The sequence below is a fragment of the Macrotis lagotis genome, chromosome 3 (assembly GCF_037893015.1).
Source record: "Macrotis lagotis isolate mMagLag1 chromosome 3, bilby.v1.9.chrom.fasta, whole genome shotgun sequence".
NCBI lineage: Eukaryota > Metazoa > Chordata > Mammalia > Peramelemorphia > Peramelidae > Macrotis > Macrotis lagotis.
The window spans coordinates 156,300,133-156,444,311 of record NC_133660.1 but is presented as its reverse complement, the minus strand read 5'-3'; positions in this window follow the sequence as shown (position 1 = coordinate 156,444,311).

Genomic DNA, 144,179 nt, shown 5'->3' with positions numbered 1-144,179 from the left:
ATAGAGTTACTATAAAGCTTAAATGAGATAATAGATGTAAAGCATTTTGTAAAGCTCAAAGTGGCACATAAATGTTAGCTATTATCATTATTACAATCATAACTATCAGTATCACTGTTTTTACTTCTATTCTACTCAACCAGTTTATTTGCTCTAAGAGATTGACATGGAAGATCCCATTTATTTTGAAATGTGTTGATACCTTTACAAGAGCCAAGGGTAAGAAAGATACTTATGAGGGGAGGCTAGGTGGCGTAGTGGATAAAGCACCGGCCCTGGAGTCAGGAGTACCTGGGTTCAAATCCGGTCTCAGACACTTAATAATTACCTAGCTGTGTGGCCTTGGGCAAGCCACTTAACCCCATTTGCCTTGCAAAAACCTAAAAAAAAAAAAAACCTAAAAAAAAAAATAAAAGATGTTTCATAAAGCTGGCATGTCCTATTTACCCGAGTGGAAGCTCTATGAACAAAGAGATCATGAGTTTCCTAGTGCTATAAATGAAGTCAGAAATATAAATGTTCTTGAATTTTCATGAAATAATTAAGAATTATAAGATACGTTAAGTGACTTGACCAGAGTCAAAGAACTAGTAAGTGTCTGAGACTGGATTTGAATTCAGGACTTCCTGACTCTAAGTACAGGACTCTTTACTTTAGTACTTTAGTAGCCCCAGTGTCTGCACTTATGGGTACTTAAACCCTAGGACAGCTATATAAACGCCAATTTTTATTGTCATACTCTCTTCTAGAATCAAGCATATTACTATTATCTATTAGATGCTTAATAAATGTTTGACAAATTGAATCAAAATAGAATCAAACATTAGTTTCTCTATTTCAAATGAACATAAATCACTGAAGTGTTATAAATATCCAATTGAGCCAAACACTTCAATACAGATATTCCTCCATTTTACTTGTCATAGATATTGTTTTATTTTGTTTCAGATATGGGAAGATTATACAATTGTCTTTGTAACTATATTTTCATTTATTGACTTTATTTCATTTGATTCATCTAGTTATACTATAATGTATCTAGAGGTAGGAGGTGATACCAAAACCTATCTTCATTTACATATAATTTTAAATTTATTAAAAATGTACAATAATAAAGGAATATTTTGAGAGATTATACTTCCTGAAAAAAAAATAACCATCTCAATCAAGAAGGCTACATGAGATTCACAGCAGCAGTTGAGAAGTTCTTCCAGATCACATTACAATTATTAGGTATTCACTCTTTGTATTTTCCCCATGCCATTCTTGATAATGATGCAGAATGCTAATGAGGAAAAAAATGTGACAACTCAAATTGTTTTGCAGGGATACATTGAAGTACACAGCAACTAACCTGAAGCTTTGTGATTTTCCAGATGGGACAAGTGATCAGATTACATGTGGGTGTTTCAATAGTACCCAGAGGGTATACCATAAAATCACTCACCATATGTTTAATATCCATACAGCTCTATTTCTTTGAACTCTTACTTTAATCTTCCTTTTTATTTACTTTTTATTGCTACACACTTAAACTGATGTCTTTTCTTATCTACAGATAAACTTATGGGCTATGTGAGCTATCTTGTGTTTTCACTTTTTTCTTTACAATATGATGTTTGTTATCTAATACATGCAATATCTTTTTTAAAATATTATTTATCTTAATATTTCTTTTATCTTTATAAATTTTGAGTTTCAAATTCTCTCTCCCTTTAACTCCTCCCCCATCCACTAAGAAGTAAGCAATGCAAAATACGTATATCTGTAATAACATTACCCATGTTATAATAAAGCAAGAAAAACTAAGAAAGTAAGAAGAATTATACTTTAATTTGCACTCAGTGTTTATCAGTTCTTTCTCTGGAGGTGGATAACATTTTTATCATGTATATGTATCAAGTGTATTTGTGGATGTATGTGAAAAAGAATGTTTTTCTTGAAACTATTTCTAATGAAGTATCACATAACACCTTATCAAATTGACCAAGATGAGACAGGGAAAATGATCTGTGTTGGAGAAGCTGTGGAAGGCTGCATTGCTGGTGGAGTTGTGAATTAATCTAACCATTCTGGAGAGCAATATGGAACTATGTCCAAAAAAGCAATAAAATTGTTCATACCCTTTGACCCAGCAATTCCAATTCTGGGTCTATATCCTGAAGAAATTATTTATAAAAGGGAAAAGTCCCACATGTTGCAAAATATTCATAGCAGCTCTTTTTGTAGTGGCAAAGAGTTGGAAATTGAGGGAACACCCATCAATTGAGGAATGACTAAACAAGTTATGGTACATGGAATACTATTGTCATATAAGAAACCATAGAGGGTCAGACTCTAGAGAAGCATAGAATTACTTACTGGATCTGATGGTAAGGGAAGGGAGTGCAACCAAAGGAACAATGTACACATCCACAACAACATTGTGAGATGAACAACCTTGATGGAAGCAGTTGCTCTCAGCAGTCTAGAGAGCCAGGATAACTATATTAGACTGGTTATGGACTATCATATCCCCATCCAGAAGAAGAAAAACAAAACAAAACAAAACAAAACATACACACACACACACACACACACACACACACAGACACACATGCAAAACAACCTTTCAGGATCTGATAAACACTTTATTAAAATTATCTCTTATTTATCTCTTTCCCTTAATCCTAATTCATCTTTTTTTGTTTTGTTTTAGGTTTAATGGGATTAAGTGGCTTGCCCAAAGCCTCACAGTTAGGTAATTAGTAAGTGTCTGAGGCCAGATTTGAACTCAGCTACTCATGACTCCAGGGCCAGTGCTCTATCTGCTGCGCCACCTAGCTGCCCCTTGTGACACCTAGCTGCCCCTATCCTAATTCCTCTTACTGAAAATAACTATTCTGCAAACATGTTTATCGAAATATGTATGTACAATGCTAACCTGACTGCGTCTGAAAGGAGGGGGTTGAGAAGGAAGAGTGGAAGGAAATTTTGTAACTTAAAAAACATATAAATGCACATGGATGAAAATAAATTTATATATATATATATATATATATATATACATAAACTATTTCTAAATAGCTCATGGGCAATGTATGGTACATAAAGGGTTTTTATCTAATTTTAAAGATTTGGAGTTAAATACTACACAAACGTCAAAACCTTTGAGAAATATAGTCAAATATAAGAAAGCAAAATTTGAGACCTTATCCTTTGGAATTGTCTTGAATAATTCTATTGCTCAGAGTAGCTGTTTTTCACAGTTGATCATACAATATTTTTGTATTGTTTATGATGACCTCTTGGTCTTATTCACTTCACTTTGAATCATTTCATAGTCTCCTGTTGTTGTTGGTTTCTGAAACAGTCTTCCTTAGCTTATCTTATAGCAGAATTGTATTATGAGATAATTACATGCCACAACTTGCTCAGCCATTCCTCAGTTGAGGGACATACTCTCATCTTCCAATTCTTTCACACCACAAAAACAGGTGTTATAAACTATTTGGGCACAAATAGTTTTTTTTTCTTTTCCTTGGATATTCTTACATTATAGGCTTAAAAATAGTATCACTGAGTCAAAGGTTTAATAAAAGATGGATCAAATAATAAGATATTTTTGCCAAGCAAAATAACAATTTTAGAATTTCAAGAGTGTCTTACTTTTATTCTTTGACTCTTGACAATTAGTTCACCTGACCTCTTTTCCTGTTCTGGTATTATCATTGAGTTCTAGTGATTGATTGATATTTTACTGATAGAAGTTAGAAAGTTATATTATTTATTATATGAATTTATCATGATTCCTGTTTGAACGTTTAGTTTCTATATGTCTTCAATGGGGTGATTTAAGTGAAATTTATTTTGGTATTTGTAGGTTCTTGACATTTGCTTAAATCTAGTATGTTCTTAATCAGAAACTGAAATTGTGGGAACTCAAATTTTGATTTCTTATATTTTAATATATCTCTCAAAGGTTCTGACCTTTGTCTGGTACTTGAATTCCAGGTCTTTAAAATTAGGTCAAAAATCTTTCATGTAACAGTCATTGACCATGCATGAGCTGTTAAGTAAAATAGTTTCACGAAAAAATAAACATTCTTTTTCACTCCCATACACATACATATGCAGTTAGCACAATTGTAACACAGTTCTGCTGTTTTCTTCCTTCTTCCTTCTTCATTTTTCTTCCTTCTTCTTCTTCTTCCTTCTCCTCCTCCTCCTCCTTCCCTCTTCCTTCTCCTCCTCCCACTCCCCTCTTCCTCCTCCTCCTCTTCCTAATTCTCCTTTACAATTTTAAACTTTACAATTCTTTAAAACTCAGAAATTGTCAATCACTATAAATCATAGTTGGGGGGTATTGTCTTGTAGAATTCTGGACTTCAGAAAATACTAATAATGGAATTAAGTCTAAAAGTTGGAGCACATGGTTTTTTTTTTTTGAAAGTCTATTTGAGGGCGGCTAGGTGGTGCAGTGGATAGAGCACTGGCCCTGGAGTCAAGAATACCAGAGCTCAAATCTGGCCTCAGACACTTAATAATTACTTAGCTTGTGTGGCCGTGGGCAAGCCACTTAAGCCAATTTGCCTTGAAAAATCCTTAAAAAAAAAGTCTATTTGATAAATATTTGCTAGCACATAGCTTCATTGTTCTATTAACATTGTTTGAGCTCCTCAGGAATATAGTAGAAGATTCAAGAATGGAATTCTTTTTTAAAAGAATGATGATGAAGAGGAAGAGGGTGAGGATGATGATCATAATTGGCATTTATGTAATGTTTTAATGTTACAAAGTGCTTTTTTTCCATTACCTCATTTAAAATTCATAACACTTTTATTGATATTACCCTTAAAGGAAATTGTCAAAAGTTGCAGGACTACGTCTCTATTACGGGTTAAAAGGAGAAATGCAGCTTTCGTTAAAATCGTGTAAAAACTACTTCAAGTAAATAATATAGAGAGGAAAATTTTATGTAAAAAAGAAGAAAGGAATATTCAGTCTGTCAAAGGGTTAGAGGATAGAAAAATATGACCTTGAGAAAGAAGGAAAGAACATTTGGAACAAAGAAATAGGCAAGGGTGCCTTCCTATAATTGAGGAAGCAGCTTTAAGAGATCATTCAATAAAGGTCAAAGTAAGATATGATCAATTGTGTTCCTTGGTAACTCTCTGCTGAGAGCTGACAAAGTCTGTGTATTCCTTTGATGCAAATTCATTCTCCTGGTTAAAAAAAAAAATAGAAAACCCTGCTGACTTCCTGATATATATATATTCAGGACCTAATGAAAAGATCACCCAAGTCCTCTCAAAACTGAGGAACCCAGTACTATTGATTTATAATTTAATTGCTAATTCATAGGAACAAATGAAAATTACAGATAGAATTTCTAGGAACATTAAAATTCTGAGAAAATATTTGAAGAATATTAGAATCAAAAACTTGTAGTGATAAAGGATTTTTGAGATAATCAAGTCCATTTTATACTTTTACAAATGAAGAAATGAGATTCTACGATGTTAAGTAATTCATTTATGGCTGTAAAAATATAGCTAAGTTCCAAATCCTGTGATGTGACTACATTGTTTGAAATCACACTACATATTATTATTGGGCTGGAACCAATTATCATTTTTACATAATCATATCTTTGAATTGTGCAAATTTGAGTGCATACAACCACTTACTGGATTCATAATTCACACTAAGGAGATCTGTAGTAAGCATCTAAGAAGGGATTGGAATCCAATACTTTCTGAACCTCTATGTTTCCAACTCCAGTATTTTATATATTATACTCTAATGATACTTATCTCCCCTTGAATAATGAAGGAAAAAAGTGGACTTGGAAAATTAATCATTGTGGATGATGAGATTCTTTGTGACTGCTTAAAATATAGGAATTATGGACTTTTGGTAAGCAATGGAATAACATGGATTGATTAACATATATTTGCCTAAAATCTTGTGATTCTCATCAAGAGGGTTTTAAACTGAGAAGATTTAGGAAAGAAAAGAGACTGTCTCTATTTATCCACCAAGTCCAATGTCATAATGAATAGCAGACATGACACTGGAAGAAGAATACTAGGAGAAGAGCCATAATTCACAGAAGATAATATCCCAGAGGAGAATTAGCAATAAACTCATGGTATCAACTGTTTATACACAAAATAATAAACTATGGATAATAAACACAGCTGCCAACAAGGCTAATGGGAATGTACAATGCATAAAGTCAGAAATAGGGGCCAGAAAGAATGTATCAAAAAGTCCTGGAAAAGTGGTTCTATCACTGCAACTAGTCAGGAAGATCTGAGATCTAATCTGCTCTCAAATATTTACTAATTACACAAGTCTGAGTAAATAACTTAATATCTGTTTCCCTCAGTGTCTCATCTGTAAAATGAGAAAAATAATAGCACCTACCTCCCAACTGTGAGAATAAAATGACATATTTGTAGACTGCTTTGCAAACTTTAAAGTTCTCTACAAATAGGCATAAAATTCTTTAGACATTTGAACATTCCATTAACTTTATTGGAAATTATGTAGTATTGCTGTATCATATGAAGATTTTCTTTTCTCTTTTTCATATGAAATATTTTTTGACCATCCTTCTCCTCTTCTGCTATCCTATATTTATGAAATTGATTTATAAAATTAAACTCAACTATGTAATAATATTTATTTCCAATAACTTTCACAGTATTAACTATTAGTAGTAGGATCACTCTGATAAATTCTGAAAGTCATTTTCAGGGAGCATATAAGCAAGCTGGGCAATATATTCAAGCAAAATTAAATATTATATTTAAGGATCTGGAGACCATTCCATATAATTGGTTGAAGAATGTTTAGCCTAGAGAAAAAGACTTGTAAGACCGAAGATTGATTTCTCAGACATCTGGGCAATGTCCTCTCAGAACACTCATTCACCTAAGAAACAATAAACACAAAAGAAATAAAACTGACATACTCATGGACACAGGGCAACTAAATCAGAGAGAATGTAGCCTCTCCTCCCCTAACCTGGGAGCTCACAGAAACCCTGCTACATTCAAGTCAAGGAAAGAAGCAAAAGGGGAGATGGAAGAACAGATCATTTTTGGTAAATATACTTAGCTCAAGGTCAACAACCTATGAATTTGTAATCTTTCTGATTCTTCAAGTCAACCAAAAACTCTGTCACCACATAGTATCAGCCTCCCCTTTAGTCATTCATGGATAGAAAGAGGTCCACTAAACTCCCACAAATGAGTGAATTAGAAGCACTACCTGCACATAACTAAGCACTGAAACCAGCAAGAGGCTATGTGACCCTATTTTAAGGACTGTTCCCCACTGTCATCTCCCATTACAGGGTAAAATGAGATAATATTAGATTCCTTATGAAATCTTTGCAAATTTTAAAGCATTATATAAATGTTAGTCACTATTTTGGTTAGAAAAGATATAAACATAAAGCTACAGTATATATATATATATATATATATATATATGTATATGTATATATATATATATATATATATATATATATATATATCTGCCAACATCTATATCCTAATGATCTCACCAGTTTCTCACTTCTCATAGTTTACACCACACACTCAAGTAATTGTAAGAAAAACAACTATTGCTTTTCAATTCATGTAATTTACTTGAAATATGCATTGATTATGAAGAATAATAATAATAATAATATATGATCTTGAGAAATTAGTGAGAATTATGTAAATTTCTTGACAACAGGAAGCATCCTTTACCTTTCTTTATATGTCCAGCATTTAGTATAGAGATTGGCACAGAGTAGGTGATAAATATATATTTGTTAACTGACGAGGAGTCAAGATAATTTACAAACAGAATCTGGAAGTAGAAGTGACCTTAATGATGAGCAGTCCAAAATTATGATTTTTATAGAAGAGAAAACAAAAATATTTAGAGAATAAGTAACTTGGTGATAATATGATAGCTGGTAAGGGATATAAAGAGGAATAAAACCCAAAATATGAGTTTTCTTTCTTTCAGACCATTGTTCCAACTACTAATCATACTCTAATTACTAGACCTACTTGAACAAAGCTTAGGAAATCTCTGCAAGTAATATTTGGAGACAAAGCTAGACCTAATCTGGCTACAAATGTCTACTTGATTGCATTAATAGTATGGTCAAAGAGGAAAATGGAAAACTGGATTGCTTTTCAATTTAAAATTTTTTTTTTGCTAAAGACCACATAGGGAAGCTAGCTAACCAAATAAAGTTTAAAAACAAAAACAGCCTACTACAAGCAATAAATAATAAGTGATTAATGAATAATTCCCTTCATGGAACCTGCAGAGCTTGGCTTCAGGGCAAGCAGTGATGCTTGATCAAGAAGTGGCAATGAGAAGGAGACACTCAATCAGAAGTATTTTTTCAATGCCTAACCTTTATAGAAGTTCATCAGTATTAGTCATGATAATCCTTTGAGAGAACAAAAATCTTGTAGAGTCTAGACAAGAAAGCTCCTGAGTAATAAGCTGCTTCAGTTTAATTAATTGCTCTAAATGATTTTCTATCATTGTAACTATCAAATTATCCAGTAGCATCAAGTTATGGGTTATTAATAAAGAATTATTTTGTTAAGAGAAGTGATTATTCTGAATTTCTCAAAGTCAACTATTTTCCAAAAAAAGATTAGGACTGCAGAACTACATAAAAATAATCAAGAACTAGTTCGCTATTGGTGAATCTTATGCTACAGAGAGATTTATGATAAATAGGTTCCAAACATCATAGAATTCTAAATTTAGGTTTGGACAAAGTTGCTAAATATTAACAACATTGTCATAGTTTTTATCTAATAATTACACCTAGCTAAATGTTTTCTCTTCAGATATCTTGGAAGTTTCTTAAAGGTAGAAGTTAGATGAGCCAGATATCTTCTTGTCTTCCTCTGGCAACCTTTACTGGACATATAATGTGTATTCTAAGGCTAGAATCAGGAGGACAGGAGTTCAAATCCAGACTCAGACAATTGAGACTTACAACTGTGACCTTGGCAAGTCATTCAATCCTGACTGCCTCACTTCCAGGGCCATCTCCTGTCATCCTGACTCATATCTGACCACTGAACCAGATGGTTCTGGAGAAGAAAATAAGGCTGGTGATGGTATGATAGCTGGTAAGGGATATAAAGAGGAATAAAACCCAAAATACAAGTTTTCTTTCCTTCAGACCTAGCACCCCTCATTCAAATGTAATTCATGTTCTAATCATGGCATCACCTCCCTGATGTCATGGTCTTCTTTAAGAATGAAGGAAAAGGGGCGGCTAGGTGGCATAGTGGATAAAGCACCGGCCCTGGAGTCAGGAGTACCTGGGTTCAAATCTGGTCTCAGACACTTAATAATTACCTAGCTGTGTGGCCTTGGGCAAGCCACTTAACCCCGTTTGCCTTGCAAAAAAAAAAAAACCTAATAAAAAAAAAAGAATGAAGGATAAAAATCTCATATACAGCTATACATGCATATTCAATATGCAATTATCTTTCTATGTTGACTATAAGGTAATGAATTTTTCAAACAGAATAATTCACAAGAATTTCATAATAATATATAAAAGGTTCTCATCAGTATTGGAAGTCAGATATACACAGATAAAATCACATGTCATGGCAATATCAAAATATTAAGTGTATATCTGTGTGTATTACATTCAAAATATAGGTCACTGCTCTTAGGATTTTAATATAAGGAAGAATATGAGGCAATTAAGCCTCAAAAATAAAATTAAATCAGGCACAAGACTGACTCAATAATTATACTTTGCATAATGACCTGAAGGTCACTACTCAGTATCTTATAAATTAGAAAAATGAAGTACATTCAAGTGCAGTGATCCTTTAATAATTTTTTTTAAAAGCTCAATTGCAAAAGTTGAGTGCAGAGTGTACTTTTTCAGAGAGTTGCAGAGTCACTAAGTAGATATCGATATTATAGGAGACAAATCCCAAAAAGTCAAACAATAAACCTCAGGAAGCATGAAGACAATAGCTAAAGGTCCCAACAGGTGAGCAGAATAGATCATTAATGGGATCTCTCAGTGGGAAATACATAAGTCATTGTTTGCAAAATGCACCAGCAAGGGGGTGAGAATTTGGTTGTTGGGATAAAGGTTTAGGAATTGGGCTCCTATGACTGACTGTACTAGTAGAACAATGACTTTTTCAGTACTTTCCGTTCTTCAGAATTCCTCATTGTCTCTAAATAAAGCAGGAACCTCAGAATCAGAATCTCAGATATGATCTAGCTGAACATAAATGGAATCAATTCTCAGCAGTGACCATCACCCTCAGAATCCTTTGATCAGACCTCAATTCCTTCTTGCCACCCATAAAAAGATTAGCAGTTCTCTAAAAGGAATTTAAGCGTAAACTAGGAGGTATCAGGGATATTGGGTTCTGAATTTACTTCTTGTCTCAAATAATTATTAGTTATTTGACCTTAGACAAATCACTGAACTTCCAACTGCCTCAGTTTTCTCATCTGCAAAATGTAGATAATAATGACACTTACTTCACAGGTTTGTTATGACAATCATTTGGAATAATAAATATAATTTGATAACTTTAAAAAGCCAATTTGTTGTTGCTGCTGCCACTGCTGATGTTGATATCATTATTATCTCTTCTATGAATAAAGAAGATGAGATCAATCAACAAATATTTTTTAAATACACCCAAAGTGCCAGACATCATGATAAGTATTAGGGGAAAAAAAATAAAACAGTTACTGCTCTCCCAGAGTCTACATTAAAGTTGGAGAAAAAAATATGTAAGTTTAAAATTATATCCAAAATATTTATAAAATCAATGGAAAGGAGTTTTGGGAAATAATACAATAGGAGCTGGAAGTTAAGAAGAAAATTTGAAAAGACTATATATTTGAAGAGTAGATATGTACAAAGTAAATTTATTCTTTTTTTTAAGGTTTTTGCAAGGCAAACGGGATTAAGTGGCTTGCCCAAGGCCACACAGTTAGGTAATTATTAAGTGTCTGAGATCACATTTGAACTCAGGTACTCCAGACTCCAGGGTCAGTGCTCTATCCACTGGGCTACCTAGCCGCCCCACTAAATTGATTCTTAAACCACTGTCCCAGAGTTGAACATAAAACCACAGAAAACAAGAGCAAATATAAGTCAAAGTCTGAACTCCATTGAGGTGAAGTTTTATTGAATGTTCATTGTAACACAAATTTTTGCTTGATCCACCATGCACAGACTGCAATAACTTCTTAGCAAAACTAAAAAAGACCTGTGAGAATCACCAGAAGGGAATGAACTAGAACTATATTAGCTGACTGTAGCCTTGACTCTCCTAGGTGGGGAAGGTCAATAAATTAGAAATTTGGGTCCAGTTGTAACGTTACGGTGTTTGTGGTCAGGATTCCTCTGTCATTTGACCAATAGCTAGGAATTTCCCATGCCATTAAAAGTCAGGATTAGTCTATTCATTATTAGACTCCTCAGCCTAGAAATAAGGCATAGATAAATTTTTTTAAAGTATGATACCTATTACACACTTTTTACTTCATATATCCATTGCAAAACTTTTACCTCACTTTTTACAAATCAGAAATCCCAAGAACATGACTTCTCTGTGCCCCCTTCTGATATCTCAAATAAAATAATATATCATGTTTTTCCCCAAAATACAACCCACTCCACCATACTAGCTTTAACTTCAGTGAAGAACTTAGCATTTTCCCAATCTCTTTTGCAACATTCTAAAATTAAAATCTGAACCTTTTTTTAGATATTAAGAAACAAGATAATGAAAAGTTTAATGTTTGTACAAGTCATATCAGTTGATACTGGATATAAATTTAATGTAACCAGAATCAGGTTTTTGCAGCTTCTTAGTTCCCCCTTCTTATCTCACTCAACCTCTTTATTGGATATTGACACCAGCATCACCCATCCAGTTCTGTCAGGGATAGATGCTGTGATGTTGGTACAGGCTGAGAGATATCAAGGTAATAGGATCCATTAATCTGGAAAAGAAAAGTGTAGGTAAATGAACATAGGGTAGACAGCATATCTGGAAACAGACACTATATGACTCTGATGGAGCCTAAACCAAATCTTCTTAGAATATGATTCAACTCCTCTGAGAAGTTCTCAACTCTAATCATACTTTGAAGTCACATAAGACAAAATACCAAGTCCAGCAATTATGTCTTATAAGTTTCAGGACTGATGGGACAGAGAAACACATAAAAGTATCTTTGACTCCTTAGAATGCAGAAAAGGCTACCCTGTTTTCTTATTCTTCATGAATCCTTAAATGAAATCTAAATCAAGGTAGGAAATAGGGAAATCTTGCCTAAGGAATCTCCCTTGACCAATGCAGGCTGGCACCTGCTCTTAACTTATAGTCATAGAACTAGAGAACTGGAATTTAAATGACTTTCCTAGAATCAAAAAGTCATTATGGATCAGAGATAGAATTTGAACCCAGATCTTCCAGATTCACTAAGTCAATTTCCCTATACAGTGTCCTGTCTCTCATTTAAAAAAAAAAAAGAAAAGCAATAAAAAAATCCTATGAAAGCAAAAATCACTTTATAGGTATGTTTGATTTTGTCAGCTCATGAGAATTCTATGAATTCAATACCGCAATATAGATCAAGGTCTAAGCTTCTAACCAACTGATTCTATTCGGTAAATTGATTCTGTTGAATTCTCAGCACTATAAAAATTTGTTGTCTCATCTGTGACAGGCACATCCCTTTCTATTCCCTACCCAACAATCCTTTCCTAGTACACTGATGGTGCAAGAGAAATTTATAGCTAACTAGGACCTCGTAATTCTGGGATTTGTATCATTTAGATTCAAGAGGTTTTATTTCCATGATCTCCTCCCTGGATTCTGTCACAGAATCTAGTCATTAAATAATTACCCTAAGATCCCCACTGGACTTTACTTTTGTTTCCAGCTAATCAGCAGAATTCAGTAACAGACAGCTCCTTAAGAAAATAAACAATAGACACTTAACCCTGATTTAGTGGTCTGATTCATCTTCTGCTCCCAAATCCCTGAGTCATGACTCTTTCCTCACAGGATAGATTTATTAGCATTCATATTCAAAATTAGAAAAGCTACTTTAAACATGAAGTAAATACTATCAATGTATAAAAGGTGTATGAAAAGGATAGCAACCAGATTAGTGCAAAGTATAGACTTGACAAATAAAAGATAATAACCCTGTTAGTGGAAGCATGGAATAAGATCAAAATAGGATATGTAACAAATAAATAGGATTTACAGATTGAGAGTAGGAAGGACCCTTAACAATCTGTGAGTTAATCCATTTGTTTTTACACAAGCAGAAAATGAGAGATGAAGAAGTTAAGAACTTACCCAAGTTCATTGCCCACCAGTTTTCCTTTCTTGGACTGGGCTCTACCATACCTGTTCATCCAGTACCTTCCTCCTGGCCTTCTCTTTACCACCTTTCAGTTTTATTTTACACATTGTTTTCCTCCAATGGATTATCTTCCTCCATTAGATTGCAAGCTCCTTGAGGACAAAGACTGTCTTTCTTTTTTTATATTTTGTATTCCCAAGCTTAGAGCAAAAGTAGCCCCTTCAAGTAGCTGATATTCTAACAGCAGATATATGCAAATATTTAGGGATATACGAAATATCCCAATATCCCCTCTATATACAAAATATAGAGAGTAGATTGGAGATGATATCAAAGGAGAAGTCATTTTCAGCTAAAAGAACAGGCTTATGAGAAAGGTGAGCTTCAGCTTATTCTGAAAGGGAGCCAGGGAAACCAAATCAGAGGTATTCAAAAGTATTCCAGAAACAGAGGTTGGAGCAAGAAGACCAGTATGGCAGAATGCATAAAGGATAATTTAGATGCAAGAATGGATAGTAGGCAAGGATCATGTTATGATGAACTTTAAATATGAAACAAAGGACTCTCTTTTTGATACTGGAAGGAATAGGGAAGCAACTGAGTTTATTGAATGGATGTTGACATGGTCAGACAAGTTGTAGGGAATTCATTTTGGGAGCAACAAAGAGAATGAATTGCAGTGGCAAGAGTCTAAAAGATACTAGGAGAGTATTGAAATGACATAGGGGTTTGGATTAGGATAGTAGTTGCCTAAGTAGAAAGAAGAAAACATGTGAGAGATGGTTAGTAGCTTTTCTAATTTTGAACATGATAGATGTCTATTTGGCATCTGTTGGGCTACTTAAGTGGAGTTGTGAGAAGTTATTCAGAAATTTAGGAGATCAGGTTTTTGAGGTGAAGGGTGGTGTTAGTATTATAAGTTCCGTTTTCAGATATTTTGAGTTTGAGGTGTTTATACAACATTCAGTTAGAGATGTCCAAATGGCAAGTGATTGTGGCATACTTTCCTGAATGTGCTTGATTCCCACTTATTCTCTGTACAACTTGAGTATTTCACAATGCTATTTGCAATATTTATCTAACTTTATTTTTTCCCACATCAATGGCATTTATATCAAAGTATAATATTCATATTGCTCATATTCTTTAATTAAATATACATCATGGCTTTTTAATTGCAATATTGTTGAGTGTGCATTCAGTTTTAACAAATTTTACTTGACTTTTTTTACTTCTACTAGCATGGAAAATGTTAAATTTTATCCCTTAGGCTTTAATATTGCTATTTTTCAAGGACTAGCTGATTGGCAACATATAAATATATGTATATTCTTCTTTTACAAATATAAACCCTAATTTTGGTCTCCTAATATATCTATAGAAATAATCCATTAAAATGTTTCTCACTTAATTTTTAAAAGTCTATTTATCCCACTAATAACTTAGACCTTTAAAAATGTGCTCAATTTTTATAAAGAAAATGTTTTCAAAAGATATCCTGCAACTTACACATTTATGGAATAGGGATTATAATTTGCCATTGTAAACATCATTCTATTTTCAGATGTTTAACCTCAAAACACAATGGATATTTATATGTGAATAATATGTATTTTATCTATAATTCTAATAAATTTCCTGAAAATATAATGACTATTTAAAATCACTTCTGAATTGAATATATAGATAGTTGGATGGATAAATATTTTTATTGCTTGCTCTAATATGGGTAAACAATTCATTTGCCATATTTTCTCAGTATTTTGTGCATCATGTAGCTGCTCTGTGAAGTTAAATACTTCTAGTTATCATGAGCTGATGTTCTTGTCCTATTTGTTCTTTTCCTTCTCTCTCACTCCTCATGCACAATTTTCTTCCCCCTAGTTTCAAATTGTACCATTCACTATATGTAGCCTCGACTCAGACCCTTCACTAATTCCCAGTCATTTTCATTGCATACCAGAGGAGACATATTTCCTAATGCAACTCCAAAAATGCTCTTCTCTTTTCCTATAAGAATAGTAATCAAATTGTAAAAGGGAGACTCCATTAATTAAGCCGTATCTTCATAAAACATGAAGTTTTCTCATCCTGCTACCAATGTACATGTAAGAGATTAGGAATCCTACTTCCTGAAAGGCATAATAATGCCTACTAAAAGGGTCCTACTCCCTAGTTCTTAGCAGGGACACTGATTTTTGACTGTTTTGATGCTATAACCAGGTAAAGAAGAGATTTTCAACTGATTACTGAGCCAAAAATAATTATATTTAAAAATGTATTTTATTTTTAATTTATGGGATGAAACAAGAATTTGTATAACATATAATAAAAAAAGATTATACATGAAACTGAAAGTCTATTATATACAACTTATTATCCATTTAAATACATAATAAATGTACATGCATATATGATTTATATATATATATATATATATATATATATATATAACAAATTTATTTTTTTTCTTCTAGCCACTCTAGAAGAGGCTACAACTAGAAACAAAATGGAATATATACACATATGTGTGTATATATATGTAAAGTTTTTCTATGCATAGTTCTATTATCAGTTCTTTCTCTGCTTGAAGATAGTGTCTTGTTATTTCCTTTGTAGTTAATTTGGCTTTAAATAATAGTCAAAATGATTTAACCATTGAAAGTTGTTCTTAGGGCAGCTAGGTGGCATAGTGGATAAAGCACCAACCCTGGAGTCAGGAGTACCTGGGTTCAAATCTGGTCTCAGACACTTAATAATTACCTAGCTGTGTGGCCTTGGGCAAGCCACTTAACCCCATTTGCCTTGCAAAAAAACCTAAAAATAAAAAGTTGTTCTTAAGTAACTTGTTCACCCAGACATTGAAGCTACAGTTCCATTGAAAAAAGAAAAGATCTAAACAAATTTCCAATGATAGACATCATGGAGGATCTTCAGTGAAGATGTGTCTCTTCAGAGAAAAGGAGAAGACCAGACCACTTAGGTGGGCAAGTGGGAAAGTCAGCAGGAGGCTTTTAGCCACAGTGAAATCCACGTCTCAACAGTAGACAGCAGCACAGGAAAAGGCAGATAGCAAGCCAATAGAGAGGGTTCCAACCCCAAACAAAGTCTGAACCCTGGGAGCACTGGAGCAACACTGGAACTTCAGGGCTGACTAAGGAATAAACCCCTTCATTGGCAGAACCTAGAAATAAAGGAGGAAACAAACCTCTGCATAAGCAACATCTTGGCTAGTGATAAGTCAAGGATCAGACCCTAGCCTCAGCACAAAAAACTTGGGTCTATATTCCCTAAACCCCAGGAAGAGAACTCAGTCAAATGAGCAAAAATACTGATAAAGAACTAACATAGAAAGCTACCATTCAGATAGAGATGATAAAAATGTCACATCAGAAGAAAACTGTGAAAAATTATCTACATGGGAAGACTCAAAGGAGTCTGTGATCTCATAGAAGATTTTTAAGAATTTAAAAACCAGAGAAGAGAGGAAGAACTAAAATGGATAAAAAATCAATGAGAGTCATGCAGGAAAATTATGAAAAATTGACCAAAGAAATCAACTTCTTTAAAAATAAAAATAATCAATTGGAAAAAGAATATAACTCTTCCAAAAAATTGTCTAATTGGAAAGGGAATGCATTTCAGTGAAAAGTAAAATTAACCAGTTGGAAAAGGAAACACAAAATTTAATTGAAGAAAATAAAATTCTAAATATTAGAATTGGAGAAATAGAAAACAATGAATCTATTGGACACCAAGATTGCATAAAACAAAGTAAAAAGGTTGAAAAAAATGAAGAAAATATAAAGTACCTTTTTAGGAAAAACAAATGACCTGGAAAATAGATTCAGATGAGATAATTTATAAATTATTGGTCTACCAGAAAGCCTAGATCATAAAAAAGAGCCTGAAAAATATCTTTCAGGAAATCATCAGGGGAAACTGTCCAAATCTGCAAGACCAAGAATACAAAATAGCCATTCAAAGAATAAACAGAGTAAAGTGCCCCCCACCCAGGATAAAAACTCCAAGGACTATCATAGTCAAGAATTCTCAAATAAAGGAAAAAAGTACTTCAAACAGTCAAAAAGAAGCAAATTAAATACAAAGGAAGCATCATCAGAAATATACAGGACATGGGGGCAGCTAGGTGGTGCAGTGGATAAAGCACCGGGCCTGGAATCAGGAGTACCTGAGTTTAAATCTGGCCTCAGACACTTAATAATTTCCTAGTTGTGTGGCCTTGGGCAACCCACTTAACCCCATTGCCTTACAAAAAAAAACCCCTAAAAATAGAAAAGAAATATACAGGACTTATCATTTTCAATACTGAAGGATGTGAAGGACTGGAATACAGTATTTTGTAAGACAAAGGACCTTGGATTATAACCAAGAATTTACTACTAGCAAAATTCAGTATAGTCTGTCAGCAGAAAAGATGGATGTTCAATTAAATAGAGGATTTCCAAATTTTCCTGATGAAAAAAACAGAACTGAACAGAGAATTCAATCTTCAAATACAAGATTCAAAAAATGCAAAAAAAAAAATGGTAAATCGAAAGGGGGGAAAAATAGTCAATTGTATACAATCCAAGGAAGGGAAGGTCACACTTGTAAGTCTTGAGAACTGTATTTCTCTTTGGGATAGTTAAAGGGTTGAATATATTTGAAGAGATTGTACTTAGAGGATATAGGTATGGTTGTTTCTTGTCCTTCTATTGAAGAAGACCAAAATAACATTATATTTGAGACAAGTTACAATGTGTCTGATAGTGGCTGATCAGGCCAATAGGAGCTCAGAATGTTCTACCATAGATAACACACAAATAGTCCAGGAGAAAAACTGAGATGTTTGTTCTAAACTTATGAGTCTCACATTTCCTTTAACCTACTTTAATTCTTTCTTGTTCATAGAGTTCAGCACTTTCTCTGATGAGGGCATCCATGTTGGCTGGTCTTGTGCCAGTGTCACCCATACCTAACAATAAATTATAAAGTTCTTGAGAAAGACCTTCAGGGTGTTCCAATACTTAGAGTACTTAGAGGTTCTATACTTAAATTAAATCAGAAATGACTTGACTTTACTAGATAATTGTAGTTCCATAGTTGCATAGGGTGGGAATCCTTAGAAGAGCTGGACATAAAGAGATTGGGAAGTAATCTTATCTTAATCCATACTTGTATAAAATTTAGGGAACTAAAATGGGGAGGGCTCTAGGGCTATGGTTGGAATATTATAGAGATGGAGGGAGAGAGTATACTTATAGGGACTAGAAATGAAAACATGAAAAGATTTTGCTTAAGTTAAAGCTTTGGCTATAATTTGAAGAAGTATTCTTGGGTGGGAGTGATACAAATGGTTCATGAACTGATTTGATTTTGCATGATGCTTTGGTTCATGAAGATTGCATGTCCATGGAGGATACTTAAAAAGGGGGTAAGGTACAAAGTTATAATTTGATGTGAAAAAAAACTTGCTGTTAATATATATAATGTTTTCTTGGTTCTTTTAATTTACTCTTCATTATTTCACTCAATCATTTCCATGTTTTTCTAATATCATTGGACTCATCATTTTTAACAGTACACTAGTATTTCATCACAATAATATCACAACTTGTTCAGTCACTCCAAATTGATGGGCATCCTTACAATTTCTAATTGTTTGCCATCACAAAGAGAGCCTCTTTAAAGATTTTAGATAATATAGATTATATTTTTCTTTTTTTCCCTAATCATCTTTGGAAATAGACCTAATAGTTTTGTAGGGTCAAAGGTATAAGCAGTTTAATAACTCTTTGGGCATAATTACAGATTATTTTCCAAAATGGTTGGTTCTTGGGGCAGCTAGGTGGCACAGTGGATAAAACACAGCCATGGAGTCAGGAGTACTCGGGTTCAAATTCGGTCTCAGGTACTTAGTAATTACCTAGCTGTGTGGTCTTGGGCAAGCCACTGAACCCCATTTGCCTTGCAAAATCCTAAAAAAAAAATGGTCAGTTCAATTCACAATTCACCAATGAATTAGTGTTCCAATTTTTCCATATCCCTTCTAACATTTGTTGCTTTTTCCTTCAATCATTTAGCCAATCTGATAAGTGCAAAATGATAGCTCAAAGTTGTTTTAATTTGCATTTCTCTAGTCAATAATGATTTAGAGCATTTTTTCATTTAACTAGAAATAGTTTTGATTTCTTCATCAGAAAACTGTTCATATCCTTTCATTATTTATCAGTTGTAGAATGACTCCTACTTATGTAGTTTGGGCTAAGTTCCTTGACTGGACCTTTTTCTTCACTGTGTTGAACTCATATGATTTTGTAAAACTATACAGTAGAATATTGGTAAATGTTTAACAATCAGACTCTCAAGTCAGGGAAAATACATATATACACTTTTAATCATAATCTGTATTATCGAAGTATAGACAATCAATAAAACAAGAAATAAAGCCCAGTTTGAAATTTGATTTCTGAAAACACTCACTTCAAATTTAACAATCTGTTAGTATAAAACTGGTTAGAATTGCCTCAAGCACACTCCTGCCCTAATTTCTTAAGGTTACCTTTAAGCCAATGAGGTAGAGACAGAAACTTCTTCAAGGATTCAACTTGTCAGTGGAGCTTGCAATCCTTATAAAAACTATTAGATCAATACTACCAAAGTATTTTTCCTTGACCACCAATCCCCTATATACTTTGTTTCCTTCTATTAGGAAGCAAGTACCGTTGGGCAGGGACTATTCTTGCTTGCATCTAGATCCTTAACACACAGTATATCACCCGTATTATTATTTTTTTTTCTTTTCCATTTCCCTCCCTTTCTCTCTATATGCAAAATATGATTAGAATATTATTTTTTTAAATTCCCAATATGGTATGGAAAAAAGAAAAATAAAATAATAATCAAGAGATCTTCCATTGAATCCAAAAATCTATCATTTCCTAACTGTGATCTTGGACAAATCACTTAAAATTGCTGACTTTCAGTTTATTCCTCAGTAAAAAGAAGATAATAATTTGTAGTGGGAGAGGTCAAATAAAAATAATATCTCTAGAACTCTCCAAAAAGGCAAACTTCTGGCACTAAACCTCTCATACTCTTCCAGTCTTAATTTTGTCTTTTTTTATCTGTAACTAAGCATAGATATATTTATACTATCTACTTCACAGCTTAGTTGTCAAGAATTTGTAAAACTTAAAGTCTTATTATAAATGTGAATTATTAATAGCCATATTAAACTATTATTTAAAATTCGATGGGCCAAACGTTCCTAAAAGAAGATTAATATACTATTATTCTTTCTATCATTCATAATGTCTCAAATACAGTGGTCACTCAACAAGTAGTTGTTACTGAATGTACATTAATCATTAATGAATATCAATGAGTTAAATAATAAATTATGAGAAGTCAAAGAATATATAAAAATATACAAAGAAGTCAATAAATCAGCAATTGTGATAATAGAATTCTAGCTGGATGAATCTTAGACACTATCAAATTCATTTTTCAGAAGAAGAAACTAGACTGAGGTTGTTAGCTATTTGTCAAGGGTCACATTGGTTGTAATCTACATAAAATTTGAAGCCAGTTTCTCTAATCTCTCTTTTTCCAATGTAGTACTTAATGTAGGTTTTGATTACATAGAACAGTAATATTTTCACAGTCTGAAGCAGACTGTGAAGGCCTTATTCAGGGAGATTTTGAAAGATATGTAAAATTTAATTAGATAAGAGCAGAAATAACAGATATATTGGGGGGGAGGGGGAATGCAGACATGACCTGAGAACCAAGAGCATAAGATGTTTTTCAGTAGATCTGATGGGTAAGAGTGGACACTTGAACAATAAGGCAGGCTTAAAAAGTTGTGTAAGACTAGATTCTATTTATTACAAGATAGAGGGTTTAGACTCAATTCTATAAGCAATTGGTGCTGTATTCATATTTTTGAGATTATAATTTAAAGATGGTACTTTAGTAAAGAATAATATCATGTAATAAATAAGATTATTAAAAATAAAGAAAACTTGGAGGCAGGGAGATTAGTTTAAGAGACCATAACCTAAGCCCGAAGTGAGATGATATCTACATGTTAGGGGGTCATGATATTCAGAATGAAAAAAAAGAAGAAATGGTGTGTCCAATATCTCCAAGTAAGCTATATATGTTGAAATTTCTAGACGATTCTAGTAGTTAAGCAAAAGCAAAAACTAAAACAAAATAAAAACATTTTTGGCAACATTACTCTCACAATACTATCATTGGTTAAGTTTCTGATAATTGGATGTCAACTAAAGTCTGAAATTCCAACTTCTTAAGCACACAAGAATATTTGCTAGCAGATACAACTATTTGAATTGGGGAGACTGGGAGGGTGTTCTGTCTGCCATGTGGAGCAGAATGAAGAGAAGAGAGCTCTAAGTATATTACCATAATACTTTCTTTCATATTTGTTTCCTATGTAACTTTGGACAAAGCAATTAACCTCCTTTGGTTTCAGTTTCATGATCAGCACAATTATAAGGTTGTAGCAGGTGATCTCTGGGTTTCTGCTAGCTCTAAAACCTATGATCCAATGGAAGGATCATGCAAGATTACTTCTACTCTTCCATCTTTCCTTTACCCCTCACCTCCAATGAGTTATCAATTTTTTAAGATTTTTTTTTGTGATATCTTTAGTTTTGTCCCTTTTCCATTTCTAGACTGCGATTGTCCTATACCATCTGAACACAGTTGCAAAATGAAATTGAGACTTTAAATACCTAGGCCACATCCTAAATATTAGGGAAGGGGGTGGGTTTGCTAACATACTATGATTTATAATGTCAAAGGAGCATTGAGAATGAGGAATAATTAGCACCACTTTGCCTTAGAATGGACCTTTCTATGGCCTCATTATTTAGTTAAAGGGATTACAATAATATGACAGGAATATAATGAATAAAAAAGTTTATAATCTGATATTCATGTTGGATTATAAAATGACAACTATGGATATTTGAAATAATTTAAATAATTGACAACTGACAATTTAAAAATTGACAATAATTATTTTTTTTCTCATTATAATGATGTTCTGATTGTAGAATTTGCTACTTAGGATATATATTCTTAGGATATATATACTTAGGATACTTAGGATATGTATTCAGAATAAGACATATATGTGATTTTTTCCCTCTGGTTGAAAAGCCTCACACTTAAGGGTTAAATGATTTGACTGAAGTCACAGCCTTTGTAAATCATCACACATCAGACACTAGTATTCTTAATGTCATCTGGTTTTGCTTTTATCCCAAAAGACATTTTGGTCCTATGTGGATGAACATAATGATTGAAAAAAATCACTATATGTCACAATTCTTTTACAACTACAACTAATAAGTAATTTCCTTAACAGAAATTTCAAATCTTCTTGAACTAAATAAAGAACTAAATTTTTAAAAATCATCCACAATAACAAAACTTTTTTATTATCATTCTGTATTAGGCCTGTAGGATCATAGATTGAGAGCTGAACAGACCTCAGAGGATTCCAACCCTCACATTTCAAGGATATGGAAAGAGGTCTAGACAGATTCAGTGATTTCCCTAAGGTTCCAGAGCAAGTCAATGGCAAAGGTGAAATGTGAACACAAATTCTCTATATCCACACTTTCCCCCATTACTTAAGGCTTCCTCTTCTATTAAAAGACATAAAAATAAATGTGGCAAGAATTAAAAAAGAGAAGAAAAGGAAATGGGTCAAGCTGATTTTTTTATTTGGCTGGTAAACTAAATCCAAGGAGAACAGATATTTTCTTTTAACTCAAGAAAATGATATTGAAAAAGTATAGTATAAAGTACTGAACATAAACAGAAAACAGTATATAGTTCAATTTTGCCTCTAACACTAGCTTTGTGACAATGGTTAAGTGATTTAACTTCTCTGAGTCTCAATTTCCTCATCTGTTAAATGAGCATAATAATAAAGCACCTACTTCCTCATGAGAGTGATGAGAAGCACCAATGAGAAAATGTATATTAAATACTTTGCAAATTTTAGGGTGCTATAAGATAAATACCACCACCACCACTACTATTTTTTTATTGTGCTTTTTTTATTAATTTTGTTTAACTATCTCAATTATATTTTGGGTTTTTATGTCTTTTTTAATTATATTAATTTTTATTTTTTGTATAAATGATTTTTATACATTAATAAAATAATCTTAAGAGTAAACATAATACCCCCTCCCCCCAAAATATAGACACTCATGAACAATAAAGAGAAAAAATACAATTAAAAAAAATAATAATAATAGGGGCAGCTAGGTGGTACAATGGACAAAGCACTGGCCCTGGAGCCAGGAACACCCAAGCCCAAATCCAGTCCAAGACACCCAACAATCACCCAGTTGTGTGACCCTGGGGCAAGCCACCCCAATCCCACAAAAAATAAAATGATAATAATAATAATGATGATGATCATGATCATGATAGGGGCAACTAGGTGGTACAGTGGACAGAGCACTGGCCCTGGAATCAGGAGTACCTGGGCTCAAATCTGGCCTCAAACACCCAACAATCACCCAGCTATGTGGCCCTGGGCAAGCCACCCCACCCCATTTGCCCTGCAACCCCAATAATAATAATAATAATAATAATAATAATAATAATAATAATAATAATAATAATGATGATGATGATGATGATGATGATGATGATTCAGTCTATGTTCCAACACCCCCAGCTCTGTTGCGGGTGAATCAAATTCTTTATGATAAGTCCATCACAAAAGCTACTTCCATTTTTTTTCCACTGTTGATCACAACTCTCTCCATTTGTACTTCCCCACTACCATACACTATTTTCTCTCTCCTTTCACTCTGTCCCTCTTCTTAAATGTGCTGTAGAGTAGCTGAGTGGCACAGCAGACAGATCCCTGGTCCTGGGGCCAAGAGGCCCCGATCCCATGTACCACCCCTAAGGCCAAGCAACCACCCAGCCCTGTGGTCCTGGACAGGCCATCCAATCCCTGCCCCTTACAAGAAGTAAAAAAGAAAATGTGTTATATCTGACCACTCTCCCCCATGGTCCACCCTCTCCTCTTGGTCTGTGAATGACCACAAGCGCACCCCTCTGTCACAGGACTGAGGTGGGGGTGTGCCCTGCTGTTCTATGGGGGTCCTAGACTGTGATCAGGCTCTCCCACCACCACCATTATTAACACTACTACTACTAAAGATATTAAATGACAAAAAGACAGAAATCTGTCAAAAGGAAAATAGTTTTTGTCATCCTTGTCTCATAATTTTGCAAAATTTGTGCTTAGACACAGTTACAATATCCATCCCCCATTACATATAATGAAAAAATTATTTTTGATTATTTTCTTTTAAAAAATGTACATCACTCTCTCTCTCTCTTTTTTTTTTTTAGGTTTTTGCAAGGCAAATGGGGTTAAGTGGCTTGGCCAAGGCCACACAGCTAGGTATTTATTAGGTGTCTGAGACCGGATTTGAACCCAGGTACTCCTGACTCCAGGGCTGGTGCTTTATCCACTGTGCCACCTAGCCACCCCTTCATCACTCTTTCAATTCAGCATTTGAGTTTTGCTTATTGATAAAATGGTTATCAAATAGAAACATTCTAATAGAGTAAACTAAAAATCCTATTCTCCTCAGGCTAGAGATTTTGGCAGCATCTTTGCATAGATGGAATTAAAACTTGCTCCCTCAAACTTCAAACTTCTTAATTATATAATGTTTTTGAAAATTTTCCATAACACATTAAAAATAGTATATTTGATCTTAATATTGTAATGAGTTGTCTATCCAGTTTGCCAGAGTTGACTGATTTTTTTAAAAAAGTATCTTGTTGTGTAATTTTGCTATCTCTTATATTTTATTTTTCCTTAAGGATATGATTTCTCTCTCAACACATTCAATTTTGATCAATGTATAGTGTGGAAACAATGTAAAGAATATTAGATTGCCTTTTGTGGGGGGCAGGGAAGTGAGATTGGGGGAAAATTGTAAAATTCAAAAAAAACCATAAAAAATGAAAATCTTTCTAAAATGTACTTCATACTTCACTATTTTGCTTAATAGTACATATTCAAAATAATTTCACCTTTTCTTTATGGTTTGGAGATTTTCATTTTGGTGCTATGGTACTGAATGCCTTATATACTAATATAAATTCAAAATTAATACATGACATAAGATGTGATGTGATATGCAAATTAGGAGAGCATGGAATATTTAAATGTCAGAGTCACAGATAAAGGAAAAATTATGACCAAACAAGAGAAAAAGAACATTATGAGATGTAAAATTAGTATATTATATTAATTTTTAAAATTCTTTTCTTTTTAAATTTCAAGTTCCAAATTCTCTTCCTCCTTCACTCTTAAATACAGAGGCAAGTGATATGATATCATTTCACCGTGTGAAATCATGCAAAAGATATTTCCATATTAGTCATACATATTTCAAAAAAAGCAAAAAAATGTATTTCACTTGGCACTCATATTTCAACAGTTTTTTCTTTAGAGGTGGAACATTTTTCCATTATGAATCCTTTAGAATTGTCCTGGATTATTGTATCATTGCATCAGAGTAGCCAGTTCTTTTACAATTGATCATTATTACAGCACTGCTATTACTCTACACAGTGATCTCCTGGTTCACTTAACTTTTCATAAGTTCATATAATTCTTGTCCTGTTTTGTTTTTTCTAAAACCACCTCTCTCATCACTTCTTCTTTCCATCTATGTGTCCCAATTACTTCATCTCTATCTTTTAAAAGCTTACCCTTTCTTCAGTGAAATTGCTATTTCTCTTAGGAAGACCACTACTCTTAGCAAGAAATAAATACCCTCACTTGAACTGGAAAAAAAACTTGAATTGTGTAAGTAAAAGCCAATGATTCAATGAGACATCAAGAAAAAATAAAAACAAAATCAAAAAATGAATATATAGTTAAAAACTCAAACATCTCACTGGAAAAATGACCTTGAAAATATATCAAGGAGAGATTATTTAAGGAGGGGGAGAGAGACAGACAGACAGATAGACAATGACTCTATCAAGGAAAACTGCTCTGATATACTAGAATCAGGGGATAAAATATCAAGTAAAAGACTTCACTGATCAGAACATTCTGATAGAGATCAAGGTTAACAATCACAGCATCATTCTCAACTCCTTATTCTTACTCATGCTAAACAACCAACCAATTGCCATATCTTATCATGGCTATTTCTACATCTCTTTCCAGTCATAGAGTCATAAGCCCACTTCAAGTGCTCTCAACTCTTGTATGAACTATTGCAGTGGGCTTCTGATTGGTCTTGCTGCCCTCAAGTCTCTCCTCTATTCAATTATCCTCCACAAAAGTTTCAGTGATTTTCCTAAACCATAATTATGTCATCTCTCTATTCAAGAAACTTCCCTGAGCCATTTAAAAACCCTTCAAAGCTAACCTAATCTGGGTGTGCATTTGTATATGAAAATATGTACATATATGTTTATATATATATATGTATGTATACATATATACACACATATATATGTATATATACACACACACACACACACACACACACACACACACACACGTATGTGCCCTTCATTCTAACCTCGGGGAGGTGATGCCATGACAATCATGTGAATTGGATTTGAGTGAAGGGACTGTGCTTAGTTACCAGCCTCACTTTCTCCTCCAGAGTCATCTGAGTCCAGTGGCCAGATATAAATCAGGATTACCTGAGAGGACCCTGGATGTAAAGCAATCAGGGTTAAGTGACTTGCCCAAATTCACATAGATAGTTAAGTGTCTGAGACCACATTTGAACTCAGGTCCTCATGACTTTTCAGGGCCAGTGCTCTATGCATTATACCATCTAGCTATTCCCATATGCATTCATCCATGAATTGTATATGTGTGCATTGTTCATAGATACATGTGTGAATGACCATGCATGTTATACATGTGCATGCTGTGTTTGTATGTGTGCATGTATAGTGTTCCCAGTGCTTTTTTACCTGTAAATATATATATACACATATTCATATACTCATTTATGCATTTATACAGTTCCTATTCATGTAATCATATCCATATTTATATATTAATATTATTAATATATCTATACATATTATACACATGTCATATAGATATTATAGATATCTATACATAAACACCTGAGTATATGAAAAGGAATTATATGAATGCATATATCTGTATAAGTGAGTATGTATACATTTACTATCTCACTTTCCTATCTCACTGCTTTGGCCCATGACAGAAATTGCACTGTCTCTTCACCTTTACCTCTTAAAATTATTTTTTTTACTAATTTCACTAAAATGTCAATTTGTATATACTTTCATATTTTCCCTCATAGTAATGCTATCACCCAAAATTCTCAATTATGTCTTGTTTTTATTAAAAGTATTTAGCATATTTCAATGTGCATAATAATAACAATAATAATAATATCTCTTCCAAAAGAAAATCAGCTCCTTGAGGGCAGAGAATGCTTCACTTTAATCTTTCCCAGTATCTAGCATATACTTGCTCTTTGACTCTATCATGTCTTACCCTCATTGTAAGGGATTCCCTCAGAGTCTTCTTATATCTTTCCATAGTGTGGCATACAGTCCTAGAAAGTAAAATACTTTTTCAGAGATGGTAATCAACTACAGTGCACATTCCTGTCAGATCAGAAACATATGAGATTCTTGTCTCTCACCACAGACATATGATAAAATAGTATTCATTCCTACCCTCCCATCTACCATGGGGATGTTATTATTTTTAATGGCCCTCTATTATTTCCCCTTTTATGACTGAATCAACTGCTTTTTTTCTTTCACTCCTATCTAATCCTTCCTCTTCACTGCTCTTATCATACTTTCCCACTTTCCCCCTTAAAAGGTTGTTTAAAGATTGAAGAAATCATTGTCACTTCTCTGTTCATTTTGAGGTTGAGAATGAGAGTATCTCCAGTTACCTTCTGTCTCTTGCCTCCAATTTTTCAACTTGATTAGCTTCCCATTGTGTTTTCCTCTTATCTCCCACAAAATATGTTCCCCTCCTACTCCCCACTTATTAAAGGGGCTAACATCTCAACACTGTTTTTGTGCCTTTTTGATACCTCTTTGTTCTTTCTTTTAAGCGTTAATAACTAAGCACACAAAAGAAATGAATTACTTATTATTTTCTTGATGATTTTTTAACCCTTTCATTTCAAAAATCCCATTTAGAGGCTTTACAATTTGAATGCTCTGTTCACATTATTGTCAACATGGTTTTTAAATGATGTCTCAAATTCCTCCATTTTATCAAAAAAAATCTTTCTTTTTTTCATTGATGATAGGATTATTTGCACAGGAAATCTTATTTTGTGTTACATTTTAAAATTTTTTCCTTATGCCATTTCAATATCATACCTGATTTCCTGTAGTATCCAAATTGTCATGGGCTAGTTGAAATGTCATTCCTTCACAGCTGAAGCCATCTTCTCAGGATAGTTCTAAAAATTTGCTTGACATTGAAACTATGAAATTTGGTCATTTCAAGGTTTCAAGTTGCAAAGATCTTTTCATTGTGTGACATTCATTAGATCAATAATTTATAATGTGTTTTCAAAGTTTGGGGCAGTTTTCTCATATTATTCCTTACATGGTATTCAAGATTTTAAATTTTATCTTATTTTGTTTTTAGAATACCTCAGAGCAGGGGTGTCCAAACTTTGGTTCTTCTGGGCTGCATTTCCCTACCAAAACATAATTCAATACTCAATCATGAATACAATGCAACACATCACCAAGAGCACAACAACAAATGCAAGTGAATTCTTGAAGGGACCTGGTCAGGGCAGAGGTAGGAAACACCTGCCTTAGAATGTATTCAAGATTAGTTCTATACTTAAAAGGAACTTGTATGTTATTTCAAGGTTTCTGTCTCTGTATTCTACACAATTTTCTCTCCCCCCCCATATCTCTAAATTCCAAAATTATCAGTTTCTTTTTCTGAAACTTTCCTACTTGCCAGAGTTTCTTCATATTGTGTTTTAAATTGTCTGCCATTCATCTTAACTGTTTCTGTAATGAGAGTTATGTTTTCTAACTTCATTTGTATCACAACCTCTTCTTTTAAAAAGTTCACTTCTCTTTTGATACATTCTAGAATAAATCTTTTTTTCCTTATCTATGTGGAAAATGCATATAATGGAGTTTATCCATTTTACTAAAAATTTTAAGATGTTCAAATTTTTCCCCGAACTTTTACTTTATTTTTATTTTTAAATTACCTTCTATCTTTATAAATCTCAACCTTAATTTATTTTCTACAAAATTAAATTTATACTCACCTTTTTGTAATTTTTATCTTTTAGTATTTTTCTTATATTTCCAAAAACTTATCACTCTTCTGAGATATATGATGACAAATTTCACTCTTGCATATACCCCTAGGGTTGAATGTTCTCAACCACCTTCAATTTTGTGATATAGAGGTCAGAATTGATCATTATCTACTATCTAGTATAGTTTCTAGTGGACATGGAAGTTTCTTCCTCCTTCCCAAAATCTAAACTACCATGTCTTCTGTTCATACTCCCTTCCCCATCCCAACCATACAAACAGATTCATGATGTTTCCTCCTTGTATACATTTATATTTCTGGGTAGAATTAACTTTTTGTCACACTTGTGAAATTAAAGTTTTAGAATGAATTACTACCATTGGAAGTAAAAGCAGATGGACCCCAATATTCAAGCCAATGAGGCTACTTATGTTGGCTATGTGTGTCTTGCAAGGCTGAATGAAAGTGTGAAAAAGAATGGGAACCTTAAGTATTTCAATTCTTTGATGGAACTCATAGAGATTTTATTTTATGTAGTACTTCTGTCTTCTAATCATATTGATTCACATTTAAATAATATAAATTTGGCACATATTTATTTCTGTTCATATTGTTACATTGAAAAGATATGCTGAAAACAACTTTACCATTTTGCTGATCCTATGTCCTTGGCATTGATTTTTATCTTTGCTCTAACAAGTCTCAATGTACATAAATAACTGATTCAGTAGTGCCTGAAATATTAACAAATAACCACTTCCCATCTATTAAATAAAATTAAAAAAGAAATATCAGCAAATAAGCCCAGCAACTATAAGAACAAATCATGGTTAAACAAAGCTAATATAATAAATAAACAATTCTACCCAAATTAAATTATTCAGTGCCTTAGCAATCAAACTACTAAAAGACTATAGAACTAGAGAAAATAATAGCAAAATTCATATGGAATTACAAAAAATCAAGAAAATCAAGAAATTTAAGGGAAAAAGTGCAAACAAAGGTGACCTAGCCATACCAGATCTAAAACTGAATTATAAAGTGGCAGTAATCAATACTGGTATTGGCTAGGAAAGAGAGAAGTGGATTAGTAGATTAGATTAGACACAAAATAAACAGTAGAAAATGCCTGTAGTAATCTACTGATTGTTAAGCCTAAAGGCTCCAACTTCTGGGATAAGAATTCACTATTTGACAGAAACTGCTGGGAAAACTGGAAAAACTAGGCATAGACACATTTCACACCCTATGATAAAATACAGTTGAAATGGAAATAGGATTTGGACTAAAAGAAATTACCAGGGCAGCTAGGTGGTTTAGTGGATAGAGCACTGGCAAAAACCACAAGAAAAATTAAGAAAACAATTAAGAAATTAAACAATTAGGAAAAAAATATTCTATCTGTGGGATCTATGGAGAGGGGAGAAGTTTATGAACAAACAAGAATGAGTAATTACAAACTGCAAGTGGATGATTTTGACTATATTAAATTTAAAAGGTTTTGTACAAATAAAACCAATTATGCCAGGATTAGAAGGAAGGAAGAAAGCTAGGAAACAATTTTCGCAGTTAGTGTTTCTGATAAAGGACTCATTTCTAAAATAAAGAGAGAACTGAATCAAATTTATAAGATTTCCAATCATTCTCCAACTGATAAATGGTCAAAGGATATGAAGAGGCAATTTTCTGATGAAGAAATTAAAGCAGTTTATAGTCATATAAAAAAAATGCTCTAAACCATTATTGACTAGAGAAATGCAAAGTAAAATAATTCTGAGGCACCACCTCACACCTAATCAGATTGGCTAAGATGTCAAAAAGAAAAAATGATCAATGTTGGGGAGGAGATGAAAAAAATGGGACACTAATGTACAGTTGGTGGTATGAACTAATCTAACCATTCTGGAGAACAATTTGGAGCTATCACCAAAGGGCAACAAAACTGTGCATAGTTTGATCCAGCAATACCACTATTAGATATATATCCCAAAGAGATTATAACAAAACTAAAAAAGTCCCACATATATAAAACTATTTATAGCAGGGTTATTTTATTTTTTTGTAGTGGCACAGAATCGGAAATTGAGAGAATGTTCATCAATTGGGGAATATTTGGACAATTTATGGTATATGAATGTTATGGAGTACTATTTTTCTGTAAGAAATCATGAGCAGGGGCGGCTAGGTGGTGTAGTGGATAAAGCACAGGCCTTGGAGTCAGGAGTACCTGGGTTCAAATCCAGTCTCAGACACTTAAAAATTACCTAGCTGTGTGGCCTTGGGCAAGCCACTTAACCCCATTGGCTTGCCAAAACCTAAAAAAAAGAAAAAAAAAGAAATCATGAGCAACTGAACTTTAGTGACACATGGAAAAAGCTTGCTTGAACTTAGTGAAGTGAGCAGAACCAAGAGAACATTGTTCACATTAACAACATGGTGAGATAATCAACTATTATGGATGCAGCATCTAGAAGAAATTCAGTGATCAAAGATAATTCTGAGAGACCTATTATGGAAAATACCAAATAAAACTTATTTTATGCTTTTTTTTTCTTTCTTACTTATGCCTTTTTCCCCTCTTAAGTTCTAATTCCTCTTTTACAACATCACTTAATATGGAAATACATTAAAACATGACTGTACATGTACAACTCCATGGAGAGGGGAGAAGGAAAGTAAAGAGAAAAATGTAGAACTTGTAAACTTGCAAATGGATGAATGTTGAAAATTAGCTTTATGTGTAATAGGAAAAATTAAATTCAATTAAAAAACTATCAGCAAATATTAATTTCCCATCTAATAAGGCAAAATCAATTTGATTCTTTGAGGATCTCTTGCCTAACCCTCTTCTTAAAATATTCATAGTATTTGGGGAAGTATAGATTTCCCCTTAGTTCATAAGGCTTTGGCTTCTTATTAGTCCTAAAATATATTTTCTGACAAAGACATCCTCCTTACACCTATTTTTTCACCTGAAGTCACTAAGTGACTTAAAGTATATGTGTAGAGGGCCAGCCCCTGGGAGTGATATTCACATATACTTGGTGACTTTTTCTATCAAAGATATGTGTGGATTATTGCTCACTGTATGGATCCGTTGGCTCACCAATGAACCCTGACCAAGGATAATCTGTGGCTCCAGAGTTTGTTGTAAAAGGTTTCTTTGATAGAGAAGTATGCATATTGCTAAGAACAAATATTGTAAATTTACCCAGGAAATTGTAAAACTGGCTCTCCTTTAACTAGTCATTCCTGAGATAAGTTTTTGCTATAAAAAGTCTGAGTTTCCAAAAATAAAGTTGGTAGATTTTCACTTCTCAATCTTTCGTGTTTGGATGTGTTTGTGTGTTTGTCTACCTGACCTGACTCTCAGAAATTCATGTCCAGACCCACACCAGAGGTATTGTGGGAAATATATATATATAGATATATATATAGATAGATATATAGATATATATAGATATTATATAATATATATATAGATAGATCTAATTTAATGTATCTTATCATATTCTTCAATAAATGTCTTTAATCTTATCTTCTGTAGCAGATATTCAAAGATAAGCTCTAATTATTTGCATTTATTTAATGGTCAGTATGACAACTGGTATGTGAAATAACCAAGTATCTCATGAAATGTTTCCTGGTGGCTTTGAATCTAAGTTTCATAGGATTATTCGGAAAGGGACCTTAGAGGTAATTGATGCCCATCTTCTCATTGTCTACATAAGAAAATTGAGGCTTAAGGATAAATTGCTTATATAAGATACCACTAGTGCCTTAGAATTTTAACATAAATATTCTTGACTCTAAATTTCACATCCTCTTTAAAAAACATATTCTCACCTCATTTCCTGTGGAATTTAGACAAAATTATCTCCAAGGGCTTTAGTCCTGTTCTGAATCTATATACATGGGCAACTAGGGTCTGGAGTTGGGAAGTTCAAATCTGACCTAAGACACTTTAGTAGCTCTGTGACCCTGGGCAAGTCACTTAACTCTGTTAGTCTTAGTTTCTCATCTGTAAAAAAAAGAACTAGAGAGGGAATGGCAAATCACTCTAGTATCTTTGACAAGAAAATCACAATAAGGTATCTCAAAGAGTTGGGTATGACTAAAAATGACTAACAGCAACTACCAGAAAAAAATCTATATGTGTATATTAATTTAACAAACCCAACTCCATGAAATAATTTTTTTTCTAAGTAAAGCAATGAGGCATCAATAGATTTATGATTCAACCCTTCAAACAGTTTGCCCACTGGACACAGATCTCACATTTAGAATATTAGTAGTAAAGTTAGAATTTATTGATAAACTAAAAACTATGATATTCTCAGTACTATCTTTCCATTTTCATATTCATCTGCAGAAACAAAAGTAGACCACATTAGACCAAGGGCTATTTTATAATTTTCTTTATTTCTAATGCTTTCATTGGTAAATAATTCATCATTTCCAGTCTTCTTGAGATGAGTTTCTTCACATTTAGCTAGGTAAGTCCTTGAAAAATAGGAGGGAAAAAAAAACAACTGTTGCCTAGCCTAATGTGTGTCTTTCTATCATGGCAGACCCTAACATAGCTTGGGTTCCACTAAAAATCATAAAATTTAAGTTAAGGCTGAAAAAAATCCTTTGTAAAACATAGGACTCACATATGTATACACACACACACACACACACACACACATACATACACACACATAAAATACTAAGATAAATAGGAATAGAAAAACCTTTTATCAATTTTGTTTTAATTGTTAATATAATATTTTTTTAAAACCAATGTATCCATTTTAAGAAAAAAATATTTGAGTTTTTCTCACAAGGAACATAAGTTAATCAAGAATATACTGTCACCAACTATTATTTGGCATAGCAACAAAAATGGTAGAGATAAAAATAAAATTACATTGAAATAACAACAAAAATCTATTAAATATTTATGAATTATTCCACCAAGTCAAGGATAGAATTTATATGCATATAAATATAAAATATTTTTACAACAATAAATGAAAACAAATAATTGTTAAGATAATCAGCATTCTTGGTTCATCTCTGCCAAAATACAGGAAAAAATTAAACAAAACAACAACCACAACAAAAACATGATTATATTGTACAAATTTTACTGGTTTAAAATTAGACAAAATAATAAAATTCATTTGGAGAAATAAGATGTTAACATCAAGGGAAGTAATGAAAAATTCTGAATGACAATGAAATCTCAAATTTATTGAAATTAAATAGACAAAAATATTAGAAAAATGAACCAGTACAATACATAAGATTAGCAACACCCAACTTAAACATTCTAGTCTTCTGAGTAGAACTAAGTAAGTACTAATTCCTATGGTTTTCCCAATCCAAAGCATCTTGTATTCATTACTTACATTTTTCATTATATACATTATACAAATATAATATATGCATATGAAATAACATGTACATAGTATTACACAAATATACACATACATATATATTGTATTCATTATATATTATATACATTTTTCCATAATTTGCAATTAGATAACTTTAGAGCAAAGTCTATCTCACTTTTTTATTTGTAAGGCATTTTTTAAAAACTGTTAGCATATATTCTGTTAGCATATTAATTCATATATTATATTTTTAAATGGAAGGGGAAAGGGGAAAGAATCTTAACTGACCTGTAAGTAAAAAATTTTCAGAAATTATTTCATGGTAATTGAATACTGATGAAGATAAAGTGAGCTAGTGAATGGGACTAATGATAGAAGTAGAGTTGTCTCAGCAACTATTTTTTGATTGCTAGGAGGCAGTCAAGGGTTCTACATAGCATCTAAGAGATTTAGAATAAAGCAGTGGGTTTTTTTTTCAATTTAGTTGAGTTAAATGGATCAAAAATGTAGCAAAAAAAGACTTAAGAATGGACTTTAGATTCTTGAACATTACAGGATTCAGTCCCAGGTAAAGTTTTGTTTTCTTTTGTATAAAGGTAATTAGTTACTATCAAAACACAAGAAAATTGCTTGAAGATTAAGGAAAGCTAAAATTATTTATAGGCTTCCTGATTTCTCAAGCAAAATAAAATAAAAAATGGGTAAATAAAATCTTTCTGATTAATGCAAAAATTTGGAAACTACAGATGCATTTAGAGAGACTGAAAGTTATCTAATATGATGAGAATTTTGTTTTTCCCTAAATCTTGCTCTATATAAGATGCTGAATTAAGTTCATAAACAGAGACAGGTGATGTGTAAAACAAGCCAGCTCTGTAGACAGAAAATAACTTCTAATAAGTTATCACAAAAGGTCAGCTCTTTGGAATGTTTCTAATCAAGTTCAGGAAAGAGAAAGTAGGCATTTTTTCACCTCCCTTATTCCTAATGTTATCTTCCAATAAGGTAGAATTATTTTGGAGCATAAAGAAGGAGAAGAGAAGAAGAAAAGGAAGGGGGGGAAGGGAAGAGACAAAGATTTCTAGTTTATAATGCTTTATAAGAACTATTCTTTTTGCCTTTCTGTCCAGATTTTCATTAAATTATGCCTGTGACAATATCTTTTCTATCCTCTTATGTTTTTCTGCCTTCCTGACAGTTTTCCTGCTTCTTCAAATCCCTTTTCTTCTTTCCTTTTGAAACATTTTTCCCCATTGTATCAAATAATCTGAAGCATTCCCTCAGCCCTTTCTCATCTTAAAAAAAAACTATTCTGATCTAATTACTTATTTCATTTGTACTTATCAAGAGAAGAAATACAAATAAAATACATTGGCTAGAAGCCACCTCAAAATTCCTCTTGACATAAGTACTTCCAGAGATAATGAGAGTCTCAGACCCCAGTCAAATCAAAGATTTAATTCGAAGGACTTTAGTCAACACTAAGTTACTCACCCTATTCTGGGCACTAAAAAGCCAAAACAAGAGTTTCTTCCTCCAAGAAACTTAAATTCTAACTGTAGGGAAGTGATATGCACATAGATATTCATAGATGCACAAGATAAGGAATTGAAGACAGTTTACAAGTTACTCCAAAGTCCACACATTACTCCAAAAGTTCACAAACAAGTTCACAAATTAGGAGCTGGTGAATTTCTTAAAGGAAAAAATACTTTCTAAGGACATATTAGTTTCTTAATAAAGTTAAGAAAAAGAGGCAGTTTCGAGCAAAGAGGATAATTACAATTTGGGAAGGAGGTAAATAGTCAATTAAAAGGGGGAAACAGAGAAGCATAGATCAACATAGATCCAGTCTCATGGAGCTGGGGTCAAGTTGTTCCAGAAGCATGGGCTGGAACACGTGGATCCAACTTAGAGAAAGGAAGAAGAGAAGAGATGAAGCAGCCCAGCTTGGAATCCAGGAGAAAAGGGCTTCCACCTGGCCTGAGTTTTGCTCAAAAAACATTTCCATGGTGGGTGGAACAAGGGTGATGCTTGAGGAGTAGTTTAGCACTTGGCTTCTGGTGGACTACAATGCTTTTGCTACAGGGGTGGTCCCAAAGGAGTGGCTAAGGCTGCATTTACTGCAAAGGAGTAGCATTCTATGTAGTGCACCTCCTCCTGCCCCAAAGGGAGTGACCAAAAAAGTTTAAAGTGACTTAGGACAGAATGACTTAGAACCAGAACAGAATGGAGAACACTCCCATGGTGCAGAAAAATTTCAAAAAGTTTACAACATTTCTCTGAGCAGTTTCTCTGCTACATAATAACAAAGTGATGAGCTTCTTCACAGGACTCTGAAGGTGGAAAAGAAAGTACAGGTTGGATCCTGATTGTAAAAGACTTTAAAAGTTTAATCAGAGGATTATTTTTTGTTGTTATTTTTTTAGTTTTGTTTTGCTTTTCTTTTTTACCTTATGGACAAGAAGTCACTGAAACTCTGTCAGCTAGGGATTGTAGTTGCATTGTTCTACTTGGTAGATCTCATGGTCAGTTATATAGGGAACTGTTGGAGTCTTTTGGCTCTATCTATTGATGGTTCAGATTCTCCAATCTCCTGAGTTTCTACCTATTTATAGAGTGCTTCCCACCTTTTCCCTAGATAATAATGATGCTGAACAGCTGCCTTTGATTGTCAATTAGCATATTACTTCAATTAACCAATGCAAACAGGAGCTACCTAACAGCTGCCCATTTCTGTTTCCCATGACAGTGAGTCAAGCAAAATCCAATTACCAGTCATTTCTCACCTCTTCCTATGTTTTCTCTCTTTTTCTCATTGCAGATCATTTACAACAAGTTCCATATTATCACCTTTCTGGATGTCATTCCTCTGACCCTGACTCAATTGGTCATAGCTATAAAAACAGTAAGTGTCTAGGAAAAATGAGCAGTGTCTACAATGTCCATGTTGCATTTCCACATTTATTATATAATAATGAACTGATGTCCACACACATGGTCTATACAAATTAACTCAAATGTTTTGTTTTGCCCTGTACCAAAATAAATTAATAAACCAAGAAAAAAAAAGAAGAGACTAGAGGAAGAAATATAAAAGATAAAGATTTGTTTTAAGTAACTAGATATAGTCTAATTGGAAACCAAGATTTTTTTTTCTGGTTAACTATGACCTAGAATAACCAGCCAATTAAATACTAAACAATAGGCAAATATAATATAATGTATAGTCTTGTTCTCAAAATAAGCTGTAGAGTATACTCTTTCAATATGACAGCTGTTGTGTTTAAAATAGATCGTGTTTGCCCCACTTCTATTCATTTGTGGTAAGAGAGAAATGTTGAGTCTGGAGTTTACCATTGGCATCGTTTATTTCTCTTCACCTATATTGTCTAAATTTATTAGTTTCCCTTTGAGATGCTCTCTCTCTCTCTCTCTCTCTCTCTCTCTCTCTCTCTCTCTCAATACTTCTGCCATCTATCTGCCCAGAGAATGAGTATGAAAATTTCAACATAACCTATACATTTTCACACACCTAAAACACACACCATTTTGTAACTGCTGCTCTATGGTTTCAATCCCATCTAACAAAATGGGGAGAGTAGAAAGCACCAGGGTGAGCTCATCCTTTCTTACCTTACCATTTGTTACTCACTGGAGGGCTGGGGAGTACCAAATTCCTCCCATTGCCTTTCTTTGTAGAGGAAAGAAACTGGATTCTTTGCTCCTAATTTGTATCTGTTCCTCTACCTGTTTTCATCCCCACCAAACAAGATGCTCCCCTGCTAGGAATCTCCCCCCCTCCTATTTTTCTGCTTCATTTTGTGTATTGTGTTCCCCTATTCAATTGTAAGACCATTCAGGTCAAGAAGTGTTTTTCTATTAATTTTATCTCAGTGCTTGGTACAGATTCTTGCTCAGAGTAGATGATTAGTAAAGTTTTACTGAATATTGCATACTGGATAACTCATCAGACTGAGAAAAGTGTTTACTTTCTACAGTTCTGCAAATAAAGTCTTTCATTCCCTACCCTATCCCCTTCCATAAATTTGGGATGCACTAGTCAACATGTACACAGCATCACTAGGAAGAATGAAAATAGAGAATAGACTATTGGGGAGATACATATTCAGAGAGAAGATGTGTCAAAGGATTCATTCAGTCAATAAGAATTATTAAGTTATTAACTCTGTACCAAGCAGTCTACTAAGCACTGGAGATGCATAGAAAGTCAGAAATAACTCGTGCTCTCAATGAACTCTCATTTGAATGAAACTTAAACCTCTAATGTTTAAGCATCTTAATAACCTTTCTCTCCTCATAGTATAGTCACACTGTTCTCTCTTGGATGCCAGGCTCCTGCAAGGTAGGTCACTTGGCTGGACTCCCTGGGCCCACTTTCTTCTGCCGCTCAACTCCCCATTGAGAGCTAACACTCTCTTAATTCCCAGAATTGATTCTGCCTTACTGGATACTGACATGATTGAAGAAATGAGTGAAGAGAAACAAATACTTTCCTTTGATGAACCTCACAAGAAATATTCCTAAGAGCTGGCTTCTTAGAAAATATTTTCTGTCTGCAAAACCATTTGGCTTCATACAGGCAATTAGGGGTACAAATTATCTTTCAGCCAATCAGTGGCCAGCCACTGATGGGGAAAAAAAAACTTCATAAGATGCAGTGAAGTGTAAGCATTTCTTTATACTTTCTTTAAGAACTGTGAATGAGGGGTGGCTAGGTGGTATAGTGGATAGAGCACTGGCCTTGGTGTCAGGAGTACCTGAGTTCAAGTCCAGCCTCAGATACTTAATAATTACCTAGCCCTGTGGTCTTGGGTAAGCCACTTAACCCCATTGCCTTGAAAAATCTAAAAACAAAACAAAACTGTGAATGGATCACTCTTCCTAACTCTTTAGAAGTTGTAAGGAGAATACTTAGAGTGTAAGGGACTTAAAGAGATGATGGATAGATTAACAGAGATAGATGATAAATAGATAGATGATAGATACATAGATGCATAGAGTTGATAAAAACCTAGGTCAATTATTCTGTATAATTGTTTTCAGTGTATGCATGTGAATGAGTGACTAAAAATTTCCAACTGCTTTTGGGGCAGAACACAAAGGGGCTCTAAAATTTACCATCTCCCTCTTTACTAAGAGATTTTTCCTTGGATCTAGACTCATTCACACATAAAACAGGTTTAGTGTTATAGGAACCTGACTACTTATTAAAAACAGTCAAATCTTTTCTTGTACTCTTCAGGTCTCTATACAACTGCCTTGGACACTTGGGAAAAATTACCTAAAATTAAAGATTGTCCCATATGTAGTATCTCCCAAGAGAGCAGTTGAAAGGTATTCAGTGTATAATGTTGAACAGATAGAGAACAGAAATTTATTTTCTCTAAAATAATGAAATTAATATTTGCACATACTACATACAAGTGTGCACTGACTGAAAAACAATAATTTTAAAACAATATTATATATCCTCTTTATAGACAGATACTTGAAGCATCAAGAAATGATTCAGTTTGCAGGACTATTTAATAGGAATTTAATATCATATCTTGTTTCTATACTAAGGTGTTCACATCCTTGTGTTCTGGCTAGGGTCTGAGCTCATCCTCCTATCAATAGTAAATTTATTGTTTTAGAAGCAGTATAATTGATGTAGAAAAGGCCTCTTTTTCATTAGGGTATTATCTTGGATTTCCTATAACTTAATGCAAGCTTTAGACACCATGAAGGAACAATCACTACTTCTGGAGTGGAAAAGAAACTTCCTTTGCCTTTCATGGCATATCCAAATACTGATATGGATCTTTGTCTAGTAAATAATTGCTTTATCATTCCAAAGCAATAACCCCCTTCAAAGTGAACATATTTCTATAGAAGGGTCAAAAGCAACTCAATATATTCTTCATTGTATAGCCCCTATTTTATAGGGTATAGCTTTCTCTCTCTCTCTCTCTCTCTCTCTCTCTCTCTCTATATATATATATATATATATATATATATATATATATATATATATATATACACACACATTTTATTTTACATTAATCTTCTGTTTCATATATATTATTTAACAGCTAGAAAGATGTAAATCAAGAGTTCTTCACCTATGGGTCTGTGACTAGTTTTGAAAGAGATTGTGAACTTATATTTTTAAAAAATCTTTATTATCACTATTCCTCTAACAGAAATTGAGCATTTATTTCCTTCAATTGTCCCAAAAAAATTCTTACGAGAAAGAGTTTATGGGTGAGACGGAGCGAGATGAGCAGAACCAGAAGAACATTGTACACTATAACAGCAACATGGCAGTGATGATCAATCTTAATGGACTTGCTCGTTCCATCAGTGCAACAACCATGGACAACTGTAGGCTATCTGCAATGGAGAATACCATCTTTTTCCAAAGAAAGAATTGTGGAGTTTGAACAAAGACGGAAGACTATTACCTTTAATTAAAAAAAAACTGTTATGTAATTTTGCTATCTCTTATATTTTATGGATATTATTTCTCTCTCAACACATTCAACTTAGATCAATGTATGGAAACAATGTAAAGACTAACAGACTGCCTTCTGTGTGGGTGGGGGGAGGGAAGCAAGAATAGGGGAAAAATTGTAAAACTCAAAAATAAATAAATAATTAATTTAAAATCAAAAAAGAAAAGTTTTGTGGCTTTTACCAGAATGTCAATGGAGTCCATCATACACACACACACACACACACACACACAGACTTACAAACACACATACACATTTAAGAACACACTGTAAAGAATTCAACATCTTGTTAACAGGAGAATATTGGAATCAGCTCATACTTGCTTACAAGAGCTAATGGTTAATTTTTAGTATGCACATTTGTATCTTGGAAATTGGCAAACTCTACTGGATCTATTGTTTTGGAATTTCTTTAGACTTAAGAAGATGTTAGAGTATATATATATATATATATATATATATATATATATATATATAGTATTTTAAACTTAAAAGTGTCATACATACAATTTTCCCCAGGGAGTAAGTTGTTAAAATTAACAATAAGCATGCATAAATATGTCTATATATGCAAATTAATTGTCTACATATATATGTATGTGCATATATACATGTATGTGCATATATACACCAATATGCATACACCCATATGTACAAACATCTATACTCACACTTTACCAATGATGTCACTGAATTATTGACGTAGAGAAATCACCTTGAAGAAACTCTCTCTACCAAAGGAGGTCTTTTTCTGATCTAAGAATTTATGTTCTTAAGAGTTGTCTGGTGTTTCAAGAGATTAAATTAATTTATCAAAGTCACATAACAAATAATTCTCAGAAGGAAAGTTTGAACTCAAACAAAACCTAAACCCAGTTTTTCCTGATTCTGATAATCTCTAAGCGCTATGAAACTCACTGATCACAAGATTTATATAATGGTTGAATTTTGACAAGTGCTTTTGTACATCTCATTTGCTCCTTGTAACAACACTGTAAGATTGTGTAGCCAATGATTTGTTTCTTGGATTCAGTTCTGCCCCTCTAAAAACTGCAACTTAGACTCAGGAATGCAGGTTTGTAAAGAAAAATAGAGATTTATTAAAGGAAGTTACAGCATATTAAGAAAGGGATAGAAAAGTTAAAAGGAGTTTAAAGAGAACACCATGTGGATTGCTGATTGAATTGGCCAAGCCAGCTAGCCAGGGTTCAGAAGGAGACTGGAAGCTACAAGGGACCAGCCCCTTCCTGGATCTCCTTAAATTCTCTCCCAAAGTCCATGGGAGGGGGTGGTGACCTGGGAATGAGATTTTCCCTCTTGGGGAGGGGTCTCGTTTGGGTGGTTTTCCAGAATCTGAGCTCCCTGGCTGCCCCACAAAAAAAAAATGGAACCCAAATCAGGAAGAAGATCAGGCCCTCAGGTGTAGCCTAAATTAGATGACAAAGGGAGGAAGATTCTCCCACTGATCTCATCACTCCCATGCCCAGTTTTTATCTTCATCAATAGGTGCTTTTATTATTCCTGTTTATAGATGAAGAAATTAAAAGAGATAAATCTATAGCTCAGGTATGTATCTCTGAAGCAGGGTTTGAATTCAGGTCTTGATACTAGATTCATTTCCCAATATATTATAATACCCTCTCTTCCCATAATGAATCAGTAAAGTGGTGTATAAAAGAACCAGCCCAAGAGTGAGGAAGAGAGCAAATGTGCAACCACCCATAGGCACACAATATTCCATTAACATTTTGAATAGTACACTATGGAAGTATTAACATGCTATGGAGGAATTTGCAAGGAATGGCAGATAAGATTGAGTTATGATCTGTATCAATGAAAGGATTATCCAATCAATGAGATGATACATCCATTAAGATATTTGATACTTTGTCAAAGGGATTTCATTTTGAATGAGAGGGAAAGCCCACCTAGGACCAAATTTGATATAAACATGTAATAGAAAATCCCTAACATCCTCTATAACTCTTAGATATTATGATCCTATGAATAATATGTTATTCAAGAAAATTTCAGATGTAAAATTTGAGTTTACCAGACATAAAATAGAGAATGATAGATTACAAGAGTATACTTGAATTTATACTCACCAGATGAAAGGTTGTTTAAATTAGGATTTAGTTTTAAAACTGTGAGATGCATACCCCCTTTTAAAAGCAAATAGACTACATAATATAACATAACATGAAATATCTATCATGTTTTGTATATCCTTTCTGATCCAAAGCAAAGGACACACAGGATAAGCTTAGAAGCTAAAGAAGGATTTGCAAAAAATCAAAATTGATTGATAGCTGGACATCTGTAATTTGTAACTTATTGACCATTGTTAGTTAGGTACAAGATGCATTATTCAGGTGTTTATATAAGCTTTCCATTTGCCAATATTGTTAATGGTGGAAGATGAGGAAGTAAACTTTAAAGTTAATGTATAGTAGACTGAGAAGTTGCTGAACTATGTGCACAGAGAAGAAGGTAGGTTAAACAACAACTCATTCTTCTGAAGAGCTTAGGTTAAAGGAGACTTAGAGACAGAAATATTACTTAATATATATGAAATGCTCTTATCATTTATGGGCATTATAAAATTGAGATGTTCAATTGTGGCTTTGAATAAGTTTGCAGCAAAATAATTTATTAAAACAATATATTTAAGTATAATTATTTAAATAAATGCTTATTTTCCTTTCTTTGATGCGAGTGATAAATTGAAATAGTCCCTCATAGGCCTAAAACCTGTTTTTTTTTTCTTTGGCTTTTTTTCTATATTTCATTTGCACCATAAAATATCTACATTACAAATTTAAAATCTAAAAAGGGCTCCAACATTGTGGTAAGGATGTGTTCTGTTGGATTACTTGTCATTCTCTAGGAAATGATTTATAATTGTATTATCATAATACAGTAAGAAGTGTTTGTCATTCAAATCATACTATACTTGGACCATATGTCATTCAAATCATACTATATTTGAGCCATATGACTTCTTGTGGCAAAATGGCCCTGGTTACATCATCTAACTTCTCTTAACTTCTTCTGAGGAGTTAGACCCAGTAGTTTCTAAGGTTCCTTCTTGCTTTTATTCTAAAATCTTATAATTAAATCTTCTGAAGTCATTCACCTGCATCAACATTTCTTAGGTCTATGCAGGTATCATTTTAACAACCCTCCTGAAAACCCAAATATCCAGATCATTTGACAGTAACTTTTGATTAACTCAAGCCTCCTGGTATTTATTCTGAGCTTTCATACAACATCAACTCAAATTGTTACAATATGAATATTTTATAGAGTCTTGTATTTGAAGACCAAGAATTTTTATCCCTTAGATGTCAATTTAAGGTGACTTCTTCAGTAACTTCAGTTAACAAACATTTTTTTCTATCTTACTTTTTAGAAAAATATAAAATTTTATTTATCTATTATCAGGATGAAGATGAAACATAATAGAAAAAGGTTGGTGAGCTTTGATAATATCTTACTAGGGCTCAAGTCAATTCAAACCATTTCCCAGGCTCTTATTATACCATGCTATCCACTTTTTAACTATCAGCTTCAGCTTCTTCCTGAAGCTTGGGCAGAGTTCTTGGAACCCAAGTCTCTGGTAAATGAGTATTTGCCTTATCTCATTGAGACTCAGACCTTCCATAACTCTTTAACCCTCTCTCTACCATACCACTAAATAAATCTTCCAACCTTGAAGCCAGTTTTCTACAATTGTTTATATGTTCCTTTTCCCTATTACCATGTAAGTCTCTTAAAGGAAAAGGTATTTTTTCTTTATTATTTGTGAAAATATATATATATATATATATATATATATATGTATGAGAAATATATATATATGTATATATACCTAGCACTTATTACAGTCTACATTAGTGTTTAATAAATTCTTATAGTATTTGATAGATATAGTACTTAATAAATTATCTATCTCTATATCAGCCTTTTTCTGTCTCTTTCTGTCTCTTTCTCTCTCTCTCTCTCTCTTTCTCTCTCTCTCTCATTGGCTAGCTACCATCTCTCTAATTTTCTATCCATCTTATTCTAAACCTAAGATAAGAAAAGACTGACCATAATCAGAATGGAAGCCAAGGGGCATGTTTCATGTTAATAATAAGATATTTTAAAAGTATCATCTCAACAAGAAGAGATGAGACAGGAAAAGAAAGAAAATTGATCATCTTAGAAACTGATAGACATCTTCACAGAGGGTGATACGGAGGGATAGCTAATAGATGGACCTCAAGAGTAGACTATGGAATAGAGAATAAAACAGCTGAAATTTAAACCTAAAATGAAAGGATCCAGGCAATGAGATGTAAAAGAAATTAGATTTTAATTGCTGAGACCTTGAAAGATAAATGGGCATTTGCAAGGCAAATTTCAATATGTAACAACTGAATTGGGGGTGTGGCTGATGTCTAAATAACATGTGGAAGGATAAAGCATGAATCACATCTACCAACAGCATAGGATCAGAGGAGAATGTGAAATGATTAATGTATATAAGGGCAGGAATCCAAGCAAGAATTTGGACTTGAGTTGTATAAGTTCAGAGAGTTAATTAGCTTTAGTTGGAGCTATGCATGTTCAGTAAAGTACTCAGATAAAGCCACGCTCCTCTACATCATTCTCTGCAACTGCAAAGGCCACGAGAGGATGGGAAGTCAGGGAGCAACAATTAGAAAGAAGTTTAAATTATTCATGTTATTTGGTGGTAACTTGGGAAAACAACAATAATATTAATTAATTTTGGAGTCTGCCTATTGGAATGAGGATACTAAATAACCTTCTAATTTCTTCATATTTTGGTGGTAAATACTATAAATCTGAGCTCATTTTAACATTTGTGGATTTAACATACTGTTTCTGAGAATTTTCTGTGTCATTGAGCATTCAGATGAGAAGGAACATATAATTAGGCACTCAATTTTATTAAATTGTGGAAAAATTACTTCATGTGCATTTATCTCACTTTCTTTAAAGCATAGCTATTTAAGCAAGAGGCTATGTGGTGGGGCGGCTAGGTGGCTCAGTGGATAAAGCACTGGCCCTGGAGTCAGGAGTACCTGGGTTCAAATCCAGTCTCAGACACTTAATATTTACCTGGCTGTGTGGCCTTGGGCAACCCACTTTACCCCATTGCCTTGCAAAAAAAAAAAACTAAAAAAAAAGAGGCTATGTAGTGGTATAAAAGAATCATGTGTCTTAAATCAGGAGTACCTTGGTTCAAATCCTGCCTAGGTATCAAGTTACTGAGATCAAATCAATTAACCACTCTAGACTTCAGTTTGTTATGTGCCTTTGGGGTCTGGGTCAGGTGAATTCAAGCCCTCTAAATCTACAATCCTATGGCCTTTTGCAATATTTTTTTATACTTTCTATAGGTACTTTATACATCTTATCCATATAGCAGTTTGCATGTCAGTGTTTTGTTTTGGGGTTTTTTGCTTTTCTTTGTTTAGCATGTGGCTAGCTCATAGTAAAATATTTTAACAAGTGCTCATTAACTGACTGACCTGCAGTGCCCAGAAGAGTTGGTAAATCTACCATTTCCTATGGCTGCCACCTCATGGCCCATGTCCTCAGATGAAAAGATCTGTTACTGTGAGTGCATTGGTACCCTAGGTCTTCCATCTCCTTCTGGGTGCTGTGTATCCCCTGAGGAAGACTTCTAGGGATCTGTCCAGGCATCTTCTAATGGCCCAAAACAACCACTCCCATCCATACCAGCAAAAGGCATCTTCTGCATCCTGGAGACAGCACATTATCCTAACTGATATGAACCTCCAATGCAAAGAACAACAACCTTCTCTTAGAATACAGACCACCCATGTCCTGTTGTCCCTGTCCTTTGAGGGAAAAGGAATAGCACTCTTGACTCAATGATGCATATTCTCACATCTGGTCATACTCTTTCCATTCCAGGAACTAGGAACTCTTGTGGATCATCATCTAAAACACATTCATCATTTTTCTCAGTTCTTCCACTCCAAAGTTACATCCTTTCTTCAACCAGTTTATAGGCAACAAGCTTCTCTTCATCTTATTTTTGTTTCCTCCCACCCCTTTCATCTACTAGCACTTAATGAAACCTATCTTCCCCCTGATGACACTGCCCCTTTGGTGACCCATTCTAATGCCAGCTGTACCTTTATTTGTTCTCTAAAGTTTATTCATTCTCCTGAAAACAAGGGAATTAGAACCTTGATCCCCATTTCTACTTCCAGGTTCTCCTCTTTTCTCCATCACTAAGTAACCTATCTTCCTTTGAGGTTCGTGCTGATCATCTCTATCACTCAATCTAAATTCTGTTAGCTGTTGTCTACAGACTGCCCAAATCATGCTTTCTCTCTCAATGAATTCTGTATTTGGTTCACAATTTTTCCATTCTTTCCTAACTTTTGCACTCTTAGTAAGGGATATCATTGTTCCTTCTTGATTCTCCTTCAAATATCCTAATTCCTCAATACTTCAATCTGTCTATATCCCATGAGCTATGATTTCATCCCACTTCAACCACACAAAAATTCTCTTGATCTTGGGATTATTTACAAATGTTTCATCTCTATGTTCAAGAATTCTGAAATTCCTTTATCTGGACATTGGTTTTCAGGTCTCCCTCTGCCTTCTTTTACATAACCCTATGCTTCATCTGTTCAGCTGGGTGGCACAGCAAATGAAGCTCTGGGCCTGGAGTCAGAAAGATTTGAGTTCAAATCCCACCTCAAACACTAACTAGCAGTGAGACCCTGAAAAAGTCACTTAGCCCTGTTTGCCTGTTTTGTCAACTGTTAAATAAGCTGGAAAAGGGAAACTCCCGTATCTTTCCCAGGAAAACCCCAAAAGGTGTTGTAAAGTGTCAGAAATGACTGAAATGACTCAACAATAGCAACTCTTCATCTGTACTGTGACCTCATTCCTTGACACCTCAATTCTTTCCCAGACCATTTCCTCCCTACTACCCACTTTCTCTTCATCTTGACTCCTTATTGAACCAACTCAAATCTCCATTCCTCTCCTCTATCAAATCCCTAACCTTTGTAGTATATTATTGATATTGCCCAACCAAGCTTTAGTCCTGAATCACTTCCAGCATTTGTCTCCTTTGCTCTTACAAACATCCTGCTTGAATGAACAAGGGAAAAAAGATCATGCAACCATTTTGACCCGTTCTACTATAAATATATGTTACATAATTTCATCTGGGTCTTCATTACTTTTGGTCAGTCCTACAACACTGATTCTCCACATCAACTCTTTCAAACCTCATCCCTCTTCAAATCTCCCATGGCTTACCATCACTACCCCCCCCCCACTCTCTCAGCTAAGAACCTTGCTTCATATTGTAAAGGAAAAAAATGAGGTCATTCACTATGAATTTCCTTTTCTTCCCTTTTCCCCCCTTCATTTACTATCACTCATGTTCTTTCTGCCACTTTCTCCTCCTTATCTATGTCTGAAATGATGAAGTGGTCTTCCTCCTTACCAAGGCTAACCTCTCTATTTATTCAAGTGGCATGGATATATCATCTGCTCCAACAGAATTCTCCTCTTTTATCCCCATATTTCACTTATTTTCAATCTCTCACTCTACTGACTCATTCCCTACTAACAAAAAAAAAATGTCTTTCTATCCTAAAAATAACCTTACTAGTTGCTTACAACTGTACTAATTATTGCCGAATATCTCTTCTTCCCTTTTTACCTAAATTCCTCATAAAGTCATCTACAACAGGTACCTCCACTTTTTCTCTGGTCTTCTCTTAATCCTTATTATTTTCCAAAGTCATTAATGATCTCTTAGCTGCCAAATCTTGCAAAACCTTATCTCAATTTTCATTTTCTTTAACCTCTCTGCAGCCTTTAATACTGCTGATCACTCTTTCCTTCTTGATACTGTATTCTCTCTAGGTTTACTGTGCTTTATTCTCTCCTTGTCCTTTTTCTAACTGTCTGACCAGTCCTTCTCTGTCTCATTTGCTGAATCCTCATCCAGAATATACTATCTGATGGTAAATGTGTATAGTATTTCATTGGTTGAAAGTCTGGAATGTGAATTCATTAGTCTTTAAAAGTCATAATAGTAAATCCCTTTATCCAATGAAAGTTATGATATGGATTTCCTACAAAAGTTTCTATCAGTGAAAAACATAATAATAATATTGAGTCCCTCTCAGTTAATAATGTAAACCAAAATTAATGTAAGTCAAAAGAAAGCATTCTTACCAAAGCATGACCAGTCCATAGCCTTACATAACCAGAACTCCAACTAAAATACTACTGATATGGTACCCAAGTGTCTGGAACTCAAGGATAGCATAAAGTTGTAGAAACTTCAAAATATCAGCCAATCTTTCCCGACATACTTTTCAGCTTCTCCTTTCTGTTTTCTATAATTATCACAGAAATTTTGAGTTGTTCTTCAGGGAACTCCATGATTGTCATCCAGTAGTAACCTAGACTGTCCATTTTGAATATCCCGTTTTGATAATTAAACTATAATCAATCTGTAAATTCTGGATCATTTCTTTGAAATAGATATTAAAGTAAAGTCTTTATATGATAAAACCATGGGGGATTTCAGGGCTCAACAATATCCCTTAGAGTTTTGTCATGGGGCCCTCTCTTCTATTCTTCTACATTACTTCACTTGTTGATCTCTTCATCTCTCAAGGATTTAATTACCTTCTCCATGTTGTCTCCCAATATCTTGTCTCCAACTGCCATTCAGATTTTTCAAACTTGATGTCCTAAATGTCTAAAACAGAACTGACCCCTACCTTCCCTCTTACTATAGAGAGCAAAATCATCCTCCCAGGTCCTCGGGATGGATCCTGGAACCCTCACCATGACTCACTCCCCAGGTACAATCTCTTACCAAAAGCTGTCAACTTCACCCAGAAATAGCTTTTGAACGTGCACTTTTTTATCCTCTGATACTACCATGAGCTAGTGCATATCTTTATTACCCCACTCGTCAATTATTGCAATAGTCTATGATGGGTCTGCCTTTCTCAGGTCTCTCCCCAGTTCAATCCATCCTCCATTAAGTCACTAAAATGACCCCCCCCAAACATAGAGTTGATCAGATTATCTCCCTAAAATCAAGTGGCTTTGTAATGTCTTCAAGAGCAAATACAAAATGCTATTTGACCTTCAGAGTCCTTCATAACCACCCCGCCTTCTACCATTTTTATCTTTTTATATCTTACTTCCTTACTTCTTTGATCTAATAACACTAGCTTCCTGGCTGTTCCATAAACAAAACACTCCCTCTGGGCTCTAGGCTTTCTCTTTGGCTGTCCCCAGTGCACAAAATGTTCACCCTCTTCTTCTCCATCTCCCAATTTCCCTGGTTTCCTCTAAGTCTCAAATAAAATTCTACCTTGTACAGGAAATTTTCCTCAATGCCTTAATTCCTAGGCCTTCTTCAATTATTTCCTATTTATCATATATATATATGAATATTTGTTTTCATATTTTCTCCCCTATTACACTGTAAGTTTCTTGAAAGCAGGGACATTGTGGGGGTGGCTAGGTGGCGCAGTGGATAGAGCACTGGCCCTGAAGTCAGGAGTACCTGAGTTCTCAAATCCGGCCTCTGAAACTTAATAATTACCTAGCTGTGTGGCCTTGGGCAAGCCACTTAACCCCACTGCCTTGTAAAAACCTAACAAAGAAAAAAACCAGGGACATTGTATTTTGCCTTTTTGTAACCTCATTACTTAGTATAGTATATATAGAGAATGCTTCATAAATATTTTTGGACTGATTGATTGATTGTATAATAGCAGGTGATTTTAATGATGTATTGATTTTAACAATCTAAATGAAATGATAAAAGTGCCTAATTTTCCATTGCTCAGAACACACACACACACACACACACACACACACACACACACACACACACACACACACACACACACACACACACAAACAAATATTCAAAAGTACTCAATTTAGACTTCTAATAAGAAAGAGAATTGTTCTAGGCTACTGCATCTTTTTTTTTTAGGAGATGAGATTTCTCCAGAAAAAGTGAACTAACTTAATTTCCCATTGTGAAACATGCATTTTACTTTTCACCACGGGAATGTACCTAATTAAACATTTATCAAGATGAAGGAGAGAAAAAAAAAAAGCAAGAGACACATTAACATTATAGTTACTCCATGGACAAGAAAACAACCAGATGTCAAGACTTGTGAAAGATACATCTGAATAGGGTCTCTGTTAAGGTGATTTTGAAGACAATGAAGACAGAAAAAAAGAAGGAAAGGAAGTAAGATAGACTATATCTAAGGAAGAAGGTCAATTGTTTTTAATAGAGTGGGACTGGTCTTTGCTCTGATGTTTCTGGTTATTTTTGTCATTTCTTATCTCATTATCAAATGTGTACTAATTAGGAAGCTGGAAATTTCCAGCCAAGAATACAGGGTGTCCCTGAAGTCGTGTGTAGTTTTAAACTTTAATAGCATTAATTTTAAGCTTTAAAAAATTTAAGCTATATTAAGATTTTGGGATGCCCCATATTGAAGAGGTAGAGGAATTTCAGAAAGGGGTAAGACCAAGATGAAAGGAAAACCACTATATTTATAAATAGTATATGTGTATGTGAATATGTACATAACATATATATATGTATGTATATATATATACATACATATATATATATGTACAGATTTAGAGGTTACCACTCAAATTAATAGAAGAGAACAGTGTGAGTAATTCTGAAATTAGATTCTGCTCTGGTCTTGTTCTATCAAAAGATGGTCAATAAGTTTGAATCAAAATGTTTAAAAAATGTTTGAAACATCTGGGCATTAACACAGATAAGGACAATGATATCTAAGTTTTGAGATGTGCACATTATGTTGGATGTCACCTTAACTAAAACATTTAATTTGAAAAATAAAACAACCTGAAGGGCAAGTTCAAAGACAACAATAACTCATATTATTTGTATCCTATCTTCCTTTTACTGAATAAGATTGCATCCTTAAATTAGTAGAGAATATGATTTGCAATAAGGTTATAAAATTCATGTTCAGTACAATCTCATAAATTCCAAATCTAGTAATTCAAAATTTGTGATAATTCAACATGGGTCATGTTTAATTTTTCTCTACATATGACAAAATATTTTGTTAGATGAACTAGCAATGAAAACAAATTTTAAAGCTTTAAGTTAGTTTAAAAAGTTTTGGTAAATTGTCTGTAAATAGAGTAGTTAATTTTAAAGCAAATCTTATCTATTTATCATGTCATGGATAGTGCCTAACTTCAAACCTGACCTTAAAAACATTATGCTGGTAATTAAATATTCATTGCTCAGTAATCTTAAAAAAAAAAACCCTATATTGGGGAAGCTAGGTGGCATAGTGGATAAAGCACCAGCCTTGGAGTCAGGAGTACCTGGGTTCAAATCTGGTCTCAGACACTTAATAATTAACTAGCTGTGTGGCCTTGGGCAAGCCACTTAACCCCATTTGCCTTGCAAAAGCCTAAAAAAAAAAACCCCTATATTGAAGTCTTATGGCAAATGCACAATTTTTGACAGATATTACCAAAGAGGACATCCTTTAGTCATAGGTCCTTTATGACAAAAATAGTCTTTCACCCAGCTATATTCAGAGTTTTGTTACTCCAAGTGTTGTTTTTTATTTAATTATTTATTTATTTATTTATTTATTTTTGGATTTGGAGTCTATGTGATGCTGGGGGAAAGATGAAGAGAATTGTGTATGCAGAAATTGGGCAGAGATGCAAATTGATTACCACCTACTCTTGAGATACAAATTGACTAGAAGTAGAGAATTATAATTGTAACACAAATAATTTGTAATATAAAATTGGGTGGAAGCACCATTATCACTGATTCATTGATTTAATGTAAAATTTGTATCTTGATCTCCTTAGGCTTTACTCTCTACCTAATTCCTGGTCCATTATAGGGGAAGGAAGTTCACCTTTTTTGCCCTTTGTATGAGAGGCAAGACAAAAACCCTGGGTTGGACTCTGGTTCAGGGCTGCAGTCTTCTCTGACCTGTGACCCAGCCAATGCTACTTGGTTGTTCTTTTATCTCAATCTCTCTCTCTCTCCCTAGCCCTTCTTATGTCTTGTAACCTTTTTAATAACTTTTTGTTTTATTTCCACCCTTGCTTTCCTGAGTCTGAATGATGATTCCTCATAGGCAGAACCGAACTCAAGTAGCCAGCATGGAAACTCAGGAAATTATTGGTCCTAAAGAAGTTACAACTGCCTCAAGAAATTAATGAAGAATAAAGTATTAATTAAACATTTGCTATGTGAAACATATTGAATGCAGTATCAATGATACAAACAGAACATTAAGACAGCTCTGAAGGAGCTCACAATCTAATGGGAGGTAACTCATACGAAAGGTTACAACTTCAGGTCAGATGGAATATACAATGGTTCTTAGAATATAGTAGCCCGGCAGAAGTGGAAGTCATTTCCTGTTAAGTTCCTTTTAGACTAGCTGCTCAGGATGCATTAGCTTCATGCCAGCTAGCCTATCCTTACCCAGGAGAATGTTGAAAGGGTGGCAGACAAGGATGGAAAGGAAGACAAGTTCTCCAAGATGTCTTGTTTTTGAAGCAAAATTCCTTAATTCAACTACATGTCAGGTATAAGCAGATAGGCTCAGATCCCAACTACTTTAACAACTTAAATTAACCTTTAAGCAATTAAATGAAAAGGAGTAAGATTTAACTTTACCTAACTATTTAAACTATACCTAACACAAACAGAAAAAAAACTCTTTTGTATTTCAAACTTATCCAAGTGAGATTGTTGGACACCCTGGATGGCACCAAAATCTCAAAATCTAGAAATATTTTCACACCTCTCCAGGCCAGTGGAGAGATGTAAAAATGTCCTGTTGATGATTATATACACATATGCACCCATAATGCACCAAAAATATTAGCCACAAGCACAGTCTTCAATTAAAAAAAATCTAAATTTCCCAATCCCAGAAATAAAGGTCTTCCTCCTTTGTTCTCTTTTTTCTTAATTGATCAGAAAGTTTACCAATCAATAGCCTATTGCCCAACCCTGCCCTCCTCCCCAAACCAGGAAGAATCCATGGCGGTCCCTTGATTTCTAAAATTAGTTTTTTGGAGACATAGGCTTGAATTTCGAAGTTCCAAAAAGGAAGATTTCCCTTCTCCCTCTCCTCTCCCTCTGCAGAGAGTGGGAGCAGCAGAAAATGAGAGAGAGCATTTGCAATTTCTTGAGTTGTTAACAATAGTACAAGATGAAGTTGTTGCATTTTCTGAACAGTAGCCAACACCATTACAAACTGTCTAATAGCATGAGACTTTTTTTACTCTCAACACAGGATGTGCATTTAGTGTTTACTTTATGGTTTTCTGGTGCCTAAGCAAGAGTCTTGGCATGCTTGGTTGTAGACTGGAGAGTGAAATTAGTTGTGGCTTCTGGAGTGGAATTTGTCATAGGCGTTAGGTTCTGCATCAGGGTCTGCAGCACCACAGAGAAGTCTCTGAAGTTGATCATAGATTTAGGGGTTTGGGCCATGCTTAGCATGCATAGTGTAGCATGACAGGCAGCAGTGGCCAAAAGGAACAGCAAGCAGGTCCCCGCATCCTATTCATGGCACTGGTGTTCTGGAGAACTGCTGCTGAAGAGGCTCCGTCCCCCTACAGTGCTTCATCAGAGACTCCACTTCCCACTGGCTCCTCAGTGCTGAATACTTACTTGTTTCTTCTCATTTTCATTTTACACCTCCTTGTTCCAACCTCCTTAAAATCATCCCCCTGGTAACAATCAAACTGTTACCTCTCCAAAGTCCTCTGCTTCGGGATGTCACCTGGATGTTGTTTGTATATGCTGGTCCTTATCCCAGACTCCACTCAGATGATTCTGCCTTTGTGTCCCTGTCTAGGTACCATTTGTTAAGTTCCTTTTAGACTAGCTGCTCAGGATGTGTTAGGTTCCTGCTGGCTAGCCTATCCTTACCCAGGTGAACATTGAAGGGGTGGGAGACAAGAATGGAAAGGATGACAAGTTCTCCAAGATCTCCTAGATCTCCAAGTACTTCCACACACAATAGTCCCTAACAATTTTCACTGATAAAATCATATCTGTTTCTGATGTTGAACCATTATAAGAACTTTCTTTTCTGGTTCTTCAAGAGTTATGGTTGTAGCAGTTCCAGAAGCTGTTTATCCAATGTATCTCCAAAGCATTGCTTCTCAGGATGATGGCTGCTGGTACTGGACTGGTAGCTTTGCAATTCCCAAAAATCTTGGGTTATAGATGTTAGTTTCCAATAGTCTGAAGGAAAATGATGCCAGGAGATAGAAATGTTGTTTTGACTTGCCTAGCATTTGTTGTCTTTTCTCTCAACCTCAGGTTGCTTTGCAACTTCAGCTAGAATGACTCATGACAGTAGGTTAGATTTCTTTGACATTGATGAAGATAGCTGGCCTCTTCTCCATAGGAGTAAGAGGTGAGAAAACCTCCATGTAAATAAAATAGAATATCCTTTAAAGTATGTCCTTTAGCTCATAATCCATTTCATTCATTCTACCTGGACCTCTCCTAATTTGTTTAATTTAAATATATTTTATTACTAATTCTTTGCATTTGAAAATATTCTTCCTGTCACCACTGTCAATTGGATTTTTAAAAATAGTACCATTTACTTTTTCATTTTACCATTCAGAGTCGTTTTGCAAATAGTTTAGAGAGAGAGAGAGAGAGAGAGAGAGAGAGAGAGAGAGAGAGAGAGCAAACAAGATTTATTTGCTGGATTATGGAAAAAGGAAGGGAGTGCTATAAAAAAATTATTCTGTTTCATTAATTATACTAAAGCCTTTGACTAAAATGTAAGTACCAGATCATCTTACTTTTCTTAAAAGGAAGATGTATGTTGACCAAGAAGCAACAATTAGAGCTGGACATGGAACAAATGATTGGTTCAATTTAGGAAAAGAAGTTATAAGGCTGTATATATCTCCTTATTTATTTAATTTATATGCAGATTACATATGCACATTCCACTACATAAGCTGCATGAAGCAAAAGATGTAATTAAGATTGTTGGCAAAAATATCAACAATCTCAGATAGGCAGACAATACAGCTTTGACGGCAGAAAGTGAAGAGGAACTAAGGGGACTCTTGAAAAGGGTAAAAGAGGAGAGTGCAAGAGTTGACTTGAAGCTTAATTATCAAAAAAACTAAGATCTTATCAAATATTTTCCTAGAAAATAGAGGAAGAATAAATGGAAGTAGCATCATATTTCATATTTTGGGGCTCAAAGATCACTGTAATTGCCCACTGCAGCCATGAAATTAAAAAGCACTTGGTCCTTGAAAGGAAAGCTTTTGGTAAACCTGAATAGCTTACTAAAAACAGACACATTGTAATGCCATCAAAGTTCCATACTGTCAAAGCAATATATGACTGAGATTTGGACTATAAGGAAAGCTGAGAGTACCTTGGGCAACAAGGAAGTCAAATCAGTTAGTATTTAAAGAAACTTAATTCAGGCAACTTGTTGGTAGTTCAAATACTGAGGTTGAAGCTTAAATACTTTGGTCACATAATGAGAAGACAATAATTTTTGGAAATGGAACTTACTGAAAAAGACTCTGATGTTGAGGGAAGAAAACTGAAGACAAGGAAAAGGGGATAGCATAGGTTGAGATAGATAGTGTGATAGAACCAATGAATATGAACAGACTTTGAGAGATAGGGGATGGTATAAGGACTGGGGTGCTATGCTCCATGGAATCACAAAGAGTAAGACATGACTGAATGACTGAACAACAAAATATCTGTAAAATGGTAGATGAGTCAAAGTGCTTTGTAAGTCTGAATGATATCATGAAAATATAGGTTTGTTGTTATTAAAATACTACCTAATTTCTATAATGCCCCATTTACTATGGGCTTTGCCAGTAACTTGCCATAAACTTCTTAGTGTATGGCAACTTACAGGTTCTGTGTTGCTTAAATGAGACAAAAAGATGCAGCTTCCTACCTGCCAAAAAAATTATGCTTGATAGCTTAGTATTATTCTAATTTGGCCAGCCTGAATTATAGAAGAAATCAAACCCTGCCTTGCCTAACCCACAATTCCTCATTAGTAGTTCATGTTTTGTTACAACCCAATTTATTTTTTCTTTTTCCCTAGCTATTTCCAAATTTATGTCAAACAACCAACTTATTAATGATAAAAAATGAGTTTACTGCCATTTGAATTCAGGAAATTGGGCTATCAGGCTAGGGAGTAAAGTAATGAGACTGAGTATTATGTTAATGACTAATAAGGATAAAAAGCTTTTAGAATTTCAAATCAAACCATGATATATGTATAATATATCCATTTATATACATATAAATTAATTAGATTCAGGAGACTCCCTTGTCACTTGAAACTATACAAGTTGTACTTAGATCAGGACAATAATTTTCCTTTTATTTAGATAGAAACAATCTATGAATTTTATGTGTGTGTGTGGTATGTATGTACATATGTATGAATATATGTAAAGGCTACATCTAATTTATTATTTTATATATACTTATAATTTGTAAAGATTTTATCTATCTGAATAAAAATAAGAAAATTATAGGCACATGTGTACATATATACATATACTCATACATATATCATATATACAAACAAACATACATACTTTTTTTCAGTGGATAACCCACTAGCAAAAATTGCTCTCATGTTAATTCATGATAAACTTGTAATTAAGTTGTGTCATCATTTCATCAATTAGAAACAAGACAAAATGATGAAACATTTTGGAAGTCTCAGGGTGAAAAAAATATGAAAGCAAAGAAACCTTACATCATTATTGTGACCTGTCAGCAATATATTTAGTAGGAATAATCCTGCAGAGTTAAGACTTAAAGAGCACAGGACATTAAATAGTTTTTCCACTCAACACTTTGGAAAACAAAATTATTGCTACTCATCAGCTATTAAAACCTCACTAGAATATGTTTTGAGAGTACTCTTTATGGAAATGTCAAAGCTGTACTTAGCAATCTTGAACTTGGTCATGTTAGTTAATGGATGTCTTTCCATTAAGTCATCCAGACCAGTAAAGGTCCATTTAGCAAATTATAGCTGTAGAACAGTGTTTCCCAACCAGTTGTCTATGGACTATTACACTTCCCTTGAAAAATTTATAGATCTACAAAACTTTTGCCATTAAAAATTTTTAATTTATAAAATTTGTTCATTTTGAAAATTGACCTTCCTTCTCTTGGTGTCCAGGTTCTTTTCTTTTCTCTTCCTACGCTCACCCTTAGCTCCTTCTCCTTGACTCCCCATATGACCCATCTGAGAACTTGTAAATTAACCCCACTGAACCTGAAAAAGGAACATACTGCCTGAATTTAATTCTAACAAAGAACTAATTTGTGATAACGTGGTGAGAATCTTGGGAGGAAGTGATTTTTTATTAAATTTGAATTGTAAATAGCAAAGAAAAGAAAATCTGGGTAGAAAAAATATGTAAATTAAAATTTATGAAACTAGTCCTCCCCTGGCCCAAAGTCTTGACCAAGAGCACACATCAATAGCAAGTAAACACTGCCCTGATTTCCATTTATCTGCTCTCAGTTTCCAGGTCAAAATGTGGGGTTCTGTCTGATGCATTGTAATCTGAGTCAGTATGATAATTTTCTGTCCATAGCTTTCTTCCAATTTTCTTTCTCCATAATCTTCCTCCTAATCCCCAACCACATCCCAGGAAATTTATCTCATGACTGGACACTTATGAATATCTACATCACAAGACAAGTTCACTTTTTTTCTTCCTTTGCTTCTTTAGTATTTAATCTCATTCACTTAAGGCGAAACATTGGCTTGACCAATTGCCATTTATTTTAGCATAACACCATTTTTCCATTTTGAATTTTTTCTTGTGAGTGTTTTTTATTTTTCTAATTTACTTAGGTAGCCAGGTTTTTAGCCTGACTTGAGGGAGATTCCAGCAGAAAATGATGCTCTTATTCTTCAGTCTTGTTTGAGATAAGTTGGTTCCAGACACACTCAGATAGAGCTTCAAGAGAAAAAAAAGTGTATATCCAGGCTCTTTTGGGAGGAGAGTAATTTAGAGAAAAAGAGAATGAGCTTGGCAGCTACAGGATAGTTAGCTGTCCTGATTCCAGATTGTCCTTTGGGAGATTCAGAGTACTGATTTTGTCTCTTTCTGGAGCTAAACCTGGATGAATATCTACAATCAACTCAACCATTTAAGAGTCTCCTTCCTCCTATACAGCAGCAAGCAAAATGTTTCAGGTTTAACTAGAAACCCAAGTCACATCCATATTATTTACATCTTTCTTTGTTTTAAAGTAAAAAAAACAAAACAAAACAATAAGCTTGGGGCAACTAGGTAGCAGTGGATAGAGCACCGACCCTGGAATCAGGAGGACCTGAGTTCAAATTTGACTTCAGACATTTAATAATTACCTAGCTGTGTGATCTTGGGCAAATCAATTAACCCCATTGCCTCGCAAAAAAAAACAAAACAAACAAACAAAAAGAAACAATAACCTCTAAAGTGATGAGTGTCAATCATTAAGGATTTCCTAATCCAGGTAGACTAGAAGTTTTGATCCCTCTTTCATCTGTCTAAGCTTCTTGAAGACCCAATTAGACAAAAGAAAGAAACACCTTTTTTAATGATAGTTGATCTCTTCTTTGTAGAGGAATACTATACAAAAATGCAGATTGCCTCTTTATATGAAGTCCTAATTACTTTTTTTAAAAATGTGTCATCTTAGCTTTTAATCAGTCGTTATCCAATCATAACATTTGAATCTGAAAAATACCTAATCTACCCCATTTTTACAAATAAGAAAATTGAGCCATTATTGGATTAATGAACAGCCTAAGGATGTAGTATATAGCATAGGAGAACCATTATTTATACTCATCTCCAGATGCCAAGTTTAGTCCTCCTTCATCTGTACTATTCTGCTCCGGATTGTTTTATTAGATGAGATTATTCTATTGTGCATGACATAAACTGATGTCTCTGTCCAATCTGAGGATTGAGGAGGCTAGAAATGGGAATTTAATTCTGCAGAGAGTTCTCTATGGTTTGAGATTATGGAAGAACAAGTCTCTCAGAGTTCCCAACAATGCTCTAAAATCTAAAACAATAAATTGTAGAAAAGTTTCAGACTTGCATTTGTGAAACAATTTCCTTCAAAGGCAATACTTGTACCAATGAAATCACAGATAAAAAACAGTTTTAGCAACAGCAGCAGCAGCAACAACAACAAAACATTACTGACCCATATTCCACTTGTGAGTCTTGATCCTACTAAATAAATCATTATAGCTATCAAATCAAATTTTCCTCCTCAAATTAAGATTTTGTTTTCTTTTCAAAATAAGAAAAAACTAATGTTACTGTTCTTTGTGCATTGATGCATAGACATCCTATAATCTCTTAATTTCTTCAAGACTAAGTTAAAGCATTAAATTTGCAGTTTTTCTAGATGCCTCTTCCTTCTCCTTCCTTTTCCTCTTGCTAATGCCTTTTCCCATGCCATTACTATCTAGTAACTATACTTATGTGTGTACATATTTTCTCTTCCACTAGAATGTAAATTACCTTAAAAGCAAGGTTTATATCCTTTTTTTGTATATTGTTTCTTTGTGTCCCAAGAATTATCTGGACCAAAGTAAACACTGAATAAATATATGTTGATTTAACTGATTGATTGGTACATAGAAATCTGAAGCCTTAACTTCCTTGGTGGCTCCTCTTCAGAATTTTGTCTAGTATGAAAGTATTCATTTTTTTCCTTTCTACTGATAATTTCTTTTTTTCTACTTTGTGCCATCTAGTTTAATAACTATACATAGAGCATCATCTATAGAATTATTCACAATATCTCAAGAACATCGATTTTATATATATATATATATATTATTCTCATAAAGATGAGAAAGTAGCTATATGAATGAAAACTATGTTATTTTTCTTTCACAACAGTAAAAAACCAAATGTCCAAGGAAGAAAACATTCAACATGCACAGTGAATAATCCAGTTTACAAGGGTAATAGAGCACATGGGAAAAAGTAGAAGATATAATTAGAAAGATAGACTTTATTTCTTTATGAAGTGAAGCAGAATGTAGAGATGATTGCTAATGTAATAGTTTTGCCTATCACTTGATTGCTTATGAAAAAAATGGTTGGAAAAGATTGTCTCACTGTTTCTATTTGTATCCCCAGTGCTGCTCCTGGTGTATATTGTTCTCAGAAGAAGACTATGACATCAAGGAGGTGATGCTTGTCAGGCAAGTGAAGTGGATTTGAGAGAGGAGGGCTAAGTCACCAGCCTTACTTTCTACTCTGGAGTCATCTGGTTCCAGTGACCAGATATGAATCAGGACAACTGGTGAAGGCTCTGGATACAAGGCAATCATGATTAAATGACTTGTCAAACGCCACAGAGATAGAAAGTATTGGAGTGTCTGAGATCAAATTCAAACTCAGATCCTCCTGACTCCAGGATTGGTGCTCTATTCACTGTACCACTTAGCTGTCCCATTACTGAATATAGAGCTTTGCACATAATAGATGCTGAATTTAGTTCCTCTTTTAAAAATACAGTAAACCATCTTTTGCACTGATTACCAGGGCCTTTTTTTACTTTTAAGTTTTTTTTTTTCTTTTGAAAGTAACTTGCTAGCTATAAACATCTCCAAACCATTTTTCTTTCTTATCCTTAATAACTTAGCCATAAGTATATTGAAATGTAATCAAATTTGTTTGGAAAGGATACTGTTTTCTTTGTTTTGATTTTTATTCATCTAGACAAAGAAGTTTGCTTTTATAACTTTTTTTCTAATTTCAGTTCAATTAATTTTAATATATAGTTTTAATAGTATTTCTAGAAGTTTTGTTATTTTTATTGTTTGTTTTTACTTACTTTTTCCTGCTTCTTGGAAATCTTTAATGAACATAGAAATAAGGAGACCAGGTTCCTGGGCAGTTACCACTGCTTTCTGTATGTCAAAAACCATCTCTCATAATGTAATGTAGGGCAAGGAATTTATTGGTTCCAAGGAAGTTGATCTTGCAAATGAAATCCTCACTGCCTCTTATCTTGTCCCTATAATCTCACTGATCTAGGACATTGTCTCTATATATGGGGGAAAGAGGTTTAAAATAAAATTAAGGAAACAATTATTGTTATCCTGACCTGAATAGTTTTCAAAGACATTGATAAGCAATGAAATAATGACTATTTAATGAATAATTCTATTCCCTTTCTTAAAGTTATAAATGACATTTGACATTCTAGAGGTTGCTGTTCAACAATCTAATTTTGATAATAAATTAAATTATTTTTTTCTTTTTTATTCAGGCAGAGATTGCCCATAGGGAAGCAATCTTTCCAATACCAATCTAGATTTCCTGTGGATGAACTTTGGTAGAATCACTGCAAACCATGTTGTTCAAGTCCACTAAAATTATGTGAGTTAATGAGCATTTAGAAAATTGAAATTCAGAAAGTGGTCAAATTGGTCTTAGACATTTAGATATTCTGTATATTTATGTTGTTCTATAATAGTCTATTCATTATGCTTCATATTGTTTTCAAGATCCTGGAAATGCAGTAGGAGGGTTTTTGTTTGGGTTGTTTTTTTTTGTTCCAAGTTCCTGGTAGATTAGAAATTGATTCCCTGATTTGAGCTCAGTACACTCTTGTCTAGCAAAATATTTTGATGAAAGGGGAAAGATCTGAAATCTTGGGCAGGGGAAAATTCATTTTCCAAAAGTTTATTCTTTTTGAATAGATAATCTTAAGGACATAATAATGGTTAGAAAATCAATGTCTTTTCTATTTAAAGAAATACACTAGGTATCAAGAAAACTACACGTTTACCTGAAAACTATACTTTTAACTGATCCTCACATCAACTCAGGTAAATGTTCTACAGTCCTAGAGTAGGCCTAGAATCCAGAGTTTATTGGCAGTGTTAATATAACTTATTGTTCCCATATCTAAGCTAAATCCCTCTGTTTCTTCCTCTCTTACCACTTCAAGTTTTCTTGCCTAAACACAATGCATTGTCTCTGCAGGCTTCTACCTTTTTCATATGAAGGATTTTTAATGTAGGAATGTAGGAAGAAGAATATGTAAAGAAAAAGAATTATAACATAGATCAAATCATATGAAATAGTATATCAGTCATAAGTAAACATGTTTTTTGAATAAATGAATGAGTGATAAATAGGGAAAACAATTTCAGAATATAAAATTCTCTGTAGTGCTTAATTATAGTGATCATTTTGAAAAAGTGGGGGAGCTATTGTGTGAAATATCGCATACTTTATCTGGCTTTCCAATGAATTTATTGATTTTACCTCTTTTCTTTCTCTTGATTTTTATTTTTAGGTTTTTGCAAGGCAAATGGGGTTAAGTGGCTTGCCCAAGGCCACATAGCTAGGTAATTATTAAGTGTCTGAGACCAGATTTGAACCCAGGTACTACTGACTCCAGGGCCAGTGCTTTATCCACTATGCCTCCTAGCCACCCCTCTCTTGATTTAAAAAAAAATTATTTCCAATAAGAGATTACATGTTGGGAAAAGAAGAGGAGGAGAAATGGGAAAATACAAATGTATACCAATACATTTTTTTTTGCAAGGCAAATGGGTTAAGTGGCTTGCCCAAGGCCACACAGCTAGGTAATTATTAAGTGTCTGAGACTGGATTTGAACCCAGGTACTCCTGACTCCAGGGCCAGTGCTTTATCCACTGCACCACCTGGCCACCCCAATACATTTTATTTTTACCAAAACTTAATTAACTATAAGTAATAATGGTAATTCTAGCTAGAAATAATGGGGAAGCAGCAGCAGAAGAAGAATTTTCTCACTCATGACCAACTGCCAGTCACTAGAAATTTACATTCACAGCTTCAGGAGAAGTCACATAATTTCATCCATTTTTTATTTATATTTTGTTCTTTTTGCTTAAATTATTCCACAAAACTTTTCTTTAATTTTTGTGAACTTATTCTTTGTAAAGAGAATGCCAGCATTCTAGGAATTGTCAAAAGGTTAATTTTTGAGTCTTCTGGATAAGAGATATCCCTCCTCCCCTAGAATAGAGCTAGATAATTATTTATTATTATTATTATTATTATTTATTATCATTATTATTAGAACCTCTGAGTCTAATAGGAAGAGGAAACACATGTTTATTCATGTGCCTAGATGACTCTAGAAGGATTTAAGCAGTAAAAGATGTGAACTATTTTTAAACAATTTCTTAATCAATTTGAAATGTTGAACATTGGATGAATTTATGTCAAACATGAAAACCCTGGAATTAGTTGAGCAAATCAGACATGATAATGTAAAAAAATTGGAATCAAGCATTCTAAGAGAAGTATTGTCAGAACAGAACAATCTAGTAGTGGTTAAGAGAACTATCATTGGAGGATTCAGTTCTTTCTCCCCTCCTATCCTTCCAGCTTATCAGAAGGTAACATTGTTGATTGTAAAAATGAGAAGTCTTGACCTTCTTGTTGATGTTGGTAGCAGTCCTGGAGTATCAGTGACTGCTAGTAATGTTCTTCTATATCATCTGTATCAAGAGATGAAAAGAGTTAGAGGACAAACTAGACAAACTGAAAGAGTGCATCTTCAGGATTCCACAATGGCATTAAAGCACAGCAGAGAACTATACCCATAGAGAACTTTATGAGAATCTCATAATAGGGAAAAACCAAACCAAACCAAAAACATCCTCCAGTTAGTTAATCAGGAGTTTTGAGTAATCCCATTTGTCATATGTTTTTCTAAAGTTGAGACCACTTTCCCCATATGCTCTATGGACATCTGTCAGAAACTTTTCTGCTTAAAAGCTTTACTAATTTATAATAGGCAAAAACATCAGATTCTGGCCCATGAATGAATATAGTAGGAATCTCATCCCTTAAGTTTATACATAGACCTGTGATAGAAAAAGTAGTACCATATTTCCCAATGTACATGACACACCATTTTGTTTTTTTTTTAAATTTGGGGTCTAAAAACTGGGAGCACCTTATACAGTGATTGTAGATTATTTTACTTGCATCTCCCACTTTTTCCATGCTTGTTGTCTTTGTGCTCATTTTTTCAAATTTGTTACCATTATATTAGGTTCCATTTTAGAATTTTTTTAAATTAATTAGTTTATTTGTTTATTTATTTATTTTAATCAATATGCACATGTATATTTTTAAGTTACAAAATTTCCTTCCATCCTCCCTTTCCACCCCACTCCCCTCAGTGGCAGAGGCAAGTTAGCATTGTAAATAATAATAATAATAATAATAATAATAATAAAGATTTAGCTGTATTCTAGGGGAGAAGGGATATCTCTTATCCAGAAGACTCAAAAATTAACCTTTTGAGAACTCCTAGAATGCTGGCATTCTCTTTACAAAGAATAAGTTCCCAAAAATTAAAGAAAAGTTTTGTGGAATAATTTAAGCAAACTGTTTGATAAACAAGTTTACAGGTTAGTCACTTTTGATATATTAGGTTACATTTTGCCACATTCTTCCCAGAAATGGCTCAGAAAATATTTTTGTCCAGTGCTGAATTCAAATTCAAAGTGATCCAGTTTGCAAAAGTGAATGGAAATTGTGCTGCTAAACCTCAGTTTGATTCTCCTCCAACTGAGAAAACAATCCAACATTGGCCATAGGAAGAAGAAACCCAACAGAAAACCTGACAGAAGAAGGTCATGAGAGGCAAGTCAGCAAAATGACCAAATTTAGAGAGGGAATTGAAGAGATGGATTGAAGAGCAAAGGGCCACTGGAATTCCTGTGTCCACAGCAATGGTTCATAAGGAGAAAAGAATTGTTGATGAAAAAGAAGTCACTGAATTCAAAGGAGGACACAATTGGTGTTTTATGTTCATGAACCGGATTCTACTAAGCATGCGTCCATGCACCAGACTTGCTCCAAAGATTCCTGAAAGCTATGAGCAGAAGGTTCTTGGATTTCATGATGAATAAAACTTGAGTTCAATAACTTTATGTAATACATTTTTTTCAAATTTTAGGCCCCAAATTTAAGGTGCATCTTAAAAATCGGGAAATCCAGTATATCTAAAACTATATGGAAGGTATTTTCATCTGTTAGTCACTGAATTTCTTTTGAATATCTTCCAAAAAGTATAGATTTAAAGTTCTACCCTACTCTAGACTTACCATACAAATTTGCATCTTAATTTTTAATTGGAAAAAATAACACTAACATCCTCTTTGGGAAAATTTTTCCTACTATACATGTCATGATGTCATTCATGAACAAGTATTTGTTAAATCTGTATGGCTGTAATATAAAGGAACAATAACAGATGTCTGTTCAGAAGGCAAGAACTATTGCTTTGTTTTGTTTCTTGAAACAAAGGAGGTGGTTGAATGATGGAAAGAATTATTTTTACTTCATAAATCCTAGGTTTAAATTTGAAAGCACTATTCCTTCCAGTATGAATTAAAGGGACATTTTTAGCTCTCTGACCCTCAACTTCAAAATGAAAGGATAGTACCAGGAAAAGATAGGAAAGTATATGGCCCTCCAAAGTCACTTCAAGTAATCAGAACCTCGAATTACTCCAAATACTTAAAATTAGAGGAAATCTTTTAGATATCACTATCCAACTTTGAATTGTGCTTTTCTGGACTTGACCTTTTCCCTGCCTAAACCCTTGCCTACTCCTTACCTATGAAGACTTGATCATATAATTGTATAGTCCTGTTTGCAAACTCCCTTCCTCTTGGCTGGAATCTGTCTCATAGAGAATCATAGTTTTAGATCAAGAAAAGATGCTAGAATAGAATCTAGCATCCTGATTTTACAGATGAATAAAGAGATGCTGAGGTTAGACAGTTACTTGCCCAAAGTCATACAACAAGGCCATTGTAGAGCAGGGATAGACCTTATTCTTCTGAATACCACCAGAGTGTTTTTGCCTCCTTCCTTACTACCTTATATTCTTCTGGCCAAATGGAACTATACCCACATGCTACATTAAAATGATAGAAAGTATATTTATGTAGATAGATGTGTGTATATATATATATATATGTGTGTATAGACATACATTTGTTTTCTATTTCTCAGTCTCTCTCTGTCCCTCCAATTATCTTTCTCCCTTTTTATTCCCTTGCACTTTTCCCCTCCCTCCTCTTCATTCTTCCTCTCTCCTGACATATTTTATGTATATATATATATATATATATATACAAAATGTCTATACATAGAATTATCTATGTATATTATATCATACATGTATAAAGGCTTTGTTTCATAATTTATTTTATTAGCACCTAGAACAATATTTAGATTGCTAAGTGGCTACATTTTGATTTTTTGACATTCATGCATGTGATGCTATATCATATTACATCATATCATATTGTATTATATATAAGCTGAGAACTTATCCAGTGAAGAACAATATCATAATGTAGAATAATGTGTCATTAAAGGCAGGGTATTTTTATTGAAAATTCACTGGATTTGGAACTAGAATACATGAATTTGAATCTTAACCCTGCCAATTGATATCTACATATCCATGCAGACTCATTTAATGTCTTCGGGTCCAATTTTGTTCTCTCTATTATTCGGGAGTCAGACTAGATCTGTAAGGTTACATGTAGCTCTTACTCCTATGACTATAGATGAATGGTTGCCTTCAAATCTCTATAAAATAATGACATAACTCACTTTGGAGTAATGTAAGCACTTAGCACACTAGTCAAAAGGGTGATTAGTTTTCTCATTTCACATGATTTCAGGCATATTTTCTTTTGCAGTGTTTTTTCCCCCTCATTATGGCAGTTTTAATTTTTGAATATAATTTGTAGTTTTTGGTAACATCAATTTGCATAACGTAGACCTTTTTATTTAACATAGTCTGAGTCACCAAATGCAAAGTTCTCCAAATTTATCTAGTGAATTCTGCCCAGAATATTTATAAATAATACATTTGGTAAGATAAATTACTTCTTTACTTAGATAAAATTTTTCTATTTTCTTATCTAATATATTAAATGGCAGTTTGGCTCCAACTTCTTTCATTCCTAAAAATTCATTAGATTTTTGTCTAATGAAAGAATCACCCTAGCTTTTAATAATTTTCTTGTTTCTCATCTTATCCAGGGGAAAATAAGTAGGCTCTATTTCCATGTGCAAATGTGATTGAAATTATTTTATTTCTTTCTGTTGGGGAAAATGTCATATGAGACAGATAAGGACAATGCAGTCCCCCCCCACCCAAGGAAACATGACCCCAATCAACAGATATGAGGTATAAATTTTCAGCTTCAAAACTGCCTCAGAAATTAATAGAAGTTAGGAAATAATACTTTAGATGGGATGCTACAGATATATTAACTTCTGAAGCAGCTTTGAAGCTTTTATCTAGGGAAAAATTAAGTAAGCTCTATTTCCATGTGCAAATGCAGTTTGTACCCAAGGTGGGGGTGGAGGATGTATCCTGGGCTTTAGCATTACTCTGACTGCTCTTCTAAAACTATAGCTCATGAGCCCACAGTGCTGAGTTTTCCCTTAAAGAAATCAGTCAGTAGACACAATTTATTCTAATACATTTAATAATAATACATAGTAAAAGTGGTATGTACAAAAGAATTGGGAATTGAGGGGATGCCTATCAATTGGGGATGACTGAATAAGCAGTGGTATATGAATGTAATGGAACACTTTTTGCACTATAATTAATGATAAGTAGGCAGATTTCAGAGAAACCTGGAAAGACTTAGATTACTGGTGCTGAGTAAAGTGAAGAGAACCAGAAGGACTTAGTGCACAGCAACAACAATATTGTACAAGAATCAACTATGATAGATTTAGCTTTTCTCATCAATACAATGATCCAAAATAATTCCAAAAGACTCATGATGGAAAATGCTATCTACATGCAGAGTAAGAACTATGGAATTTGGGTTTTTAAATTAATATTTCATTTGTTTTCTAATTATATTATTTTCCAAATATATCATTTTCCAATAGTAATTTCTATTTAACATTTTTGTAAGGTTTTTGTATTTTATAATTTTCCCCCACCCTCCCTTCCCTCCACCCTCACAGAAGGCAGTCTGATCATCTTTACATTGTTTCTACACTATACATTGATTGAAAGTGAATATGGTGAGAGAGAAATAATATACATAAGGAGAAAACAAAAATTAGAGATAGCAAAATAATGTAGTATATAAGATATTTCAAAAAAAATTGAAGGTAATATATTTTGGTCTTTGTTTAAACTCCACAAGTTTTCCTCTGGATACAGATGGTATTCTCTGAGGCAGGTACTCTAAAATCGTCCCTGATTATTACATTGATGGAATGAGCAACAAATGATCATTAAGGTTGATCATCACCTTCATGTTGCTATTAGGGTGTACAATATTCTTCTGGTTCTGCTCATCTTGCTCAGCATTAGTTCATGCACATCTTTCCAGGTTTCTCTGAGATTCCATCTCTCCTGGTTTCTAATAGAACAATAGTAGAACTATGGAATTTCAATACAAATCAAGTCATACCATTTTCAATTTCTTTTTTAATTCTTTCTTGCAATTTTTCCCTTTTCTTTTGATTGTGTTTTTACAACATGGCAAATATGGAAATATGATTAATGTGATTGTACATGCATAACCTATGTCAGATTACTTGTTGTCTTGTAGAGGGGAGAGAAAAGGAAGAAAAAATTTGTAAAAAATTTTATGAAAGTGTTGAAAACAATTTTAAATATAATAAAAAATACTATTAAATGAAAGAAAAATAAAGGGAAAAAATTCCTTGCAAAACCAAAACTATGCAAGTGAAATACATTATAGTAATAAACTTAACAGAATATTCAATAAAGTGAACAGACTGCATAAAATTTTAAATTTATGAAACAAATCAAGCAGAACAGGGACCTTCCATTAAGGAGTTAATTTCATTCTAGGGATAGGAGAAGAGGCAGAGGTTCAGAGAAGGGAAAAAGGAAAGGACCAAGTATGAGGCAGTAAGAACAGACTTGTCTGGGGAATAGATTATCTTTTAAACAGAGACAGACTAAGTCACAAAAAGGAAAAGTTTTTTTGGTTGTTATTGTTTTTTTTCTAAACAGCAAAAATGTTCCATGACTTACAGCCTGAAATACTTGGAGAATTTTGATGTTTAAGAAAAAAAAAAGCTCTTTTGGAACTAGGAACTTTAGAATCATTGAAATCAAAGTGTTATACAATCTTGTGAAACTGATCAAAATATTATCTAATACCTAATTGGCCATGCTTTCTCTCTATTCCAACTAGGTTTTTGCCATTAGATCAGTAAAACCATAATGAGTTACTTTCCCCTCCACAAATCTGCTTCTGTTAGTAGTTTAATAGAAATGGTGAATATGAGAATTGGAGAGGAACAGAGAGGATAGATAGTCCTTTGAAGCTTGAAAAAAGGTAATATAAAGGAATATTAAAAGAAATATGATTTTAATAGAGTAAGAAAATTTATGAAACTTCTTACTCAAGTGCTAAAAAATGAATTTTTAAAAGATTGGTTTATGGATGAGTCTATAATGAACGCAGGAGTGTTTTAGATACATCCTTCAATCTTTTGAGATTGATGTTAAAGTGGACAAAGGTGAAGACCCACACAGCCTTCTGGGGAGCCACTGTGAGACATTACAATATTCAGAGTCAATCATTGCCCTGATGCAGAACTGAAATTTCTGTGGTCATATTCTAGGCCTCACTTAGATTTCTTTTGAGAATTAGCTATTAAAAATATGAAGAGGGATTTGATAGTCTCTATAACCTAATTCCTATATGTTACTATGTTTTTAAGAAAGGAATATAAAGATCAATTTGAAAAGGCTAAAAACTTCTAATGTTCAAATCCCTTCCTCATACTTCAATTAAACACAATCACTGCCCTATTAATACGCTTCAGGTTAGTTTCGCAATTATTAACATCATATGTTAAAAATAGGTATTATTTATTTTCCTGATGTGACCAATGTATGGTTTAATTTTTTAGACTATATTTATTTATTATAAGGGAGAGTTTTTTTCCCCCAAGGAGAAAGACTTATCTGGGGTTAGAATAAGCAATAATGATACAAAAAAGAAAAAAAGAAGAGGAAAAAAGAAGAGCAAAGGTGAATATTTAAAAATGCACAGAAGAAAAAAACAGGTTTTGGTCACACTACTTTGTTTAATTTAATTGATACTTTTTTAAAAATTTTATTTATTTAAAGGCCATGGGGTTATAAGTGACTTGTCCAAGGTCACACAGCTAGGTAATTATTAAATGTCTGAGATCAGAGTTGAACTCCAGTCCTCCTGACCATCCAAGCTACCCCCTTAACTGATACTTTTGAAAATCACAAGCTGTACAAAATAACAACACTAAACTTCATATTCAAAGTCACCTTCCTTGTTCCATTTTGTTGTTGGGCAAGTTCATGCTTTTTGAAATTTATCATTTATAATTTTCAAAAAGAAATAATTATATGGTTTTGTAACACTGTAAAGGTACTGTAGAAGGGCCTATGAACTGTCATTTATTATGAAAGCATTTAAATAAGTATATTAATTGGAATTAATGGTATATAAATATTTGAATACATAAATGTGGGCATTCCCTTCATTGGTCCAGGGGTACATTTAACATTTAAAAGACTGGGAAAAATACCTTTGCTGAAAGTTTATCAAGAAAAAGGTCACATTTCTAAGTTACATAAAGTCTCTGTCTTTATTCCAATAAAAAAATGTTTTAGGTTCAATATAAAAAAAGATGTTCATTTTGGACATAACCTGTGGTGGATTTTGTCTTGCTTGTCTATATATATACATATATATATATATATAATATATATATATATATATATATATCTTATAGGAGCTTTTTTTTCATTTCTCATTTTTTCTAATGGGAGTAGTTCAGTTGACTGTTATTTTAATTTTTTAAAGAACTAAGAAGGGAAAAGAATAATAATTTAAGTTTATAATGAATTGTATTTCTAAGACAAGAGCCATTATTAAACTGTTAAAAGATAAGAATAAAAAGTAAAATTCAAGTCACCAACAGGCATCAACAAGGAGGAAAATCAACCAGTGACTTTTTTATTCAATACATTCTCTAAGTTCTCCAAAAGGCACCTCTCAACATATTAAGAACTTTCCTCTACATTGAGATGCTTGTTGCTTTATTATTTGAAGTTCTACCACTACCTGGTTGTCAATTCCTAGCCTACTTCTTTTCAAAAATATATTTTATATATGTGGAAGTTTAAAATGTTTGAGAGCATCAAAAAATTTTATATGGAATGAGGATACACTCAGAGCATTTCCTGTAAGATCAGAGGCAAAACAAGGATGCCCATTATTATTAGCATTACTATTCTATATAGTATTAGAAACATTAACTTTAACAATGATAAGAAAAAGAAATTAAGAATTGGCATTGAGGAGGCAAAAATTTCACTTTTTTGCAGATATGATGGTATACTTAGAGACCCTGAGAAAATAATCTTAAAAATTATTTGAAACAACTAACAAATTCAGCAAAGTTGCAGGATATAAAATAAACCTACATAAATAAATCATCAGCATTTCTATATATGAACAACAAAGTCCAAGAGCAAGAAAGAGAAAGAGAAATTCCATTTAAAGTAATTGCAGACAACATTAAATAGCTGGGAATCTACCTCCCTAGAAAAAACCCAGAAACTGTATGAACACAAATACAAAGCATTTCTCATACAAATAAAGTCAGGTCTAAACAACTGGAAAAATGTCAAATGCTTAGGGCTAGATTGAGTTAACATAACAAAAATGACAATTTTAAAATATTAAATTACTTATTCGGTGCCATTCATACTACCAAATAACTATTTTACTGAGTTAGAAAAAATAGTAACAAAAGCCATCTGGAGCAACAGAAGTTCAAGAATAACAAGGGAACTGATGATACACAGACACACACACACACACACACACACACACACACACACACACACAAATATACATATAAAGGAAGGTGACCTTGCTCAAAGTGGCAGTCATTAAAACTGCCTGGTATTGGTTAAGAAATAGAAGAATAGACCAGTAGATTAGGATAAATTACAAAAAAAAAGTAGTAAATGACTATAGTAATTTATTGTTTGACAAACTAAAAGACATCAGCTTCTGGGATAAGAACTCATTATTTGACAATAAATGTTGACAAAAATGGAAGATAGTATGGCAAAAAGCAAGGCATAGACCCACATCTCACATACCAAAATAAAACCAAAATGGGTACAGAATTTAGACATAAAGAGTGATACCAATTAATAAATCAAGAAATACTCTGTTAGATCTATGGAAATGGGAGTAAGTTATTATTAGACAAGAAATAGAGTATGTTATAAACTGCAAAATGGATGATGTTGACAATATTAAATTAAAGTTTTTGCGCTAATGAAACCGATGCTGCCAAATTAGAAAGAAAGCAGAAAGTTGGGAAACAATCTTCACAACTAGGAGTTCTGCTAAAGGTTTCATTTCTAAACTATATAGAGAATTTCATCAAACTTTTAAGGTTACAAGTCATTCAAGTTGATAAAAGGTCAAAGAATATGAACAGGCAGATTTTGAAATGAAAAAACTAAAGCTATATATAATTCTTTGAAAAACTGCTCCAAATCATTACTGATTAGAGAAATGCAAATTAAAACAACTATGAGGTACCATCTCACACCTTATCAGAATGACTAAAATGAGAAAAAATGAAAACGATGAATGTGGGAGGACTGGGACATCGATGCATTGCTGGAGGCATTGTGAACATATACAATCTTTCTATAGAACAATATGGAACTAAGCCCAAATCAATAAACCCTTTAATCTAGTAACACCAATACTAGGCCTATATCCAGAAGAAATCATAAAAAAAGAGGGAAAAATTCCACATGTTCCAAAATGTTCTTAATTCTTTTTGTAGTGGCAAAGAATTGGAAATTGAAGGGATGCCCATCAATTGGGGATTGACTGAACAAGTTATGGTATATGAATGTTGATTACTATTGGTCTATAAGAAGTCATAAATGATCAGACTCTCTATAGAAACATGGAAGGAATAACAGGATGCTGAGTGAAGGCAGCAGAACCAAGAGAACAATGTACACATCAACAACATTGTGAGATGATCAACCTTGATGGAAGCAGCTCCTCTCAGCAGTTCTGAAAGCTAGGACAACCCTAGGAGACCAGCTATGGACAATGCTATCAATGCTATCACCATCCAGAGGAAAAAAAACAAAACAACAAATCAAATCAAAAAAGAATCTGTATGAATGCTTTGTTCACCTTTTAAAAATACCTCTTAAGATTTTCCTTCCTATTTTATGGTTTTCTTTCTTTTCCCTTAGTCTTAATTCCTCATACAGAAAACAACTAATATGTAAACCTGCCAAACACAAATGTACATGTACAATCTTCATTAGACTGCTACTGGGGGAGGAGGAGGGAGAAGGTTGGGTGGAAATAAATTATGTACAAATATATATGTGGATGAATGTTGGAAAACTTTCATAATATGTAATTGAAAAAATAAAATAAAATGTTTGAGAGACATAATTCTAGATAATAATTTTATTAATACTGCCAGCATTTTAATGAAAGGTTGATCCACTTAGTCATCTTAGGTTAAAGACCATCATGGTGACAGGCTCACAATTTTTATGCCCTTTAAAGAGTAGATCTTCCCCAGGTTGTCACTCAATCCTGATTGATTAACAATGAATGAGAGAATAAATATAACAGTTAGGGGCTAGACCCGGACTTTGATTATGTCATTCTTTTTTTTTGGATTCTTTTTTCTTTTTTTTTAAGTTTTTTTTCAAGGCAATGGGGTTAAGTGGCTTGCCCAAGGCCACACAGCTAGGTAATTATTAAGTGTCTGAGGTCAGATTTGAACTCAGATACTCCTGACTCCAGGGCCTGTGCTCTATCCACTGAGCCACCTAGCCACCCCACCCCCCCTTTTTTTTAGGAAGATTTTATTTATTTTGAGTTTTACAACCCCCCCCCCCCATTCTTGCTTTCCTCCCCCCATACTCCACATAAGGCATTCTGCTAATCTTTATATTGGTTCCATGTTATACATTGATCTCAGTTCAATGTGATGACAGAAAAATCATATCCTTAAGGAAGAAATATAAAGTATGAGATAGTAAAATTACATAATAAGATAATGTGGGTTTTTTTTCTAATTTGAAGGTCTTTGGTCTTTGTTCCAAGTCCATAATTCTTTCTCTGGATACAGATGGTATTCTCCATTGCAGACAGCCCCAAATTGTCCCTGGTTGTCACACTGATGGAATGAGCAAGTCCATCAAGGTTGATCATCACCCCCATGTTGCTGTTAGGGTGTACATTGTTTTTCTGATTCTGCTCATCTTGCTCAGCATCAGTTCATGCAAATCCTTCCAGGCTCCCCTGGATTCCCATCCCTCCTGGTTTCTAATTGAACAATAGTGTTCCATGACATACATATACCACAATTAAGCCATTCCCCAAATGAAGGACATTCATTTAATTTCCAATTTTTTGCCACCACAAGCAGGGCTGCTATAATTATTTTTGTACAAGTGATATTTTTACCCTTTTTTATAATCTCTTTATGATATAGACCCAGTAGTGGTATTGCTGGATCAAATAGTATGCACATTTTGTTGCCCTTTGGGCATAATCCCAAATTGCTCTCCAGAAAGGTTGGATGAATTCACAGCTCCACCAACAATGTATTCATATCCCAGATTTCCCACATCCCTTCCAACATTGATCATTGTCCTTTCTGGTCACATTGGCCAGTCTGAGAGGTGTGAGGTGGTATCTCAGAGATGCTTTAATTTGGATTTCTCTAATATTAAAGATTTTATTTGAGTTTTACAATTTTTCTTACTTCCCTCTCCCCACCCCCCTCACAAAAAAAGCAATCTGCCAGTCTTTACTTTGTTTCTGTGTTGTACATTGATCCAAACTGAGTGTGATGAGAGAGAGGATTTCTCTAATAAATAATGATTTGGAACAATTTTTCATATGACTATGAATTGCTTTAATTTCCTCAGCTGTAAATTGCCTTTGCATATCCTTTGTATGTCATTCATTTTTAAATCTCCTCCCCTCCTTCAAGTCTTGGGCAATCTATTCAAAGAATTTATGCCTCACCCAAACCTGAGCAGAATACAAAGGCAGCCCCCACCTGGGTGGGGTCTCCATAGAGGAGAAACTGAGCTCAACCTTCAGAGATTAAAGTCTTTAAATGAAGATTAAGAAAAGGGGAAAATCTGAATCTCCCCAAATCAATAATTTGTAATAATCATTTCTCTTAGCAAATCATCCAAAATGATTCTGTTTTATATATATATATGTATGTGTGTGTGTGACCTGCACAGTATATATATGCCCATATATAACATGCCCAGTATATATCTCGCTGTTGTCCTTTATGTGTCTTACAATTCATTATTCAGACAACATGACATTACATGCTTAATAACCATATAGCATCAACAAAATGATTTGCTTCTGCTTATAAAAGATGCAGAGAATATCTATTTTAATAGTAAGGATAGAATTAAAGGACAATGTGATGTAATGAAAAGGTTAGGAGACTAGTGCTGCCTCTGTAAATAGTTAAGACATCCCTTATCCTCTATAGTGGTGTTCAGTTTCCTCATTTGTAACAAAAAAAATGGTGAAAGGGTAGCCTATATCAAGGATTCTTATCCTCCCTGAGTTGGCATTTTTTAAAAACTTGTTGATCACTTCAATTGAACAGATTTAGGCTCCTTTATAAGGTGTGTGTGGGGGGGGGGGGGTTGAGAGAAGAATTCATAGACTTCAAAAAATTGTAAAATAGGTCCATTGAACAAAATAGTGGAGAAACCCTGGGCTAAATTATCTCTACAATCTGTATTGATAAGAGCATTCTGAGTCCCTGGGGCAACTAGGTGGTGCAGTGTATAGAACACCTGCCCTGGAGTCAGGAAGACCATAGTTCAAATATGACCCCAGATACTCAGTAATTGCATAACTGTGTGACCTTGGGCAAGTCACTTAACCCCATTTACTTACCAAAAAAAAATAGAAAATTTCAAGTCACCATCATCATGAGGGTAAAGGTATTTTGAAAAAGTAAAAGTTCTAAAAATATAAATGTTATTAATAATAAGGTAATATGATTCTTTTATAAAAATGAATAGCAAAGACTATTGCTCTTCTTATTTTTCCTATAAATTGTTTTGGAATTTTATTGTAGTCATACTGTTTTAAATAAATAGATAGACATTGACTCAATGGTTTTTACATAAGCACTTGTGCTGTAATATTATTTATTATAAGAAAGCTGCTTTTATGTAGATATTCTAATGGGTAGGATATGATTTAAGTCATTATTGCCTTTTATATTAAATAACCATCTAACCAGAGTCTAGTATTATGTATAATACATTTCTGCTCTCAAATAGACAAATTTACTGCTTTGTAATAATATACAATCTCAAGCATAGTACTAAATCAATCAATAAGTATTTCTCTGATGAAGCCTTTCCTTACTAAGTAGAAAAGAGTAAATTTACCCTATTACATCTGAGCTTTGAGATCTCAAGACTCCCCTTATTCACAACCCCATTATGCACATTTCCCTTGGTAGTGGTTAATATTCAGTGCATTCTTTTTATATAGATTGTCCAAATGACTCGTCAGTTTTTCACCTTGGTATATGTAGGTGAAAACCTTACCTTTGCTTAGAGACTAGAGAGCCACTCCAGGAGTCACATAGTCCCAGGTTTAATTCTTCTCTCTGACATACTTCTTTATGAATCATCTGTGGCAAACCATACAGCTTCTTAGTGCTTCTAATCTATTCTAAAACTATACTCAATCAATTGTTAAAAATTTTTTAAATTCTAACGCTTTGCCAGGAATTTTGCTAAAGAGTGGGGATATAAAGAAAAAGGGGAAAAAATGCTCCCTATTCTTAAGGAACTTACTTTCTAATAGGAAAATAAAATATCTAAGTTAGAACATACAAGTTAAATGTCTAATAGAAGAAGGAAACCTTCAAAGGCATGGGATTTGCCACCACAAGTCCCAGAAACAATTTCCTGTATACTTTTATGGAGAGTTTCTTCTACATCAGTGAAATCATAGATATGGACTAATTGTCTGCTTCAGGTTTCTGTGTCTTCTATAGCACTTTGGCATAATGAGAAAAGATAAACAACACCAATTTTCCACATTCTGATAGAGGGAAGGGTAGTACACTCATGTTGCAAAATGAGAGATCAATGTTTGGATGTGACTAAGATTGGAATTTGTTTTGCTAGATTATATTTGTTATTTGTTATGAGATTTTCTTTCTCATTCTTTTTTAATGCAATGGAAGTAACTAGGAGGGAGAAAAAATAAATCATTTTTAATTGAAGATATAAAATAAGGGCTGTTGGGTAGTGAAGTGAATATAGCACCAGTACTGAAGTTAGAAGACTCTCAGTTTAAAACTGACCTCACACACTTACTATGTGACCCTGAGCAAGTCACAAAACCCAACTGCCAATAAAAACAAAAAGAAAATGAAATAAATACAAAAAAATTTAATGGTTTTGTAGATTTTTTCAGACCATTATTCAAGTCTTGGCTCTGATACTTACCATCTTTATTCATATTTAAAATGAATAATTTTCTTTAAATGAGTTCTGAGGGTCTTTTCAACTCTAAATCCTATGTTCAGAGGAGTTGCTCATTGAATGCTTTTGATTATGATGAAGTTGATGATATGGATGATGATTAAAAAGATTAAGACTTTGTCTTGATATAGAAGGAGAACAGGAGCCAATATAGATTTTTTTTTGGCAAGGCAGTGGGGTTAAGGAACTTGACCAAGGTCACACAGCTAAGCGATGTAGTCTTTTGAGGGAAAGTGCGGTACAGCTGTACAGTGATGTAGAGAAAATAAATTTGATGACACTAAATAGAATTCTTTGAGGAAGAACTCTAATTAAAGTCAGGAAGCTAGTTAGAACTCTTTTCAATCATCAATTTAAATGACTGACATGTTCAACATCTACCTTGGGCCTGGGCACCAACAATGTCAGATAAAAGGCATATTGCCCAGTACTCACCGCAAAATGCTGAGCAAGGTAGATTTATTGAATAATGCAGAGTACAGTAGTGCAAACATGGAGTCAATCAAAGATCCAATAACTTCAAACATAGCAATTCCATTCTGTGATTAGCCAGCATCTACCTTCCTGTTGCCTTCAGCAGCTTGAAAGAATCACTTGGCTCTTAGCCACATTTGACAGCCTTCTCTCATCCAGTACCAAATACAAGAAAAATGTGTTCTCCAGATGTGTTACCAGCAGCATCTGGGACTGCCAGCCCAGGAAAAAAATAATAATGAAAAAAAAGATGTAAAGCAAAAACAAAATATGTAACCCCCAAGGCTAGTGAGTATTTGGGTTTTAGCTACACAAATTTCAGCTCTCATGATTTAACATTAGTCTCTCTCTAAAGTTTGCCAGGTGCAGGATTCATAGTTAAACGAAAAGACCTGAGAAAGCTTAGGTGTCACTGCAGTGTGAATATTGGCCTTGCAAATATCATCATTACATAGGCTGATTCAAAAAGGAAGGAAAATGTCATTATCCTGAAAGAACTTCAATCATAGTTTCAAATACATCTGCTTTTCATAGTTTTTAATCATGGTTATTGTCAAAGAAGATAACCAAAGAAGGAAATCTCCATCTGATTTTGGCTGATGTGTTTCAGGCTCTGCAAGCTTTCAATTTACTAACCAAAGGAAAATATAAATGGGACATACTAGACACCTGAGAACCACTAGCCTCTCTTTTATTATAATAATTATTATTCAGTGCTGAGAAAGGAAGAAATCAAGGACTTTTTTGTCCATGTTCACATAGCATTTACATCAGAAAGAGGGATTCATTTGGAATTAGAAAATGTTAAGAAATTCACTCACCCTCTCTGAGCCTCAGTTTCTTGATTTGTAAAATGAGGAGATTGGACAAGATAGCCTCTAAAGTCCTTTTTAATTTTATACCTATAAGCCTCTGATGGGGAGTTTTCAGTGTTTCACTGGCATTTTTTGGCAAGAACAGAACATAAATGCTTTGAAGTTTAAGAGTAGAGCTATAGCTAAAAAATTCAGTTCACGATTAAATGGCAAACATGACCTCCAAACCATTTGTAAGTAATACCTAAATGACAGGTACATTGTACATCACAGAGTTTGTATTATAACCTTTCTAGCTGTGTAAAACTTTTCAGTCTTTATCCTCCATTGTTAAAGCCTTTGTGAACCTTGAACATAGTTAAGCATTAGACAAAAAGAAAATTAATGCAGTATGACTGTGTTCATACACACACACACACACACACGCATATAATGTGAATATAAATACATAATTGGAATTTTATGACAGACATATGCCAAAAAAAATTGCTTCTACTTTGCTTTTTAGTGAGAATTTTTGTTGTTGTTCTTTACTCTCTGGTTGAATGATATATGCTTAATTGAAATAGTGGAAAAAGGTGCTGAGATGATGAGAGAAATCTCTAAAGTATGTCTAACAATGTCTTTTCCAGTTCAAAATAATTCAGTAAATTTTCAATTTTTAATGGATAAAATTTAAAGCACATGTTTGCATTTAAAGCACTATATAGTCTCTCTAGTCCATCTATTTGTATTTATTTCACATTTTCCCCCTATTTATAAGTAGTAGTTCCAGAGAGGCAAATTTAATTTTCATATAAGAAATTTTTAATTGTTTAGAAGTAAAGCTACCTTAAAACAAGATGAGTTATTTAAGAGATCGCTCTTTCCCCCTTTCTAGGGATTTTCAACCAAAAGTTGAAGAAAACACTTGCAATACATATTTTAGAAATGTTTTTTATCAATTACAAATTGAAGCCTTTGAAGTCCTTTCTAAATCTACAAAATCTCATGACTTTAAGAACAAACTCTACCCCCCCAAATCTTACATAATATTTCATATAGATTTTCAATTTAACAAATATTTTCAAAATCCTACTGTATTTTGAAGCTGAAAAAAACATAGCTGAAAAAAAATGTCCTTGAACTCAAAAAATTTACAATCTAGCATTCTGATAAGACATCCACAAAATATATATATATTTTTTTTTACTTGGAAAAAATGTAATAAGTGTAGTGAAGAAATCAAGCAAATAGGTATCAATGATCAGTAAGGAAGTGGTCAGTAAATGACTGATTAATAAAGAAGGTAGGATGTGAAGATGAATGGTGAAGGAAGTCTTGAATTATTAGAGGGATTTCAGTAAGTAGGAATAATAGACATTCATATAGACTTTAATGTTTTGGGATGCACTCTACATAAATTATCTTTTTATAACAACCTATAAGTTTAGCATGGCAAGTAACTGTTGAGGATCTGGACAGATTGAAATGCAAACAAGGTTGTAGAGAAAGAATAATTTTCATCATTCACATGAAAGTAACATTTGAAGCCATGGGAGTCAATAATGGGATGACTGCAAGAAATGAAGAGAAAGTCCAGCACAGAACTCTGAGAGCCACTCATACCAAGGGGCAAGAAGGGAAAGAGAAACTAAGAAGATAAAAAAGTGATCAGAGAAATAATAGCAGAATCAGAGTACAACAGTGTAAAAGATGCCTCTTCTCTACTTCCTCATTCATCTCTAGTGCCTGTTGAAAGATCACAAGAAGAAAATCCATACTGGTAATGCTCCTCCCCACCCCCTTAATTAACTACCCACATGGTTAATCCATACATGGTTTCCTGAGGGGAAACTCTTGATTCTTTACTTTATGAGGTAGTATTATCAGAGAAAAAGTTAGGAACAGATGGGGTTTTCTTAGATCAAGATAGAAGTATCATGTTCAGACTCATGAATCAGAATTGTGCATACAAACAGAAGAAACTCCATGTGTTTTATTTTTCTGTAGCAAACATTATCTGCAAGTATTTCTCTGTTCTTTGGTTGCAGTTGGCTGTGGTTATATGTAATCACTTAAAGAAGTACATTACATGATTAGTAATCAAATCCAGAATTAGAACTAGTTTAACAGAATCTAAATTCCCTTTGGAAAAGATTCTTGAGATTCATAAGGCAAGGTAAGATGTGGAAACAGCCCTCTCTCCAGCCACTCAAATTCCATTGTCTGTGACACTCATCCCATCACTAGATGCATTCTTCCTTATGACATATGAATGAAGCACAATATCAATTTCACATAATTGAAATGAGAAACATGTTCTGTTGCCTTTATGCTTATGCTGTAAAAATCAAGATGCATGAGGACCCAAGGAAGCTATGAATGTGACACTAGTGAAATTCTTAATGGCCATAAAACTAAGAAAGTTGCATTGTAGAAATTTTTAAATTCTATCAGAATTACAAATCTGAGAAAGATATTTTTGTATTCTTAGAGAATATGAGATGTCTAATATAAAATAAATCCTTATAGTAATTTTAAGTTGTTTCTCAAATATGTAAAATAAAAATTTCCTTCAAAAATCCTTCATCTATAATGATCGATATTTTTCTATGCATTGTTATTAGAATTAATTACAATATTAATCATTTTGATAGCTCAAATACAACTTGAGAACTTACTATAATGGTAGGGGCCAAGCTGGACAAGAGCATGACAGCATGGTATATTGTTGAGATAAATATCATGTAGATTTTTTTTTTTAGGTATTTGTAAGGCAAATGGGGTTAAGTGTCTTGCCCAAGGACACACACCTAGGTAATTATTAATTGTCTGGGATCCGATTTGAACTCAGATACACCTGACTCTATCCACTGTGCCACCTAGCCACCCCCCTATCATGTAGATTTTTTAACAGGTTTCTTAAATTATAACTTTCTAAATTGGTACATGAGTAAATTTCTATTTCTAAAATCATGTTACTTCATGGGTCAGGAAACTTCAGTTTACTTATAGTTTTTAGGATAAAATTTAACCTCCTCTGTTTGGCATTTTATGTCCTTCATCATCTAGTTACACCTTATCTTTCTGGAATGATTTCATTTTACTAATCTGCATGCATTCTGCATTGCAAATTGGTTATTAGATCAGGAATTGCCTTGATTTTTGTCTTTTTTTTCAACCCCAATATAAACTCAGGAGACAGCTTGTAAAAATAATTTTTGAAGCAAACTGAAATCTACACAAAACAAAACATAATTCAGAAGAAAAGATAACTAGTTTTCATTTATTTTTCTCAGTTTCCATATTTGCTTAAGTAACTGCCAATATTCAAAGGTCTTGGGATTTTTTAGACACCACTGAGAAAGATAAAATTGTATGCTATTTAACTCTAAATCAGGTGGCCCTTTTTGTTGTTGTTCTTGTTAATTCTTTTATATAAACTAAATCATACTCAAATTAATGGCATCAATTTGCTTTTATTTTCATACTACACATCTGCACTAAAAATGAAAGTACTGTATTCAGCAGTAATCTTTAATACTTCAATGAATCACCTCCAGTGATACCAATTACAATATATACACAATGTGGGCTATTGTATTCAGTGTTTCCATTAACCTCCCCCTCTCCCCTAAAAAAGTGTCAACACCAAAATTGAATGCAGGATACTCCTTCTGCTGCTCCTCTTCCTTCTTCTTTCTCCTTCCTACATTTATGCTGTAAGACTGCTATAAGCAAATATATACATATATATATAAAATAATAATAAAATATTATTCTTCCAAACTGTGCAGCATGAGCAGTGTCTAAGGTTAAATTGCTTCATATTTAAATCTTGAGCATTAATAGATTCCAAGCTATCTCATGCATAAAAAGAAAAATTAGCTAATTTTAGCATTTCATACCGACACCTGGAAGAGACCTTCAAAGGTGAGTTAACTCATCCCATAGTTTTCAGACAGGACAGTCTCTAACCAGTCTCAAACATGTACTTCTATGTCATTCTGAAAAAATATCCTGAGACTTAGTACTTTGCTTAGTAGTTCAGTGAAATTTTTCAACCTATCCAGGAAAATAGTTCTAACATAGATCCATGAGACTTTCTTCTCAAGTGGTAATTTTTTATTTCATTATTTCAAAATAATTTTAGCTTTTGAAAGAATAGGTACTATTAACACCCACTGAGACTGGTAGTCCATTGTCTCATTTAGTCATGCATCAATTAATCCAATTAAGCAATGCATTAGAACTGTACTTCTCTAAATCTCAGATACAATTAGTTCACATTAAATTTATGTTCTATAGTCTTGACAATTTAGACACAGGAACAAGTAGTAGGAATGATTTTGAATAGCTATTGTTAAGTATATATATATATATATATATATATATATATATATAGAGAGAGAGAGAGAGAGAGAGAGAGAGAGAGAGAGAGAGAGAGAATGGCTTAAAAAAAGAAAAAATTCTTAAAAAAAAGAAAAAGAAAAATTTGAATTGAGTTATTATAAGAAAGTATGGCATCATGGAAAGATCTTTGTATTTGGAGTTAGGGATGGCTTATTATTAGTGACTCAAAAATTGATTTCATATGAATTTTGTTGGTTTGGCCTTTTCTTTCTGAAAACTTCTTTATTTTTCCTTTGCACTTCCTCTACTCATGTTTCCTAAGCTGTGCTTCAGAATCCTTCCTTTTCTTCAAGATGCAACTTAAACACCATAATCTCACAAAAAAATCTTTTAGAAATTCTCCCCAAATGCTAATATTTCTCTAGATTGTATTTATTTTATATTTATTTGTATATAATTATATAGGCAAATGTGTTCTTTCCAAATAAAATGTAAGCTCCTTGAGAGCAGGACAAGTTCAGTTGCTTTGTCTTTTTATCTTCAACTAATACAGTGTTTAAAAAACAACAGGTACTCAATTAATTGTTTGTATTCATTTGACCACTTATTTATTAAGAAATGGGTCTTAATCATACATTTGTGTTAATTCCCTACATAGCTGAAACTCAGATTTTACCTTTAACATTTGATATAAAGATTGTCCTCACTTATCATTTGTTTACCTCATTTCTGTTCTTATACTTACATGCCTCAATATGATTTGTTTAGAAACTTCAATTTTGTAATGAAAATTATCATTTGTTTTTATGATTTTCATGACTCTGAATAATTTGTTACATGAATGATAGCATATATTTTTTTATTTGAAACTGCCAAAATCCCTTTACCTAGGCTATATTTTCTAATGTAGTGATTAAGGAAGTTTAATATACTTGATAGATGCTACTTTGCTGCTTCAACCAGTAGCAGATGATTAGGAATGGTGTTGGTGATGGCAACAATAGTAAGACTGTGCCATACAAAATATTTTTTTGTCTCTAGATTAAAGGACTAGCACAGGATTAGAGTATTAAAGTAGAGAGCAAATCATATACTTTACAAACTAATCCGCAGATTGATGGAAATCAGTCACTGATTATTGGGGATAGTGTTGGGGATGGCAAGTCTTTTCTCTATGAGGGTTATTGCCTTTGTCAATGGGTATAAATTCTCCATAGGAGGTATAGCCAGTATTCTGACAACAGTGCCATTGCTGGGGTTCTTTATGGGATTTGTCTGAAGTTCCTTTCTTGTCTTATCACTCCCCTGTTTTGGTAACCTGACTATATTTATCTGATAGTTTGTTAAAATGTTAAATAATTTGCATAGCAAAGAAGTAACTGTTCTTTAAATGTTTGATGAAATGTTAATTCCATTAATTAAGAAAATTAATTCCATTTGGACAAAGATAAAATTTTCTGAGTTTATGTTTTCTCAATTTCTCTTTTTGAGGCTGAGTGTCTTAAATTATCTATTTTATAATAGCATTAGACATCATTCACGATTACTGAATATGGGAGTGAAATGATCAGATTTAGGCTTAAGGAAAATCACTTTAGGAGATTTGTGAAAGTGGCATGTATTGTAGTAGGAAAAAAAACTTGTAAAAAGAAGACTAATTAGGACACTGTTGCAATAATCTTGCTGGAGATGCTCTAAGCTATTGTGGGGATTGTGAGAGATATCATAGAGTTGGAAATGGCAAGTTATGGTGACTGATGAGATGTCAGAGGAAGGTGAGTAAGGAATGGACTATAATAATGTTATAAATCTGAAAGATTGTAAGAAAAGTGGTGACTATGGCAAACGGAAGTTTAGAAGACAGAAGTTTTGGGGAGGAGTTAATGAGAACAGTTTGACATATCCAATAAGAATTTGGTGATGAAGGACTGAAGTCAAAGAAAGGGATTGAATGAGCTAGGTTTATAGTATAAGTTCTTTGAGTCATTTGCATAGAGATGATAATTTAAGACAGGAGATGAGGGATATATACATACATACATACAGAGAGAGAGAGAGAGAATCTTGAGGCTCACTGAAATTTACAGGTCAACATATGGATTAAAAGCAAAGGAGAATGAGAAGATATCAGATAAATAGAAGGAAAACTAAGCAAGGGCAATATTAAGAAAACCCAATAAAGAAAGTAAATCTAAGAGAAAATTTGGGTCAATTGTTTCAAATGCAAAATTTAAATAAAAAGGCATGACAGTTTAGGGAAAAAACATGTTAATTGTGGCAATTAAGAGAACATTGGTTACCAATCAATATTAAATAACTACTTCACTGAGTTGGGAAAAAAAGTAGCAAAATTCATGTGGAGCACAAAGGGTCAAGAATATCAAGGAAAATGACAGAGAAAAAAATGTAAAGGAAGGTGGCCAACTCTACCAGAACTAAAACTATACTAAAAAGCAGGGGTATTCAAAACTTCCTGGTACTGGTTAAGAAACAGAGTAATGGATCAGTGGATTAGAATAGGTTCAACAGAAACAGTAGCAGATGACTACATTAATCAACTATTTAACAAACCCAAAGACATCAGCTTCTGGAATAAGAACTTACTATTTGACAAAAATTGTTGGAAAAACTGGAAAATAGTATGAGAAAAACTAGGCATAGACCCCCCCCATCTCACATCCTATACCAAAATATTAGGTCAAAATGATTATAGGACTTAGACATAAAATGTGACACCATAGACCAATTAACAGACCAAGAAATATTCTGTCAGATCTATGGAAAGGGGAGAAATTTATTGCCAAACATGAAATAGAATATGTTATAAACTACAAAATGGATGATTTTGACTAAATTAAATTAAAATGATTTTGCACTAATAAAACCAATGCTGCCAAAATTAGAAGGGAAACAAAATACTGGGAAACAATTTTCACAGTGAGGGGGTTCTGATAAAGATCTCATTTCTAAAATATACAGAGAATTGCATCAAATTTATAAGGTTACAAATCATTCCCCAAATGATAAATGGTCAAAGGATAAGAACAGACAGTTTTCAAATGAAGAAATTAAAGATCTATGTAATCATATGAAAAAATGCTCCAAATTATTATTGATTAGAGAAATGCAGATTAAAACATCTCTGAGGTTCCACCTCAAAACCATCAAATTGGCCAAGATGAGAAAAAGGGAAAATGATTTATGTTGGAGAGATTGTGCAAAGGTTGGGACATTGATGCATTGCTGGTGGAGTTGTGAATGGATCCAACCTTTCCAGAGAGCAGTATGGGACTATGACCAAAGAGCAATAAATATACTCTTTGACCCAGCAAATCCAATACTTGGCCTATATCCAGAAGAAATTATAAAAAAAAAATGGGAAGGTCCCACATGTTCCAAAATATTCATAGCAGGGGCAGCTAGGTGGTGCAGTGTATAGAGCACCGGCCCTGGAATCAGGAGGACCTGAGTTCAAATATGACCTCAGACACTTAATAATAACCAAGCTGTGTGAGACCTTGGGCAAGTCCTTAAATCATTAAACCCCAATGCCTTGCAAATATATATATATATATATATATATATATATATATATATATATATATATATATATATTCATAGCAGTTCTTTTTGAAGTGAAAAAGAACTGAAAATTGAGGGGATGCCCATCAATTGAATGGCTGAATAAGTTATGATATATGAATGTTATGGAATATTACTGTTCTTTTTAGAAACCATGAAAGATCAGACTCTAGAGAAGCATGGAATGAGTTACAGAAACTGATGCTGAGTGAAGGGAGCTGAACCAAGAACACATTGTACACATTAACAACAACATTGTGAGATAATCAACTTTGATGGATGCAGCTCCTCTCAACAGTTCAGAGAGCTTGGACAGCCAGAGGACACCAGCTATGAACAATACTATCCTTACCCAGAGAAAGAAAAACAAAGCAAAACAAAACAAATAAAAGAACCTACAGAATCTGAATGAACAGTATACTCACCTCTTTTTTTTTAGGTTTATTTTTTTTGCAAGGCAAATGGGGTTGAGTGGTTTGCCCAAGGCCGCTCAGCTAAGTAATTATTAAGTGTCTGAGACCAGATTTGAACCCAGGTACTCCTGACTCCAGGGCCAGTGTTTTATCCACTGCGCCACCTAGCCACCCCTGGCGCCACCTAGCGGCCCCTTGTGCCACCTAGCCACCCCTACTACACTCACGTTTAAACATTTCTTTTGTATTTCTTTCCTATATCATGATTTCTTTCTTTTCCCTTAATCCTAATTCCTCAACCAAAAATGACTAATCTGTACACATGTTAAACACAAATGTTTATGAACAATATTTACCTGATAATTCATCACTGAGGGAAAGGAGATGGGAAGGGAGGGTGGAAGGAAACTATGTAACTTAAAATATGCATATTCATATGGCTGAATGCTGAAAAACTTTCAGAGTATGTAATTAGAAAAATAAAACAGAATATCAATAAAAAAGAGAGCATGAGTAATTTTGGAGAAAACAATTCCATTTGAAATTTGAAATTTAATAACCAGAATGAAAAAAGGTTGAGACTTGAATGAAAAGAAAGGAAGAAAATGCATGCTGTCAACTTTTTTTTCTTTTAAGAATCTGACTGAGAAAGGGAGAAGAGATATAGATCAATAATATGAGGGAATGGTGAGGTTTAAATAACATACTGGGAATGCATTTTTCCTCACTTCCAGAATCTTTTGTTTCTCAAGTCTTTCCTGATCCTCCCAAACCCCCAAAAAAGAAATCATCTTGTATGAGGCAGTGAAATATTGACTATTTTAAAGTATAAGTGCCATTTATCTTGGTAGAAAACATAACTGGATACTTTGTGAATTGGGGATAAAATTAGAGAAACAGAAAGGTCAAATAAAGCTGCTGTTTGGTTTGTATGGTTTTCAATAATAAATAGATCACATGACTAACAACATTTCCTAGGCATAAAAGATCAACAAAGATTTCAAAATGTATCTGATATCACTACTTCATAATTTGCTCCTGAACTCATACAAAGAGTACATAATTTAGTGACTATTTCAGATTATCTGTTGAATTATCCTTACAAAGCATGTATAGTTTTACAGCGGTGGTAAATACTGCAGTTCTTTTTAATGATCAGAAAGAGAATGTCCCTATTGTATATTTATGTCTTTTTTTAAATTCACACTTTATTAGAACTTGGTGAAATTATTGTTTTCACACCATTTTATGTGCTGTTCAGCTGAAGTCAACTAGGTGGATTAGAAGCATTGATAAGTTGTTAACCTTTTAAAGTCATTTCTCACTGTTAATTAATCATCTCAGGTCTAATGTGAATAGCTTTTAAAATAAATGAGGCATAGTTTTTGAGCTTTGAATTTGGAGTCAGGAAAATCTGAGTTCAGATCCAGTCTTAGGTATGTGAGAATAGGAAAGTCATTGATTCTGTCTGACTCAATTTCCCTAATTATTAATAAGAATAACAACCACTTGTGCCACCCCCTACCCCCCCCCCCAAGGATGGTTGTGAAGATAAAGTAAGATGTTATCTATGTAAATGTTGGCTACTCCCCATTTCTTTGGGTCCATTCTCAAATTTCCTTCCTTGAAGAATATATTTCTTATCCTACAGCTTTTTTAGAAGATTTTGTTTTGTTTCAGAGGGAAATTCATCAATAAAAATAGTTTTGTAATTTCTCAAAAATATATTACATTTTCCTCTTCCAGTTCAATTCTCACCCAAACTCAAGGCTCATGTGCAGTATCTGTTCAAGATATATGTTCTGAGAGATAAGCACTGTAGGGAGCTCATCTTCCTCCTCTTCCTCATTGTCATCACCACTGTCATCATCATCATCATCATCTTCATCATCATTATTCAATTGAGATAGGAACTGGATCTGTTATTTAATTGATATAGGGGACTACCAAATAGAGAAAATTTCTCTACTGATAAAGTTTGTATCTTTACTGTGATTTCTAGTTTGGAGAGTCAACTGAATAATTATATTCTAGAAGATTTGCTCAAGGTCACATAGTCAGTATGAGTCAGAGGTGGGACATGAATCTCCATCTTCCTACTTCAAGATCAGCTGCCTGTCCAATAACCTATGCTGTATCAGATGATGTATTAATTACTATATTTAGCAATTTGGGAAAGAGGGAAAAAATGACATGTATTTCACTATAACATGATTATTAGTTATTATGTAACATGTGTCAAAAATATTAATCACTTGATGATGGCTCTTTAGCTTAGTGTTTATTATAGCATAATGGAGTATTCTAATCATTCTGTGTTTTATGGTATAACTAATCAAAACTAATTCTACATGTAAGTATTTTTGTTTCTTATCCTTTTATTAATTCTTGTTTAAATTTCATTTTATAAATCACTGAAAATATTTCTCTTCTTAGAATTTTACATATTTATTAATAACTTTCTCCAGTTAGGTTTAATGATAAATCAACTAACAAACAGCAATGTAACAAGTTATTCACTTTAAAAATTGTAATTGGTTCTAAAGGAGTGACTATAATTTAAAGAGCTTAAATTAGATGCTACATATAAAATTATTTTAGCTTGAAAATTAAATGGAATGTAAAGTGCTTCACAAACCTTAAAATGTGATACAAATGGTAGCCATTATTATCATTGGTAGTAGTAGTATCAGTACTATTAACAATAATGACTTAAAAGAATAGGAATTTGAGTTATCATGAAAGATTTTGATAGACTTTTCAGGAAAGAAAGGAATTTATGTGGTTTTTAAGAAGATAATAATATATACTGCCATACTAAAGGAGATTAAAAAGTCAGAAATTATAATAGATTTGTTTAGAAAGAAGTTTCAGAAATTACTTTCATGGATTTCTATAAATTAAAATGAATCATTTTATTTATATATATATCTAAATTCAAATAACACTTATCCTCACAAATTTGACACAGAAGCAATTCCTAGAGGAGTTAACATTGGTCCTGAAATAAATATCCCCTTTCACTAGTGGATCTATTCTTTTTTTTTCTTGAAAGCCCAGAACTTTAAATTTAAGAATATTATTTCTGCTGTGGAATTAGGATTTTGATATAATAGAATTTACTATATATTTATTTTAATTATATTACAGATGGTCAGTATCAAAGAAACACAAGACTTAGAGTACATATCTGCCAGAATGTGATACCAATAGTAATGTTCAAAGGAAACAAATAATAATATAACACAAGCACAATGGAGAAGTTAGAGCAGGACTTATGCTAATTATCTTATGCTAATCAAAAGTCAACATTTCCATTTTGTTCCAAGACACTGTTCTACTGAGTCCTTTCTTTCAAGAGGTGGTCACACAACTCAAAATCTACCACATACACAAGATATTTTCTTAAGTAACATAAGTATTGTGTGTAAATACACACACACACACACACACAGATACACAAACACACACACACACACACACACACACACACACACACCCCTAAACTTGAGTTTCTAAATGGTTTTGCTTCCACTGCTTATTATCTTAATAATGCTGCTTTTCTCCTTTTTTTCTAATGAAAGACTCACCTGCACTGTTCCAATCTCTATCACATGTATATATTCATGGTAGGAATTTATAATGAATTTTTCAAATCAGGAAAGAGGATTATCAATTGGGAAGCATAGTATCCATGATATTTCGCATATAATTTCATCTCTCCATGAGGAGACAAGTTTAGGCTAGATTAATAGTTCAGATTATCAGGTCACAGAAAAAAAATCTCTTCTCTGCTCTGAGGTATTAATATTATATACAGGTATTCATAAACTCCAAGTAAAAGTACAGTTGAGAAATTTTTACCAATCCAAAATGGGTAAACATCTTTAAATATTAATCTCTAGTGCTTTCTAGAATCTCCCTAATTACTTTATAAAATTCATGACATTTTTTACCCTTATTATCTGTCTTTTAATTTTTACCATAAATAAGTGTAACTACAGATAGAGATGTCTCATAGCCTTCCTAATGCTTGTAATTGAAATATGTTAGAGACCCTCCCAATGTTTATCAAAGTGGGTGTCCATTAATCAATTGTGATGAATTATATGCGTAGGAAAAAGTTAGAAGCAGAAAAAAAATATTCAAAAGTTTTGCTAATTTTTACAAAATTTTGAGCAAAAAACTGAAGATCTTAGTTGGCAAAGATGACATTTTCTTCACTGCTGCTAACTGAAGGTTTGAGCTCTCAAAGAGAAAGACAGATTTGGGAAATGAGCTTCTGTTCAGAAGGTTAACAAGGTAAGGAGACAGTATCTACGAATGACATTTGGATTTCTGTACTTTAGCTTAAAAGAAAGGAAAGACAAGTTCCTGACAATAGAAAAGGGTGCACCCATAAATGACTTGTAACATAGATTTATTTGATTTTCTTTCCTTCTGTTTTATTTTATTTTCTAAAAAATCAAATCAAAAGGACTTTAAACTGAAAACAGGGATTAAAGAGGGAGGGGGGAAAAGGCTATATTTATCCATCCATAATGTCATATATTAAAAAAAATATAATTATGTTGTAAAAAGAAAAATAACAAGGGGCAGCTAGGTGGCGCAGTGGATAGAGCACCGGCCCTGGTGTCAGGAGTATCTGAGCTCAAATCTGGTCTCAGACATTTAATAATTACCTAGCTGTGTGACCTTGGGCAAGTCACTTTAACCCTATTGCCTTGCAAAAAACTAAAAAAAAAATAATAGTAGAGAAGAGACATTTAAAAATTCCCAAAAGACAAAATTCACATTAGCAATGAAATTCATAGTTGACCTACTGAAATTTAAATAAATAATGAATGCTACCAAACAAGATGAAGAAGAGAATCTAATACAAAGCAGTAAATTGCAGCTCCTAAAATCTCAAGAAAACTTTTGAAAAGCATATAGTTCTGGAAGTATATACCTTCTTCAAAAGAGACATGGTATGCAAAAGCCTGGAGGTGGGTATGGAGAGCATGCTACATATTAGGAACATATACTCAAATGAGAAAATCCAGGAGCAGAATAGAGAAGCATGTGGAGCACATTTAGGTGAAGTTCAACTGAATAAGGAACAGAAAAGATGTTGTCATTGGAGTATGCTATGGAGAACCTGGAAAGAAGAAGCAGATAAGGAAGGAATCCAGGAAAAAGATCACAAGCCTGGCATTGAGACAGAGAATAGTTGTGACAGGGGACATCTGCTAGAGTGTTCCCTGCCAGAAAAAAAAAAGCACCTCTAGGAATTTCAGTACAAAGCTTAATAGGAATTTTACTTTTCAAAAAGTAGCGAAAAGAAAAGGGAAATCCTATACTAGACCTGATTTTCAACAAAAAGAATTATTGTGGTCAATAATGGAGATGCCATCAAACAATCCTTCAATCAATAAACATTTATTAAGAACCTCCTGTGTTCTAGGAACTGTGGTAAGGGCTAGGGGATACAATAAGAAGCAAAACATCACCCCTGCCCTCAAGGGACATGCAATCTCTTGGAGATGAAAACAAATAAATATTAAATAAGGTATGTGCAGGATAAATAGGAAGCAATTAACACAGGGAAGATAATAAAATGAAGAGAGGGTGGAGAAAGCTTTCTGTTGAGGGTGAGATTTTTAGGTGGAACTTAAATGAAATCAGGAAAGTCAAAAGTCAGTGTAGAGGAGGAAAAAGCATTCCAGGACTGGGGGACAGCCAGAGAGAATGACTAGAGATGGCAGATTGTATTGCTCATGGAACAGACAGGAGGATAAAGTCACTGGCATGGAGAGTACTTGTTTGAGAATAAGGTGTAGGAAGACAAGAAAATGAGAGAAAGGTAGATTATGAAGGGTTATGAATGCCAAAAAGAGCATTTTGGTTTTGCTTGGGGAGACAATGAGAGACCTCTGGAGTTTATTGAGTAGGGAAGTAATGAGAAAGGACCTGTGGCTTAAGAAATCACAAGTAGATTATTGAAAGATAAATTGGTATTGGGAGTACCTTAAGATATGCTAATCAGAAAGCTCCTGTATAATCAAGGTATGACAGGGGATATGGGAATTCAGGAAAGCCTGGAAGGATTTGCATGAACTGATGTTGAGCAAGATGAGCAGAACCAGAAAAATATTGTATACCCTAACAGCAACATGGGGGCAATGAACAACCTTGATGGACTTGCTCATTCCATCAATGCAACAATCAGGGACAATTTTGGGGGTATCAGCAATGGAGAATACCATCTGTATGCAGAGAAAGAATCATGGAGTTTGAACAAAGACCAAAGACTATTACCTTTAATTTAGGAAAAAAAACCCTGTTATCTTACTATGCAATTCTGCTATCTCTTATACTTTATTCTTCTTCCTTAAGGGTATGATTTCTCTCTCATCACATTCAACTTAGATCAATGTAAACCATGAAAACATTGTAAAGACTAACAGAATTCCTTCTGAGGGAAGGAAGATGGGGGGGGGGAATTGCAAAACTCAAAATAAATAAAAACCTAAAGAATTAAAAAAAATAATAATCAAGGTATGAGGTAACCAGGGCTCACAGGACTGGTGTCAGTGTCAGCTAAGTGAATGGGACATATTAGAGAGATGTTTCAAAGATGAAATCAATCGGCTTGGCAACAGTTTAGATATGGGGAATTGGGAGATGAGAGATAGTGAGGAGTCCAAAATTACTCTTAGTTGTGAACTGTGAGACGGTAGGATAGTGTTGCCCTCTATAATAACAGAGAAGGAGGGAAGGAAGGAGAGGAAGGCTTAGGAGGAAAGATGACTTCTTTATTGGATATATTGAATTTAAAATGTCTTCTGGGCATTGAGTTTAAGATATCAGAAAAGCAGTTGGAGATATGAGATTGAAGGCTTACAGAGAGACTGGGGCAGAGTAGGTAGTTCTGAGAATAATCAACATAGAGATGGCAATTAAATCCATCAGAACTGATGAGATCACCAAGTGAAAAAAATATAGAGGGAGAAGTCCCAGGATAGTACCCTAAGGGATATCTACAATGATAATTGTGAAACTGGAGCAAGACCCAATAAAGGAGTCAGAGGAAGAGTGGTCAAATAGATAAAAGGAAAACCAGGAGAATGAGGAATGTTCCACAAACATACAGAGAAGAGAATATTAGGAAGGAAAGGGTGACCAACAGTGTTAAAGCATGCAAAGAAATTTTAAGAATGAGGATTGAGAAAAGATCATTCAGTATGTCAACTAAGAGATCATTAGTATCTTTGGAGAGAGCAGGTTTTTAAAATTTTGGTTAATTTATTTACACATTACTAAAATGTTCTTGGTTAAGAGTAAACATAATACCCCCTCCCCTACAAAAATATAAAATCTCATGAGAAATAAAGTGAAAGAAAGAGAAAAAAATGAGTTTCAATCTGTATTCTGATACCATCAGCTCTGTCTCAGGAGGATCACATTCTTTATCATAAGTCCATTGCAGAAGTTACTTCCATATTTTTCTGCAGTTGTTGTTGATTGTGATTCCTTCCATCCATTCCTCCCCACTACTATCTATTATATTTTCTCTCTCCTTTCACTCTGACCTTCTTCAAAAATGTGCTGTGGGGCAACCAAGTGGTGCAAGGGACAGAGTACTGGCCTTGAGGCCAAGCGACCCCAAGCCTATATCCCACTCCAGAGACCCAGCAACCAACTAGCCTTGAGATCCTGGACAGGTCACCCAATCCCAGCACCTTGCAAAAAAGGAAAAAGGAAAATGTGTTATATTTGACTATCCTCTCCCATGATCTACCCTCTCCTCTATCACCCACATCACCCCTCCCCTCCCCCATCACCCTTCTCTCCTTTTTATTCTAGATGTCTATATTCTATTGAATACTGTTTCCTCTTTGAGTCATTTATAATGAGATTGAAGGCTCCCTCATTCCCCCTTTCTATACCATTGCAAAAGCTATTTCTTAAATCTTTTACATGAAATATCTTAGCCTATTCTATCTCTCCTTTCTCTTACTCCCAGTACATTTCCCTTTCACCCATTGACTCCATTTTTTTAGGTTTTTGTAAGGCAAATGGGATTAAGTGGCTTGCCCAAGGTCACACAGCTAGGTAATTATTAAGTGTTTGAGACCGGATTTGAACCCAGGTACTCCTGACTCCATGGCCGGTACTTTATCCACTATGCCACCTAGCCACCTCATATTGACTCCATTTTAACAATATATCATATCTTCAAATTCAGCTCTCTCCTGTGACTCAACTATAAAAGCTCTTTCTACCTGCTCTATTAAATGAGAAGTTTCATATGAGTACTATCAGTATCCTCTTTCCATGCAGGAATACATACAGTTCATCATCATTAAGTCCCTCATAATTTACCCTTCTCATCCATCCTCTCTATGCTTCACTTGAGTCCTGTACTTGAAAATCAAACTTTCTGTTCAGCTCTGGTCATTTCAAGTGGAACATCTGAAATTCCCTTATTTCATTGAAAGTCCATCTTTTCACTTGGAAGAGGATGTTCAATTTTGTTGGGTAGTTGATTCTCGGTTGCATTCCAAGCTCTTTTGCCTTCTGGAATATTATATTTCAGGCCCTACAAGTCCTTAATGTAGATGCTGCTAAGTCCTTGGAAATCCTAATATTTTAATTGTTTTCTTCTGGCTGCTTGTAATATTTTCTTTTTGACTTGGGAGTTCTGAAACTTGGCTATAATATTCCTGGGGGTTGTCTTTTTTTAATCTCTTTTGATAGGAGATCAGTGGATTCTCTCAATTTCTATTTTACCCTTTGCTTCTAGGATATCAGGGCAATTTTCCTGTAGAAATTCTTTAAAAATAAGGTCAAGGCTCTTTTCTTGATCATGCCTTTCAGGTATCCCAATAATTTTTACATTATCTTTCTTGGATTTGTTTTCCAGAGCAGTTCTTTTTCAGTGAGATATTTCACATTTTCTTCTAGTTTTTTATTCTTTTGGTGTTACATCATTGTGTCTTGTTTTCTCACAAAGTCATCAACTTCCTTTAGCTCCATTCTACATCTGAAGGATTTGTTTTCCTCAGAGAACTTTCTTATCTCCTTTCCTATCTGGCCAATTCAGTTATTTAAAGTATTCTTCTCCTCAATACCTTTTTGAACTGTTTTATCCATTTGACCTATGCTGGTTTTTAATATATTATTTTCTTCAGCATTTTTTTGTATCTCCTTGACTAATTTGTTGACTTCCTTTCATGTTTTTCCTGCATTTCTCTCATTTCTTTTTCCAATTTTTCTTCTATCTCCCATATTTGATTTTCAAAATATTTTTTTTCCAACTCTGTCATAGCCTGAGCTCAACTTCTATATTTCTTGAAGTCTTTAGATACAGAAACTTTGACTCTCTCATCTTCTGAGTGTGTTTTGGTCCTCCATGGGACCAAAGTAATTGTCTATGGTGAAGTTCCTTTTTTTTCTGTTAACTCATTTCCCTAGCCTGTGCCTAGTTTTGGAGTGCTTCCTGAGCTTTTGAGTAATTATTGGGATACCCCCGCAAGGACCTCAGTGGGTGAAGCTCTGACTGCTCTCCTGGTCTGCTGAATGTCCACAAGCTCACCCCTCTGGGACCCCAGATTGCAATCAGGGTCTGAATGTGGTCAAAGCCCCAGAGTCCTGTTCCAGGGACAGAGGACAGACCTCCCTCCACTCCCTTACCTTTGGTGGGCTGAGTACTCAGGCAGCAGCTGCCTGGAGGCTCCTGCTGGGTGACTCCACAGGTATGCTTCCATTTCCTGGGATCTTGGCTGTGATGAGGGCTGCAGCCATGCTAAGGAGGGCCATGCTGGCTTGTGCTTTGCTCTTGCTCTGGTAGAGGTCTCCCAGATGATCTTCCAAGTTGTGTTTGGTGCTCCCTGGGGTGCAGGTCAGTAAACTGCTTCTGCTGCTGGGAGCCAGAGCTGCCAGGGACTCTGGGCATGTTTCCAGGAGGCTGAAATGAAAGTGTTGCCCTGCAACCCCATGGAACAGAACCTTCCCACTATTTTCCAGGCTACCTTGGGCTAGAGAATTTCATCAGTGGATCTTTCTGTGGGTTCTGTCTCTTGAAATTTTAGTTAGAACCATAATTTTAAGGTTTTTGAAATATTTTGGAGAGAACACCTAAGAGAGGCTATTCTCATGCCAACATCTTGGCTCCTCTCCCCTCTCCCGAGAGAGCAGTTTTATTATAATGATGCGTTTGTAAACTAGACTGTAAAGGGTTAAGGAGAGAATGAGAGAGAAGTGAAAGTATCAGCACCAACTATAGACACCCATTCTTGAGGAGGTTAGTTTAAAAGGGCAGAAAAGATGCAGAGCAATAGTTAAGGGTTGAATAGAAGGATCAGGAGAGGGTTTTCTCAGGCTAGCAGAGGCATGGCATGATTTTGGGCAAGAAGAAACGCACCAATTGAAATGTAAAATCTGAAAATAAATGAGAGCAGACATGAAAAGAGAGCATTCTTGGAGGAGATGGAATGGGATCAAATGAACAAAGACAGGTTAACCTTGGTAAGGAGTAAGACCATCTCATCATCTGAGACAGAGATGAAGCAGAAGACAATGGCAGAAAGAACTTGAGTGAGAGGAGATAAGGAAGAGGGGAAAAAGAAGGAGTTCATTTTTTTCCTGTAAAATATGAGGTAAAGTTCTTAAGAAGGGATGAGAAGGTTTGAAAGAACCACTATAGAGAGTGAGTCAGTAAGGAAGAGAAATCATGAGGACCCAGGTGAGTTTGTGTAACATCAATTTGTTGTAGATCCAGTCAGAAAAGTTGCATGATTGTCTGAACCCTCATTCAGAAGTTATATGTACAGGAATAAAGGTGATAAATGGTGGGAGCAATTCAAAAATGAATTGGTTGAGTATGATTGGCAATATGATATGGGTGCTATGGTTTCAAGAGAGAAGGACCATATGGAGTTGAATTAGTTCACCAAGGATTCGAAATAAGGAAAAGAGGATATATATGTGTGTGTGTGTGTGTGTGTGTATGTATGTATATATATGTATGTATATATATATATATATATATACATATATATATATCTGTGTGTGAGTGTATATATGTATACATACATATATATATATGTATGTATATATACTATGTATAGGGGAGATAGTTAGGAAATGAATTGAAGGATTGGAGGGCATAGTGCAGATCACAAGTAGGATTATGTATGAGAAGGCAAAGGAATAGGTGAAAAGTCAATGGATTATGTTCAGATATATGGATTTTAGAATTTTTGAAAAAGGACGTGGTACATTTGTAGGTGCTCCCAAGACCAAAGGTGTGACCATCTTTGTGTGTGGCTGAGGTTGGGTGAAGGAGTAGTCATGGGGAGGTGAGCAGGTTGAGAAACTGAATTGTTAGATTGAATTGGTCAGTGGGTTCAGATTACACAAGGAAGGAGAAACAACTTAGAAAGCTGACCATAATGGTTTATTAGCCTTGGGGGATATGTTACAGGGGAGAATGACTGAGCAATACAGTTCAGTGTCACAGCACACACACACACACACACACACAATACACATGTACACATACATATGATATAGGGGAGGGCACAAAGTGATGGTCCCATGTAGGAGGATAGGAAGCACTCTTCCACACCAAGTCTCAAGGGGCTTTCTTCCTATGCACTGTCAGCACTGGACTATCATTGGGTGGAAAAAGGTACTATGCTTTTGTGTTTTATTCTCCTGTGTGAGTTTATCAGGAAAAGGGAATCCCCCAAACTCCTACTACAGGGTTTCTCCAATGATGCCAGCATTCTTGCTGGCAATCAAGGTGATTGCAAGTTTAAAATTTTTATCATGCTAATACTAAGATTTTGAATTTCTAATGGAGATACATAAAACTCATGTAAACAAACATTCTCTTGGGGTAGAGGGTTTCTCAGTAATATTTAAGAGTGCAAAAGGATAGTTTTAAGATTGCAAATGTAAGTGCCTGGAATTATGGTATTGAACCAAAAAAAAAGTTGTTAGGAAAAGGTTTAGATTTTTGAGGTGTAAATAAGGAGTTTTGCTGAATTTGAGATGTTTGTGTTATGTCCAGATAAAGAATTCTAGTAGGTAACTGATGAACTCTAAGTATTATTTGGGAGTCCTGGCACAGAGATGACAATTTATTTATAGGAACTCATGAGTATAACCAAGAGAAGAAATGTAAAGAAAGAGGAAATGAGGAAAAAATTATGGGACATAAATCCAGAGCATACCCACATAAAGGGGCATACTATGATCAAGCAAAGGGATAATCATATTAATGAAGAAGAAGCAGTAAAGAATCATGTCATGAAAACCTAGGAAGAAAAATCTAAGAGAAGATTTTTCAAAAATAGCAAATTTGGAACAATATGCTTAATGATGTTATGTCTCTCATAGTATAACAGTATAATAGAACTTTAACACAAAAAGATCTCAGAGGCCATTTCTTTCTTTTTTTTATTTAAAGTTTTTTTTACACATTACCAAAATATTCTTGTTTAAGAGTAAACATAATAACCCTTCCCCCACAAAATATAAAACCTCATGAGGAATAAAGTAAAAGAAAGAGAAAATATGTGTTTCAGTCTGTGTTCTGATATGATCAGCTCTGTCTTGGGTGGATCACATTTTTTATCATAAGTCCATCACAGAAGTTACTTCCATAATTTTCCACAGCTGCTGTTGCTGATTGTAATTCCCTCCATCCATTCCTCCCCACTACTTTCTATTATATTTTCTCTCTCCTTTTACTCTGTCCCTCTTCTAAAATGTGATGTAGGGTAGCTGAGTAGTTCAATGAACAGAGCACCGACCCTGGGGCCAAGAGTCCCAAGCCCACATACCACCCCAGAGACCCAGCAACCACCTGGCTCCGTGGTCCCACACAGGCCACCAAATCACAGTACCTTGCAAAAAGTAAAAAAGAAAATGTGTTATATCTGACTATCTTCTCCTATGATCTACCCTCTCCTCTATCACCCACATCCCCCCCACTTACCCCTGTCCCCCTTCTCTCCTTTTTTCTGTATAGGTCTATACCCTATTGAGTGTGTATGCTGTTTCCTCTCTGAGTCATTTCTGATGAGAATGAAGGATCTGTCATTCCTCCTCACCTCCCCCCTTTCATACCACTGCAAAAGCTCATTGCAAAAAAAATCTTATATATGAAATATCTTAGCCTATTCCACCTCTCCTTTCTGTTACTCCCAGTATATTTCCCTTTCATCCACTGACTCCATTTTTACAATATATCTTCAAATTCAGCTCTCTCCTGTGCTTGATCTATAAAAACTCCTTCTACCTGTTCTATTAAATGAGAAGTTTCATATGAGTATTATCAGTATCCTCTTTCCATGCAGGAATACATACAATTCATCATCAATAAGTCCCTCACAATTTACCCTTTTTGTCTACCCTCTCTATGCTTCACCTGAGTGCTGTACTTGATGGTCAAACTTTCTGTTCAGTTCTGGTCATTTCAACAGGAATATCTGAAATTCCCATTTTATTGAAAGTCCATCTTTTCCCCTAGAAGGGCATGTTCAGTTTTGCTGGGTAGTTGATTCTTGGTTGCATTCCAAGCTCTTTTGCCTTCCAGAATATTATATTCCAGGCCCTATGTGCCCTTAATGTAGTTGCTGCTAAGTCCTGTGTGATCTTGAATGTAGCTCCATGATATTTGAATTGTGTCCTTCTAGCTGCTTGTAATATTTTCTCTTGACTTGGGAGTTCTGGAACTTGGCTATAATATTCCTGGGGGTTGGTTATATTTTTGAATCTCTTTCTGGGGAAGATCGGTGGATTCTCTCAATTTCTATTTTGCCCTCTACTTCTAGGATATCTGAGTAATTTTCCTGTAGGAATTTTTTTTAGGTTTTTGCAAGGCAAAATGGGGTTAAGTAGCTTGCCCAAAGCCACACAGCTAGGTAATTATTAAGTGTCTGAGACCAGATTTGAACCCAGGTACTCCTGACTCCAGGGCCGGTGCTTTACCCACTGTGCCACCTAGCCACCCCAAGGAATTCTTTAAAAATGAGGTAAAGGCTCTTTTCCAGGTCATGACTTTCATGTATCCCAATAATTTTTAAATTATCTTTGCTGAATCTGTTTTCCAGATGAGCTGTTTTTTTCAAGGAGATGTGTCACATTTTTTTCCAATTTTTCATTCTTTTGGTTTTGACATATTGTATCTTGACTTCCCATAAAGTCAACAGCTTCCTTTACTTCCATTCTCTATCTGAATAATTTGTTTTCCTCAGAGAGCTTTCTTATCTCCTTTCCCGTCTGCCAATTGTTTTATTTTTGTTGTTTTTTGTTTTTTTTGCAAGGCAATGGGGTTAAGTAGCTTAACCAAGGCCACACAGCTAGGTGATTATTAAGTGTCTGAGGCCAGCTTTGAACTCAGTTACTCCTGACTCCAGGGCTGGTGCTGTATCCACTGTGGCCACCTAGCCACCCCCAATTCTGCTTTTTAAAGCATTCTTCTCCTCAATAACTTTTTTGAACTGTTTTATCCATTTGACCTATGCTGGTTTGTAATATGCTATTTTCTTTAGCATTTTTTGGATCTATTTGACCAAGCTGTTGACTTCATTTTCATGTTTTTCCTGCATTTCAATCATTTCTTTTCCCAATTTTTCTTCTGTCTCCCATACTTGATTTTCAAAATCTTTTTTCATCTCTGTCTTAGCCTGAGCCCAACTTCTATATTTCTTGTAGTCTTCAGATGCAGAAACTTTGACTTTCTCTTTTCTGAGTGACTTTTTGGTCCTCCATGGGACCAAAGCAATTGTCTATTGTCAGGTTCCGTTTTTTTTGTTTTGTTTTGTTAACTCATTTCCCTAGCCTATGCTTGGTTTTGGGACACTTCCTGAGTTTTTGAGTTTTATTGGGATACCCCACAAGGACCTCAATGTGTGATGCTCTGACTGCTCTCTTGGTCTTTAAATGACCACAAGTGCACCACTCTGTCACAGGGCTGGGGGGGGGGGGTTCCCTGCCCTATGGGGTGCCTTGACTGCGATCAGTATCTGAATGTGGTCAGAGCTCCAGAGTCCTGTTCCAGGGACAGAGGACAGACCTTGGAAGTCTCCTTCCACTCTCTTACTTTTGTTGGGCTGTGCCGGGTTTTTATTTACAACACCGGCTTCTTTATGCTAGTCCGTCCTCTTACTCATCAGTCCAACGCATGATGAGTCTTCGGGGTACCTCCGGCCCCCACTCTTTGATGGGGGAAGAACCAGACAGAGCGCCTGAGGTGGATAATGAGTCTTTATTCTTCTGTGATCACATCCCGCTCCCTCCCAACCTCTCAGCAGACACTTTTATCCCTTCTGTCCTCCCTCCCATGAACTCTTACCCAATGAGGGGCCGAGTTCTGTAACATTCCCTTATGAGGTGATTATGTTTCCCCCGCTAAGCGACCGCCAAGCCTCTTCCCCCCGCCCCCAACAGGGCTGAGTACTCAGGGCACAGCTGCCTAGAGGCTCCTGCTGGGCGACTTCACAGGCTTGCTTCTGTTTCCTGGATCTGGGCTTCGGTACCATGCTGAGGACCTGGCCTTCACAGAGTTCCAGGGCTGCACTGAGGGCCTGGGCTCCATGCTCATTCTGGCAGAAGTCTCCCGGCTGATCTTCCAAGTTGTGCTTGGTGCTCCCTGGGGTGCAGATCAGGAAACTGCTTCTGCTGCCATGAGATGGCACTCCCAGAAGCCCTGGGGCTGTTTCCAGAGGGATACCCCTCTAACACCATGGAACAGAGTTTTCCCACTATATTCCAGGTCACCTTGAGCTGGAGAATCACCTCACTGGATCTTTCTATGGGTTCTGTGTCTCGAAAATTTAGTAAGAGTCATAATTTTGAGATTTTTGAAATATTTTGGAGACAGCACCTAAGAGAGGCTCTTCTCCTGCCACCATCTTGGCTCCGCCCTCAGAGGTCATTTATTTCAACCCTATGCTACTCATAAGCATATTGAGGTAATGAGGGATGTGACTTGATCTAAGTTAAATAGAGTTAGGATTATTTTCTTACATCAGTATACATCTAACTATACAATGCTAGTTTTATATTAAAATGCTGGAATTAAGAAGATGGAATAACTGGATAATTCACATTACTCATTCTCATCTCCACAGTAAATACTATGACTACCACCAGCATCAGCAGCAGCATTTACTTGGTATAAGTTACTATATTTGAATGCATTTTAGAAATTTCTACTTGTTAATTGACACCATGTAGACATGAAGGTGTCATGTCTTGGGTGGCTACCCAGAAAAATGAAAACATATTTGAAAATCTAATTTCAAGCATTTGCATACAACAAATGCTTCCCTGCCTCCATTTACTAATCTTCAAATGTAATGTCACAATCTGTATTTTTCTTCTTCTCTACAGTGGATGCACCCTGAATCTTAAATCCTGTCTCTCTAGTTGTTTCTGAAATGCAATCCAAGAAGAATTCAACAAAACAAATGGATCTGTAGAAAGTAAACTATTTTTCCTGACCTCTTAAATAAAAGCACAGGAAAAAAAAAAACAAACTAAGCATAATTAAAGTCAAGTAAATGTGCAAAGTATTAATGAAGATATGAACCAAGATGAGTGATACATAAGATCTTAAACATTCACTTTACATAAGATTTTTAATTGCTACCATATCGAGCTTGTTGAACGATGGCCAGAATTCCACAGTCAGTTTGTGGATTGTAAGATTTCTGTGCCATTTTTACATTAGTATTCCTTACCACATTTAATAAATGATTGTTGATTGACTGACTGGAACAATTAAAAGATACTAGAAATATTTTATGAAGGCCATATGAGGAACAGAAATAATCTGCAATTCCTGGAGATAGAAAATATTTTAAGTGAATTTTATTCTTTTAAAAATTGAATATTAATATGTGTCCAAGGACATAATTATTTTCTTCTCAATCCCTATACATATTCAATACAGAAGGAATTTTGATTGATAAAAGAAAGGATATGAAATTAAGACTATAGATAGAAATCATAATTTTACAAATAAGAAAAGTATTCAACATTTGTCAGTTTCTTAGGAGATTGTTCTTCCTCTTTTTTTTGGAAGGCATTTTCTGATAAGTGGAAAGTGTTTTTAGTATAGTACTGCCAGCTTCTATTCTGATAGACCGGATACTTTCCAGCAAGAAAAGCATTTGAGATAAAGAAAGCAGACAATCATTGAATATTTATTCTAAGCAGTCACTGGTTTTGATGGGGTTTTTCCAGTTCTCTGCATTTTCTCTGTCTTAGTATATAATGATAAGTGAAGCTGCTTCCCAGGAAATCCATTTTCTTCCAGAAGTTCTTTTCTCATAATATTGATAGTTTTTAGCCAGACATTTTTGTATCATTTATGTAATATCCATATGTCCTTTTCTCAGAGTGGTCTTTAATAATGAACTAGATAATATTTTTATGCACCAGTCTCAACTACCGGCTAACAAGTAACTTAATGCGTTATTTTAAAAAAATTATCAAGGAACAAGATATTTTATTAGTGAAATTATATGGCAAGTTTCTTTTTATCCTTTCATGAGGCACTGCAGGATGATACACCATTGTGAATCATTTAAGATTATAGAAAAACTCAATGTATTTCTTCAGAGAAACAAAAAGTACTCTTCAGATATTATTTCATTATTCCTTACTTCAGTATCCTGAGTTATTATGAAAAAAGAAAAATAAATAAAGAAGTTAAAAAAACAAAAACTAAATTGGGTAAGGAGCTGGGACTTAACTGCTCTGCTAGGATTTTTGTCATCTCTCAAACACTAATATATCCATATAAATAACTATATCAACTGCTATTCCACAGACTGAGACTAAAAAGAAATTTTATCCCATTCAGTTCAAGAATGCATAATCTAGGGTCTTCTCATTGGCTAATACCCCACTTGACCCACCACATTTAGGCAGGTTCCAGTCATGCTTCACATTATACCTAGCCCATTTCCTCCTTGGTTGTCCTGATGACTTGTGTGAATGCCTGGGCAACTTTCCAATATTGGACCAATAATTTAATCAATACTGCCATTGCTACTGGCAAGGGTTATAGATCTAGAGCTGGAGGGGACAACAAAGGCCATCTAATTTCAATTCCTTTATTTTACAGATGGGAAAATTTAGAACCAAGGTTAAGTGATTGTCTAAGGTCATAGAGGTAGTAAGTACTGGAATCTGGAACTGAACCAAGGTCTTCTGTGTACTGAGCAACAGTTAAAACCAAACATGGAACAACTGGTCGATTTAAGATTGGAATAATCTTACACCAAGGCTCTGTATTGTCCCCTTATTTATTTAACTTATATAAAGAGTATTTCAAGTGAAATATCAAACTGGATGACTCAAAAGTTGAAATTACTAGAAAAATATCAATAATCTCAGAAGCATAGATAATATACTCTGGTGCTTCAAAGTGAAGAAGAATTAAGAAGTCTTTTGATGATGGTAGAACAGGAGAGAATAGAAGCTGGCTTAAAGGTCAACATTAAAACAATAACAACAAAAACCAAAAACCCCTAGAATCATGGAAATGATCCCATTTTTTTTTCCTGGTAAGCAGAGGGAAAAGATATTGAAGCAGTGTCAGATTTTATATTTTTGGGCTCAAAGATCACTGCAGACAATGATGGCAGCCATGAAATTAAAAGATGTTTGCTCCTTGGAAGGAAAGTTATGGCAAATCCAGACCAAATATTAAGAATTAAAGACATCATCACCTTGCTGAAAAAAAGGTCAATATAGTCAAAACTATGATTTTTTTCCAGTAATAATGCATGACTATGAGAGCTGGTCTATGAGAAGACCCTAGAATATGCATTCTACCTATTCTATCTTTCAAATTGTGGTGCTGGAGAATTTTTTTGAGAGTTCCATGGACAGCAAGGAGATCAAATTACTCAATACTTAAAGAAATTAATTCAGGCTATTCAGTAGAAGGTCAAATACTGAAGCTGAAATTTAAATACTTTGGCCACATAATGAGAGGATGGGATTCCTTGAAAAAGACCTTTATGTTGAAAAAGATTGAAGGAAAAAGAAAAAAACTGATAGCACAGGATGAGATGAATAGATAGTATCATGGAAACAATGACTATGAATTTGAACAGACCTTGGGAGGTAGTGGATGATAGAAGGACCTGAATGCTATAATCCATGAAAACATAAAGAATCAGACACAACTGACCAAGTGAACATCAAAAACAATAACAACTACTTCAGATTACTTATTCTTTCTCCTTTGCAATTGGTGTTACGTTCATTTCCTTGTGTTTAGGGAAGACTAGCATCTCTGGTGTGAGGACTAACTGAGAGCTTTTCAGGGTTGCTCATGTAATTTTGGTGTCTACATTTCACCCACCTCTCAACTGTGGTTCCAAGAGGCTGTAGCATATGACTGAGCCACACACCAGTAAAATCATCTTGACAGACTGATGAAATCAAGTAAATGTTTATCTGAAGGCCTCAAACCCATTAGGGAGGTATAGGGATGGCTACCCCAAGCATGTGAATAATTCTCCCAGTGGAATGGGTGAATGAGATGAATTTGTTTCAGTGTTTAGGATCTGTGCAGCTCTTAAAACCTGGTCAGAGATTGAAGATGCCAAGGTCATCCACTGCAGCCAAGGCCAGTGCTTTCATCAGTCTTCCTAACTTTTGTCTTACTACTGGATTTTGATGACTGGAAGAAAAGTGAGGTTGATGACTTTGCAAAACTTTGCCTCACTTAAATCTAATTCACACTTAACTCAAGATATCACCAAGTGATATCACTGATCATCTTTGAAAATGAAAGAAAAACAACTAGAAGGGATAGGAATGAATGGAGTTTTTCTAAGAGTTACGTATTATCTAGCTAAAACCAAGAGCAAGCATTATATATATATATATATATATACATATATATATGTATGTATATATTTATACATATATATATATATATAATGAGTATAAACTAGAAATCTTCCCAATAAAATCACAGATGAAGCAAGAATGCCCATCATCACCATTATTATTCAATACTGTACTAGAAATACTAATTATAGTAGTAAGACAAGTAAACTTAAAGAACAAAGGAATAGGCAACAAGAAAACAAAATTCAACTGTCAGACTAAACTAGGTTGAAGGTAACTTGATAGGCCCTGTGGATATAAATAATTGATTTCCTAATAATCCCAGATTATCACCTCAAGCACAAGATTTTCCTTGAAAAAATGGTGGATGGGAACAATTAATTCTAATGAAGTACTATGAGGAGGTGGTATGAAGTTCTTAAATCTTGATCAGATATTTAAGAAGTCAAGATCATTCATTGCATTCTGGGTCATCTCCATCTTGCCCCTCCATCTCTGGAAGAGAGAATGAAGCTGATGCCTGTGCAGCTCTGTCTCATTTAAATCCAATTCACATTTTAGGCATCATCTGATAGTGGTATTAGTCCTCTTCAAAAATGAAAGACCAGGGGTGGCTAGGTGGCACAGTGGATAAAGCACCCACCCTGTAGTCAGGAGTACCTGGGTTCAAATCCAGTCTCAGACACTTAATAATTACCTAGCTGTGTGGTCTTGGACAAGCCACTTAACCCCATTTGCCTTGCAAAAAAAAACCTTAAAAAAATGAAAGACCAAAAACAGGAACAACAATTTACCATTTCTCTTATTTTTTCTAATCTAAATGTACTTTATTGGTCACTGCTCCTCTGTGTGTTGCCTTCCACTATCAGAATGCAAGTTTTATATAGTCAGAGACAATAGTTACTGTTTTGTAATACTAGGATTTAGCAGAATATTTGGCATATGCTTTTTCATTCACTCATTCATTCAAATATATTTTAATATAGTGATCCTCTGGTTTCTGGATTTAGCCTTTCAACTAATCCCTTAAAAAACTTTAATAGCTTTGTATTATCTACATTCTCCATTTTATTCTATTTTCCTCCTATTCCAAAAAGGTACCCTTTATATCTAAGAATTAAAAAAAGAGGAAAAAATCAGGAAAACTAAAGAATACATATAAAAATTTTGACATTTTGTATCACAATTACTTTTTTAAAAAAATAAGTACATTCAATATTTATTCTACCTGCTTTATAATTCATATACAAAAGTGTAATAGTATGGTGTCATATATATATATATGACTTTTTAATCCAAATATTTTTAGTTCATAAGAATTTGTTAATATATTAAAGGGAAGATATCTTTTAAGAAAAATAATATAATCCAATGGGCTACTTAGGCACCTCTTTAAGGAATAATTTGCAAACTTTCAGGCCGGGCACCCTTAAATACTATTATAAGATGATCGAAACCTGATTAGATTCTGCTTTGCTGTGTCCACTTTACTATGCCTTTCCCTTTAAATTATATTTCATGCTGATTGCTTGCAAGAGAAATGTACTGTAGTTTCATAGATAAAAACGTACATAATCTTCCAGTTTTTTATCCCACCAAAGGATTAAATGGCCTAAACAATATATATATTTTTAAATAGCTGAGAGCTGTAGATTTATATGTATAACATTTTTGGTTGGTGGCAATGAATAATGATTTTTTAAAATTTTACTAATATGATGACACAGAAAATATATTTTTGACATGGTTCTCTCAAGTAGAAATTTATTGACTACTTCATGTTGAACTTGCTCAAAAGTGCTGTGGATATTAATAATTGACTTCCTAATAATTCCCCTAATGGGAAAGTCAAGACAAATATTTATTAAAGTGTTCTAAAAATACTTTTGATAAAGAGTTGAAAACAAATGAAATTACCAAAGGGAACATTGTGTAATAATTCACAATTTCTTTTCTATTATGAATTCATAAGAGTTCATAAAAATTATACCATTAATAATTATATATTTCTTAAATTTTTAATTAAATATTTTATTTATTTTGAGTTTTACAATTTTTCCTCCAATTTCACTTCTCTCCCCCAACCCCCACAGTAAGAAATTTGTCAGTCTTTACATTGTTTCCATGCTGTAAATTGATCCAAATTGAGAGTGATGAGAAATCATATGCTTAAAGAAGAAACATAAAGTATAAGAGATAACAAGATCAGACAATAAGATAGCAGTTTTTTCCTAAATTAAAGGGAATAGTCATTGAACTTTGTTCAAACTCCATGGTTCTTTATCTGGATACAGATGGTATTCTCCATTGTAGATAGTCCCAAATTGTCCCTGATTATTGCACTGATGAAATAAGCATGTCCATCAAGGTTAATTATCACCCCCATGTTGCTATTAGGGTGTACAGTGTTTTTCTGGTTCTACTCATCTCACTCAGCATCAGTTCATGCAAATCGCTCCAAGCTTCCCTGAATTTCTATCCCTCCTGGTTTCTAATAGAACTATAGTGTTCAATGACATACATATACCACAGTTTCCTAAGCCACTCCCCATTTGAAGGACATTTACTTGATTTCCAATGCTTTGCCACCACAAACAGAGCTGCTATGAATATTTTTGTACAAGTGATGCTTTTACCCTTTTTCAATATCTCTTCAGGGTATATACCCAGTAGTGGTATTGCTGGATCAAAGGGTATGCATATTTTTATTGCCCTTTGGGCCTAGTTCCAAATTTCTCTCCAGAAAGGTTGGATGAGTTCACAGCTCCACCAACAATGTAATCATGTCCCAGATTTCCCACAACCCTTCCAAAAATGATTGTTATCCTTTCTGGTAATATTGGCCAGAGGTATGAGGTGGTACCTCAGAGAGGCTTTAATTTGCATTTCTCAAATAAGTAATTATTTAGAGCAATTTTTCATATGACTATGGATTGCTTTGATTTCCTCATCTGTAAATTGCCTTTGCATATCCTTTGACCATTCGTCAACTGTGGAATGGCTCTTTTTAAAAAAAATATGATTCAGTTCTTTGTATATTTTAGAAATGAGTCCTTTGTCAGAAATGCTGTTGTAAAGATTGTTTCCCAGTTTACTACATTTCTTTTGATCTTGGTTGCAGTGGTTTTATCTGTGCAAAAGCTTTTTAATTTAATGTAATTGAAATCATCCAGTTTGTTTTTAGTGATGTTCTCCATCTCTTCCTTAGTCAGAAACTGCTCCCCTTTCCATAGATCTGACAGGTATACTAGTCCTTGATCTTCTAATTTGCTTATAGTATTGTTTTTTTATGTCTAAATCCTATACCCATTAGGATCTTATCTTGGTGTAGGGTGTTAGGTGTTGGTCTAATCTAAATTTCTTTCATACTAACTTCCAGTTTTCCCACCAGTTTTTATCAAATAGAGAGTTTTTATTCTAATAGCTGTACTCTTTGGGTTTATCAAACAGCAGATTACTATAATCGTTTCCTGCTATTGCACCTAGTATATTCCATTGGTCCACCAGTCTGTTTCATAGCCAATACCAGTTTTGATGACTGATGCTTTATAATATAATTTTAGATCGGGTAGGGCTAAGCCCTCTTCTGCACTTTTTTCATTAAATCCCTGGAAATTCTTGACTTTTTATTTCTCCATATGAATTTACTTACAACTTTTTCTAACTCATTAAAGTAACTTTTTGGAATTTTGATTGGTAGGGCACTAAACAGGTAATTTAGTTTTGGTAGAATTGTCATTTGTTTTGTCTACCTATCCATGAGCAGTTTATGTTTGCCCAGTTGTTTAAATCCGATTTAATTTGTGTAAGAAGTGTTTTATAATTGTTTTCAAAAATTTTCTGAGTCTGCCTTGGCAAATTAAGACTCCCAGGTATTTTATCTTGTCTGAGGTTATTTTGAATGGGATTTCTTCCTGTTGTATCTTGCTAGACATATATAGAAAAATTGAGGATTTATGAGGGTTTATTTAATATCCTGCAACTTTGCTAAAATTGCTAATTGTTTCCAGTAGTTTTTTGGATGATTTCTTGGAATTCTCTGGGTAGACCATCATGTCATCTGCAAAGAGTGAGAGTTTTGTCTCTTCCTTCCCAATTCTAATTCCTTCAATTTCTTTTTCTTCTCTAATTGCTGAAGCTAACATTTCTAATACAATATTGAATAGTAGTGGTGATGATGGGCATCCTTATTTCACCCCTGATCTTATTGGGAATGCCTCTAGCCTCTCCCCATTGAATATAATGCTTCTTGATGGTTTCAGATAGATACTGCTAATTATTCTAAGGAATAGTCTCCTTCTTGTCCCCATTTTTAAGGAGGTAGTGTTTTTAAAATCATTCTGAGTCATAGAAAATTACTTCTAGCTAAGTACATTCTATCTAACAGAGTTACAATTCTTGAGAGTTATTAGAGTCTTTCTCCCAAGTAGGGTTATAGCCAGTTTCATCCCATTGGATAGCAGTCTCATGGATAAGTCATGAGCATCCATCACTTATGGTTAGGTATATTCTATCTGTTAGAGTTACAATTCTCAAGAGTAATGAGGATCTTTTTTCTCCATGCTGGTTTCAACTTATTGGATAGCAGATTTTTTTCTTTACACCCCCCCACTTTTTCTAACCTTTTCATGTGTCTCGTGAACCTCCTGTTTGATGTCCAATTTTTCTATTTAGCTCTGGTCTTTCCATCAGGAATTTTTGGAATTCTTCCATTTCATTAAATGTCCATCTTTTTCCCTGGAAGAGAAGGCTCAGCTTTGTGGGACAGTGGATTCTTGGATGCATTTCAAGCTCCCTTGCTCTTCAAAATACCTCATTCCAGGCCCTTCGATCCCTTAATGTTGATGCAGACAGGTTCTATGTAATATTTACTGTGTTTCCTTGATATTTAATGTTTTTCTTTCTGGCTGCTTGCAGAATTTTCCCTTTTATCTGATAGTTCTGGAATTTGGCCACAACATTCCTTGATATTTTCATTTTAGGATCTATTTCTGGAGGGGATCGATGTATTCTTTCAATAACTACTTTGCCCTCTGGTTCCAGATATCAGGGCAATTTTCCATCACTAGATCCTGTAATATTAAAGTCCACGTTTTTTTTTTTTTTTTTTTCTCTTCAATGTTTTTAGGAAGTCCAATAATTCTCAGGTTGCCCCTCCTCAACCTATTCTCCATGTCAGTTGTTTTGCTGATGAGGTATTTTACATTTTCTTCTATTTTTTCTATTTTTTGATTTTGTTTAACAGGGTCTTGCTGTCTCATGAAGGCATTAGTTTCCGCAGACTCCATTCTTTTTTTTTTAGGGAGGAGTTTTCTTCATTAGTCTTTTGTAACTCCTTTTCCAATTGGTCAATTCTACTTTTGAAAGAGTTTTCCATTCGACCAATTGAGGTTTTCAGAGAATTATTTTCTTTTTGCATTTGCCCAATTGAGAATCTGAGAGCATTATTCTCATTTTGTATTTGTTCAATTGATGATCTGAGAGATTTATTCTCATTTTGTATTTGTCCAGTTGTATTTTCCAATGTTATATTTTCTTGTTGCAAGGTATTAATTGTCTCTCCCAAATTTTCCAGTTGATTTTTAAACTCCTTCCTTATTTTTTCAAAGAAGTCTTTCTGTGCTGGAGACCAGATCATTTTCTCCTCAGAAGTTCTAGGTCTCTTTGAGTTAGGGTCTTTTCTTTCCAAGAATTTTTCTATGGATCCATCTTTCTGCTGACCTTTCTTCATTTTGCTAAGACCTTGAGTTGGGGAGGGGCTGCTTCACAGAGGTTTGGTGTTGGGATCCCTAGAGACTTTACTCACTGAGTACAATTTCTTTGGCTGGCCAGTAGGAGGTGCTGGTTGCTTTCTTTGAAGTGTCTGTGACCTTGATTGAGGCCTACTCCCTTAGCCTGTAGGGAGCAACTGAAGCTGTTGAATACTTTTGCCTTCGATCAATGGTGGGCTCTAACCTGGGATGAGTTCATCCCTCTCCCTATAGTCAGCTGGGCTTGTTCTTCTGCTTATACACCTGTGCTTGAGGCAGAAGTAATCTGTAATTGTGTTTGTTCTGAGAAGAGGCCTCAGCAGCAATAGAGAGGTGGACTCAAAGTTCCTCAGACCAGAGGAGCCCATAGATGGTGTCCACAGCTCTCCTGCACCGGAACTCTTCCCCTAGCCCTGTTGGCTCCAGAGGGTCAGCGCCAACACCAGTGCCTTTAGTCCCTAGTTGACTCAAGCCCCTGCCATCTAGCCCCACTGCTGATCAAGCAGGTCTGGCACTAGGCCCCTCAGGCTCCCTGCCTCCAATCCATCCCCCTAATCAAGTTGATCTGCCCACTGTGCCCCTACTCACCCACAGCTGTGGAAGATAAATCCTGAGGCAGATGTTCTTTCTCTTGGATTTTCTTTCTTGGTTTTGTGGATTGGATTTCTGTTAAGAGGTTTGTTTCATATCATAGATGGGGAAAGATCAGGAGACTTTAGAACTGTGGCTGTCTTCTCTTCGTCATATTGGCCAGAAGTCAATAATTATAATTTATCTCATATGTCCTGAGCTCCCACCAAGTTTCTTGGTAATTTCTAAAAGTCATTTAATGGACTATCATGGAAGGAAGAATGCATTAAAATAGCAAACTGATCAGGACAGAATTGTAAAGCAAAATCATAACAAAACATAACATATATCTACTGTCCAATGAGGATCACTGTAAAACTTATTTCACCAAAGAATCCTGTCCAAATAGCTTTATTCATGGATGCCTGTCTAAAATGGAGATAACATGCTATATCTCCATGTAGCTAGAAATATGTCTGGCCAGTTACTTTGCCTGTAGCATTCACTTCTTTGCCCATATACTCTGTTAATATACAAAACTCTCTTATAGTTAAATATTCTCACCTTGTTCCATGAGGTCTCAGGAATACTCTAGGGTTCCTGGGATCTTTAATGTCATTATCACAATATCAGACATGTAACATGTAATTCACGGATTCCCCCAAAAGAAAACTTCTTTCCACTGCTATGTTCTGATGAATTTCCATTATCATACTGTCATCATCCTAAATTCAGGGAAACAGACACATAAAAAATGAAGTCCTGGAAATTTTAATCATCATTATTGAGATTCATTGTTTTATGTGATTTGCAATCTTTTTCTATTGATCTTTGTTACAAATATATATATTTTTGAGTGTAAAAAATATGATGAACTAATGAGCTAAGCATTTAATCAATTGGTCAAGTAAGTGGAGAGATAAAGAAAGACTTCATAAATAGCATGAATTTTAAATATACATTGGTAGAAAGGATGGCATTGAGAATTTTACAAATACACAAAGGTACAAGGGCAGAAACAAAGCAGAGTTAGTGAAAGAACAACTCAATTAGCTTAGCTGGAATGAAATAGAGAGAGTAATGAGAGATGAAACCAATTACATGGTAGAAGGCAATTTGAAGAAGATTATGAAGGTTCTTGAAGCAGACATTGCAAAATTTAAATTTGGTAGAATGATAAGCAACATAATTTCTATTGGAAAATATGCATCAAATTCTTTTTACTCTCCTTGGGGAGTTTCAGGGTTGGCACCCTCTTTAAAGAATGATATTCAAGCACTGTGAAGTTAGAATCCTATAATCTCAAGAAGCAAATAGAGCATCTAAGTGTCTGAGGCAATTTTTAGTGAAAGGTTAGGATTTCAAGCATGCCATTATTATTAATCTTACTTAGTAGGAAGTTTAGAATTAAACTTGGAAATTTCCATGGATAAGAATGAAATGTAGCTCTAATTTAATAATACAAAAATTTTGCAAGATTTAGTATTCATTCACCAAATTCACTGAAATAATCTAATACTTTTTTACAGTGGTTAAAATACTCTTCATACATATATGAATCATTTAATAATACTTAATTACATATTGCTAATTATTATATAATTAGACATGGTTAGACATGGTCTCTTCATTTTCAAGATTCTAGCAACAGATAAAAATGATTGAGAGATAAAAGCTATGAAAGGACACATACATGCATGTATATGTCTATACACACATGTATACATGAAAGTGTTCATATATATTCATTCACAATAAGAAACATTATTCAAATAATGCAGCCATGGGGAGCAGCTAGGTGTTGGAGTAGTTAGAACACTGACCCTGAAATCAGGAAGACTTGATTTCAAATCTGACTTCATATACTTCCTAGCTGTGTGACCCTAAGTAAGCCATTTAATCCTTTTTGCCTCCATTTCCACGTATGTAAAATGAACCAGAGAAGGAAATGACAAACCATTCTAATATCTTTGCCAAGAAAATACCAAATGGAGTAACAAAATAGCACACAGAATAAGATAACTGAACAACTTCAGAAGATATAAATGGAGGGTTCAATAATGCAAAGCACATTCCCAACATCACAGCATCAATCCTTAGATATTTTTTCATTCCATTCCTCAATTAGAGATAACAAATTGAAGATACATTAATCAATCAATAAATCATCAAACATTTATCTACCTATTCAACAAAGAGAACTAAGATGCCTCTCTGAAATTAGACAAAAAGACTATTAATTTTATCTAGTATTATAAGACACAGAGACAGAACTTCATAATCAGTTGATCTAATTCTGGGATTTATTGAGAGTATGCAATTGAGAGTATGTGCTCTGACCCCCTTATCACCACTGGGGACTAAATACTGAGTTTTGCTTTCAAGAAATGAGAGTATAAATCATATCTACCTAGAATTTTTCACACTGATTCTGTGGCACCTACCCAAAACAATTAGAGTCTGTGTAGTGTTTTGCTACAGTAGACAAAGGGATCTGGATGCACAAGACTAGGCTAAGTAGACTCTGACCATCTTTGAATGCATTAATAGCGATAGATCAGATTAAGATATCAAAAAGAGTTGGCAGAATTTCTTTGGTTTCAAGAACCACAATTAATGGACCCTTCAGTTATTTTAGGAGTCCTTGTCTTCTCTCCCCCAACCCATTCAAGGTAAGAGAGCCATTTTAGAAATTATTTCATCAGTCAAACATCATCAGTTTTATATTTAAATTAAAATTTTGCTCTTTGATTTATGCTCTCCAGTTACATCCTTTATTCTTACTTCTTTCCCTTCAGGAAATGTAGACTCTGTTTCTGGAACCATTTTGTGTCTTTTGTTTTAACTTGGTAGGATAAAGATTTTAACACATTTCCTAGTCATCTTTAGATTATGTCTCCTGCCTTTACTCTCCTATTACATTGTAAATTGCATGAGAGCCAAGACTGACTTGCTTCTTACATTTTTATTACCAATGTATAATGTGTCTAGCATATGGTATTTACATAATCTATGTCCTATCTATCTAACTATCTATCTATCTATCTATCTATCTATCTATCTATCTATCTATCTATCTATCCATCCATCTGGTCTATCTCTCTAGCCTACAGAAGACATTAGAAACCATCTAGTCCAATACATCTAATTTATATATCTATATGAGGACACTAAGCTGGAAAAGAGAATCAATGTATACAGGTAGCTAATAAGCAGAATAGGAATTTGAACCCAGATACTATGTGTTTTTTCTTTTTTTTTTTAATTCAGTGCCATTGTGCCATTGACCTATAGCAGGTCAAAGGAAAAGATAATTAGACTAGAGAATGAAAGAGAGCAGAAGAGGGGGCAAAAAAAAGTTAGCACTTTGACATGTAGTTCTAGGAAAAAAGCAGGAACAATGATTTGGATGCTAGATGTTAATGAAGATGTCAAAAATGATACCATTAAACAAGAAACATTGCTTGGTAAGGTCAAAATCATTTTAAAGTGTCTAACTTTGGAAGACTTTGATATGTAAAAGTTCAATATACTCAGGCTATTAAAAAGAAAAAGAATTACTTTTATTAGAGACAAGAATGTTAATAATTTTATGCATAATAAAAGATTTTCTAACATATTTCTCTTTGTATATACAATTAATGTACGTTGCAAAGAGAAACAAAAGATCAATGGCATTATTTAATATTCCTCTATTCTTTTAGAATACTGCTACTGCATTTTGAAATCCAGAATCTAGAATGGGAAGAGCAAAAGTAGACAGATATACAATAGGGATTAAGATGATGAAATGTATAAATATAACCTCATTTTGAGAAAGATTTTTTTCATCAATCATAAAACACTTGGTGCTGACATTAACTCTAAGGTTAATTTTCTCTCTGAAACAGGTTTTCATTGTGAACTTATATGAGAAACACTTTATGTATTTCAAGTTATCATGTGAAAACTCAAAATAAACTGAAAATAGTCTTTCTTATCTTGTAGGAAATGTGCTATAATTATCACATAGCAGTGAGGGCACTGCATCTGAAAAAAATGTTGATAGGAAAGCTAACAATGGGAAAGCAAAGTTTCCAAAACATCTTCCTCCTGATGCTATGACACTTTTTTTCTTGTAATATGAGAGGGTTGAGGGCTTTCATTTTTTTGTTTCTTTTATTTTGTAGTCATAGAATAAATATTACATTTGAGAAATCAGGTTTTCTAATGTTGTAGTACTGCTGTTTTAAGATTTCATTAATTTGCTGCAAATTTAACTTTGTCTTAGAACTTTTAAAATAGCATATTTTATATTGTCTTGAGGGGTATTTTTTGTCCTGAAGAAATGCTTATTTTTTTTTAAAAAAATATATTTAGGGATTGTGGTAGGGGTCCAGAATTAAAATTCCAACAGTATTTGGATTCCCCAATAGGAAAATTTCATCTATTAATGCAGAACATATCTTATCTATAACTTATTGTTAGAGATTTGTCTCCAGCACTAACAAGTTTAAGCTGCTTGCCAAATGTTGCTTAAATAGTATAAGTTGAAAGCAATATTTGAATCCAGGTTTTTTTTATTTTTAATCCCTGAGACAGGTCCTCTAATCATTATAGTCCCTATAGGATTTTCTCTAATTTGAATGTATTTCTATCTAGATCATCTAATTCTATATATCTATGGATAGGTAGATACAGATATAAGACATTTGCTTATGATATCTATCTATAGGTAACAATGTTTCTGAGACTAAGTAAAATGACTAAAGTAATGATCATAAGTGTCCAAAGTCACATTTGAACTCTTGCCTTTCTGATGCCAGACCCAGTGTGCTTATCCACTGAGCCACCTAGCTTCTGCAAGTGTAGATGTAGATATATAGTTTCCTCAACTGTAAATAATAACACTTACCACACAGGTTATAACTTATTAACAAATTACAATTGTAGAAAACTTAGCGAAGTGTCTGGCCTGTAATGAATGTTCCTTCTCTGACCTCCAGTGCTCTTCCCTTCCCTGCCTTGCCCTTCCCCAGGCTGACCTGGTCTTATCTCCCCTGCCCAACTCTGTCCTTTGTGGAAAGATAAATTGTATTATGGTAGTAAAGAGGTTTAAAAGTCAAGGGGAGAACCTTATAATTAGTCTGCTAGGTAGTGCTATGGATAGAGCCTATAGGTGTATGGTTTTGAGCAATTAAACTCTGTCTGCCTTAGTTTCCTCATTAACAAAATTGTAGCACCTACCTCCTTAGGGTGGTGAGAATTAAATTAATTAATCACTGTGAAGCACTTAGCAGGGTACCTATAAAGTAAGAACTTTATATAAATAATAGCTATTATTATTATTATTATTATTATTATTATAGGAAAATAGAGATATTTGTCTTCTCCTTATAATTTCAATATTAATGATGTACTCCCTCCATTGATTCAGACCACAACATTTCTCCAATTTATAACCTTAGTGTCAGGTTTATTCCCTTGCATGATATAATATAGTGTCAGAAGCAGGATTTGAACCCACATCTTCATGATTCAAATTATCCACTACAAATATTCCTTAAAAATATGATATGCTAAAACTTAGCTGAATAAACTTGGTTAAAAACATTGCTCATTTTCCCCCTAAATATTAGCAGTAGTAGCTGATATTTCAAAGTCTCCAACATTCTTTTTAGTCTTTTCTTCCTCTATGATGAGTTCTGCTTAGTCACATAGTTAAACTGCAGTCATGTCTGTTCTCTCCATCTCCTCCATATTCATTTTTCTATACTATAATCACAAAGAAGATCGAGAGTGACAGGAATGACTGGAATTAGTGGAGAGAAAAATATAAAAGAGAAAGGATCATAGAATTTCCAGAACTTTCCCTCTTTCTTTTTACTAGTTGGGATATCACCAAGTATAGTTAAAACTACCTTGTGAATTTTAATGATATCACTATATCTGGGGAATCAGTATACCTTATAATTTTACTTTGGGGGGGTAAATTTTTCTAAAATGATAGTATTCAAAATCAGTTATGTGCCTATAAAACCAAAACAGTGTCACAAAAAAATAGCAGAATAACATTGCCAGTTTATTTCTTAAATATTTCCATTACAAACTACATAAAACTTAACTTCAAAAGAAATATTTTTAAAAAAAAGAATAAAAGGGGAAGTAGGTGGAACAATGGATACAGAAGTGTCCTGGATTCAGGAGGAGGATCTGAGTTCAAATCCAACCTCAGACACTTGATATTTGCTAGCTGTGTGACCTTGGGGAAGTCATTTAACCCCACTGTCTCATAAAAAAGAAGGGATAGACTATCTGGATATCTGAGGGCTCATATCTACATGGATTTGCAAAAGTGAATTCTTAATTTAGATAGAATACTGTCATCCATTTTTTATTTTTTATTTTTGAATGTTTATCCTGTGACATTCTTTTTTGAGTTATTTTAATTGTACTCTATGTTTAATCCTCATTTATTAAGCACATTCATGTGTGTATACACACACACACATAGGCAAAAGAAGTGCTTAACTATGATAGGAAATAGGCTCTAGCAGCAAAGGTGGATCAGAAGAGATGTCATATAGAAGTTGACATATGAGCTGAGTTTTAAATTCATGATTCTATAAGATAGGGGTGCGAAGACAATGACTTCTAATCATACAAACAGTAGAAACAGTAAGAAGAACAGTTTTTCTTGACTACTGACTACTTGAAGGAGAATACTATATAATAAAGTTGGAAAAATAGTTGAACTCAGTTTGTAAATGGCTTCAAAAGTCAGAGAGTTAGTATTTTAACTTAGCAGGTGTTTGTGGATCCAGTTGACAGCCTGGTGAAGCCCTTCTCAGAAAAAAAAATTCTTTTAAGTGAATAAAATAAAATTCATTGGTTTGCAAAGGAAACCAATCTATACTGAATTGCTTATCAAAAGCCACATTTTTTTAAAAACTCACAGACCCAAGTTAAAATCCTCTGCAACTAGATAATAAGGATCTATTGGTGTTTAGTGACCAGAGGAATATTGTGGTTAGAACAGTCTTTTAGGAAAATAACCTTGGACTCATGATAAAAAATGCTTGCCATCTCTAGAGAGAGAATTGATGGACTCTAAGTGTGGATTGAAGCAGATTTTTTTTTCACTTTCTCTATTTTTCTTGCTTTTCTTTTTCTATATGGCCAATATGAAAATGTTTTGCCTGACTTCACTTGTATAATAGGTATTGTATCGTTTGCCTTCTCAACCAATAGGGAAATGACTGGAGGGGGAAGAAAGAATTTGTAACTGAAAATAAAAATTTAGACAAAGAAAAAAGTAAAATAACCTTAGCATATACAAATAGAATAGACTGAAAATCATTCTTTATAGAGCTCGAGAGACTTTCCCATCAAAATAATCCTGTTGCCACTTTCATTTATTAATTTTATGTCTCTATGAGCAGAGAACAAGTTTTACTCATTGATCAGTGAAATTCTTGGTAAACTCCTTGAGTAAAATTTTCAATATTCTGCTTATTTAAAAAAAAGACAAAGAAACAAAGAAACCCTATAACTTCACCTCCATTATATCGGTGAAAATAGAAAATCTTAAACTTTCTGAGTATCCCATTGCCACTAAAGCAACGTTGTATGCATTTTATTATGTGCAGTCATTTTTCAGTTGGACTGTTTGTGATGAAATCTGGAGTTTTCTTGAAAAGGACAATGGAGTGTTTTTGCCATTTTCTTTGCTGATCATGTTACAGATGAGGAAACCGAGGCAAACAGGGTTAAGTCAAGGGTCACATTACTAGAAAGTGTCTGAAGTCAGACTGAGGTCAGGAAAGTAATTCTCCTGACTCTAGGACTGGCAATCAAAAGTACCATTTATTTGCCTATTTTCCACATAGTACATGTTTACAAAAAAAAGAGAGAGAAAGAATGCTCAAGAAACAAAATCTACCTGTGTAAACTGTCACTGTTCACTACTGTCAGTTACTAATTAACCAAGTGAATGCACTTCCCTATAAAACCCTGCTATCATCACTCTTTTAGCCTGAGTTCAAGGTCAATAGGGAATAGTGAAGGTTTAAATCAATTAATTTCATAGTTTGACAGGCCATATTCAGCTGATAAGGTTTTACCCAAGGGCCCAGGGGCAGATTCTTCTCCCAAAGGCCATCCTAGATATATTGAGAGCTTCCTCACCAGAAAGCTACATATCAGGTTAAGATGTGTCTTATTTTGCAAATGATTAAAGAACAAAGGGGAGAACAGAACTCATTAAACTTAAGAAAAGAGAGATTATATAAGTGAACCCCCCAACCAGTGACATGACAGATCAATTGACATACTGGGAATATATAGCTATACAACTAAATATTCTGAATTTATAATGAAGGACTAAATTACTAAATCAAAATGATGTACAATTGTTAAAATTGTATACATATACTCAGAGTACTTCTCAAATTTCTAAATATTCTCACTATTCCATAGGGAATCATAAAACATATTGTAATAAAGAATGAAATTGTGAGAGCAATTAAATATATTACAATCAATTTATCAGCAATAATAATGCAATTAAATATTTAGCAAATACTTATTAGCACATAAATAAAGCATATACAGACATTCATAACATTAATTAAAACATTCATAAAATTTTCAGTCACCTCAATAAAAAGTATTATTATTTATATACTTTTAAAGGCTGATTTTTTTAGCAACAAATATTTCCATTCCATAAACTTAAGTTATAGTTTATATTTCTGAATAAATGTATACCAATTTTCAGATTCTGAATCCTTATTTGAAAGTAAATCCACTCACTTTTGACATAAGATGCACTATAAGAAATAATAGACAAAATTTTCCATGTTGATGGTAGACAAAAACTAGAATTGAAGGGAGGGTCTATGGAATGATAATGGTAATTAGTAAATTACTAATTAGTAATAAGTAATGAGTAGATTATTGTACATAAATATTATTGAGCTGTAAGCAGTAACTAATATAAGGGAACCAGAGAACTATGGAGAGAATTCTTGGAACTGAACTAGAACTACGAGAACAGTATACATAGTCCCTTTAACACTGTAAATAAAAAGATGTCTGCAATCAATTGCAATGCTGAATATTGATAATCTTGGTCTTACATCAGAGATAATTTAGCATCTGATTTCTTTTATCATGAAGATATAGAATTCTGGGTCTGAAATGTTACATATATACTATACTGTCAACAGGTGTAACTGTTTTACTTTGTCACAAGATGGATAGGTCTCTGTTTCTTGGTGGCATCAGGGTGGGGTGAAGATATCTGGAAATACCTGATAAAAATATTATCAACAAGACATTATCTTAAGGAAGCAGCTAAAATATATGAAAAAAATCAATACCTTGATTCACCACTACAAATCTATATAATGGTATGTACTTTTATTTGTGGTAAAAATATTGAATTTCTTCTATTCTCAGATCATGCACAATTATGCAATCACTTCTATACATGGATTGGACCCAGTGAATCTTTACATTGAACTAGGTCTAACCCAAGTGTATCCCTTCTCCCATTATTCGTTAGCCATCTCCATCTTATAGTTAATCTTTACATAAATTATTAAAGTAAAACTTTTTCAATAACCTGACCTTTGGATATTCTCTATGCTAGAAATTTTCAGATGTCATAGTGTTTCAAGTAAATATATATTCAATTCAATTCAACAAAATGTATGCCAAAACATACATGTTGTGGCCATATAGCAGGTTTTCTATCATAAACTTTAAGAGAACATGGATTGCAGAGTTAAGCCAGGAGGATGCTTTTAGATAATACAGTCCAACTCAAGATATATTACAAAGAAACTTTTTGAGTGTTAGCTTTGCTAATGAGTACTTTCATCTATTTTTATATGCTATATTTCTTGGAACTTATACAGAATGACTTAGAACCAAGAGAACAGAATATATTATCTCTTTAACACCATAGATGAAAAGATATCTACAATTTCACCTTTTTTTTAAAAGCAGAATTCTTTCCTTTATTCCTTCAATGTTCTTTGCTTACTACTCTCAATCTGTTCATCTAATATTAACGTTTAGTAGCAAGTATGCAAAGGGAGGGAGTTGGGCATCTAAACTGACCAGCTCTAACATCTGATATAGCTATGAGTTTATAGTCAAGTTTAAATATGTAAGAACACCTCCAATTACTTTTGGGTAATTTTTTAATAATAAAAAAATGATTTTGGAGAGTAAAAAAAAAAAAGCAAAACAGGGTAGGCCTAAGGTGGGAAAATCAATGAAAAGCTTTTGAGGAAGAAATTTACAGAATTTTCAGTCATTGTTTTAGGATGAAGAGAGATGATTGATTAATTAACACATTATGACTATGAAGAGCTTATTCCCTGGAACCATTAATTTGGTCACTTATCCACATAGTTTCATTAGCTAGGTAGATATGATACACACAGAGATACTTGACACAATACACTAGGAAATTCTCTAAGTGTCTGAGTGCCTTCTAGATGCATAATAATAACTAAAATTAATTATTTTTGGACTTGTGATTTCTTCACTGTAGGAAACTCCCTGGGGTGGAAGCTCCCCCACTGATGCAGATTGGCAACTCATCAATGCCATGCTGTCTCTCAACTGGCATTTATATCATATTTAAAGTCTGCAAAATCCTTTAAAATCATTATCTCACTTGAGACTCAGAGTAACATTGTGCCCTAAGTACTATTATCTTCATTTTGGGGGCAATGAGGAAAATGACACTCCAAAAAGTTAAGATATTTATTTGCTTATGGTCACAGATGTATTGCATCTGAGGTAGGATCTGAGTCCTGGGATTCCTAATTCCAGGTATAGTACTCTAGCCCCATTTTACTAATGATTCCCACTGTTTAAGGTACTAGATAAAATTTAAAAATGATTAATCCAGTCCCTGTCATCTGCTTTAAATCTGTTTCTAAATCTAATTTTCTTTTTATCAATTAATTTACAATTTCCTATGAAGACAAGGGAAACCTACTAAAGTATTTAGCAAAAGTATATAAAATTAACTATATATAAAAATTTAAGTAAAACTTAAATAAGGAGTTATCAAAAATATGAATAAGTGTCAAGTAAAAAGAATCTATAACAAAACTTCTTTGAATGAAGACATTGACTTTGGCTGGAATGATAAGGGGAAGGTTTTCTGGAAAAGATATTTTTGATCCAAGACCTGAAAGTTGGATAGGATGTAGAGGAGTGTTCTAGATTGCAAATGATATGAGCAAAAAATAAAACAACTCAAAACTTAAAACATAAAGGTATAAATATTTATGATATGATCAGAATGTAGCTATTAAATGAACCTGGTTGAGGTAGGAAGAAATAAATTTGTAAAGGCAGGGCATAGACAGGTTGACTGTGGCCTTGAATGCCAACATAATTTCCCATAGATAATACTTCTGTGAGGTAGGTGACTCCAAGGGTGTTATCTTTAACGGAATTTCTGACAGGAATAATTGAATGTGAAAATTTTAGAGAACATTTTAACTTAATAAATGTATCACTTAACATAATGGATTGGATGAAATGATTGATTTTAATGCTAGTAGTTACAAATGAAGCTGGTGTTTTAATGAAAATGATTTGATTTAATGTATTAAATTGTAAACTTACTGGGCAGGATACCTAATGTTGGGGAGATGTGAATTACAGTGTTTAGTATACTGTTTTCACTCAAAAAGGAAATGCTAGCATCAAGTTTACCAAAACTTTGGGATAATAAATTCCATTAAACCCCCTAGAGTGAGAAAGATGATTTTATTTTCAGCTCCTGGGGACTCAGTCCCTAAGGATTAGATAAGAGCTAGATAGCATAATCACAAATAATAAAATGAATACATAAGTTAACAATTTATTTGCCCAACCCTCTACCCATAGGAGAGGAAGCCTTAACTGTGTGATACCTTTAAGATGTGTGGGAAAACACCTCTCTCATAATCACTGAAGGAAATTGAAATTACTGGCATCTGTTTAATCAGTACAGTATAATCCAATCAGTCCTGGAATCAAGATTTTGATTATATATTATTCTTCCTTTTGCACACAAATTACTAAATTGTTGCTGACACCTCCCCAAGTATGAAGGAGGACTGGGAGAGGACTGGTCTATTTGGTAGTATGGAGAAAAGATGATTAGATTGTATATGTTACTTAATACAACTTCCTTATCTATTCTTCCCTCCCTTAATACAGTTTAGTTTGCTCAGTCTGCTTATTGTAGTTTACTAAGCTTGTTCTAAAGAATAGCAGCCAGTACTCAGTTTATTTATTCTTTTATTTTTTATTTTTATTTTTTTAGGTTTTTGCAAGACAATGGAGTTAAGTGGCTTGCCCAAGGCCATACAACTAAGTAACTATTAAGCATCTGAGGCCAGATTTGAACTCAGGTATGCCTGACTCCAGGGTCAGTGCTTTATCTACTATACCACCTAAGCACCCCCAGTATTCAGTTTAAAAGATTAGATTTTTCCCTAAAGTTCATTTTTTAAATCTCTCTAAAGAAACACCAAGATGCTTTTGAAAAAAAAAAATGGGATTTTTGCTTTTCTCTTCCAATATTAAAGTGAAATCCTACCTAACCTTTCAGAGTTCAATTGAGGAGAAAAAATGAAAAGTCAGCCCAATACTTCAAAAGACATTTTTTTCAAGGTTTTAATTTTGCATGAATTCATCACATCATGTTTTCTATGATTATAGGAAGTCATGCATTACTGTTTGAATTATCTTGTTAATTTTGACTGTTATTGACATTAAATGCCTACTATGTGTAATATATATATATATATATATATATATATATATATATATATATATATATATATATTTTAAAAGTGGGGACAGATAGGCAGTGAAATACTCCTGAGTGTCATGGATCTTAAACTACAAAGGGAAACATGACCTAAACATATCTGTAAAAGACACGTATACACAATGAATACAAGGTAAGATTCAGATGAAGGACCATTGTGGGTGAAGCGAATCATGAAAGGCTTTTGGTTTGAGTTTAGTTATAAGTGAAACCAGGGATTGATTGTAAGGGGAGATTAGGAGGGAGAGGGAGGGAAAAAGTACTGTCTGCTGATAGATGTTGTTTATGGCCTTATAGGATATTTTAGTTAAAGGAAAGACAACTTTGATTAATATGCAAGAATATATTGTCTATTTTGTGGTTTATGATCATCTTGAACATATTCTTACAGTTAGGTAATAGTTTTTAATAGTAAAACTCAATCAAATGAATATTTGATATTTATTTATTTATTCATCTATCTATGTATGTAAATGATTCTGTGAAAATATGTGTATATGTCTGTGTGTCTATGTGTATCTGTTTTGTTATTTATATGCTTCTGAACTGGTAAGTGTGAATGAATTTGACATTGACTAAGCTTTAAAGTTTTAACAAGAAATTCTGGCATTTGGGACAAACTCAATAGAGCTGACATTATAAGAGAAATGGGGAATGCTCAAAGGCATCTCAGATATGGCCACAGTTGTGATGCTTGGACACAGAAGTCGTGGCAAAGAGAATGTGGAAGTATTAGGATGCCAGGATATTCAAAGGGACCAGAGGCTTCTGAGGAGAAAATTATGAGAAAAAGACGGTCTAAAAATTTCAATGGGAAACATAGTGTAATGATAATTTTTCTTTGACCTTTCATAAAGTTCATAGAGTGTGAGAGAAGTAGCAACCAACTTTTGAGAAAAATGCCAGAAAATGTGGTGTTTTCAAGAGAAGGTCAAATTTCAGGGAAATGAAAGATCTAAGAGATCTAAGATTATAAATATGAGGGTGGCTAGGTGGCACAGTGGATAGAGCACTGGCCCTGGAGTCAGGAGTACCTGAGTTCAAATGTGACCTCAGGCACTTAATAATTACCTAGCTGTGTGGCCTTGGGCAAGCCACTTAACCCCATTTGCCTTGAAAAAACCTAAAAAAAAATACTAAATAAAGAAATAAATAAATATGAAGCTGGAAGAAATCTTGGAGATCATCTGGTCCAATTTGCTAATTTTAAATATGTGGCAACTGGGACCTAGGAAAAGAGGGGAGGAAGGGGTGGGGGAAGGCATGGGAAAATGGATAAGTGTATTTAGAAGATGTCTAAGTATAAACCTGTACAATATTGCAACTCATAATCCCCCATTTTTTAAGAAGTCTTTCCCAATTCTCCTTAATATTAGTGTCTAACCTCTGTTGAATAGCTTCAATTTATCCTATATATGTTCTGTTTGTGCACAGTAGTTTTGTGTATTGTTTCCTCCACAGAACTGAGAACTAGTTGAGAACAGGGATTGTCTTTTGCCTTACACTGTGGTTGCTTAACAATGTAGCATGAACATAGAAGGAGTTTAATGATTGTTTTTTAAATTTTGACTTGTAGTAGACCATCTAGAATCCAGATTCTAGATTCTAGAAGTTAGGAGGGTTCCTTTTGAGAAGAGATCCTGGACTAGAACCCAAGTAAAACTTTTCCCTGGAATAACTGAGAAAGGCATAATGAGCCAATGAAAAACTTGGAGCTTATTTCTCCTATATAATAGTCATATTCCATCGAAGTTGAATCTAGGCAAATTACACGTAAAATAGTAGAGGTCAACAGTCCTGAAATCTCAACTGAATGATACTTCTAGACTTTTTGCTAGGTAAGTCATCACTCAGTGCTTTGGATTTGCTACCTACAAAAGAGAAAGAGTATCAACTAGATGCTCTCTAAGCTTTAATCCATATATACCTCTCATGATTTCATGACTAATTGATTTTTCAGTGTTTATAATCTTCATGAACCCATTAGGAGTTTTCTTGGCAAAAAATGCTGGAGTTGTTTTCCATTTACCTCTTCAACTCATTTTTATGGATGAGGAAACTGAGGAAAACAGGAGTAAGTGACTTTCCAAGGGTCATACAGTTGGTAAATGTCTAAGACCAGATTCAAACCCAGGAATAGGAACCTGTTTCCAGGTCTGGTACTCAATCCACAATACTACCTAGCTGTCTCCTTATGAATAAAGTTATGAAAAAATCATTTTCCTCATAATCCTTATCCATAATTTATAGATGAGGAAAGTGACTATTAAAGAAACTAAGAGATTTATCTGAGTTCACATAATTAAGATCTAAGCCTCAAGAGAAAACTAATCTATATTTGGGTTTTTTTTTAATTTTTTAAATTTTCTTTTGTTTTTATTTCTTCTTCCTATTCTAGGGATATTTTTTCCATATTTCTGCCTTCATTTAAAGGTCAAATATATATATATGCTACTTGGGAATCATCCATTGATCTTGCATTATGCATGATTCTATCCAGATCCCATTAGTGTGAATGATGTGAATCTTCCTTTTATTCCACTGTTTTTACCAAACAGTACTTGATAGGTAAGCAGGATACTGCTAAAGCTGCTGCTGCTGACAAATGATACTGCAAACCAGAATTTGGTGCGGAGACCACAACTACTACTAGAAGTAATACCCAAATCAAAAAGCACATTAAAGCTAAGTATCTTAAATTCCTTTGGCAACAAATATATTCATAATGAGTTTTCTGTAATTTACAAAACAGTGCCAAATACAAAATACTTTATTTTTTTAAATGAAAGGAAAAAAATCATTTGTTTGGTTCTGAAAAATGTATACCCATGTCCATGAACAAAATTTGACCTTAGAAGTAATCTGAATGTATTTCAGGTTACACTATTAAACTTCTACAACCTCTTACTAGTTATAAAAAGCAAGTTGAATATTAGGGACATAATTTTTAATTTTTTTAAAAACTATGTTCCAAGGGCAACTTTATGATAACTATTAATAAACTTTAAAACTGTAAATATATTTCTAGGTCTTGATATTTTATAAAGGATTTAGATTATTGTGCCATCTAAATATATATGACAAAATAGGGCGACTGTTAGTCTGCATTTAAAGTAGTCAAATGGGGGGTGGCTAGGTGGTACAGTGGATAGAGCACTGGCCCTGGATTCAGGAGGACCTGAGTTCAAATCTGACCTCAGACACTTAATAATTACCTAGCTGTTTGACCTTGGGCAAGTCACTTAATCCTATTCACCTTGCAAAACAAATAAATAAATAGATAGATAAATAAATGAATGAATGAATAAATAAATAGATAGATAAATAGATAAATAAATGAATGAAGAAATGAAGAAAGAAAGAAAGAAAGAAAGAAAGAAAGAAAGAAAGAAAGAAAGAAAGAAAGAAAGAAAGAAAGAAAGTTTAAATGGACTGTTTGAGGATTGCTCACCCATAAATGAAGAGAAGCATGTCACTCAATGTAAATTACTTTTTTTTTTTGATGATATACTATTCCTGGACTATTAGAAATGTCACAGACCAGTCATTTTCTCAGCTCCTTTTTTTTCTCCTCCGTCTAGGAAAGTAAGGCAGAAAGTTTTTTGTTCTTGTTTTTTCCCATTACAAGCCACTTTAGAAAATTTTAAATTTGTTTACACTCCCATTCTTTTCTTTCTTTGACAGCAAAACCAATTTACAGAAGAACAATAGCATTAGCTATTGAGAAGAAATCATAAAGAGAAATCTGAGGTTTCATTTGAAGGATATAGTTTATAGTGGGAAATTTTGTTCATAAAAGCTCAAAACAAAATAAAACAAAACAAAAAACCCACATCCCTAGCTCAAACCACTGTCTATATCCCAAAACAGAAGACATCAGAAAATAATATGCACAATTCTTCCATTTTAGTTAGAAAGTTAAAAATATTAATAAAGCAACATCTATTCCTAAAAACATACTATGCAAACTATAGTTTCCAGTTCTTTCAAAGTTACTATAATCATAAAAGATAGAGATGTCGGCTCTTCTGATTGTTCCACAATGCATTTAGGCTAGAGTCTGCTTGAATGTAAATTCACTCTCTATTCCCTTTAAGATCCTGAGAATTTTTCCTTTTAAAGAGCCACAGTTTTATGCTACAGGGAAAGAAATAACTAGACTTCATGCAGAGTACCTCGAATGTAAAAGTCAAGTCCATAAGTCAATAAGCATTTAATGAGTACTCAATGTTGGCCAGTTCTATGCTAAATAAGTAATGAGAATACAACTACAGGAAAGAAATACAGTACCTGCTTTCAAGGAACTTTTATTCTAATGAGAAACAACACAAAAAAAGGAAGCTGGAAAGGGGGAAGGAAGGAAGTACCCAGCAGGGCAACTCAAGAGAAAGTCCTAGAGGATAATCAGAAGTATAACCAGGACAGTAATTGGTTGGTTGGTTGGTTGATTCTTGTCCTTTGTTATCAAAGAATAAAATGACCTCACTACAGAGACAAATTACAGTGTGTCTGTGTCTGATCAGAACAATAAGAGCTTGGAATGTTCCACCACAGGTTAGGCACAAATAGTCCATGTGAACACTTGGGGAGGATTCTCTAAACTTACATACCTCATGTTTCCCTTGAGCTGCTTCAATTCTGTCTTCCTTATAGAGCTCAGTACCTCTCTGATGAGGGCTCACCACTATGACTGATCCTGTGACAGTGTCTCCCCATGCTGTACAATCAATTCCAAAGTTCTTATTAGAGACCTTCAGGGTTACTTAGTTTCGCTTCTTCTGACCTCCTTGTGAGCACTTGCCCTGTGTGAGTTCTCCATATAATATTCTTTTTGGCAAGCATACTTCTGGCATTCTTACAACATGCCTAGTCCATAGTAGTTGCACTCTCTATGGTAATATCGGAATGTTAGTCATTTTAGCCCAAGAAAGGACCTCAGTGTCTGGTATCTTCTGCTGCCAAGTGATCTTCAGAATCTTCCTAAGACAATTTAAATGCAGTTCAGGTTCCTAACATGGAACTGGAAGGCTGTGCCAGTTTTACAGACAGAGCAATGAGATTGGCACAACGACTCTGTAGACCTTCAATTTGGTAGTCAGTCTAATATCTCTTCTCTCCTACACTTTCTTTAGGAGCCTCCTAAATACTGAGCTATTCGAGTGTCATCCTTGTTGTCAATGTGGACCTCCTTTAAAAGGACACTGCCAAGGTAAGTGAACTTATCCACAATCCTCAAAACTTCTATACTTGCTATAATTGATGGTTCCACATATAGATGGTGTGTTACTGCCTGATGTTTTCTTGGTGTTAATTGTTTGGCCAAAATTAGCACAAACAGCAAAGAATTGATCCCTACTTTGTTGCATCTCAGCTTCAGAGGTTGCATTGACTGCACCATCATCTGCAAACAGAAGATCATGCACCAACACTCCTCCTTTTTGGTTTTGGCTTGAAACCTTTTCAAATTGAGGAATTTTCCATCAGTGTGCTAGCTGACCTTGAGGCCCTGTTCATCCTCATTGAAGATGTTGATAACATGACTAAAAACATCTTTCTAAAAAGCATGGGAGCAAGGAAACATCCTTGTATCACTCCACTGGTAATGGGAAATCTCAAGTGCATCATCCATTACCCATAATCCATTTGAGCTTGCCATCATGAAATTGATGTACAATTCTGATGAACTTCTCCAGACAAATTTTGACATAAGCCCCCATGACTGATGGTATCAAAGACCTTGATCAGATCTACAAACATTGTATATAGACCTCTATAATACAGATCCAGCAAGTTAACTGAGGAGAAAGTCCTAAAGGTATAATCTGGAAAGTAATTAAGACACAGCTAGCCAGTCATGCTACTTAAAATGGAGAAGTCAGTCAATCTGAGGGCAAAGAGTATTTCCAAATACATAGACAAGTTACCTAACATCCTCCTTACACTTTTCTTTTTATTGGAATGTTTTCCCAATTCTTCTTCACAGTCCAGAATTTCCTGACTTGGTGAGGAAACTTGACATAATCTAGAAAGTCTTCAGTTGCTCTTCAGCTGACAGATGCCAGGTACTTCCCCCAGCCATTATCCTAATTCAGTAAGTCTCAGCACTGGTTTAATAGCCAATAACTATATGATTTCTGCTGCTACTATTTCCCATTTTACTCCCAATTCCTTTTCTAACCTGGCAGAAAAAAATTTCCTTTCCTCTCTCAGCAGACTCCCTGTCCTCCATTGTACATGAGAGTTCTCTGAGTTCCCTCATATACTTTTAGTCCAAAGAAATGTAGCTTTGCTATTCCCCCAATAAAGAAAAAGATTGAGGGTATCCATATATAACAGCTGTATACTATAAAGTTTGAATCCTACAATTTCTTGGAATGGACTATGACTTTATTTGATTATACTTCCTTAAAAAACCTATAGCAATCATTTCTAACATAATTGAATAAAATAAAGGTGTCCTTTTGTCACAAAAAGTCAGTTCTGTGATATTGTTTCTCATTACTTCCAACCCCACATCAAATTTGCTTACTTCAATGCTCAGTGGTTCATCCCTTTGATTCTTAAAGAAGACCAATAGTAGGAATAGTTATCATTAGAAATTAGTTATAAGGGGCAGCTAGGTGGGACAGTGGATAAAGCACCAGCTCTGGAGTCAGGAGTACTTGGGTTCAAATCCAGTCTCAGACAATTAATAATTACCTAGCTGTGTGGCCTTGGGCAAGCCACTTAACTCCATTTGCCTTGCAAAAAAAAAACCTAAAAAAAAAGAAATTAGTTATAAGAACATGAGAAAGAAGGTGAAAAACTCAAATGTGATAAAGCATCAAGGAGCAATGTACCAATAATCACTTAACAAATGAATACTTGAAATGATGAACTAATTTCATATGAATTCCAATAATTTAAGAGAAAAATCTAAAATAAAGAAGATAAGGTAGAAAATTAGGTGCATCTGTTTAGTCATTAAAATATAAAAACCATGAAGGAATAAATATCAGATATGATGGACACTTTAAATTGAAATAGTGTTACAGTTCAGAGATAAAACCCTAAAAAACCTGCTGTGGACAATGCCATCCACATCTGAGGAAAAAAACAGGGAGTTTGAATAAATGCTATATTCAATTTTTAAAAAACTTTTATGTTTTTACATCCTCTCCATGGTATTTGTTTTTTTCCCCTTAGTTCTAATTCCTCTTCCACAATATGACTATATGTAAATATGTTTAAAATAAATGTAAACATATAATCTTTACTAGACTTTCATTGCCATGGGTTAGAGGGAAGGGAAGGGAGAGTATTAGAAAAATGTGGAACTCATAAATTTGCAAATGTATAAATGTTGAAAATTACCACTGCACGTAATTGGAAAGATAAAATACAATTTCAATTTAAAAAATGAAACAGTGTTATGCGATTTATTCTTGAAAAATTTTTATTAGCCTAGTGCAATAGATAGACAAAATTTTAAGATCATACATTTTGGAGGAAGAGGGAAAAATAAGATCATAGAATTTAGAGCTGGGTGGGATTTGATGCTGAGTGAAAGGAACAGAATCAAGATAACAATGTACACATTAATAACAATGTGAGATGATCAACCTTGATGGAAGCAGCTCCTCTCAGCAGTCCAGAGAGCTAGGACAACCATATTAGAATGGTAATGGACAATGTTATCCCCATCCAGAGGAAGAAAAGCAAAACAAAACAAAAAAAGAAACAACCCTTCAGAGTCTGATGTACACTTTATAAAAAATTGTCTCTTATGTATCTCTTTTCCCTTAATCCTAATTATTCATACAAAAAATGACTAATCTGTAAAGATGTTAATCAAAATTATGTATGTACAATGCTAACCTGACTGTTTGCCACTGAGGAGAGGGAAGTGGGAAGGGAGGGTGGACAGAAATTTTGTAACTTAAAAATATACATATGTACATGGATGAACAAACTAACTAAATAATAATTTTAAAAAATTTAGAGTTGTGAAAGGAATCTTATTAACTACTCCAGTCATGGCCAACATTTCACAGTTAATCAATCAATAAATAAGGGATCCAGATTTCAAATCAAGTGGTCTTTCCTCCATGACACTACTATGGGTCCACAATAATATTAAGTGCTACTAGCAAAAATAATAAAGACTGGGGGAATCTCATTTGCAACTAGTAGAATAGGCAAAGACAATTTATGTTGATCAATAAATGAGCATCATGTCTTTCTGGTTAATTGGTTTGTATGCTTAAGATGAAGCCCATTCTCCCATTTAGAAAAGGACTTGGATGTAAGGAAAGTATCTTCATTTTTTAGCTAGTCAGGAGAAATAGTGTTTTTGAAAGCTTGTAAGAGAGGTCCTTCATTCAGCAGACAGGTTTATAAGGACGTGGCCTTGGAATAGGTACATGAGAAAAGTGAAAGTATTTCTGGAAGACTAGCAATCACTCAACCTTTAACCCTTCTTTAATTCCTTGGCCTTGACTAAAAGTTACTTGTCAATCATCCTTTCCAAACATTGACTCATATATTCCCTTGTTGTTGTTCAGTCATTTCAGCCTTGTCCAACTTTTTCTGACCCTATTTGGGGTTTCTTGGCAAAATCACTGGAGTGATTTACCATTTCCTTCTCTAGTTCATTTTATAAATGAGGAAACTGAGGCAAATAGAGTTCAATGACTTGTCCAGGGTCATACAAATAGCAAATAATCCGATACCCATTTTGAACTCCTGTCTTCCTAACTCTAGATCTGACTCTATCCATTGTGACACCTATCTATTCCTAATTATTATTTGCTGGTATTCTGTAATAATAGATCTGCACTGTTAAAATTTCTTTTAGTTGTCAAGATCAAAACTAAACATAAAACTGACAGGAAAAATAATTGAAGAATTCCTCTTGGAAACAAAAATAAAAGTGTAGGATTTGGAAAGGGGAGACTCAAGTAAAAGTTTCTTTAAAATTTGAGAAGAGTGGCTTACAAATTTTCTCCTTACTTTTAAAGGGGAATAGAGGAATAGAACATTGTTGGACAGAACACAGAGGAAAGAGTAGAATCTGGGTACAACCAGCAATAAGGAAAGTATCTTCTACATAATGTTTTCTATTCCTCCTTTTTATCTTATTTTCTCCTCAAGTATCTATTTTGCTTCTAACTGTTGTCTTCTTTAATCTATCCTCCTTATAAGTTCTATTTTAATCAGCCATTTATTTCCCTTCCTATTTCTCTATCAAGTAAGAAAAATTTCTATGCCTTACTGCGTTTGTATTTGTATTTTTCCATCCTTGAACCAGTTCAACTGAGATTGAGATTCAATCTTTGCCTTCTTACCCTCTCATTTACTCTGAAGAGTAAAAACTGTTTCTTATGATCCTCTTATTTGAGATAGTTTTCTCCCTTAATTCTTTTCATTTCCCTTTTCTCTAAGGACATCTCTTTTCTCACTCTTCTATTCCTCCTTTGAGATCATTCTAACATTACAGACTCATACTCATGTCACCCAGGCACCTTATAACTGCCTTAATGATTAGAATGTTCTTAGGGCTTCATTGTATTGTCTTCTCATAGGAGAAAGTAAACAGTTTGATGTTGTTGTGTGTTATTTTCACTAAGTCTCATAAATCACTCTCCCATCCATCCTTATTCCAGTGTCTGCAGACCTCTTCTTCTGTTTTCCTCAACTGTATTGGGTTGGAAAAATTACTCACTGTGAATTTTGATTAGCTTGTTCCTCTCAGAATTTGACTTAGCATTTTTGGTGGTCATTTTTTAGGAGGTTTAGGGGAGGTTTGGTAACTGTGGCTCTTTATTCTGCCAAATTGACTTTACCACATGGTCTCAGCCATTAATTTTCCAAAGACAAGTTCAAGTCTGTGATACCAGGATGACAGTGATACAGGATGTATTATGATTCCTTGTATCTTTTTGTAGAAGCGAGCATTCCAATTATGGTGTGCATGCTATCAATAAACCTTTGAATTAGATCAACTAAATGTGAAAACTTCCTTGAAATCTAAGACCTGACTGAGACAGGTAGGTAAGTTAATGATTTTGATTAGACTAGGCAAATGATCTGAGGGAAAAGAAAAAGCTATCCTAAAAATACTTTAAAGGTAAATCTGGGGAAACCAGTTTTGGATATGGTATCATCAATGCTTGTTGTTTATTTGCTGTATAAATTCCTTGTAAACAAATTTAAAAGAAAGCATAAAAACTCATAGGCAAATCAAACACATTTTCTTGAAAAAAAAGAGCCAGAATATCCTGCCACAAAGCAGCTAATTGTCCCAACCAACTGCTCCTAACATTCTTTATTCTCCCCTTTGGCAGATGGTGCTCCTTATGATAGCTCACAAATGAGAAGCAGCGGTTTGAAGCGTCTTGTATTTACAACTATAGCTCTCACATTGGGAGGTTTACTAGGTTCCTGACACTAATTAGCTCTGTCCATGTCTCAATATTTTCAGTTATTGTAGCCCACAACTACTTGACAGTAGAGGACAAAGTTTATGGAGAAAGAAAAAAAATATAAAATACTAGGAAACCTAGAGGAAACCGATAGCTTAGGAAAATATCTTTTAAAAGATTTAGAATAATAATTATTACTTTTAGAAATAACTATTCCCTGATAAGAATGGATAATACAGGTATAAATCAATTGAGAATACAGTTTGGTAACAAATTTTCTGTATTACAATTATTGTTTTTTAAGAGTAAAAAAGAATGAGGCCTACTAACTAGTGAATTAGGGAGGACACCACTGTAATAGCAGAATTCTAGAAGGAAATACTTTGGATCCAGATTCTGTTACTCAGTTCTCTAAAATCAAGGGTTCAATAATACCAATTAACTTCAAGGTATCAAGAAATGCACAGATTGGTTCGCTATAATCAACATCATAAAAGACTGATAAATCTCAACATCAAGTTCTCAATTAATACTGAATTTATTAGACTTGTCAGTCAATTCTAACTTTGTGTCTGTTTCTTTGACTAGAAATGAAAATTAAATATGAACTAACATCCTCATTGAGTTATTGAGATGAAAGTTTTTTGTAAACCATCAAGAACTATATAAATAGAAACCATTGTTATTTAAATAGAGGATCCATCTTTCTACTAACCAAAATATTTCTATTCAGACACGCTTTTTTATAGTATTAAGGTAGTTTGAAAAGCTAATTGAATACTCAGATGTTTCCCTGGTGATATTCAGAGTAAAAAGATTAGCCTAGTCTCATATATTGTCTAGGCTGTGATGGATTGTAGGAAATTATGACTGTTCCATTACAGAATATACCTTTCTGACAACCAGTATAATTTTACTCACATATACAGGATCTTTCTTTAAAAGTACAAGAGAAAAAAATTCAGAAATTCTTTCTTTTTCTAGAATCTGTATAATCATTACCTCTCTGTTCTGACAACATTGTCTTAAACATGTTAAAATTTATGTGAAAGGTAGGATGGTGTATTCATATCCAAAGCCATTGCTAGAATAGATGACTAGAATTTTTCCAAAATCAACATTCCCAAACCAGCTACACCCCCCCCAATTCTAAATATCTCTACTCTCATATTTCATTTTCCCTTTTCTGTTTTGCTCTGTAGTTTTCTTCTCTCACTACAAAAATTGCCTTTTCCTTAGGTGAACAATCTCCTAGTTCTAATTTTTGTAGAAAGACTGCTGGACTTGGAGTCAGAAAAATTTGAGCTTGAACCTCAACTCTGATAATTTCTATCTATGTGACTGAAGGCAAGTCACTTAAATACTTTAAAATTCATTTCTTTTATCTAAAATAGGAGGATATTCAAACTTACTTTTTCTATCTCACAAGTGGTGAGGAATGTACTTTTAAACCTCAAAGGCACAGAAATGGGAACTAATATTATTAGTAGAAATTTTATCCTATTAGATGTATCATAACCTTCTTGTTGAAATTTGGGCAAAAACTCTAGAAATTCCCTTTCCAATTAGTGCATATGAATTTCCTTTGGAAAAGATCCTTCAGTCGGGGCAGCTAAGTGGCCCAGTAGATAGAGCTCTGGCCCTGGAGTCAGGAGTACCTGAGTTCAAATCTGACTTCAGACACTTAATAATTTCCCAGCTGTGTAACCTTGGGCAAGGAACTTAACCTTATTGCCTTAAATAAATAAGATTTAAGAAAAAATTAAAAAAACAATTCCTCATTCCACTATTGCAGTCAAACAATATACTTTTATTCAGGCCTTACTATGTGTCAGAAACTATCATCTATCTAAAATGAGGGCTATACCATTTTTGGTTGTCATTAAGATGGTCCAATTCTCAGAATAAAATTTGAAATGTATAAAATAAAATATTAACAAGATAAAGTCAAGCAATTACATAGACATAGTTTTCTTTTTTTGCTTGTAAGACAATTATTTCATTTTATTAACATTTTATTTTTCTAAATACATGTTATGAAAGTTTTTCAACATTCATCCATATGCCTATGCATATTTTTAAGTTACAAAATTTCCTTCCACCTTCCCTTCCCACCACCCTCCCCTCAATATCAAAGAGTTAAGTTAATATTGTACATACACATTTGTGTTAAACATGTTTACAGATCAGTCATTTTCAATATGAGACATTAGGATTAAGGGGAAAAATACATGAGATTTTTTCCAATGAATGTAGTGTTCCTCAGATTCTGAACAATTTTTTGTGTCATTTTGTTTTGATTTTCTTTGTTTTTCTTACTCTGGATGGGGATAGCATTTCATAGCTGGTACTAGCTCACTGAACTGCTGAGAGGAGCTGCTTCCATCAAGGTTGATCATCTCACTATGTTCTTGCTAATATGTACATTGTTCTCTTGGTTCTGCTCCATTCACTCAGCATCATATCCTGTAATTCATTCCAGCTTCTCTAGATTAGGAATATTTATGGCTTCCTTTAGAACAATAGTATTTCATAATATTCATACATCATAAGGGCATCCCCTCAATTTCCAATTCTTTGCCATGAATTCCAATTCTTTGTTATGAATATGAATATTTTGGAATTTGAGATTTTTCCCATTTTTTATGATTTCTTCTGGATATAGTCCTAGAATTGGAATTGTTGGATCAAAGGCTATGAAAAATTTTATTGCTCTTTGGGCATATTACTCTCCAGAAAGGTTGGATCAATTCACAACTCCACTAGCATTGCATCAATGTCCCAATTCACCCACAAACTTTTCAGCATTGACCATTTTCCCTTTTTGACATCTTAGCCCATTTGATAGGTGTGAGGTGATAGTCCAGAGTTGTTTTAATTTGCATTTCTATAATCAACAATGATTTAGGGCATTTGATTGTTCCAGATGAATTTTGCTATTATTTTTTTCTAGTTCATTAAAATAGTTATTTGGTAGTTTGATTGGTATGGCACTGAATAAGTAATTTAATTTAGGCAGAACTGTCATTTTTGTTAGATTAACTCTACCTAACCATGAGCAATTGATATTTTTCCACTTATTTAGATCTTATTTTATTTGGATGTGAAGTGCTTGGGTTCATACAGTTTCTGGGTTTGTCTTAGGAGGTAAGTTACTCAAGTATTTAATGTTGTCTATTTTTACTTTAAATGGAATTTCTTTTTTCTATCTCTTGCTCATGAGTTTTGTCATTCATTTATAGAAATGCTGATGATTTATGTGGATTTATTTTTTAGATGATTTTCTCAGATCCTCTAAGTATCACATCATATCATCTACAAAGAGAGAAAGCTTTGCTTCCTCACTGCCAGTTCTGATTCCTTCAATTTCTTTTCTTCTCTTATTGTTATAGCTAGCATTTCTCAAACTATATTGAATAGTAATGTTTATAGCCTTGTTTCACCCCAATCTTATTGGAAATGCTCTGAGTTTATTCCCATTACATATATTTGTTGATGGTTTTAGATAGACACTACTTATTATTTTAAGGAAAACTCCATTTATTCCTAAACTTTCTGGTATTTTTAATAGGAATGGATGTTGTATTCTATCAAAGCCTTTTTCAGCATCTATTGAGATAATCATATGATTTCCGTTTATTTTGCTCTTGATATGTTCAATATGTTGAGTGTTTTCCTAATATTGAATCATCACTGCCTACCTGGTATAAATCCTATCTGGTTATGGGGTATTATCCTAAAAATAATTTGCTGTAGTCTCACTATAAAAATTTTATATAAGATTTTTGCTTCAATATTCATTAGGAAGATTGGTCTATAATTTTCTTTGTCTGTTTTGATTTTTCCTGTTTTAGGTATCAGCACTTTGTTGGTGTCATAAAAGGAATTTGGTAGAATTCCTTCTCCAATTTTTTAAAATAGTTTATGTAGAATAGAAATTAATTGTTCCTTAAACACACAAAGTTCTCAAAATACTTTTTTTTCCTAATTATACATCCTAGGTTAAGAATCCTCATCTTGAGATAGAGAGAACTTACAATTAATGTAATCTACTCCCTCGCCCTCATTTTGTAGATGAAGAAACTGAGACTTGTAGGAATGAAATAACTTGTCCAAGATGATATGGTTAGAAAGTTAGATTTGAAATTAAATCATAGGGCTCTTTACACTGCATTACACCTCTAGTTTTATCAGATTTTTAAAATCTGATATCACAGAATCACATTTACAAATCATTTCTGAGAAGGCTACCTTTGCATACAGCTTATATTTTGGTCCTTAAATTCAAATAACCCAAAATTCAATGGTGATGACATTCCAAATAATATTTTTATTATTATTATTAAATTTTGATCCTGACTTATTATAAGCAAAGGTTATGAAAATCTACCTACAATAACAACAATAGCAATAGCAGCAGAGTGTACCTGGCTGCTAGCATCAGTAACTAAAGAATCTCTTTTTAACCTTAAAAGGTTAACTTCACTATATGATATATGGTTTTCTTAAGGCAGGGGAAGCTTAAGGACAGAGAGGATAAGTAAAGACTAGCTTAGGGTTTATATATGGAAATAGTATTTCTGAAAAAAAAAAATTAAGCCAGTTGCATAATCACCATCCATCTCCATGCTGAGCAAAATTCAATCAAAAGCAAAAGTATATTAAAAAGCAAGTTGCTACATGCCATTGATTTTTAATAGTGGTCATATAAATAAAATCCCCCTAATCAAGATGCAGTAGACATGCACTCTGGCAAGCCCACAAGAGTAACACAGACTCAAACAAACCATTTATATCAATAAAGCGGTAGTTCTTGGTCTTCTAAAAACTAAACCTAATATCTGCCTCCCTCCCTAATGCAGTTCAAAACTACATTTAAACTTCCATTTTTGAGAATCAAAATCTAGTCACATTGCAAAAGGAGTTCTTTCACGTGACTTCTTAGTCTTTGATTCCCATTCATAAGCTCAGGAAGTAAGGAAATAAATCTTATATTCTGCTGCTTTTAAAATCAGTCTTATGATTCCTTCATCTTTTTTTCCTCTTTAATTTAAGAAATTCTTCACTGCATCCAGTTAATATTTATTATGTTCATGCTCCCATCATTTGCATGTGTTCCCTTGATTTTTGCTACCCCTATCAAGAGGCATCCCTTTTTACAGAATCTATTCTTATCATGCATGTATCTAAAACAGCTTATACTTAGAATAGAATGGCAGATTACCTTTGGATGCCCTTTCTGTCTACCCTGGCAACATATTCAACCAATATTTCTGGGGATCACAGGGAAACTGGAGAGATAGTTCCCACCCACTTATAATATCACTGGGTAGAGTGTCCATTATTGACTGCTCAGTCAGAACTTTGTGATCAGTTCTCATCTTTCTGGTTGTAAAAAATGAGGGTGACTCTTTGAGATATTCTCTTCTCCCTTTCCCATCAGCCAAAATCTGTGTGATCATCAGTCCTGTCCAAAGCTTATACTTTGGGTGGGGCCATCTCCCCTTTGAAACTTCTTTTCTTTGTACTTGTTTTGCCATACTGACTTTCCCTACTGTCAAACAGATGTGGAATCTTCCAGTGAAAGAGTACCAACTTACAGTAACTATTTATGTTAGAAAAAAATATGGGG